The following is a 123623-nucleotide window of genomic DNA, read 5'->3' on the forward strand; positions in this document are numbered from 1 at the left end:
TTTTGTGTTGCCCAGATCCTGGGTCAGACGTAACAACCCAGTGTTTGGGTAGTTTTTGTGTTGCCCAGATCCTGGGTCAGACTTAACAACCCAGTGTTTGGGTAGTTTTTGTGTAACCCAGATCCTGGGTCAGATGTAACAACCCAGTGTTTGGGTAGTTTTTGTGTTACCCAGATCCTGGGTCAGACGTAACAACCCAGTGTTTGTGTAGTTTTTGTGTTAACCAGATCCTGGGTCAGACGTAACAACCCAGTGTTTGGGTAGTTTTTGTGTAACCCAGATCCTGGGTCAGATGTAACAACCCAGTGTTTGGGTAGTTTTTGTGTTACCCAGATCCTGGGTCAGGTGTAACAACCCAGTGTTTGGGTAGTTTTTGTGTTACCCAGATCCTGGGTCACATGTAACAACCCAGTGTTTGGGTAGTTTTTGTGTAACCCAGATCCTGGGTCAGATGTAACAACCCAGTGTTTGGGTAGTTTTTGTGTTACCCAGATCCTGGGTCAGACGTAACAACCCAGTGTTTGTGTAGTTTTTGTGTTAACCAGATCCTGGGTCAGACGTAACAACCCAGTGTTTGGGTAGTTTTTGTGTAACCCAGATCCTGGGTCAGATGTAACAACCCAGTGTTTGGGTAGTTTTTGTGTTACACAGATCCTGGGTCAGGTGTAACAACCCAGTGTTTGGGTAGTTTTTGTGTTACCCAGATCCTGGGTCACATGTAACAACCCAGTGTTTGGGTAGTTTTTGTGTTACCCAGATCCTGGGTCAGATGTAACAACCCAGTGTTTGGGTAGTTTTTGTGCAACCCAGATCCTGGGTCAGATATAACAACGCAGTGTTTGGGTAGTTTTTGTGTAACCCAGATCCTGGGTCAGATGTAACAACGCAGTGTTTGGGTAGTTTTTGTGTAACCCAGATCCTGGGTCAGATGTAACAACACAGTGTTTGGATAGTTTTTGTATTGCCCAGATCCTGGGTCAAACACGACACAAGCTCCGGCACGAGATCCAGAGCCGTTACGGTGGATACGAGACAACATGGATTGGTCCATTACACTTTAATTACTTCTGAATGTTTAATTTTTACTTCTAATTTAACTATGTTAAACAAGCTTAAATGTAGGCAATATGTGTTAAAAACTATATAAAATATGCTATACTGCAAACCAGTGTTTGTGTGGAGTTTCAAAAATGTTTAAAGGATTCAAGTTAATCCGTAAACAAACATTAATTTATCCAAATAAAAATAAAAAGCTAGTATAGTAAAAATGAATCGAACCATTATGCTTGGTTAAATAAACAACCCACTTTGCCATTGGGTTGTTTTTAACCCAGTGTTTTTTAGAGTGTACGGTCTCATGGACTTAACGGACATGTGCACAGGGCAGCCATTTTAAGTCCACAAGACCAAAAGTGCATATGAAGTGTGGCATTTGGGACAGGGCCACTGATTTCATTCCGAATGAATGAGCTCTTTTGAACAAATTGGTTGAGTGAATAATTAAATGACTCATTCATAATGACATTAATTTGTCGCCACCTACTGGCATAACGATGTAACCTTCAGAAAGAGTTCGCTGTAACCCCATCCCATAGACTGTAAAAAAAAAAAAAGATGGACGCACCTTTACTCCCTTCCAGTGTAGAGAAGTGAAGCCGCCAATGTCCCAATATGGCGCTGACATCTTGCACAGATCTGGGGCCTCATTTATAAAGCTTGCGTACGCACAAAACGGGGCTGAAAACATGCGTACGCCAGTTCCTGCGCAAAAGGTGGGATTTATAAAGAAAAACTTGACGGGAAAATTTGCGCACCTGCACGCAAACTCTGACCCATGCGTACGAACGTTTTGGAGATGGAGCACTTTGGCGACACCGATGGTGAGCTGGAGTCATGTATTTTTGGTCACTTTTATACAGAAAATCTAAAGAAAATTAAACATATACAGAAAGATTATACAAATACAATTTCAATCACCAACCCTGTCACTTGAAGCAAATATCCATTCCTTCTTAAATGTCCGCGGCAGCGAGCGTGTTGAGCCGTTTAGTGAAACTGACGCAAATAACAGTTTAAATAAATAAAATACTTCTGATATAAACATTTATATTAAATATGCCATTCAAATTAATGGAGTTAAACACTTAAACATGAAATCATTACTGAAGTTACAACATTTTTTTAAATTCAATCATTAGAAATATTTGTTGTGGATGCGATTGTTTTTGAACACTTTTCCTGTGGCATGCTTTAATGTTTTAACCACAGAGATAATTGCTTATCATGATAATACCAGATTGTCTGAGAAAATAGTTTCGTGCAAATAATGCCCAAGGCCTATCTGTTTCCATTAAAAATATAAATCAATTAAAAATACAATTCGGCAAGTGGAAAAGATTGAGAAAAACTTTCTCTGAAATGTATTTTACACTATTTGATTTATGTAGGCTATTCAAAAACAAGGCAAGGATAGACAACTACTTGATTTGTATTAATGTAATGTTTCTTGTACCGTTTATATAATTTGCATATGATTATTCATCCATGTGATAACGTTTAACTTATCACGTGAATGAATAATCATATGCAAATGATATGTAGATGAGGATCTGCATAGTAAAACTAGGCGTTGTAAGCTCCATATATGGTTATTTCGGGTGGAGACGCATGTACGCACAATCTTCCGCTGACTGGGATTTATATAGTGAATTCTGCGCAGGTTCTGGCGTACGCACGGTTTTATAAGTCTGAATATTTTTTTTGCGTACGCCATTTTTGGCTTTCGGGCGCACGTACACTTTTAGTAAGGTTCCTACGCACAGTTTTATAAATGAGGCCCCTGGACCTGATTCTGCACGCTTGCCCCATCCCCACTGATCAGTTCAAAAAAACAATGATGCCAAATCAGTTGTAACAACCACAATGAAATACAGATCATGAGAACATCTTCTGTTTGAATCACTCCCTTCCTTAAAACATTTTGCAAATTTTTTTTTTTTTATATCCATAAAAGAAGATTATAGATACAATTGTTCTTTAAAGGAGAACTCGGCAACTCTAGCGAACTCTAGTCACTTCTTCGCTGATTTTCCCTTTTGTTGTTGCATGTTTTCCCCACGAGCTCCCCCTACAGCTGTGTTACCGCTTTACAGCTGTGAGAAGCTGTGAACGCGCTCGTTCTCGTTCTCCCTTCTCACGAGACTTCCAATTTCTATCTTGCCGGGACGGTAGTCCCCAAGTTGCAAGGTTGGTTTTCCGCCTGGGAACGCTGGGGGGAGCGGGGAAAGTCACCAACATCACCAGAACAGGTTGTTTAACCATCCAAATGATTTCTAGACAGTTTTATTAAGTTAAAAAAGTTACCAAGTTCTCCTTTAAAGGTCCCATTCCATGGATTATTTTATTATTTTATAATGTTTCCAGGGGTGCCCTTATAATGTTAGTATGTTTTTTAGATCAAAATTTTTTATAATTTAGAAATAAAAGGCATATTTCCTAGCCTGATTTCATCACCTGATTTGAACACTCTGTTTGAAGGGGCGTGTCTGCTGTGAGACTTCAGTGTAAACGCCCTCTGCTGTGATTGGCTGACATGCTTGCATATGAAATATCTGGCATTACATGTGGAACTATCTGGAAAACTTTTACTATTACAGCTATTATACGTTTTTACTATTACAGCTATCTGGATTAACGAATCGTGAGAAGTTTTTTAAGTATTTAGATCTATTCCCATCACATAAAAGGTTGCAGTGATGAGCACTGAGCAGATGACAGTCTGTTGATCGCGTGAAAGATCTTATCATTGCAACGCAGTTTCTGCACTCTCTAATGATTTCACCAATGCAAACATGAGGTATATAAATACAGTAAGAGCTTCGTTGTGCAGTGTAACAGCGTCATTGATTTCATAACGAGTTTTGGCAAGTGTCCAGATAAACTCGCGCTGTGTGATTGAGCTTGGCCGATTGGAAAGGGATTGTTCTTTGATCGCTTTCTGTATATTAATCACAGTTTAAGTAAGATTATTTTCATCCTACTAAGAGAAACGAACGATGTGAAGAGTGATCGCTACTTCCATATTAAATCACTACTTACCGCTTGCTGGAATATAGTTGAAATTGCCCCCTTCGTCAGTAAGAGACGCTGAGAGAAGTCTGCTTGATATTATCCCAGGTTAGAAAAATAGTCTGTGGTGAAATGGACAGAGCAAACTAACAACTTCGAATTAAACTTTTGCGGTATCCGATTATAGATAAACATCAACCACGTCTGTTGACATTTCGCCATCAATACGCCTGTGTTCCTGTGGGCGGAGGTTACGGTTCTAGTGACATCACGAAAGCAGGATGTAGAGGGGTGTAGTCCAATCCAGCCGTTCGTTGTAGTCAACTTCTGTTAAATAAAATATCTCGCTTGGCATTGAACTTTGAGCTTTATAATTTTACAGATATTATTTATACTCTAACAACAACATTACACACTAACTAAAGTTGGAAACATGGAATCACGAAGAACGGGACCTTTAATATAACATTAAAATAAAATGGTGAAAGTGAGACAGGGCAAATGGTTGATATCCTGATGAAAGAAAACATTTTTGAATGAAATCAAGGTTTTCTATTAGAAGTTCCTCTGCATGACACACTAGACCGAGTTCATTCTCAGTACAGATGTAGTTTGCTGTTGTGACACAAATATCATACAACCGGCACTGTGTGCGGAGAGTGAGCGACTACATGTTTACACAGTTGTGTTTAACTGCACATCGGTGAGTTTCTGGACAGTCCTAGTGGATCAATGCTCTGTTTTGAATTAAGCCTTGTTCTCCGAAACTGATGTTGATGAGAAATTGAGTGACCTGTTTGCTCCTGGATCTGCGTTTGGGTTACATCTGATCTGAAAAGGAGAGCATGTGTGAGTTTTCATGCAAAGAACACGTTAGAGAGGAGACATGCAGAGCCAAAACACAGCGGAAAATTACAATTGTCAAAGGTACAGGGATTTTAGACAAGACAATGGGAAAGTGGAAATAGATGTGGTCTTTACAACACACACATCTGGACCGTGTTAGATCTTCAAGGCCTCAGCTTTGGATTCGAAAACATTAAAAGTTCAAATAAGCATTAGACAGTATAAGTTTAAATGCATTATGATAGAGTTTAAGAGAGTGTTGTGTGTGTCTAGCTCATCTTTTCAAGGCGTGCTGCTTCGGATAATAACTCTGATTGGGGGAGATAATGTTTCCCATGTGGAAGCGCTGCTTTCTGAACCCACTTCACATGTGCTGGAGCTCTTTCTCAGAAGGACCCGGATGTGTGTGAGAAGTCAGTCATCATCCGCTCTTGGATCACTCTTTTCTTCATTGTCTTTGTGTTCTCTCTTCATTTTCTCAGCAGATTTGTCTCGTGTGGAGGAAAGTTATGGAGTTTCTCTGGACGGCGTGTGGAGAGGAAGAACAGATCAGTGGAAGTGCTCTGGATCGTGTACAATAGTTTCGGGAAACTGCTTTGAAACTATAGTAGTTGTGTTTTTTTTCCAGAATTAATCAGTGTTGATTTGATTGAATGATTGAATGAATGAATCAGTGTTTTTGGACAAAACGGTGCAGTGAATGATTCAATGACTCACTCACTGTTTTCTTTCTGAATGAATTAGCGTTTCTGGACAAATTGGTTCAATGAATGATTCAATGACTCACTCACTGATTCATTCAAACTAATCAGCGTTTTTGAACAAATCGGTACAGTGAATGATTCACTGACTCACTCACTGATTCCATCCTGAATGAATCAGTCTTTTTTTTTAACAAATTGGTTGAATGAATGATTCAATGGCTCACTTACTAATTTCGATACAAAATAAATCAGCGTTTTTGAACAATTTGGTTTAATGAATGATTCAATAACTCACTCACTGATTCATTCAAATTAACCTGTGTTTTTGAACAAATTGATGCAGGTTATGATTCAATGACTCACTCACTGATTGTATTCAAATTAATCAGTGTTTTGAACAATTTGGTTTAATGACTGATTCAATAACTCAGTTGTAATTTCATTCTGAATGAATCAGTGTTTTAAACAAATCGGTTCTTTGAATGATTCAACAACTCATTCATAAAGACAGTCATTTGTTAATTTATAGATGAATCAGCTGTTTTGAATGAATCAGTTGACTGAAAGATTCATTGACTCACTCACTGATTTCGTTAAAATTAATCAGCGTTTTTGAACAAATTGGTTGAATGAATGATTCAATGGCTCACTTACTAATTTCGATGCGAATAAATCACAGTTTTTGAACAAATTGGTTTAATGAATGATTCAGTGGCTCACTTACTAATTTCGATGCAAATTAATCGCAGTTTTTGAACAAATCGGTTGAATGAATGATTCAATGACTCATTCACAAAGACAGTCATTTGTTTAATTCATAGATGAATCAGTGGTTTTGAATGAATCGGTTGACTGATTGATTCATTGACTCACTCATCTGCACCACCTAATGGCGTAAGAATGTAATCGGCAACTAAAAGCACAGACTTTCTAACAACAGCCTTGAGTCAAACGACACAAGTGTACTTTCATTCCCAAAGAACAGTTTGGATCATAGATCCCCAGCCGAGCAGCTCCCAGTTCAAATGATGTAACTGTAATCCTTCTATATCTCCAGTTTAATCTCCGTCAGATTTCTTAAGAAGATTAAATCATGTGCAAACGCCCGAGATCATCGGGATACGAGCAAAAGCTTGATTAGTGGCGAAGCGAAATGGAAACAAAGGCAGCTGGGCCTGGTAGTCCCGGGCTCCTCCGACCCGAATGCAGAACAGGTGCCTGTGATTACAGCGGTTCATTACATCATCCCAGTCCATCCAGACGTACACAAACAACACAAGCTGACTTGGCAGGGAGTGAACGGGGGGATCCAAGAAAAGCAAAGTGAGGGCCGGGGGTTTTGTGTTTGCGGAGTGTCATGCTCGATCACGAGAGAAACCTCGAACAGGCCCGACCGCGGCTTTGAAGCCGGGAAGCACCGGCGCTGTGGCTACCTCTGATGTCAGATCCAATATTCTGATTGCAAGCTATTTCCTGGATTAAGATTGTGTTTGTCGGGTAAGAAAGCAGCCGTCCTCGGATTGTATATCAGACGCCCTAATTACAGCATCCCACTTCACTTAGATGGAGCTTTACAACCCGGCGGCTGCGTGTGCCATGAGTGTTTCTCTGACACAAACACAGCAAACTGTGGCGGATTATAAACAAGTTGTTAAATATATTTGTGACACGGTACATAACATTGATCTGAAACATTTGAGGTGCTGGTTCACCTGAAGACTAATGTCCTCTTCTCCACGTATAAAGTTTAGAGGAAAATCCTAAATATTTAAAGTCCCCCTGTGGTGTAAATCCAGCTTTTAATGTTGTTTATGTGTCTATGTGGTGTTTTTAATCTGCTTTAAGACAAACCATGTGTAAATTCATAAGTCGACAGCATTGCTGAGTATTTCCTCCTTAAAACTGCAGTGAACCAAAGACAGTCTCAAAAACACGCTTTGAAATCGCTGGTGTTTCTGACGTCACAAACTACCTTGTAACCAATCAGATCAACGTGTGATCGTCAACCAGTGGATCTCTGAGCTGAGTGAGTGAGTGGAGGCGGGGCTCATTTGCATATTCATAGAACCACGCATACTAAATGAGGCAAGGGTGTCGTGTTACATTCAAGATATTTTAAGGCATGACGAAAAATTTTTCAGGGAAAAAACATTTAAATATGTCCTTTTGGTGATCAAAGATGAGTTTTAATGGATACAATTATCGGCTACAGAGGGACTTTAAGTCAACATTAGTTAAGCATGAATTAATGCATATTAGTGCACACATACTGTAAAGTGTTACTGAAACTTCAGTGTGATTCCAGCAAAACCCAAGACATCAAATGAGGAAATATTCTAATATTATAACAGTATATGCAACGCATTACAGCACATGAGCACAGAGGATCCCGAGAGAAGGCGTGGAGAACACGGCCTGCCAAACGCTCAGGGTTTACGGCACCGCGAGGATCTGTAAAGCAGAAGATGTTCAGGAAGATCTGCTGTGCATTTGCAGAATTATGAGCTGAACTGATTCCTTCTGAACGGCACAATCTGGATTTTGTGGTGCTTTTGAGGCTCGGCGGACATCTGCCTGAAGTGCGGCTACAAATGCGCTCTCGTTGCAGAGGAAATACTTGTCAGATGATGTAAATAGACTTGCAGTTATGACTCAATCATGCTGAGATTCTTCGGGAAGCTGAAGTCGCTCCTCTGAGAGCTCGGCCTCGTCCAGGAGCTTCGGCTCAGGACAGGAGCGTAACTCACGGCGGCCGTGCACGGGGTCGCCGCTCGTAACATGCGAATCGAGAAACTCTCATAATAACATGTCAGCTCCAACGTGTGTGATGGAGAAAATTTCTATAAACTGCAAAATTGCTAAAAGTGTAATTTAAGGAGTGTGTCAGGCGGCTTTGTTGTGCTCTTAAAAGAAGACGAACAGATCTGCAGCTAAACCTTGACTGCTGGACGTCTGTGTCATAATTCCAGCGCTTCTTATTAAGTGCAAAGTTTTTGTGTCCTTGTGTGACTAAAATGAGTTGTGTTTGTGTGTGTAAATCAGCCGTGAGATGGCCTTTAAAGGCCAAACACGTGATTCAGTGTGTCTGCGCTTCTGCCTCGCCAGTCGAGACACCATCAGCACAGTTTGATTTCAGACTGTTTTTTAAATGTATGTCATTGTAAAGATTTAGTTTCAATACTTTAATGGGTACACTCTTAGAAAAAAGGTTCTATATAGAACTCTAGGGTCTCATCTCAATTTTAAAGAACCCTTTATGGCAATATAAGGAGGAATGTCTTAAAGTCCCCCTGTAGTCAAACTCATCTTTAATCACCAAAATGACATATTTAATCATTTTTCCTTGAAAATAAATTCTTCATGTCTTAAAATATCTTGAATGCAACTCGACACCCTTGCCTCATTTAGTATGCGTGGTTCTATGAATATGCAAATGAGCCCCGCCTCCACTCACTCACTCAGCTCAGAGATCCACTGGTTGACGATCACACGTTGATCTGATTGGTTACAAGGTAGTTTGTGACGTCAGAAACACCAGCGATTTCAAAGCGTGTGTTTGAGACTGTCTTTGGTTCACTGCAGTTTTAAGGAGGAAATACTCAGCAATGCTGTCGACTTATGAATTTACACACGGTTTGTCTTAAAGCAGATTAAAAACACCAATAATACCAGACTTGGTACATGTCATCACAAGCATGACCTGAGGCTACTTGCAGCGTTTCGGCACAGCGCCACCTACTGGTCGGGAGATATGGAAATGGTTATTTTTGCTGATAACTTCTGAAGGTTTTGCACAAAAATCTCTTTTGATTAAGTGCAGAATACCGAGTCAAACAATCCCCATTTTTTTCCACGTCAGCCATTTTGGGCGTCAGCCATTTTGAATTTTGCCGTAAAAATACTGTATTTTATGAACGCATGAGCGTATCGTTATGAAACTTGGTATGTGTCATCAGCACCATGCCCTATAGGTATATTGTTTGTTTTTTCCAGTTTCTTTGCCTAAAATAATCTAAAAATGTCTTTAATCACTCATTGTTGCAGTTGGGCTGATGCTCTTCATGCCTTTTTTTGTGCTTGGCCCTGATAAGTGCTTCTTTTAGCTATATACTGAATTTGTTTGTAGTGATGAAGTGTGTTTTACAAGCTGTAAATCAGTCAGTAAGTGTACAGCATCACCCTTTTTTCCAAAAGCTTTGAAATTTGTGTTTTTTTATAGCTCTGATTGTGACATTTGGAGACAAAAAATCATTAGTTTACTTTTGACTAAAGTAATAAAATGATCAACACATGCATTTTGTACAGGAAAAGGATCTGATGTTCAAGTGTTTCTATTGCTATTTGCATCCGTGGAGAGTAAAACAATGTATGTGCACGTAAATCATAAGGTTGTTAATTTACTTTTGAGTAAATTTAATCTAAACGAGTGTTGAGTGATGAGAATATACAAACAAATCAATAAAACAGAAATGAACGTTAATTTTTGGTTTAAAAAGACCATAGAGAGAATGTTCCCCAAAATAACCAAGCAGGAACCAAATATGGGAACGTTAGGAGAACATTCTGTGTGAAGAAACGATGAATGCTGTGGGTATTTTTGGACAGACCCATGTGTTAATTGTGCTGGTTTCAGAATAACTAAATAAATAACCAGCGTACAGTAGCAGAGGGCAGGGAAGATGTCTCTCTCAATTGTGTGTATTCAGACAGAAGGCGTTGCCTTTGGCCGGCTCCGGGGCACGAGGTGAGGAAACACAACAACAACACACAGCAAACGCAGCATGAAAGGTGTGTGTGAGTGTGTGTGTGTGATTCTCCCTCCGAGGAAAACATCACCTGTGAGAACATCCAGACTTCACAGCATCACGGCCAACAACTAACACTGTGAGACTAGTGTATTCTCACGCACATGTACAGAAAGGCCAGTGCTCGCATTTGACCTCTGCGGTTTGATATTTACGTGCATTTGGATCATTTATTTATCTTTGGATTATTATCACATCCCATTCCCAAACTGGTCAATCAATCTTTTATAATGCACACTTGAAACACCATCAATGCCTTTCAGACAACTTATTTTATTCACAGTTTTATTCACAAAAATGGAATCAATACAATACAGTCAAATGGCCACCACACATACAGCCTATTCTTTCAAAATAATTAAGCACAGAGCTTTCTAGTTTTTGATAATTTGTCAAAATCAAAATTAAAAAAAAAATTAATAAAAAGAGTCATATGAATGACTAAAGTTATGATTGACTGTAGTTTTCTGCAGGCAGCATTGTGTCCGTTATGCTTTGGTAAATCTTTAAAACATAACATTAAAAAAATCTAAAATATGAGATAAAGTCAAAGTTGACATACTAAGTCATATCTATGAGATTAAACAAAGTGGAAAATGATGACTCACTAGGCTAAATAATAATTCTTGATCATGACAGTCGACGTTTTGAGATCAAGTCAAAATCATAATTATGAAAGTCGAAATTATAAATTTCTATGCCATAATTATGACTTGTATGCCATAATTTCGACTTTAACTCATATTATTACTTAAAATGTCATAGTGTCGACGATGTCTCAAAATTTCGATTAGGCTATGACATTTTACGTGTCAAAATTATGATTTACAAAATCATTATTGTTTTCTTACGTTGCTTCCATATAGCGGATATTTAAGCAGAATATCCAGTGTGTTATTTAGCAGGAGGGTTCGTTCGGCGGTCAGTCAGAGCTTTTCGCTCAGGCAGATCCTCAGACAGCCTCCTCAGGGGTCCTTCAGTCACCCGGAAGAAGCGCCAGTGTTTACAGTCGAGCGGCAGAAACACGTGTGTGTGATGATCAACACAGCTTGCAGTCACTGCTCTTGACTCTCTGTCTTTCTGCAGCGATAAAAACATCATCTGTGAAATAAACATCATGAGAGTTGTTGCGTTGATCAGGTAACGTTAACACGACGCTGCGTTTACCGTGATTACAACGAGACGTGGATGATGGTGTAAATCTGTGTGTGTGTGTTGCAGTGGCGGTAAAGACAGCTGTTATAACATGATGCAGTGTGTGTCTGCTGGTCACACTATAGTGGCCCTCGCCAACCTCAGGCCTCCTGCACACGGTAAGATCACAATAATGACTTTCCCCCATAATATCTCCCCAGACACAGCTAAATGCTCAGTTACAGGTATAGCTTTTACAGTAGGATATAAGCATCATGTGACACTGAAGACTGGAGTAATGATGCTGAACATTCAGCTTTGATCTCAGGAATAAATTACACTTTACTGTATATTCACATAGAAAACAGCTGATTTACACTGGAATAATATTTCACTGTTTTTACTGTATTTGTGATCAAATGAACACAGTCTTGGTGAGCAGAAGAGCTCTTTCAGGAGCATTAGAAATCTTACCAACCCCAAAGTTTGAATGTTCATGCCTATGTGCTTCTATGTGTGTGTTGTTGGTCAGCGGTGTCAGATGAGCTGGACAGTTTCATGTATCAGACCGTGGGTCACCAGGCCGTGGATCTGCTGGCGGAGGCCATGGATCTGCCCCTATACAGGCGCACTATCAAGGGCTCGAGTCTGCACACCGGCCGAGAATACAGCCAGACGGAGGGAGACGAGGTGGAGGATCTCTATCAGCTGCTCAAACTCGTCCAGGTAAAACACCTCAGCTTCCGCACCAGTGCTAGTGCTGTTCCAGTCCAGCAGAACCAGTGCCAGTGCTGTTGAGGTTCAGGGCTGAGCAAGAGTCACAGTGCTACATCACAGAGATATACTAATAGAGTATAAGAGCACTACAAATTAGAGCCCGACCGATAAAGGATTTTTAAGGCCGATACCGATACAAATATTTGGTGATTTAAAAATCCGATATTCCGATATATCGGCCGATATAAATATTTTTCAAAAATCCAGAAACGCGTAACAAAACATGAACAGTTCTGATAAATATAATATATAAAAATACAAACTTAAGATATGAAAACAACCTTTGAACAAAAAAAAAAAAAAAAAATCAACTATTATTATTAATATTGACAGTAATAATAAAAAAAAATCAATGATGATGATTATTGTCATCATCATTTGTATTATTATTAAACAAGACAAAGGCCATTCCGTGTGTGTGTGTGTGTGGTCATGGGTTCAAAGCAAGAACTGATAAGATTGTAAATGTGTACCTTGAAATGCAGTGTAAGTCGCTTTTGATAAAAGCGTCTGTCAAATGTCCGTTTGCATTTTGATTATTTCGAGAACCGTTCATCCAATCGACTTCACAAGGGAGTGTCGCATTTGGTGCAATAGCCTATAGATGGACACGCGAGACGCCACACGTTCAGAATTAATAAACTTTTAGTAAACTACAGAACAGCGCGAGCGGGAAGCGGTGCACCTCTCGCGGGCAGGGCTGGCGCGTGAGCAGCGCGTATTTTTTTCGGCGTCCATGTTAATCAATGAGTGCATTCACACCGGGAGCAGGAGCAGCGCGTGAGCGTCCAGCAGGAGCGTCGCGTGAACAGCAGTGCAGCGGGGGTTTCGGCGCCGAGTCTATTTTTGCTGCGCCGCTTACACTGAATTAAAGTGACAATGCATTGATCATGGCCAAAATACACCGCAGTTTTATCCAAAAAGTGCACTGATGATATCTATTGTGTTTTAAACAGTCAATCAAATGACCAACAGCAATTTAAAAAGAAAACAAATGTCCAAAAACAAACTTGTTGCCCGAATAATAAAAACAAAGATGAACCAAAAGTTATATAAATGAAATTATTAATAATATAAGCTTCTTGACAAGTCTTTTCTCTTAAATGTATTTGAAAACGAAATAAAGCAATGCCAACTTATCCATTATGCTCCGAGAACGGACACTGCAGTGATATAAAACGCACACGTCTGTTAAATTAAGCAATACTTTTAAGGTAGTCTAATATTTTTCTGACTAACAAATTACTGACACTGTAAAGGGTAGATTTAAATAAAGAGAAACGAAATTTAAATAAAGAGAAACGAAATTTAAATAAAGAAAAACGAAATTTAAATAAAGGAAAACGAAATTTTTAAAGGAAAACGAAATTTAAATAAAGAAAAAAACGAAATTTAAATAAAGAAAAACGAAATTTAAATAAAGAAAAAAGAAATTTAAATAAAGAAAAAACGAAATTTAAATAAAGAAAAACGAAATTTAAATAAAGAAAAACGAAATTTAAATAAAGAAAAACGAAATTTAAATAAAGAAAAACGAAATTAAGTTCAATTAAAAACGAGATTAATTCAGATTGATAATAAGGGGTAAAAAGGCTAATACATTTTGTTTCTACTATTACTCTATTTTCCACAATGTCAAAGCAACGCAGCTTAACCCAAAACACAAGCTCAGGCATGCACTTCGGTCCATACACACTCCGCTGTTCTGCGCTCTAGCCTCTCCGCGTGGCTCGAGCCGCATTTTAGACGCGTGTCTCACACAGGCGGTGTGCAAGCTCCAACCTGTTAAGATGGGAGCCGACATGCCACGCAGCTGAGACGCTCACGCCAGCAGCCAGTGTGTCGCCGGCCTTATTCAAGCGCGAATGAGAACAGTTTCGCGGGGGATCCCAGGTGTGCAAAAAAAAAAGAAAAGAAAACGAATAGGAATATTCAAATGTCAAATTTTCAAATGGAATACCAACCCACCGAACGAATATTCGAATATTTGGGTCCAGCCCTAGCTGCTTTTATTTTATTTTTTAAATATTCATTTATCGGCCATTATAAATGCCGATACCGATAGTTTGGAAAATGCCTAATATCGGCTGATAATATCGACCCGCCGATATATCGGTCGGGCTCTACTACAAATATAAACTAGCACATATAAAGCTTGCTGAAGCGCCCCGGCACAAATAATAATTATGAATGTGTCAGAAAGGAGACATTTCATAGTTCATTTAAAGCTCGGTACTCATTTAGGGCTGTATTATGATAATCAACGAATCTGTCCTTGATTAATCGGATTGAACAATCTAAACATTTCCACATATTAAACCACAGAACTTCTGATTGCTTACCATTGTGAAGCAGAAGTTATAATATAGTTGGCAGTAGAGCTGCACGATTAATCGTTAAAAGATCGCGATCTCGATTCAAACACCCACTCGATCTTATTCCTAAATGACAACCGTTCTCCTGTGTCGATTCAACCTTTGACAAGTGCGATCACAGCGAACATTCAGATCTGCCTTCTGATCCAGAGAGAGCCGTTGCTATTCATGTTTAGATATGAAACAGCTTCACAAACAGTCTTTTCAACCACACAGTTTCATTATTTACAATATACAATACATATACAGAAACGCTGATTCATCCAGTAATGAAACAAGTGAAGTCTTTATGATTGAGTCAATGAATCATTAATGTAAGAGATTCATTCAGAAAAGCTGATTCATCCAGTAATGAAACAAGTGAAGTCTATATGATTGAGTCAATGAATCATTAATGTAAGAGATTCATTCAGAAACGCTGATTCATCCAGTAATGAAACAAGTGAAGTCTATATGATTGAGTCAATGAATCATTAATTTAAGAGATTCATTCAGAAACGCTGATTCATCCAGTAATGAAACAAGTGAAGTATTTATGATTGAGTCAATGAATCATTAATGTAAGAGATTCATTCAGAAACGCTGATTCATCCAGTAATGAAACAAGTGAAGTCTATATGATTGTCAATGAATCATTCATTTAAGAGATTCGTTCAGAAACGCTGATTCATCCAGTAATGAAACAAGTGAAGTATTTATGATTGAGTCAATGAATCATTAATGTAAGAGATTCATTCAGAAACGCTGATTCATCCAGTAATGAAACAAGTGAAGTCTATATGATTGAGTCAATGAATAATTAATGTAAGAGATTCATTCAGAAACGCTGATTCATCCAGTAATGAAACAAGTGAAGTCTATATGATTGTCAATGAATCATTTATTTAAGAGATTCGTTCAGAAACGCTGATTCATCCAGTAATGAAACAAGTGAAGTCTATATGATTGAGTCAATGAATCATTAATTTAAGAGATTCATTCAGAAAAGCTGATTCATCCAGTAATGAAACAAGTGAAGTCTTTATGATTGAGTCAATGAATCATTAATGTAAGAGATTCATTCAGAAACACTGATTCATCCAGTAATGAAACAAGTGAAGTCTATATGATTGAGTCAATGAATCATTAATGTAAGAGATTCATTCAGAAACGCTGATTCATCCAGTAATGAAACAAGTGAAGTCTATATGATTGAGTCAATGAATCATTAATGTAAGAGATTCATTCAGAAACGCTGATTCATCCAGTAATGAAACAAGTGAAGTCTATATGATTGTCAATGAATCATTTATTTAAGAGATTCGTTCAGAAACGCTGATTCATCCAGTAATGAAACAAGTGAAGTCTATATGATTGAGTCAATGAATCATTAATGTAAGAGATTCGTTCAGAAACGCTGATTCATCCAGTAATGAAACAAGTGAAGTCTTTATGATTGAGTCAATGAATCATTAATGTAAGAGATTCGTTCAAAAACGCTGATTTATCCAGTAATGAAACAAGTGAAGTCTTTATGATTGTCAATGAATCATTAATTTAAGAGATTCGTTCAGAAACGCTGATTCATCCAGTAATGAAACAAGTGAAGTCTATATGATTGAGTCAATGAATCATTAATGTAAGAGATTCGTTCAGAAACGCTGATTCATCCAGTAATGAAACAAGTATTTATGAGTGAGTCATTGAATCATTCGTTTAACCGTTTTTTTTTTTTTAAGTAATTCATTCCATTTAATTACACATTTTAAATAGATGCAGCAATGAACATTTTGTCAGAACTTCTAGTAAATTCTGCTTTGATTAGTTGTCTGTTCAGAATCGTGATCGTGATTCTCGGTTTAGCCAGAATCTAGCAGCTCTACTGTGCGCGATCAGGGCAAGGATCAGCCAGATTACTGTGTGCATCATCAAAAGTGGTTAATAAAAGTGCTACGGGGAATTTAAAGGGAACAGTTTTTGGTGGACTGGTAGCCATAGTTACAGTGTTGTGAAATGTGAGTGTTCAGCTGAAGGAGGTTTTGCTGCACATTTGATGTCCTAATAATTGAAGATGTGTTGTGATTGATGAGTGCGTTGTGTCTGTCAGCTGATGTGATGTGTTTGCTCGCATCACTTCCTGAATCTGAGGAGAAATGAGAGAGTTTGAGGCCCGACAGGCGCGTTCCCCTTATTTTCACACAAGACTGGCATCAGATTTTAAGGGCTTGTTGTTTTGGGCTGGAGGAGGTCAGATGTGTGTGTGCGGATCTGAAGTTAACCATTCAGCCTCCGATCTCCATCTCCTTCAGCGAGGCAGCACAGCTCTGTGATCCAAACAACACGCTTCTAAAGCTCTCAGATAATGAGGAATTACATCGTGGACTTCAGCAACCACAACCATCCCATCAGTTCCCCACGGACACAATCAAGCCCCGCCCACATCTGAGCCCTTTCACTCGATATACCACAATAGAGGAGAATCAACGACGAGCGCAACTTCCCTTCAATGATGACTTTCATAGAGGCTTCCAGTTAAAGACATTTAATTTCAGCAAAGTTTAATGTTTGCAGTTTACAGTTAACTCTTAATAATACAGATAAAATAATTGTTTGAGGATGAACAAAAAACCAAACAAATGCAACAAAAAGTAAAAATTATTCATTCATATTCATATTAAAAATTAAATCTTGTTAAACGTGGTGTAAAAGAAAAAGATATGCGTATGATTATTGTGATTATTCTTTAAGGTTATTTCTATGATTAATCCTTTCAAACATTATTCTTGTATTGATCCATTTATGCTTTTTCGTCTATTGCATCATTTAAAATCATAAACTCATAGTTACACTCATCTTCTCGAGACGCGTCTTTTAGAAGTTGAACTAAGTTTATCTTGAGTGCTGCGCTCTTAGAGCGTCGTGTCATGCGTGAGACGATCCTAAAGACGCGAATGGAAAAAAGTGATTTGCTTATTAATTATGAAAACGATTTGTTCCAGTTAGTTCTTCAGTAACTGATGTTAGTTTCATTTAGTTTTAGTTTTTCATTTATGTTTAAATTCCTATTTCATTTCAGTTTACGAAAATGTTTTTTGACCAATAGTTTTAGTCTTCGTTTCAGTTTTCATTTACGAAAATAACCTTGGTCTGATTTAATACAAAACTGGCCAAATTCCATATCATTCCATGAGGTTATACAGTAAATTCCATGTTTATGATTTGCGGATCCTCATCTGAACACATGACCTGAGAGTGAGGAAAGATGGCAGAACTTCCCCTTTACACCTCAGTGTACCTGATCAGGTGTGTGTGAAGATCTGCTGTACTCTAAACACCATGGGGTCAGAGGTCAGGGGTCATCGCCTCCAGGGCATCAGATGGACGTCCGTACATTGTTGACTCCTGATGGCATGTGTGTGTGTGTGTTCTCGTTGGTTTATGAGGACACAAATGTGTATAATGACATGGGTATTACAACTAGGGCTGTGTGATATTGACAAAACACGATATTTTCTGGGATTTTCTCTATAACGATAATTAGAAGATAGTTGGTTTTGTGCTGCCGTGGACCGAGAATATAAAACAAGAATATTTTTGATATTCTTCAAAAATAAGAAATCATCTTTTCCAATACGTTTAAATAGATTTTTTACCTTTATAAAGTCATTTTTAAACTTAATTAAATCTATGTATCCTCTTTTGTGTAAAATTCTTACATTTAATCAATAAATTCAGTTAGAATAATAAGACACAATAGGGCTGTTACCATCAAATGAAGTCAGTATCAACATTGATGTTTGCAGTGCCGAGGAAACGGAATCTGCATCTGAAGTTTAGATGCGTTCACACACACTGTTTAATGCAGATCAGCGGGACATCAATGTGTTTAACACATGCAGAAATAATGCTCTGATGGTTTAAACATAAAACGTTGAATACTGATATAGTGAAATTATTGAAAATAAATAAAAGATACTTTAAATGTGCGATTAAAGCCTCCAGTAGGTGTCAGTGAGTCACTGTTAATGTGCGAATCATTGCGATTCAACCGATTCATTCAAACCAGGGGGCCAATGTTTCATAAAACACTGAAGCTTCCCCGGGCGCCGCCATTGATTAGCGGATGACCTGCTGTTAGCATCCCATTGACTCCCATTCATTTTGGCGTCAGTTTGACAGCGAATAACTTTACATCTGAGGTGTTTAAAGACTCCATTTGTCCATTATTTATTTCTAAAGAAACACGAAAATGTATAAAAGGCTCCATTACCTTGTATCTTACGTTATGGCCCCGTAGAAGCAGTTTTTGTAAATATAGGCTAACGATTGCGTCATAACCACGCGACTCTCTGTCGCACAGTAGAGAGATTACCGTATCGACAGGAGGAGAAGCTCGCGGGCGATCGGGGGGACGTGGAGGCAAAATGACAAAGTAATTAATCACAATACTTGGCAAAAGTATTTGTATTTGATTCTTTGCCAAGTACCAACGCAATTTTTGTTTTGTAAATCGTCAGACATGATTTTTACCACTTCAATAAGTTTTTCTTTGTTAAAAGCCTTTCTGTAAAGCGAATTTCGTTTTGTACAAATTGTATCTTAATTTTAATAAATGTTTCATCAACCAATTGCATGTATTTAATAAATAAAAAGCAAATGACAATATAATAACCGTGACATGGATGCGCCGGTGCGCCGCGTTCACTTGGACACATTAAATTGATCAAAAGTGACAGTAAAGACATTTATAATGTTACAAAAGATTCTGTTTCAAATAAATGCTGTTCTTTTGAACTTTCTATTCATCAAAGAATCCTGAAAAGTAAAATGTATCACAGTTTCCACAAAAATATGATCTGTTTTCAACACTGATAATAATCATAAATGTTTTTTGATCATCAAATCCTCATATTAGAGTGATTTCTGAAGGATCATGTGACACTGAAGACTGGAGTAATGATGCTGAACACAGGAATAAATTACACTTTACTATATATTCACAATATTATAATTATAATAATATTTCACTGTTTTTACCGTATTTTTTTATCAAAGTAATGCAGAGCAGAAGAGACTCTTTCACAAGCAATCTTAGGAAACACAGAATTGTGCTGAAACAGCATCTTTGGACATTTATAACTGTAGAACAGTATTATTGTTTATATTTCAGTTTTACAAAATTTCTCACACTATTTATATATTTTATTGTCACATGATCAACATTATGCCATAAATGCCGTCGATACAGATATTCTCCTGCACAAGTTTCTAGCATTATTTCATCATCAGAACATCGATTAAACATTCATTTTGATGATGACAAAATATAAAAAAAGTTTCTTTGTACGTCCAAATTATTTGAAGAAATCAAAAAGATTTTAGTTGAGGCTTGTGTGTGATTCGGCCTGACAGGAGTGGTGCGATAATGAGCTGTTAAACCGCTGGTACAGGAGCGAGAGTGTGTGTGTTCTGCTCCAGGAGTGTGTGTTCTGCTCCAGAAGTGTGTGTTCTGCTCCAGAACTGTGTGTTCTGCTCCAGGAGTGTGTGTTCTGCTCCAGGAGTGTGTGTTCTGCTCCAGAAGTGTGTGTTCTGCTCCAGAAGTGTGTGTTCTGCTCCAGAAGTGTGTGTTCTGCTCCAGGAGTGTGTGTTCTGCTCCAGGAGTGTGTGTTCTGCTCCAGAAGTGTGTGTTCTGCTCCAGAAGTGTGTGTTCTGCTCCAGAAGTGTGTGTTCTGCTCCAGAAGTGTGTGTTCTGCTCCAGAAGTGTGTGTTCTGCTCCAGAAGTGTGTGTTCTGTTCCAGGAGTGTGTGTTCTGCTCCAGAAGTGTGTGTTCTGCTCCAGAAGTGTGTGTTCTGCTCCAGGAGTGTGTGTTCTGCTCCAGGAGTGTGTGTTCTGCTCCAGAAGTGTGTGTTCTGCTCCAGAAGTGTGTGTTCTGCTCCAGGAGTGTGTGTTCTGCTCCAGAAGTGTGTGTTCTGCTCCAGGAGTGTGTGTTCTGCTCCAGAAGTGTGTGTTCTGCTCCAGGAGTGTGTGTTCTGCTCCAGGAGTGTGTGTTCTGCTCCAGGAGTGTGTGTTCTGCTCCAGGAGTGTGTGTTCTGCTCCAGAAGTGTGTGTTCTGCTCCAGAAGTGTGTGTTCTGTTCCAGGAGTGTGTGTTCTGCTCCAGAAGTGTGTGTTCTGCTCCAGGAGTGTGTGTTCTGCTCCAGAAGTGTGTGTTCTGCTCCAGGAGTGTGTGTTCTGCTCCAGGAGTGTGTGTTCTGCTCCAGAAGTGTGTGTTCTGCTCCAGAAGTGTGTGTTCTGCTCCAGGAGTGTGTGTTCTGTTCCAGGAGTGTGTGTTCTGCTCCAGGAGTGTGTGTTCTGTTCCAGGAGTGTGATGTTTTAAAAGATTCATCCAGCACTTTGACTTAATTAGATGTTATCTTTTGAGCAAATGACACTTGAACATAAAGGAATGGCTGTGTTTTAGGTGTGCCGTTCAGTGTGTGTGTGTGTGTGTGTGTGTGTGATGGTGCAATAGTGCCATCTATAGTTGAACACGTGTAATTCTCCTCTGAACGAGGCCCTTCAGAGATCAGAAGAGCATGAGGCTTTCTTCTGCATTATCATCAATAGAGAGGCGTTTATACATCTCTTCACACAGCTGTGATAAATAATGATATGGAGTTGTCTCAGTTTTTCGTGTGTGTCACATTCGAGATGAGAATCATGATTGGAGATTGAGTTGATGTTCATCATGTCATATGTGACCCTGATCACGTCACCAGTCTCGAGTCGCACGGGTGTATCTGTGGCAATAGCCAACAACACAGTGTACGGCTCAAAATTATCCACTTTTCCTTTATGCCAAAAATCATTTGGATGTTCAGTAAAGATCATGTTCCATGAAGATATTTAGTAAATTTCCTACCGTAAATATATAAAACATTTATTTGTGTGAGTGAATGCATCACAGTCGTGAACATGAATGCACAACTTTAAAGGAGATTTTCTCAATGTTTTGATGTGTTTGCACCCTCAGATTCCAGATCTTCAATAGTTGTATATCTCGACCAAATATTGTCCTATCCTTACACACCATGATACATCAATGGAAAGATTATTTATTCAGCTTCCAGATGCTATATACATCTCAATTGCACAAAATTGACCCATGTGACTGGTTTTGTGGTGCAGGGTCACATACAGTCACACAGACTCCACATCAGTGTGTGTGTGGCTCCTTCATCATATTACACTCGTGTGTGTTTTCAGCACATGGTTTCAAAGCAGCGGCACATCAAATCATAATGATAATGTTTATAATATCTATGATATAGTTACATTTAGCAAAGATATGAGTCTTTTTGTTCACATGGTCCAAGTTTCTCTTATAGTCTTTAATAGTATTTAAGTGTGTTTCACTTCTACTCAAGGATGGCAAGGATGATCCCGCTTTATATTAAAGTCTGCCTTTAGTCAATAGTTTTATCTCTTAAAACTCATGTTTGATCACCAAAATCACATATTTAAATGTTTTTTTCCCTTGAAAATAATTTTTTCATGCATTAAAATATCTTGAATGTAACTCGACACCCTTGCCTCATTAAGTATGCGCGGTTCTATGAATATGCAAATGAGCCCCGCCTCCACTCACTCACTCAGCTCAGAGATCCACTGGTTGACGATCACACGTTGATCTGATTGGTTACAAGGTAGTTTGTGACGTCAGAAACACCAGCGATTTCAAAGTGTGTTTTTGATACTGTCTTTGGTTCACTGCAGTTTTAAGGAGGAAATACTCAGCAATGGTGTCGACTTATGAACTTACACATGGTTTGTCTTAAAGCAGATTAAAAACACCACATAGACACATAAACAACATTAAAAGCTGGATTTCATGTTAAATATCTAACTGCAATGCACTAACAATTCAATTAATCATTTGATTCAGTGCTGTACATGTACATTATACTTGTATTTACAAATACCTGCATGTAATTAATGTCTGTAATGACTTCTATAATTACACTGTTAACCCTTAAACCTCCCCACACCACCAAACCTGTCTGTCTATTTCTATCTAAATAATAATTTGACAAAATATATAAAAAAAATTCTGTCAAAAACTGGCATCATTGTGTAGGAATGTCCTGTATGTATATTTTTTTGCATATTCATTATTTTATTTTTTTTTATCGGAAGTGATTGTTATTTTGTGTTTGTTTGTGTTACAGCAATCCCCAAGTATAATTACGATGTGTTTTGAGGACAGTAGAATAGATGAAATCTTCACACATCAGAAACACAGCGTGTGTGCCAGCAGTCCTTCAAGATCTGCCCAGAAACCCGTGAAACTTACAGCCGGAAACAGGAGAATATCGACGGCTCTGCTGTGAGACTGTGAAACATCACGACGCTCAGCCCTCATGCGCACGATAGGATAATATAAGAGCTCTAATCATACTGAAAACTGTCACAGTATTTATTAGTCTTAGTTAATAAACCTAAATCTAAAGTGCAACCAATGCATCGAATCATGAAACTTGTGTCAATGCCAGGAGTGTAGCGATTCGACACACATCCCGATCCTGAACTCACGAGACCATATCACTGCGACACTCCAAGACACATGATAAAAGGTTTACAGAAAATGATGAAATGCTAAATGTGATCCTACATTGTGTGTGTAAATGAACAGGCTTGGACTTGGTGCTGAAACCCAATGAACAGGACAATAGAGACACCAGAATAACAATATTCATGATTCTGAAGATGAAAACACTGAATTATTGTAGATGAATATGCTTGATCTCTGCCACTGACTAGATATATTTAAAATAATGTAGGACACTTTTACTGGTGACATCAGACATCTGGCATTATCAGGACACACTAATATTCCCCCATTGCATTATTATACATTATATTCAGCATTATATAGAGCAGTTTAATGCAGTTCTGACTCTAAAACTCTGAAAACTTGAATTTTTTCTCACACAGTAATTTTTATTTTGGGTGAATTATACACAATACATATTGTTGCATTTTTGTATTGTGATATATTGTGCCAGCCCTAGTCAATGCCCAGCCCTACAGTGAACACACACTCTGGTAACACGGCTGGTGAGACGGTACAGCGCTGATGCCGGCGTTAGAGGAGGAGTGGATCGATTGGTCGTTGAGTTTGTGCCGGATGATTATTTTCAGAGGCTCGTGTCATGAGATTCACTGTTAGATGTTCAAACGCTTGCTTCCGCCGGTGCGTGCGAGAGAAACACACACACACACACACACACACACACACACACACACACACACACACACACACACACACACTCATCAGAGGCGGAGCTAAAGCTGCTCTTTAAGAGCCTCACGGGCCCTCGATCTGATATCGACATCAGCAGACGGGCCCTTGAGAACCGGCTCCATCGGCCCTCAAACACACACACACACACACACACACACACACGCTTTTATCCTGCGCTTCTGTGTCCAGGTGGGTTTCTGCAGGACATCGATCGCTCGAGGTGTCAGGAGCGCAGAGAAATCAAACCCGTCTCTGATTACTTCCACATTACTGCTGGAAAAGAACATAAAAAGAAATGGATACCTTTAAACCTGCTTAATACATAAATGATGACCTCTGGGGTCGTCCCGGGACGGCGGATCGATGCGGCAGCTAATAGAGGAGCGCTTCACCTGTGAACACGCCAGCTCCTGACACAAGAGCTTATTTCATTACTGTCCACATGACATTTACATCCAGCAGGTCCTAAAGTCACAATCAAACGCTTCCCATCCGGAGACTCCTGCGGGATCTGTGCTCGCCCCCAACTCTCTCTCTCTCTGTCTCTGAGACACGGGTGCAGGGCGGCAGCTTTTATCTTCACGTCTTTTAAATTTAGTCCTTTTACTCTGCAATTGTTTTGCAGACTGGTCTAAAGTCACATAAAACTATACTATTATTAATATTAATATTATCGTCATTATTAGCGAAGTTAATATCACTATTATTGCTGCTACTGCCACTATTATTATTACTACTATTACTATATTACAAATATTATTATTATGATTGTTTCAAATTGTCTAGATATCTATTAATCACTCAGTCAGTTTATATCTATATCTGTATATATATATATATATATATATATATATATATATATATATAATTAAAAATGCTGTTATATCACACTGGAATAACCTATTCATTAAAATTATTGCTGTACCTGTATATACTATTATATATATATATATATATATATATATATATATATATATATATATATATATATATATATATATATAATAGTATATACAGGTACAGCAATAATTTTAATTTATATATATATTTAGCTCTTCTTTTCTTATTTTTTCTCCTCTATATGTGTACTTGTTTGTATATGTCATTGGTCTATTTCTTTGTATAAGCAGCTTTGTCTGGTTAACAATTTAAAAATAAAAAATAAAACGGGGGGAATAAATAAAAATAAATTTTACAGTATTTTTGTCACTCTTATTAGTTTTGATATATATATATATATATATATATATATATATATATATATATATATATATATATATATGGTTTGATATATATATTTGATATATATATATATGGATGCACCAAAATGAAAATTCAGCATGCACTCGCCAAAAATCAAAACTAAATAATAAATTAATAATCAATAATCAAGCAAACAGTCAAACAGCTCAAACTGAGTTTGGGACTGAACATGTAAATTGCACATAAGGCAGTTTTATATCAGCGTTTAATAACAGACTTATTTCTACTCCAGTTTGTTGGTTAAATATGAACATTTGAACGACAATAAACTATAATAATAATAACTTGTTTTATTGAAAGATTTATTGAAACATGAATTAAATAATGAAGACATTACTTACAGGTCAAGGAAAAATATGATAAATATGCATATACAAATATATAATATAGTGTATATATTTATCAGAATGCTTTCTAGCTGACGATAGTTATTACTCAAATCTAATTATGCTGAAACAAAGTGAATTGATCTGAATTTGCTAATTATTTCACACACACACACACACACACGCACACACACACGCACACACACACACACACACACACACACACAGATAAAGAGTCTAGCCTAAAGCTCTTGTAATGTGTGTGTGTTCTGCCTAATGTAGTTTGCTCAGTCTTGTTTAGTGATGACGGAGAGCGATAGGCTTATCTCGGTTTGCTGAAGGCATGAGTATCAGACGCGTCGCTCCAGCGCTGACGTCACGTTACGCTGTGTGTGTGTGTGTGTGTGTGTTCACGTCTGGAGCTTGACCAGGAGGAGATGTGGACACTGCGACTGACAGAGCGTAGTGTTGTGTCTGGGTTAGTGTGTGTTAATATGAGTGTGTGTTGATCACTGACGCTGCTGGATCTCCAGTGTGTGTGTGTGTGATGTTCACATGATGGGGTTTGTTGTTGTTTGCATTTTTAGAGCTCAAAAACAACTTCCATTCATTGACAGAATAGATTAACAATATACAAAGCAAACACAAAAGCAGCTCAGAGAGTACAAACTATCATTGCTAACTATTAGCTCACATTATGGATGAACAAAGTGCTCATCGGTAAAATCCAAATAACTACATTAAATGTTTGCAACTCTAGGGTCCAGATGATTTAAAAACGTCCCCCATACTTTGTGAAGAAGGTCCGTCTTCGAGTGGATTAGCCGTGTGAGGTGGTCACGTGATCAGGGTTCCCACGGCTCCTCAGAATCCTTGAAAAAAAAAAGAAAGGCCCTGGAAAGTTTCTTTATATACACACACACAGATACAGATCCTTCAAAGTGCTTGAATTTATTTTGTGCAAGAAGTTTTCTGGAAACCTTCCACATGATTCCCTCCGCTCTGCTAATGTGTTAATGTTCGCCAACACTTGGTGGCCTATGCGCACTAGCTTGCTTGATTTACGTTAGTTACGCACATTTACACGTTACGCTAAGTGTTTCCCGCGTGAGGTACTTTGTGCTGTACGTTTGCCACGCACGCAAAACTGTAACAATGTATCTTACAAGGTAACACGATGTAACCTTACTCTTCCCACATGAAGCCCTTGAGTTTGAGGGTATATAGTAGCGCCGCACGATATTGAAGGAAAATGCGATATGCGATAACTCATTAAATAATGCGATATTCGATAGTGCTTAAAAAAGTGTGTAAAATAAACTTCAATTATCTTTAAAATATATTTAAAATTATATAACCTATAAGTGTTTCACATTCTTTTTGTGACAGTAAAACATCAGTTATTAACAGTTATTGCAAGCGGTGGCGATATGCATATTGTGAATTATGCATTTGTGATATTTAGATGATTTTGATATATTGCGCAGCCCTAGTATTGGACCTGGAAAGTCCTTGAATTTGAAGTTAGCCGAGGTGTGGGAACCCTGCGTGATGTTTAATGATGTTTGCGTGTGTGATCTGAGCATCTTTCCTCCATCTTCTGTGTGTTCAGGAGGAGCTGTGTGTGGAGGCCGTGTCTGTCGGGGCCATTCTGTCCGACTACCAGAGAATACGTGTGGAGAACGTGTAAGTGGAGATCCTTCCTCTCGCTTCTCCTCTCTCTTTCTCACACACACCACACCACATTATGTCCTTGAGTCATTTACAACACAATAAGCCGATATGCCCAAGACTTGTATCGCCACCGCATCATGCTGGACGTTCAGATGTTCAGCTGGGGTTTTGCTGATGTGATCCGGCTCATTTCCCTCTGTATTCCTCGAGCTGAACTCAACGACTGCGAGGAGGAGTTTAGAGCTTTAATTGGCACATTTATATGCAAGACAAGTTTATTTATACAGCACATTTCATACACAATGGTAATTCAAAGTGCTTTGCATAAAAAGGATTTAAAGAAAATAATCACGAGCATAAGATAAAAATTGCAATAAAAGTAAAGAATAAAACATTAAGAATTGATTTAAAGTGTTTTAAAGTCCCCCTGTAGTCAATCATTTTATCCCTTAAAACTCGTCTTTTGAAAATCCAGCTTTTAATGTTGTTTATGTGTCTATGTGGTGTTGTTAATCTGCTTTAAGACAAACCATGTGTAAATTCATAAGTCGACAGCATTGCTGAGTATTTCCTCCTTAAAACTGCAGTGAACCAAAGACAGTCTCAAAAACACGCTTTGAAATCGCTGGTGTTTCTGACGTCACAAACTACCTTGTAACCAATCAGATCAACGTGTGATCGTCAACCAGTGGATCTCTGAGCTGAGTGAGTGAGTGGAGGCGGGGCTCATTTGCATATTCATAGAACCGCGCATACTAAATGAGGGAAGGGTGTCGTGTAACATTCAAGATATTTTAAGGAATGAAGAATATTTTTTCAAGGAAAAAACTTTTAACTGTGTAATTTTGGTGATCAAAGATGAGTTTTAATGGATAAAATTGTTGACTACAGGGGGACTTTAACTATTAGTGACTGATTTACAGTGACTCCAAACATTAAACGGACTAGCATTAAACTAGTGATATATTTCACACTGTTTTTCATGTTCACAGCCGATGTCCCTGCCTCTCACTCGAGCTGTGCATGTATCCGCTGTCAGTCAGCTATTGTTCCTCCACAGGATAAGTGGTGTAACCCTACCTGTATACCTGACATCCCATGATGCCGAGGGGCACAGCGTATCGTGCTAATCACTTGCGCTCTCGCTTTGACCCGTGGCGCTAGCATTGAGCTGACGTCCACCCATGTCACATGAGCTGGCGTTCAGCCAAGCCGGAGAGCAAGTGCTAATTGTCAATGTCAATTTTATTTCTATAGCACAACTAAACACAACACCAGTTGACCAGTGTGCTTTACGATACATAAAATTAAGAAAAACCATAAACAAAACACACAGTACAATACATTTCATCATTGACCATATGCTAGTTCAAAAAGGTACGTTTTTAGCCTAGATTAAAAAACAGACATGGATGGAGCAGATCTAATACTGAATGGTAACGCATCAGCCACTGGAAACACACGGTCACAACTACTTTTCAGCTTTGATTTCGGAATACGCAGCAATCTCTATTGTCTTTGTTTATCTCTATTGTACTTGATGCTAAATTCACTTTTATATGGTGTTTGCACAACCACCATACAATGAAAAAATCCATTATCTCCTTTTTTTTTAATCCTCAAAAAAGCCTAAACACTCTCAATAATCAAGCCGTTTGGACATTTTATGAGCAATATGGTGTAATATTGCTCATGCTCCGCCCACGACCACTGACGGACTGTCCCGTATTAGCATAGTTCCCGCATTAGCATATTTACGCCCTCGACCACTGACAGACTGTCCAGTATTAGCATATTTACGCCCTCGACCACTGACGGACTGCCCATATTAGCATATTTACGCCCTCGACCACTGACGAACTGCCCATATTAGCATATTTACGCCCACGACCACTGACGGACTGTTCCGTATTAGCATATTTACGCCCACGACCACTGATGAACTGGCCCCGTATTAGCATATTTACGCCCTCGACCACTGACGAGCTGCCCATATTAGCATATTTACGCCCTCGACCACTGACGAACTGCCCGTATTAGCATATTTACGCCCTCGACCACTGACGGACTGTTCCGTATTAGCATATTTACGCCCACGACCACTGACGGACTGTTCCGTATTAGCATATTTACGCCCACGACCACTGATGAACTTGGCCCCGTATTAGCATATTTACGCCCTCGACCACTGACGGACTGCCCATATTAGCATATTTACGCCCTCGACCACTGACGAACTGCCCATATTAGCATATTTATGCCCTCGACCACTGACGGACTGCCCATATTAGCATATTTACGCCCTCGACCACTGACGGACTGTTCCGTATTAGCATATTTACGCCCACGACCACTAACAGACTGCCCATATTAGCATATTTACGCCCACGACCACTGACGAACTGGCCCGTATTAGCATATTTACGCCCTCGACCACTGATGAAACTGCCCGTATTAGCATATTTACGCCCTCGACCACTGACGAACTGCCCATTTTAGCATGTTTACGCCCTCGACCACTGACGAAACTGCCCGTATTAGCATATTTACGCCCTCAACCACTGACGAACTGTCCCCTGTCCCGTATTAGCATATTTACGCCCTCGACCACTGATAAAACTGCCCGTATTAGCATATTTACGCCCTCGACCACTGACGAACTGTCCCCTGTCCCGTATTAGCATATTTACGCCCTCAACCACTGACGAACTGCCCGTATTAGCATATTTACGCCCTCGACCACTGACGAACTGCCCATATTAGCATATTTACAACCACTGACGAACTGCCAGTATTAGCATATTTACGCCCTCGACCACTGAAGAACTGTCCCGTATTAGAATATTTACGCCCTCGAACACTGACGAACTCTCCATATTAGCATATTTACGCCCTCGACCACTGACGAACTGCCCGTATTAGCATATTTACGCCCTCGACCACTGACGAACTGTCCCATATTAGCATATTTACGACCACTGACGAACTGCCAGTATTAGCATATTTACGCCCTCGACCACTGACTAACTGTCCCGTATTAGCATATTTACGCCCTCGACCACTGACGGACTGTCCCGTATTAGCATATTTACGCCCTCGACCACTGACGAACTGCCCGTATTAGCATATTTACGCCCTCGACCACTGACAAACTGTCCCATATTAGCATATTTACGGCCACTGACGAACTGCCAGTATTAGCATATTTACGCTCTCGACCACTGACGAACTGCCCGTATCAGCATATTTACGCCCTCGACCACTGACAAACTGTCCCATATTAGCATATTTACGACCACTGACGAACTGCCAGTATTAGCATATTTACGCCCTCGACCACTGACGGACTGTCCCGTATTAGCATATTTACGCCCTCGACCACTGACCAACTGTCCCGTATTAGCATATTTACGACCACTGACGAACTGCCCGTATTAGCATATTTACGCCCTCGACCACTGACGAACTGTCCGTATTAGCATATTTACTACCACTGACGAACTGCCCGTATTAGCATATTTACGCCCTCGACCACTGACGAACTGTCCGTATTAGCATATTTACGCCCTTGACCACTGACGAACTGCCCGTATTAGCATATTTACGCCCTCGACCACTGACGAACTGCCAGTATTAGCATATTTACGCCCTCGACCACTGACGGACTGTCCCGTATTAGAATATTTACACCCTCGACCACTGACGAACTGCCCGTATCAGCATATTTACGCCCTCGACCACTGACAAACTGTCCCATATTAGCATATTTACGACCACTGACGAACTGCCAGTATTAGCATATTTACGCCCTCGACCACTGACGGACTGTCCCGTATTAGCATATTTACGCCCTCGACCACTGACCAACTGTCCCGTATTAGCATATTTACGACCACTGACGAACTGCCCGTATTAGCATATTTACGCCCTCGACCACTGACGAACTGTCCGTATTAGCATATTTACGACCACTGACGAACTGCCCGTATTAGCATATTTACGCCCTCGACCACTGACGAACTGTCCGTATTAGCATATTTACGCCCTTGACCACTGACGAACTGCCCGTATTAGCATATTTACGCCCTCGACCACTGACGAACTGCCCGTGTTAGCATATTTACGCCACTGACAAACTGTTTATTATTATTATCATTTAAAGAGACATGCACTGAAACAGGTCGCTGTGAACAGAGCTGTTTTGAGGAGGTAAAAGGGTGTTGTTTTACACAACCATTGGGGAATTTTAACCAGAGTATGTTACAAACTTTACATGAAGACCCTAAAGAATCACAACAACTTGTGGAAAATGGGCATCTGATGACCCCTTCAACAAATAGTGCTTGAAGTGGTGTCAGAGTGCCGCCCTCTTTTCTCTTCCCATCCATCATGTCCTCCTGCACGCCTGCTCAGTTTGCATTGTTGCTCTCAGTTCTCCACCTGTGGTGTGTGTGTTCTCCGCAGGTGTGCCAGACTTCAGCTCCAGCCGCTGGCGTACCTGTGGCGCCGAGACCAGGCCGAGCTGCTCAGAGAGATCATATCAAGCGGCCTCGACGCCCTCCTCATCAAAGTGGCAGCGATCGGTGGGTGACGGCCTTTAAATCGGGCAGGGCTTGAGCAGTCCAGCCTCTATTGAGTGTTTACACTGATCCTTCTTTTAGACTGGCCCTGCACCATTTAGGGGAACAATCTAATAGCGATTTTTCTGATTGAAGATTAAAAGCGTTTTTCTGTGTTTACATTGATTATGGATCAATATGGCTATAAAATTAAATGTATTGTTATTATGGTAACACTTTGCAATAAGGTTCATTAGTTAACTACCTTAGTTAACATGAACTAAGAATGAACAATACTTCTAGCATTTATTAATATTCATTTTAACATTTACTAATACATTATTAAAATCAAATGTTGAACAATACGCATCTGAAGTGTCTCAGCTGAAGGCATTATTTTAACGGCTTTAATATAGCGCCCAGATTTTCTTATTGGGCCGATAACATTAAAAATGAACTTTTATCGGCCAATACTGATATGGTGGCCGATACATCGTGCATCCCTAACTTATTTAATTAAATCTCAGCTTTTGAGGTTTGATAAATACACTCAAACAAATCACAATTTCATTTTCTCTTCATTTAATTGTGCAGCCCTATGTTCAGGTGATGCAGGGCTGAAACTAGCAAGAAACACAGGAGAAATCCCAATATATTCAGTTTGACCTGCACACAAGCACAGGGTTGGAAACATTAAGGCCTTTTCAAACTAACAAGGGAACATGGTTAAGTGATTTGATAGATGTAGGGCTGGGGGAAAATCACAAAGATGTCTGCCTTGATCCATGAAAATGTATAATTGTTTAGTAATTCGGTTGATTTAAAAAGCCCACGCCTTATAAAACATTACTAATATAGACAATGTACAGCACTACAAATACAGCATCTGTAGTATCATGTACCACCAAAATTACATTTACACTTTGATGTTTTTGAAAAACCATGGTACACTGAGAATCGTTTTGTAATGGCATTGATCCTGTGTGATGCCTGAACTTTGCAGCCCGGATCAGATGACATCAGTAATTTACACATGGGTGGTTCTTCAGGGGATGTGTGCATTGGAACACACCCAGGGTGTCTTTTAATCCCTGAAATGTCTGCGGCGTCACCTGCTCTCTCACTCCTGTTTCACACACCGCTGCAAGGGAAACGCTGATCAGGTTCCACATTTAAAGTTGAACTGAGGGGAAAAGTTTTTGTGGTGGCCTGATGTGCATGTATTTACACACTGGGAATGTGTGGATTGATAGAAATAATGATATCAACATGTAATATGTGAGTTTTAATCTGATTAGTAAGTAACCAAAACGGCATGCTCGGGAACAGTGCTTAAATAAAGCAAAAAGCTCTGCTTTACATTGTGCCTGAGAACAGCCCTTACCCAATAACATGACCAGAACATTTCCATAACATCACAATACCATCATTGCAACATCACTACATCATTATTGTAACCTCACCATAACATCACAGTAATATCTCTCTAGCAGCTCTGCAACATCACTGTAACATCACCATAAACCTCACCACAACATCAGCGTAACATCACTGCAACATCACCATAACATCACAGTAATATCTCTCTAGCAGCTCTGCAACATCACTGTAACATCACCATAAACCTCACCACAACATCACCATAACATCACAGTAATATCTCTCTAGCAGCTCTGCAACATCACTGTAACATCACCATAAACCTCACCACAACATCACCATAACATCACAGTAATATCTCTCTAGCAGCTCTGCAACATCACTGTAACATCACCATAAACCTCACCACAACATCACCATAACATCACTGTAATATCTCGTAACATCTCTGTCACATCACCATAAAATTACTGTAATATCTCGTAACATCATTGTAACATCACCATAACATTACTGTAATAACTCGTAACATCATTGTAACATCATTGTAACATCACCATAACATTACTGTAATAACTCGTAACATCTCTGTAACATCACCATAAAATTACTGTAATATCTCGTAACATCACCATAACATTACTGTAATATCTCGTAACATCATTTGAACAATCACAATAACCCTCACCATAATGTTACTGTATCATCACCGTAACATCTCCACAACATCTCCACAGCATCATTGTAACATCACTGTAATATCTGGTAACATCACCAGAATTACTGTAATATCTCGTAACATCACCATAACATTACTGTAATATCTCGTAACATCACCATAATTACTGTAATATCTCGTAACATCACCATAACATTACTGTAATATCTCGTAACATCACCATAATTACTGTAATATCTCGTAACATCACCATAACATTACTGTAATATATTGTAACATCATTGTAACATCACCATAACATTACTGTAATAACTCGTAACATCATTGTAACATCACCATAACATTACTGTAATAACTCGTAACATCTCTGTAACATCACCATAACATTACTGCAATATCTCGTAACATCACCATAATTACTGTAATATCCCGTAACATCATTGTAACATCACCATAACATTACTGTAATAACTCGTAACATCATTGTAACATCACCATAACATTACTGTAATAACTCGTAACATCTCTGTAACATCACCATAACATTACTGTAATATCTCGTAACATCACCATAATTACTGTAATATCCCGTAACATCATTGTAACATCACCATAACATTACTGTAATATCTCATAACATCACCATAACATTACTGTAATATCTCGTAACATCATTTGAACATCACAATAACCCTCACCATAATGTTACTGTATCATCACCTTAACATTTCCATAACGTCTCAGCATCATTGTAACATTTCTGTCACATCATCATAACATTACTGTAACACTCAGTGGCAGCAGCAACATGATAAAAGACACCAATGTGCTAAATTTATTAATAGAAATAGATCAGAATAAAACAGTTTGGCTCATTTATGGTTGTCAAACAGCAAGAGCGCTTCATAGGATGTGTGCCATAGACTGTGAATTTTATAATGGCTTCAAGCGTGGCTCAAATATCCGTTTTATAATTACAGTTTGATAAAACTTAGTTCACTGTCAGAAAAAATGTTACCTTTAGAGGTATAAAAGCTTGTCACTGGCACAGTAAATGGACAAATCTGTACCTTATCTGTTCCTAAAAGGTGCCAGTAATACGTACCCTTAAGGTACAACTATGGAGCATTTAGGGGTAAATAATGTACAGAGGCCCCTAAAGTTACAATTTTATGCACGATTTGTTCGAAGTTGACTTTGAAATGAGTGTGTTTGTGGTTAACACTAATGGACTGGTAGCGGTGAACTGGAGAAGGTTATATCTCAGTTGCTCTTTTGCATATAATGTTTATATTGAGCTTTAAAGCTTGAGTGATTAGAATGTAAATGTGGAGTTGTAAATCTTCCGTCCCTTTCTATTATTTGAAGGGTTTCAGATGAATTGGGATTACCACTTGTTTTTTTTTCTATCAAAATCCCTTTTTTTCCCCCAACAAATCCCGTCCCGTGTCTTATCTGCGCTCTTCTAAATGTGTTTTTAAGCTGATAATTCAGCGTGTGAATATGAGCGATCACACTGTCTGTGTTTTAAACCCTTCGCTGCAGGAGACACTCAAGAGGAGCTTTGTGTTTTCTTGTGTATTTTCTGTCGCTTGTTTAGACTGATACTCACTGGATCCGTGTGTGTGTGTGTGTGTGTGTGTGTGTGTGTTTTGAAGGAATGTTAAATATCAACCGAACGCTTGTCCAAATGAGCCCTGAGCGATCCACCGGCACAGCTTACCCCCAAACCCCTACAGCACCGCCGGCTCTTGACAAATCATCCTCTAAAAGCAAATTCCCCACATATCTGGACGAGTGTAATTATGCGAGGTGTGTGTTTTCTGCTTGGCTACAGGTAGAAGGGGAAGATGTTATCTCGGCTGGCTTTTCACCTGGCCTCAGGCACCGGTAATTAGAAATTAGAGGGTTTGGATGGACTTGCACTGCCTCAGGCCGTCGAGTAATTGAGGCTTTCATGGGTTTCATGGGTCAGGGCTGCGTGTGTGTATTGGGTGACAGAGGTGTGTTGTACATTCACACACACCACAGGTGGAAATAAACACTTGTGACGTGAGAAATGTCTTTAAATGTGTGCCTGCTACGACTGTGGGGTACAAATAACAGCCTTGTAGCCGTATACTGTAGATTTCAAATGTTTAATGCAAGAATTGAACAAAAATCAAGGCATGTGTCCTTTTATATGCACCAATATAACAATACTCTACATTATATTTGTGCTAAAACATTTTAATATACAGTCTAACCAAAATTTATTTAGACACCTTCAGCATTTCTCACATTATCTCAGTTTATTCGCTATAGTTTATAAAATGGTAATAAATATGAGCAGAACTCAGTTGATATTTCTCTGGTTTTGTCCGTCCTTCTGTTAGACTGTCTCACACATGAATTATGTTGAATATCTGTCAGCTGTTAAATTTAACTACACAATTAGATAATACCAGTTTAGCTCAACCAATGACCAAGCAATGCTTCATTCTGTTCAGTCTGTGTGTAAAAAGAGCATTAGCAATTAAAGAAAACACACTTCAGCAAAACATGATCGGCTCAAAGTGTCCAAATCATTTTTGGTCCCAAATTTGTATAAATTTTACTAATAGTCACTGTATATTTGGGTATAATATGTCACAGTTTACTTTATTTTGCTCTCCTCACTTACAGAAATGAACTATAGTGTCCTGCACACACTAGTAAAACAATATATTAAAAATATATCTGGTGTCTGAATAATGTTTGGTTTGACTGTATTCAAATTTTGAATAATGACACAAAAAAATTGGTACATGAGTTTTGAACTGATTCACAGAAACAAATCAAATGTATTAATGCGACTCACGTCGAGTAATGACACACTTTTTGCTACTAATGGCCAAATAAAAAGTGCACTAAAATCATTGCAATTATTCACAGTGTCATAGTCATAGTGAGGGAACAGTAAAGGTAACAATAAGGTTTGTTAACATTTAAAAGTAACAACAAAGATTACACTTACAGCATGAGTTAATCTAAGTAAATGTTAATTGTAACACTTTACAATAAGGTTCATTAGTTAACATTATGTATTTACTAACATGAACTAACAATGAGCAACACATTTGTTACAGTATTTAATAATCTGTGTTAATGTTAGTTAATAAAAATACAGCCGTTCATTGTTCATGTTAGTTCACAGTGCATTAACTAATGTTAACAAATACAACCTTTGATTTAAATAACGTATTAGTAAATGTTGAAATTAATATTAACTAAGATTAATAAATGCTGTAGAAGTATTGTTCATTCTAAGTTCATGTTAACTAATGAACCTGATTGTAAAGTGTTACCATGTTAATTTATAAATATTCTAGTCATTGTCGGCTCGCGTTTGTTAATGATAAAAAGTTTTACACCACCAGAAATGCCTAGAAATGAAACGCTGCTATAAACATGTAATTTCATTCATACCTAAACGCATGAACTGATGTTAACGAACTGTTGTTGAGCGTAACCTCACTGTAAATGGTTTCCCGTTGTGAATATAGTGCCCACGCATCTGGCGTCTGCTCTCTCGTCACCGGTGATATAAACTATAATCCCGTAATAACAGGAGTTGAAAAGTTGACAGGAGACATTGGAAGCGTTTTAAAGGAGGGGGTCTGTGTTTATGAGACGTGTCCAAGTCCAAGACGATCTCCTCCATGTTTGTGCCAACAAGTTTCTGTAATCATGTCAGAAACCAGAGCAGAAGTTTCCGCGATCGCTCGCCACCTCCGTGAAGCCGAGCGGAGATAATTGGCTGGTGAATACGGCAGCGTTGGATATTCATGTAATTAGTTAATTGGTTGATTTGTGTGTGTGAGGATGTCCAGGCGCAGGGTTGTTTCCAGCTGTTAATTGGATGACAGTTCCAGTGGAAATTGGCATGTGTGAAGTTGAAAGGTCTGTTTGCAGTGTTACGGCTTTCCTGTGTTTATTGCGTGCTTTAGAATTTATTTTCTGCAATTATACGGACACTTTCGGCACGAACTTTTCCACTCGGATGGTTGGCATTATATTCTTATAATTGAAATGCACGCGACCCTTTCCTCGACATGTGTTTTATGTATTTTATTTAGGGATATGTGCTAATCTTGATGATCCAGGGTGGATGGAAATAATATCTGTTCTTCAGTGTTTCTGTCAGTTTCCATGAAAGCAACGTAACATCTAGCATCCAGACTGACCGCTAAACCAACCAGACATTTACCTGAAATCCTTCTGCTTTTTTCCACTGGAATCATTTATATAATTCTTCTTGTTTGCTGATTAACTGGAGTTTGTGATAAAAGTGTCAAATATCTAACACTGCATTTGTTTGACACTCATATATAACATTTAATGATCATTTTCCAACACTCCAGTCGAATAATAATCATAATAATGAACAGATTTATCAATGTTAACATTCAGAGAAGCCTACACTTTCTTGGCAGGGACAAAAAAAAGAAGATATTTTGAGAAATATCTCTGTGGATTTTTTTCTCCCCATACAATGCAAGTATTTCTTCAAAACATCTTTTTTTTCTTCTTTCACACAGAAGACAGAAAGTCATACAGGCTTGGATTGACATAAGGTTAAGTTACAGAATGATCATTTGTGGTTGAACTATCCCTAATAAAGTGCTTGAACGAAGAGAAACTTGCTTCACCTGTTGCTGAAAAGGTCATTTATTAATAAAAATGTACTTAAATATTCTGTAGTTAAGTATTTGCATGTGGTAATATGTAAAATCTCACACTTTGGGAGCTCAATAACTCGCTCTGATCCGGATTTGCTGTTGAAGTTTATGGCACGACCAGCGATTGGTGATATTAAGAGTAACAGTTTCAATCCCAGGACAGAACTAGCCTGTGTGTTTGATTATGAGCATCAGGTCTTTATGAACGTTCATACTCTTCATAATCATCACATATCAGTCATGCATTGATTGTCGCATTAGTGTTGTTAATGTTTTTATTACTGCTTTAATGCTTTCAGTATGCAGGTTATACACTGTCAGTTTTAACTGGCTGTGATACACATCAGATGAGGTTATAATTGCAGCTTTATTCCATTTATTGGATAAAAAGATTAAATCTCTGATGTGTCTGCTGAATTGTGTTCGTCGTACGGCTATTATTCCTCACACAGCTGTTGAATTTCTGATAAGAGCTCGAACAAATTTTCCGATCTCTCCTAATCTCCCCATCTCGTGTGTGTTCGTTCGCTCTCCCCTGCAAAGCTCTTGCTCACAGATCGGCCGATAACACACCGCTATTGTTTCGGCTCGGGTCTGCGAGAGCATTGTTCAGAAGATGAACTAGCTCACCTTCCAGCGCGAGATGCTTATTTCATCCGTTTTAAAGCTAAAATGTTCCTCAACATGAATCCAATTTAGCTGGCGTTGGATTAAAGCGGATCTGTCAGTCGAATCTGTGCGCTGTAATTCAGTAGCAGATTTGGTTCACATTAAGCATATAGGCAGGCCTTTGACTGTTTAATGATGCTGTTGGCGATACCGGAGTCTCGTTGATAAGGGCTGAAAGATGAGGATTGCTCCATATGGAGCCTCTTAAACTTTACTTCGCTCAAGACCACGAGATCCTGCACTCTCACACAAAAAGGTATTTTTTTGGCCGATACCGATAAATCTTTATATTTGAAAGCCGATAACCGATATATCGGCTGATTAATCTAAATACAAGTTTTTATGTAATTTTTGAGAGCCTGATTACAAAAACAAAAGTCTCACCATTATAATCCATATCCCAAGCACACAATTATGATGTTCTCATTATCATTTTATGTAGTCTATATGACAGATGTTGCACTTTACTGTATTTTCCTTTTTTGAAGTGATTTCAATCATATTTCAAGCAGTTCAAAAGCATCATGTTGAACAGTGAACATCTGAAGTGTCTCAGCTGAAGGAAATAATACATTATTTATCGGCTTTAATATATCAGCCAAATTTTCTTATCGGGCCGATAACGCTAACATTAAAAATGAACATACAGTATATCGGCCTATACCGATATGGTGGCTGATATATCGTGCATCACTAGTTATTTTATTATTTCTGTATTAATAATCTAGCATCTAATAACATAAACATTTACGCCATAGTAAAGTTCCATTTTCCAAAGTAAATGACTTTCTTTCTTCTGTGAAGCACAGCAGGAGCAAGAAAGTTGTACAGGTTTGCATTGACACGAGAGCGAGTAAACAATGGTAGGATTGTTGTTTTTTGGTGAATTATCCCAATCTGTTAATCACAGTTCATTACGACAATTGATTTGTACCGCAAGTCTTCTGAAATGTTGTCTAAATATTGAAATGAGGCATTATCTAATTAAATATGCATGCACTAATTTGCATGCATTTCCATAACATAAATCTGAACATTGGATAAAGCCAAGTTCACTATTCTTGTTAATCATTTTTGACATATTAAAGGTTTTTGCGGAGGGGATTTTGGATTTCTCTTTTTATCACTCCAGAAATCAGAAAATACAGGGTTTTTCAAATGATTTTCTTCATGGTTTTAGGAATCAAATGTTAAATGAATCAGGTGAATGTTAAATGAACAAAACCTTTAAAAAATAATAAATAAATAAATAAAAACCTCCAGAATATACAGTGGACCGAAATAAACCTGTAAAGTTTGGTGTAAGAGCTGCTAAAGTGGTGATTTCTCATTTAGATTCCTGTATGTATTGGAATGGACCCTTTTCTCATTTGTGAAAAGTCTCAGAAGCAAAAGTCATAAACTTCTATAGCGGTGAATGGGAGATGACCGCAAATATAATTTTTGTATTTGCATTTGCTCTAATAGTAAAAGAAAAAGTCTGTGATAGTGTTTCTACGACTTTCCAAAAGAGGAAAATATATAGAGAAAGATGTGAATTTTTCCGCCGCTCCATCAGCTGTTGTATTAGAAACACCCTCGTGTCAATTAATTTTTTTGTCATTTACTGCCAAGGTAATATATCACAAGGTATAGCATTATAAATGTGTATTAACGTCCCCCTGTAGTCAATAATTTTATCCTTTAAAACTAATCTTTGATCACCAACATGACATATTTAAACCTTTTTTCCTTGAAAAAAATGTCTTCATGCCTTAAAATAGCTTGATTGTAACTTGACACCCTTCCCTCATTTAGTATGCGCGGTTCTATGAATATGCAAATGCACCCCGCCTCCACTCACTCACTCACTCAGAGATCCACTGGTTGACGATCACACGTTGATCTGATTGGTTACAAGGTAGTTTGTGACGTCAGAAACACCAGCGATTTCAAAGTGTGTTTTTGAGACTGTCTTTGGTTCACTGCAGTTTTAAGGAGGAAATACTCAGCAATGCTGTCGACTTATGAACTTACACATGGTTTGACTTAAAGCAGATTAAAAACACCAAATAGACACATAAATAACATTAAAAACTGGATTTACACCACAGGGGGACTTTAAATGTACATGTTGGATGTTTTATTTCCTCTAGTCTGAAAGAAGACATGTTATGTAAGCAAAACAGACCAAAATCTGTAAACTTGACCAGTGCATGTAAAAACAATGGTGTCTTGAAGTCCAGACTGAAGAAGCACGCAAGGAAAGAAAGCCATATTGTAAGAACTTGTGACCTAAAAAGAATTTGCTCTAATTTGAAGCTCATGAAATCTAATGCAAAACTTGAGAATCCATTTGTGCGCAGTTCACTGGCTTGGAAGTTGACTGGATTAAATCTGAGTTTTATAGGATAATAATGAGTTAAGGACTTTTTTCCAGCGTATCTCTCCTTGGGGCTCTGCTTGGACTCTGCTTGTCTAAAGGGCAGCGGGAATGGACGTGCAGACAGATGAATGGTGCTTGGACTGAGCTTATTTGTGTTTAATGTGCCATAAGGGGGTGAGGTAATTAGCTTTAGGTCAGGTAGTAAAACAGGTGCAGATGAATGAACGCCGTGCAGCTCATGTAAATGAGAGATGATCTTGACTGTCTGAATATTTTAGGCCAGTATGGATGTAGTTGGTCCAGATCTGCTATGTTCACCTGGTTTCAGATGTTCGTTATGTCGACAGGCAACAGCTACGATGACGATGCACAATACAAAAACATTAATGGCATAAAACTGTATTGTAATTAATGGTAATTTCGTGTTTTGTTCTATTATGGCGCCTTCAAAAGTACATGTGTGTGTCAAATTTGGTGCAAATATATCACTTTCTTTTGGAGTTATAGACATTTATATGTATGAGCACATTATAAATGATTCATGGGCGACATTGATTGGATTTTTTTGCCACTTACTATCAAAATTTTTATATTGGGGCATTAGCAAATTGCCAGTGACCTATGTTTCTGAATTTCCTATGGTGGTTTCATCTCGATCGGACTAACCGTTTTGAAGATATTAGCAGAAGTGCTTTTTAAGTGTTAAATCACAACGTTGCACAAACCATAAGGTGAAACTTGGCATGTTTGGTATCATTGAACTCGTCACGTCAAGGATTCAAGAGTCTAATGGGATGACTCCCGTGAAAATAAGTTGACCACACCCAACATTATAAGCATTTGAATATTTGATTTTACCACTAGATGGCGCTGTCTCAATTTGTTTTTCAATACAGCATTTTACAACAAAATTCAAAATGGCTGACGGCCAAATTAAGGAAAAATTGGATATCATTCAACTCTAACAAGAACACTTGTATTAAAAATAGCCATTTTTCATATCTCCGAACCAGTAGGTGGCACTGCGCCGAAACACAGCATGTAGCCTCAGGTCATGCTTGAGATGACATGCACCAAGTTTGGTCTGAATACGATAAAGCATTGAGGAGATACAGCCTTACGTCTATTTTCACAAGCGCTACATACAATTTGTTTGTACGTTTTTTGAAAACGGTTTAACAAATCGACTTGAATTCCATAACTTTTTTAGCATGGTCTGAGGATGATCTGGTTTATGTTTCATGAAAATCGGAGTAACGGCCAAGGAGGAGTTAGAAAAAGTAGGTTTTTCTGAAAATTTAGTTGTAATTAAATTTAGTTTCTAGCCCTTAAGATTCAAAAGTTATTAGCACAAATGTAAGTCAAACTTTGGACAGGTGGTGGCGCTAGAGGGATTGAGATAAAGACTCCAAATTTGCTCTGGTGAATGTTTGGACTTGCCTCTATCAGTGTGCCAAATTTCATGACTTTTTACCATACGATTCTATGGGCAACTATTGACTCAAGCGCAAGAAGAAGAAACGGAAACGTAAGAAGAAGAAGAATAGGAACGCCAGCCTTCGGTGCCTGGCCCCTAATAATGCACACTTCATCAAATATGATGCAAATTCAGCTCAATTCAGTTCAGTGTTGATTTAGTTCAGTTCATTGTGCAAATTATGCAACAAGTTCAATTCTGCTGTAAAGCAGCTCTACAGAAGACAATAATGTCATTATTCAGATTAATTCAGTTCAAGATTTGTTCTCATCCAACAATGTGAGTGCAGTTAAATCAATAATATTACTGAATATTAACCCTGACTGAGAAAGCTGAAGGCGACAGTGGCAAGGAGCAAGATCAAGGTGACCGAAATAGAGAAAAAACACCAAGATTATAATCATGCCACTTCCCAGATTCAGTTTCACTGTATATACTGATTTCCTTCATAAGGAGTGGAGCGAGACTCCCAGTTACATGATGCGATTCGTCTCTTTTACTTTATTTTCCCTCTGCATCCTAGCTTTAAATATCAAATCTGCAGTGTGCTTGATCCTTTATTTAAAATCAAGACGTTAATGAAGATATTATAAAACAGACTCCCTCTCAGCAGTTTGAAATCAATCATTAAAATTTGTTTTAAAGGCATGACTAATTAAAAAGGATATTTAAATAGGATTGAATTTTAATGGCGTTCTCCCTGTTACCTTTGTGTGGGGTTAACATGAGAGGAGAGGAGATTAGATATTCTCACACTAATTATGAGCGGTGTTCCCCAGGGCCGGGTAATGGGGCCGCTCTCGTTCTCATTGATCCCTGCAGATCCGAGCGCGCCAGCATGATCCTCTGAAAACACGCCAGCGAAAGTGCAGGTTCCCTCAGGGCTTGTGGTTTGGACCCTGATCTCTGAGGTCAGGCGGGAAGAAAGGCGCTTCTCTGCGGTTCGCTCTAGTGTGGTACACGACAATCATGAGCGGACGGCAAAATATGGGCTTGTGTTATGATGGGTTGTCATGGTTTGTTGTGAAAAGTGGTGAGAGTTTAACCTCTTGATGGATTTGAGTTTGTACAAGGTTTTGCAGTAGTAGTTTTGGCCAATTTATTGCACTTTCCATTAAATACTGACACATGACAAGCGATGAAAGCTTCATGTGGGGTGGGAGATCATGCTAGCTTTTTTACACTAATTGTAGACTGAATGCATCAAGCTCAGCCATTGAACTCTATTACAAAAGCTATTTTGGTAACACTTTACAGTAAGGTTCATTAGTTAACATGAACTTAGAATGAACAATACTTCAGCATTTATTAATCTTAGTTAATATTAATTTCAGCATTTACTAATACGTTATTAAAATCAAAGGTTGTATTTGTTAACATTAGTTAATGCACTGTGAGCTAACATGAACAAACAATGAACAGCTGGATTTTTATTAACTAACATTAACACAGATTAATAAATACTGTAGTAAATGTATTGCTCATTGTTAGTTCATGTTAGTTAATACATTAACTAATGTATAATGAACCTTATTGTAAAGTGTTACCGCTATTTTAAAATAGTCAAACAGCTAAACTCAAATTTATTTGTAAAGCGCTTTTCACAATATTTGTTTTTCTCAAAGCAGCGTTAAAGAAAAAGAAGATATTAATGTTTATCCTATTGTAATATCTTACAGTTGCATTTAGCAGAGTAGAGCTGTTAAGATAAAGCCCCCCTGTGGTGGAAATCCAGTTTTTAATGTTGTTTATGTGTCTATGTGGTGTTTTTAATCTGCTTTAAGACAAACCATGTGTAAGTTCATAAGTCGACAGCATTGCTGAGTATTTCCTCCTTAAAACTGCAGTGAACCAAAGACAGTCTCAAAAACACGCTTTGAAATCGCTGGTGTTTCTGACGTCACAAACTACCTTGTAACCAATCAGATCAACGTGTGATCGTCAACCAGTGGATCTCTGAGCTGAGTGAGTGAGTGGAGGCGGGCTAATTTGCATATTCATAGAACCGTGCATACTAAATGAGGCAAGGGTGTCGAGTTACATTCAAGATATTTTAAGGCATGAAGACATTTTTTTTTCAAGGAAAAACATTTAAATGGATAATTTTTGTGATAAAAGATGAGTTTTAATGGATAAAATTATTAACTACAGGGGGACTTTAATATTACAGTACATGAGTGTACTGTGTTTTTATTTAATTTGTGGCAAATAATATACATTTATAATTAACTTCAAACATTTGGTTTTTGATTACAAAATCACACAAATCAGGGTTTTTAAACTATATTTAGTCATTTTCCAAATTTTGCTACTAGACATCATTTAAAATAAGTCTGCACATATTTAGTTTGGTTGAGATTGAAGATCATTTTCACAGACCATTGGTTAAAAAAGATAAAACTAAAGTATATCCCGAATCATGGAAAGTTCCACGTTGAGTCCCGTCCTGCAGATGCTCTGTGTCGGATTATATGTGTTTATCATGTCTGGGCGTTGTTGATGTGAGCCTGATTTGATTCCCGCAGCGGCCATGTTGTGTGAGCTATGCTAGATCATGATATATGAGTAACTTGTGTTTGTTTATGGAAAGGCTTGTGTACAGAGAGAGGCAGATCACAACCAGATGGTCTCGTGAACCTCCATGACTGACATCTCCAGTTTATCACACTCGTGATGCATTTGTATTGACATGCTAAAATATTTTCAGACTGACGCACGTATGTTGACCTGCGGCTCTCAGAGGAGTCGAGCGGTTAAAGCAGATCTGTGTGTACACACACATTTGCACAGTCAAACAGAGCAGCGGACGTGTTGTTAGTGTGTTAAACACTAACACTTACACTCTTGTGTTGTGTGTGTGTGTGTGTGTGTGTGTGTGTGTGTGTGTGTGTGTGTGTGTGGCAGGTCTGGATCCAGAGAAACATTTAGGAAAATCCCTGGCAGAGATGGAACCGTATCTGCACAAGGTCAGAGGAAATAATAATAATAATAATAATAATAATAATAATAATAATAATAATAATAATAATAATAATAATGAACCTCCTTCAGGGGTTTCTGCTTCAGCTTTCACATCAACTCAAGTCAACTTCATTTATACAGCGCTTTTAACATATAGATTGTTTCAAAGCAGCTTTACAGTGATAATAGGAGATTACAGTAACAGAGATTGTTTAGGCTTTACAGCAGCTCTAGAATAAAGTTATTGTCCAGATAAAGTTAGTTTTGATTGATTCAGATCAAGTGTTTTCTTTCTTGCAAATCACCATCATAATGTTCTTTAAGGTTTAGTCCAGTATCACACATGATCCGGTGAGATGGAGAATTGTAAAATCATTTATTCACTGCAAATCCACATCAACTCATGGTTGTTTAATACAGTGCTGATCAAAAAAATACAGGAAAAAACTGTGATATTACAAAATATTATTCCAGTGTAAATCAGCTGTTTTCTATGTGAATATGTTGTGAAATGTAATTAATTCATCATCATTACTCCAGTCTTCACTGTCACATGATCCTTCAGAAATCACTCTAGTATGAGGATTTGATGATCAAGAAACATTTATGATTATTATCAATGTTGAAAACAGATCCATATTTTTGTAGAAACTGTGAAACGTTATGTTTCAGGATTCTTTGATGAATAGAAAGTTTAAAAGAACAGCATTTATTTGAAATATAATCTTTTGTAACATTATAATTGTTTTTACTGTCACTTTTGATCAGTTTAATGTGTCCTTGATGAATAAACATATGTTTTCTTTTCTTTTTTAAATCTTACCTGGAGAAATATTAAGCAGAAAAAAAACATTTTTAATCAGTTTTCAACATTGATAATAATCAGAAATGTTTCAGATCCTCATATTAGAGTGATTTCTGAAGGATCATGTGACACTGAAGACTGGAGTAATGATGCTGAACATTCAGCTTTGATCACAGGAATAAATTACACTTTACTAGATATTCACATAGAAAACAGATGATTTACATTATAATAATAATATTTCAATATTTTACTGTATTTTTTACCAAATTAATGCAGCCTTGTTGAGCAGAAGAGACTTTTTTAAATAACTTTTGACCGGTAGTGTATATAAACATTTGCTATTAATAGCCAGCAAAAAAATAACTATATCATGTAATTAATAATAACTGTAATGCTACTTTAATATGAATATGTAGTGACGGTTATGGACAGCTTTCAGAGAAGTATGGAGTTCACATCTGTGGGGAAGGAGGCGAGTACGAGACCTTCACCGTTGACTGTCCGCTCTTCAAGAAGAAGATCGTCATGTGAGTCTCAAACACAACGCCAGTATGTGCTTATCGTGTGTGTGTGTGTGTGTCTGTGTGACTGTGTGCTGTGTGTTTCAGTGACTCTGCGGAGACCGTGATCCACTCGGCCGATGCCTTCGCTCCTGTGGGATACCTGCGCTTCACACGCATGCACACCGAGGACAAAGCAGAAGTACGGTTCAGCTCAGACCAGTCCTGTCCCGCACCTGACGCCCACTCATGAAGTTAGTCGTGTCAGTGTGTGTGATGTCAGAACCAGCGCTGCTATTTCCAGAGCAAAGCACATTTCTATGAGTTCAAGCCTTCTCTGGGAATCGAACCCTTTAAAACTTTTGTCAGCGGAAGCTCCTGGACGTAAAATATTAGTAATACTTATATTATTATAAGTTCATATTTCAATTATGTAACAATGAATTTTCATGTTTGCGGTTCTCTGATGTTGGCTAATGGTCACATGACATGGAAGTAAACAGACAAAATACTTTTTCTAAAGGAAATTTGTTTTGTGTTTAATTTTTATTGCTTTTATTACACTGTATATATGTGTGTGTGTGTGAAATGGGAGGAAATGATCTATCGCTGCTTGTGTGTTCTCTTGCCAAGCTTTCCGTTTCCCTGAGAAACTTTGCATTTGCTCACAAGTCTTTTGTGATGGAAATAGTGTGAGATTGGAGGCAAAATCTATTTCAGTGCTTTTGCAAGTTTTTTGGGGGAATGCAATATATATCCGGGAAACACAATTTCCAGAAGCATTCAAATATTATAATAATAATTCTTATATAATATAATCTTTTCTTTCCAAAAGCACGCTATAAGCTGCTCATGTGTAAATGAAATCACAGCCGCTCTTCATTCTGACACACGCAGCGCTACAGACTATACACTGCAAAGTCCCACTGTATTCATTTTATCCTTTAAAGAGGTGGTTGATTATGATTTGACTTTTCTAACTTTAGTTAGTGTGTAATGTTGCTGTTTGATCATAAACAACATCTGCAAAGTTACGACGCTCAAAGTTCAAAGCAAAGGGAGATATTTGCTTTTACAGAAATATCTTTTTAAGGACTACAACAAACGGCTGGTAGAGACTACACCACATTCCTCCCGGGTTAGTGACATCACCAACCCTAGAATTTACATAAACCCCGCCCCCTGAACACGATTTATAGATTATCATAACAGAATATGCTAATCAGTGACTAGAAGATAACTACACATCAGCTACATAAATTCATCAGCTAATCATTCAGAAATGTCCTGTTGCTTCTACATGTTGTCTCTTCTTCTTGAGTCTCTCCATCATTGTCTGAATCTGGTTTGAACATAAAAGGCTAAAAGTTTTTAAAGTTTTCAGTGTGTGTTTGTGTGTGTGTGTGTGTGTGTGAGGTAAAAGAACACAAGCTCTTGAAGCTCCGCCCCCTGTGCCGGGAGCAGCAGCTCATTTGCATTTAAAGGGACAGACACAAAAACGGTGTGTTTTTGCTCACCCTCAAAAAGTGACAATTTTAACATGTTATATAAAATATCTGTGGGGTATTTTGAGCTAAAACTTCACACACACACTCTGGGGACATCAGAGACTTATTTTACATCTTGTGAAAAGGGCATTATACCACCGCTTTAAAACTCATCTTTGATCACCAAAATGACATATTTAAAGGGACTATGTGTAGGAATTTCTCCCATCTAGTGGTGAAATTGTATTTTGCATTCAAACGAATAATGCTCTCCAGCGCCTCACTTTTTCAAATGCGCGTTGCATCTACGGTAGCCGTTATGTACCAAAAAGCTATGACAGGATGTCTTATAATTAGCCTGGCTAACGTCAGACCAAGTCTCAATGAGACTTGGTCTGGGAACTACGTACGCATTTTCTCGTATTTGAGGCGTGGTTTACGAATGCCCAGAGCCGTTTATTGGGCGCTATGAATGTCTATCAAATGCGCCTGTATAGCTCATAGCCAATCGCTTCAATTATACCAGATGACGTATGTAGAGTGAGAGAAATTCGACGAGGAAAAAGACGATGGGTCAAAGATTTATTTGTACACGATGGCGTTTAGCGAATATTACCGTTTGTGAAAGATAAACATGAGGGTAGAAGGTAACGTCGAGTCTGATATAAACAAACTGCTTCGGTGTCGTCATCATCTTGCTGCTCCCTCCCCGTTCTGTGATTGGTTCCCTTTTTCAGGGGAAAAATTGTCCCATGGTGTCCAGACTGCCTAGCAGCGTGAATAGAATCGCGCTGCGAGCAAGGCAGTATGGGGAAACCCAGGCTATCTTATAATAGCACTTCGAGTTTTCCTTCGGGTGAACAGGTTTGTTATTTAAAACAAACTGAAACTTGAATCAACGAAAAAAAGAATGTTACAGTTATCAATTACTGACTGTGAGAAACATTAACTATGGTAATTAGTAGTAATGCCTTCTTTACTCGTTATATTTTTTGAAGTACGTGCATTGTTAGATATCATCATCATCATCAGAGCCTTCTCTAACGTTACTTTACTCAATAGCTGCTATTCATCAAAGAGCCTGTTTAACTTTTAACTATAAATGTTCTACTGTCTATATAATAAAGTGATGAAAAAAAAGCTTGTAATTAAGACCGTAACATTGACTTACCAGTCGAGAAGAAAGCAGGCAACTTCAGGGTCTCTTTTGAAAGCTTTCTCCTGCATTAGCTATCCCGACATTAACCCTTGTTTTTATAATCTCCGGTCACGTTTCCTTTTACGGTCTATTTTGGACTTTTTCGATGACGAGGACTCCTTATCCTGTGACTCAGCATATGTATGAATGAACGGTGTATAAATAACCGTGCAGTGCAGCCTTTTAAACTTGCCGGTGCAGTGACAAGCGCCTCTCTCTGCTCCTCCACTTCTGCTGGCTTCAGTCACGTGACGCTGGTTCTGAACGAAAACGCGTTGTGGAAACGCGTTGGCCTAGTACTTTTTGTCCCTCTCTGCTATTATAGTTTTTCAAGATGGCGGAACTACATGGAAGCCTCCGTGGACCTACCCGTCCCATGTATATAAAGATAATAAATTCTTCGTTTACGAGGATAAGTCAGATCATTGGCATAGGTATTTGTACACCATTGAGGGCATATTTATGAATAAAAATATTGATTTTAGATAATAAAATACCTAAAAAGCTACACATAGTCCCTTTAAGCTTTTCCCTTTTTCCTTGAAAAAAATGTCTCGTCTTAAAATGTCTTGAATGTAACTCGACACCCTTGCCTCATTTAGTATGCGCGGTTCTATGAATATGCAAATGAGCCCCGCCTCCACTCACTCACTCAGCTCAGAGATCCACTGGTTGACGATCACACGTTGATCTGATTGGTTACAAGGTAGTTTGTGACGTCAGAAACACCAGCGATTTCAAAGCGTGTGTTTGAGACTGTCTTTGGTTCACTGCAGTTTTAAGGAGGAAATACTCAGCAATGCTGTCGACTTATGAACTTACACATGGTTTGTCTTAAATCGTATTAAAAACACCACATAGACACATAAACAACATTAAAAGCTGGATTTACACCACAGGGGGACTTTAATTTAATTGCAGCTTTCAATTTAATAAGATATATGGCTATTTGAGTTTAGTGTGTTTAATTTCATGTCACTTCAACTCTCGAACCCCTGTAGAAACCAGTGATGTACAGAAATGCTCTGTTAGTCTCCTCATGTGTGTGTGGTTCAGCATCCGGAAGGCGCTCTGCCAGCTCTCTTCTCTGTGTGTCCCGTGTGTAGGAGACTGTGACGTCTGCAATATTCACCCGTGCCTGAAAGCAGGCCTGCCGTAACACACACGTCCGCTCACATCATCCTCTGAGTGCGCAGGTACGCTGGGAAGGTTATTCATGTGACTTTGTGTTGAGCGTTTCCTCTAACTGTTGTTGTGATGATGTCCTTAAGGAGTGTGTGCTGTTCATGCCCGTGTGTGTGTGTTATAATGCGGCATGTGAACGCATCCGTCAAGGTCACAGTGACCTTTAACCCCTTACCAGACACACCCCACCCATTGTGCATTACATTGGAAGTGTGTCATGTGATAGTTTTATGAAAGCAACAGACTGAAATGTAAAACTATATTCACTGCAGATGTGTATTGAGTATTGATGCACAGAAGCTGCAGACCTTGTGGAGGAGTTGGTGTGTTTCGGGTCACGCCGTGTCCTCAGTCTCAGCTTCTGGCTCTGTGCGGTCGCGTGTTTATTTGTGTGTGTGTGTTCTGCTGTGTGTTGGTGGAGGATCGGGGATGAAAACACATGGCCTGAGAAGGCAAGCTCTCTCGCCCGCAGCGCAGGGAAACCCTGCGAGAGAAGCTCAGTCGAGAGCACTCTCCGTCACGCTGACAGATCCACGCTGACACGGCTCTGGGGGGGGTGTGTGTGTGTGTGTGTTCCTCCCCTGCACACACACACTGCAGCATAATTAATCTAATTATCATACGGTCAGCTGCAGATGACAGCAGGACATTAAAGAGATCTGAAATATTTATTAAAAATGTGCCGTGTCCGGCATGCTGTAATCAGGTGGTGTGGGTGTGTGTGTGTGTGTGTGTGTGTGTGTGTGGCGTTTGAGGGGGTCTTCTTGCACTACATCACAAATGTTACCGTGAGAAAAGCAAACCCGCGGGTGTGACCCGGATGACCCTGGACATAGGACCGACCCCGCTCCGGGAACACGCAGGCGTGTGGAAGCCCAGTTTCTTTCAAACATGAGGGGAAAATCATGCTTTGGTAAATCATAACTATAATATAAAAAGTCATTATGAGAGAAAGTCGAGTATTATGGCAAAAGTTTGACTTGGATTTTTACTTTTTATCTCATAATTGATTGTCAATTTCAACATTTATTTCATAATCAGGGCTTAGTATCTTATAATTCTGCTGTTTTTATCTCATAATTATGACTTAAAAAACAATTATGAGATAAAAAGTCACAAGACTGTCATAATTTTGACTTTTTATTTCATAATTGTCTTAGCATCTTATAATTTTGACTTTTTTCTGATAATTATTAGTGTTTCTTAATTTTGACACTTAATATAATTATTAGTGTCAATTTTGACACTTATTTCATAATTGACTGAATATCTCATAATTTTGACTTTTTATCTCATAATTGACATTTCGTAATTTACTTTTTATCTTATAATAATGATGTAATATATTATTTTAACTTTATATCATAATTATTAGTATGGCAATTTTGACTTATTTCTTAATTTTGACTTAGTGTCTCATAGTTTTGAATTTTTATCTCATAATTGATTAACATTTTCTTAATTTTGATAATTTCATACAATTATTAGTTTCAATGTTGACACTTATTTCATAATTGACTGAGTATCTCAAAATTGTGACTTTTTATCTCATAATCAGGGTTTGAAAGAAACAACAAGAAATTAATGTATGAAACCCTAATTTTTATATATATATTTCTATACTCTATAATAAGAAGTATTAGTAGAAGTTCTGAATGGTCAGCAACATAATAATTTAGTAGCCAAATTGGCCGGTGGGTGAAAAAGTACATTTCAAACCCTGTTCATAATTGCTTAACATCTCGTAGTTATCTCATAGTCGCGACTTTTTATCTCATAATTGTGATTTACAAGCATGTGGTGGTCATGGGCTTCCACACTGAGATGATGATCATATTCATATATTTTCCAGCGTATCAGCCTGCAGGTTGACTGATCAAGCGTGTGTGTGTGTATATTTCTATACTCTATAATAAGAAGTATTAGTAGAAGTTCTGAATGGCCGGTAACTTAAACTTTTTGTAGCCAAATTGGCCGGTGGGTGAAAAAGTTAATTTTAAAACCTGTTCATAATTACTAACATCTCGTAGTTATCTCATACTCGCGACTTTTATCATAATTGTGACTTTTTATCTCATAATTGTGATTTACAAGCATGTGGTGGTCATGGGCTTCCACACTGAGATGATGATCATATTCATATATTTTCCAGCGTATCAGCCTGCAGGTTGACTGATCAAGCGTGTGTGTGTGTGTGTGTGTGTGATGGTGTGTGTCGTCTCCTGCAGGGCTCGGGAGCACTGCCTCTCAGTGGATGTCCTTGCCAGAACACCATTGACAAGATGACAGAAGAGCTGGAATATGCTGATAAAACTCCAGACGTCCAGCGAGCATGTCCATCAAACGCTGAGCGCAGTTGTCAGCCGGAGCAGGGTGAGGAGTGTGTGTGTGTGTGTGTGTGTGTGTTCTGGTATAAAGCACATCATATTGTCTGCCTGCAGTATAACTGTTACTTCACTGAAATTCTTTCAAAATTGAACTGGTTCATCAGCACCAAAACAAAAGTAGCACGGTATGAGACACTATGCTAATGCCATGTTTATGGTTGGTGAGCCAGTCGGTAGATCATTTAGCATCATTACAATAGCAAAACAAAAGCACAGACCTAAAGAAGAAGCTCATTGGCCGCCCTGGTTAATACAGTGTTTTTGGGGGGATGAACCATGTGTTTTGGATATTGCCATTATTAATTCCATGGTGTTTATAATTATACAGTATATTGATGTGTAAAGTTAATCGTTCACCACCATGACACCAAGAGCTTCCTCTTACAGTGAATATAAAGTCCACACACTCCTGTTGAAACTGCTGGTTTTTCTGATGCATCTTTTTTCACCATTAATTTAAAAATTACAACCTATGCAGTTACTGACAACCAAAGACACATTTCAGAGAAAAAGAAAAACTTATAGAGAGAAATAACCTGAATGCATCACTAACATCAATGCATTTCTCAAGTCCATGTGAATCCAGTCGTTGATGGAGTGAATTAAAATAAGTTGTTGGATTATTTTAATGCTTGTTTTATCGTGTTTAAAATCATTTTAAGTCAGCTTGAAGCCTGTTTGAGGACTTCTAGATCAGGCACTTGACTGGCTGTTTAACAACCAACTGGTCACTTAGTGTGGCCTACTAGCAGTGTAATTAGCATGCTAGCATAGACAGTTTCACAGTAAAACCCTCTCAGTAGAGTAGCGTCTTTAAAGCATTAGTTCACTTCAGTATTAAAACTTCCTGATGATTTACTCTCCTCCACGTCATCCAAGATGTTCATGTCTTTCTTTCTTCAGTGGAAAAGAAATGAAGGTTTTTGAGGAAAACACTCCAGGATGTTCCTCCATATAGTGTCTTCAATGGGGTCCAACGGGTCGAAGGTCCAGATGTGAGTTTCAGTGCAGCTTCAAAGTCTCGACACGATCCAGCCGAGGAATAAGAGTCTTATCTAGACAAACCAGCGGACATTTATAACAAAATAAACATTTATATACTTTTAACCACAAATGCTGGTCTTGCACAGCTCCGTTGTTGAAAGGTCACGTGTGTTTCGGGTCAGAAATGTAGAGTGAAAAACTCCATCTCATTTTCTCCTCCAACTTCAAAATCGTCCGACATCGTTGTTTTACCTTTTATTTCTGTACTATTTTTTTAAAATGGCGTTTGCTTTGTAAACACTGGGTCTGTTCTTCCGCCTTCGTCACACTTGACCTTTCACCCTGATGACGTAATGTGTGTCGCATCACAGCTAGTGCAAGACCAGCATTAGTGGTTAAAAGTATATAAATGTTTATTCTGTTATAAATGTCCACTGGTTTGTCTAGATGAGACTCTTATTCCTCGGCTGGATCGTGTCGAGACTTTGAAGCTGCACTGAAACTCACATCTGGACCTTCGACCCGTTGGACCCCATTGAAGACACTATATGGAGGAACATCCTGGAGTGTTTTCCTCAAAAACATTAATTTCTTTTCCACTGAAGAAAGAAAGACATGAACATCTTGAATGACGTGGAGGAGAGTAAATTATCACCAATTCTGAAGTGAACTCCTCCTTTAAAGGGACTATAAGTAGAGTTCAGAACCGTGTTGTTTAACGAGTTTAGCTGATTTTGCAAATATAGAGTTGATATCATCAATGCACACAGTGCTTGTTTCCAATGTAAGTCACCAGCTTTTCCCAGGGAACGGATGAAACGTGTGTAAGGCACATGTATAGATGATGATGATGATGATGTTCTGTTGAAGGTCGTCTGCCGTCACACTCATCCAGGAGTCCGTCGGGTTTCCAGTGGATCAGCGGCTTGACGGCGCGCCGGTCCGAACACAAACACGTCCAGAGCCAGACCCGGCACATCTTCACACTCCTGCAGAGTAAGACCAGTCCTCGTGTCCTGTGTTCAATATGACATCACAACACATGCGTTCGGGAAGAATCATCTCAACTCAAACAGAAACAGGATATTTTTCTCACACCATTGGCAGATAATAGTGTTTGTTTTAAACAAAAACTCACTTCATTTTTTTTAATTTCCCCAGAAAACAAGACATAATATCTTATGGCATTTCACTACTTTAGCAAATGCATCTTGATTTAAGAGTTTTTTGAAAACAAGACAAAAATACTAAGTAAGAAAAGCTTTTTTGCAGTGCTAGTGTTGAGCTTGTGTTGTTTTCCCCTGAATAATGAAGAATATGAAGAGCTTGTGGGCAGTTCAGCCCATCACACGCTGACGGCACACAGGCCTTTGTTCACACACACGCTTTCATCGCTCTTGTTGTGCTGGTAAAATGCACTTTTAAGAGGTACAGGGGCTCTTCTTCGCACGAGCGTCAGCGACTCCGTCTGTCACGAAACACACTTCAGATTAAACGAAGCTCTTTCTATCGCCCGCAGAACTTTCACGAGAGTGGCCCGTAACACACAGAGAACAATCTTTAGCCGGCTCCAGATGAAAAGCATATTTAATCTTTTTCGTCTTACTTCGCCAAACAGCTTCACAGCGCTGAGACAATATTAAACAAGTTAATATTTAATGACCGGCTTTCTTGTCGAGCGAAGTGCGCTGAAACGCAAACGCCTGCGAAGGAAAAACAAACTCGACGGCGTGTGAAAGTCTAATGGGGTCTCGGGCGCTTCCATTGTGCGTGCGGCGGGGTGTTGAAAACACTGTGTTTTCATGTACGACGTGTGTGTGTGTTTGTGCGTCTCTGAGCCTGAGGTGAGAAAGCAGGATTTCTTAGAAGTTCAGCCGCAAACTCGACTAATGAAACATGAAGAACGCTGCACAAAAGCCCTTTCTGAAACAAGCGAGATGCTCTTAGATCTGGGCAAAGTGAACTAAAATCAAGCCAGTAAATCTGCCATTGGGGAACGCACAGCTGACCTGGGAACAGCTCTTGAGGATAGTCACTGATAAATGCTATTGCATCTTAACACTAGACAAACATGCTGAAAACTGCAGTTTTACTTAAGAATTGAATAATAAATAAATAAAGTGAAAACTGCATTAAAACTAGAATATGTGATGTAAAATACTGTTGTGTCTTAAAACTAGACAAACATGCTGAAAACTGCAGTTTCACTTTTTATAAGCACTAAATAAGAAGTCATTTTAGTGAAGATTCCATTAAAACAAGAATATTTAACCTTAAATTCAGCTTATTTAGTTTAAGATACACAATAACCTGAAAATTCTTAAAACATACCATTTAATTAATAATTTTAGTTCACTTTACCTAGATTTAAGTGCATCTTGCTTTAAAAAAAAAAAAAAATCACCTTTGACCTTTCTTAATTAAGATTCTTGAAATTCAGATTTTTAGGGGTGGTATTATTATTAAAATTAGCACCACAATCTAATTGAACATGCACAAAAACTTGCACTTTATACCCGTCACTTGTTCCTGGTCAAATCTTCCTCAAAACGAGCTATAGTTCGCTTGGCAAGAATGAAGAACACCAATTTTCTTAAATTAAGATTTACAGTCTAGTGTGTAATATATTTTATTAGACTTTTTTTATCTTTCATGGCAAAAAAGCAAGACATATTTCCTCTGAACAGGGTATTTTTGCCTGTGTGAGATGATGTGTTAAGTGTGTGTGTTGTCAGGGCGTCTGGAGGAGAGCGGCTGGCTGATGAAGCATGTGCTTCTGGTCCATCTGTACGTCAGGGACATGCAGGACTTCAGCCTCATCAACTCTCTGTATCAGAGCTTCTTCACACTCGACCCGCCCGCCAGGTACACCACTGACGCTCCTGAGTCACTGGATAACACTTTTACTCCAAGCCTTTATCTGTAATGCATTATAAAGGTATTTTAATGCATTAATTATGCTCCTTATAATGCAGTGTATGAATAACTGTAACCACAGTTTTTGGTTGCAGAAACCTTTAGAAAGTACAATGCATTAAAACAACCAATGACTCAACAAGGAATCTGTTCATATTATAATGGGTTTAACTTTTGTTTCAGTCATTTATTAAAATATTTAATGCATTACAATGTGCATTATGAATACCTTTATAATTCATGATGCATAAAGGTTTCAAGTAGTGTTAGTGAATCTTAGTTTTTTTACTCACAATTTATACCTGGTAAAATATTCTAGTGCTTGGAATAACTAGAAAAAGGGGTATTAGTTATAAAAATTACAATGGAGTTGTATATAAAATATATATATATATATTACAATTATATATATATATATATATATATAAAATCTGGTTAGAGAGGTTAGAGAGGTTGCCAATATATATATATATATATATTTTTTTTTTGGTCAAAAACGTCAACACCCACAATGCACTTGATTTCGGCGCTCTTCTGTCGATCAGACTGTCTCTGGGCGGGAATATTAAATTGCAGATGTTCAGTCTGTAGTTTTAAAAGCTCTCGAGCTGTTCACAGACAAAACGCTTAATTTTGCGTCATCCAGCGGATTTTACTGATAAATAAACAGTGAAATATCTTGTTATTAATCACTTTTTTATTGCCAGTGTTTGAACAGCTTGTAACGAAACTTAAAAAACGAGCTCTTCCCAGTAGAGGTGCGACGGATCGCCGTTTATCCGTACGGATCGGCTCCCCACGGATCGGCGTGTGATTCGCGGATTAACTGCTAAATTTAACCATTATAGAGTGAAAGTTTATCATTTGGACGTGTTTTGTCTTGGCAATTTACAAACTATTTTATACGTGGAAGAAAGGGCGAAAATTGGGATTGCAGTTGCAGAAATGTATCTAGTCCTTCACATAAAAATCAGGCTTTCATAGACAGCATAGGAAGTCTGGGAAGGTCTCGTTTGTTAAGTTTCGGTACAAGCGGTTCAGTGTGTGTTGTCTCGTCAGGGTGTGTGTCCAGGCGTCTCTCCCGCTCGGTCAGCATCTTCAGATGGACGTTCTGCTTCACGATTGGACGACGGCGAGCGAGAACGACAGCTTTCCTCAGAGACACACGCTTCACGTCCAGAGCCGGTCTCACTGGGCCCCGGCCAGCATCGGGCCCTACAGCCAGGCCGTACAGGTACCAGCACTTCAGCTCTCCATAGGGCCGTTCACACCGGCTAGCTCAGTGTCATAATCCTGTTCAGTTTACGGTAAAACACAGCAGCTGTGTGTGCCAGACATTTACCGTAAGAAACATTTTAGGTTTTACAAACTTAAGTTCAATTTACAGTAAAATAAAATGCATTTCTATATCTAATATAATGTTAATTTACCGATATATTGAAATACTATTATCTCTTTTGTACCATTTGTAATACACTGATAACCACCAATCACAGCGGTGATGAGAGTCACATGATCAATCAAAGCTCATCACAAACAGCTTCTCCACTAGAAAGTTAATAGTAATATATAGAAGCTGCACAGTGTCATTCACACACACTCTAAACACCATCATGATAACACATGACATTTTTAAAATGCAATAAACATTAATTTAACAACATTAAATGTAGCATTAAACCCTAATGTACACAACTGATTAGAATAAACTATGGAGAAACAGTTATTTCAACAAAAATACATCAAATGTGAAGAGTCACGCAGGGAATTGTGGGAATGTCAATTTGCGTTTTTTCACTGTAAATTATACAATGACTTGTTCTTTTTCACTTCTAAAAACTTGACGTGTGAATTTAACGGTGTTTAACTGTAAAATTACATAAAATGTACGGTTAGATCTGTCACAGTTATTCACCGTATAGCCTACAGTACAACTTTCTGTTCACCAATTAACAGTTTTTCACAGTAGCATTTTTTACCGTTAAAATCACGATCATTTTTTACAGTGTAGGAACTGAGTTCTAGGAACGAGCCTCCAGTGTGTTTCCCGAGAACTGATGGTTCCTCTAGGAAAGTTTCCTGGTTGCGTTCGAGCGCCAGTAGGAACTCTGAGGTGACGTGAGACTCGCTTGTTGTTGGGACTTTTATTTTGACGGCTCTGAGAACGACTGAACACACAGCGCTCGCATTCTCCTGTTCATTAGTGTACGATCTGTCTAACAGTCCTGTCTCAGACGTTAGTAGAAAGAGCTGTCATACACAGAAAGTAGACAGTGATGAAGAGTTATTAGCGTATGCCGTGTGGTTGTTGTTTCTCTCGGTGTCCTCAAAGTCACATTGGGTTTTCTCCTCAGCGTACAGGTTAAGAGCTCCATCTATCCCTGTTTTCCATGTTCGTAGAGTTAGTTTCTGGAGTAAATATATAGGTTATAGTCTGTGTTTACATAGGTTTTTAATAATGGCGGGTGCTGGTGTTTCATGTGTTCGGCCAATCAGTGAACACTAACGTCACTGCGTTTACATGCAACCAATTGTCCATTAGTAATGTGACTGACGGCTCAATCGCACTGAAGGCTTCATGTAAACGCCGTAATCGATCGGATTGAGCTCGACCCGACTGAAGTGTCGATCCGACTGAAGTGTCGATGGGATTGAGCTCGACCCGACTGAAGTGTCGATCTGATTGAGCTCGACCCGACTGAAGTGTTGATCCGATTGAGCTCGACCCGACTGAAGTGTCGATCCGACTGAAGTGTCGATCCGACTGAGCTCGATCCGACTGAAGTGTCGATCCGACTGAAGTGTCGATCCGACTGAGCTCGATCCGACTGAACTCGATCCGACTGAAGTGTCGACCCGACTGAAGTGTCGACCCGACTGAAGTGTCGACCCGACTGAGCTCGATCCGACTGAAGTGTCGACCCGACTGAAGTGTCGACCCGACTGAAGTGTCGATCCGACTGAGCTCGATCCGACTGAAGTGTCGATGGGATTGAGCTCGATCCGACTGAAGTGTCGATGGGATTGAGCTCGACCCGACTGAAGTGTCGACCCGACTGAAGTGTCGACCCGACTGAAGTGTCGATCCGACTGAAGTGTCGACCCGACTGAAGTGTCGATCCGACTGAAGTGTCGATGGGATTGAGCTCGACCCGACTGAAGTGTCGATCTGATTGAGCTCGACCCGACTGAAGTGTCGACCCGACTGAAGTGTCGATCCGACTGAGCTCGACCCGACTGAAGTGTCGATCTGATTGAGCTCGACCCGACTGAAGTGTCGACCCGACTGAAGTGTCGATCCGACTGAGCTCGACCCGACTGAAGTGTCGATGGGATTGAGCTCGACCCGACTGAAGTGTCGATGGGATTGAGCTCGACCCGACTGAAGTGTCGATCCGACTGAGCTCGATCCGACTGAAGTGTCGATCCGACTGAGCTCGACCCGACTGAAGTGTCGATCTGATTGAGCTCGACCCGACTGAAGTGTCGATGGGATTGAGCTTGACCCGACTGAAGTGTCGATGGGATTGAGCTCGACCCGACTGAAGTGTCGATCCGATTGAGCTCGATCCGACTGAGGTGTCGATGGGATTGAGCTCGACTCGACTGAAGTGTCGATGGGATTGAGCTCGACCCGACTGAAGTGTCGATGGGATTGAGCTCGACCCGACTGAAGTGTCGATGGGATTGAGCTCGACCCGACTGAAGTGTCGATCTGATTGAGCTCGACCCGACTGAAGTGTCGATGGGATTGAGCTCGACCCGACTGAAGTGTCGATGGGATTGAGCTCGATCCGACTGAAGTGTCGATGGGATTGAGCTCGACCCGACTGAAGTGTCGATGGGATTGAGCTCAACCCGACTGAAGTGTCGATGGGATTGAGCTCGACTCGACTGAAGTGTCGATGGGATTGAGCTCGACCCGACTGAAGTGTCGATGGGATTGAGCTCGACCCGACTGAAGTGTCGATGGGATTGAGCTCGACCCGACTGAAGTGTCGATGGGATTGAGCTCGACCCGACTGAAGTGTCGATGGGATTGAGCTCGACCCGACTGAAGTGTCGATCCGACTGAGCTCGACCCGACTGAAGTGTCGATGGGATTGAGCTCGACCCGACTGAAGATTGAGCTCGACCCGACTGAAGTGTCGATGGGATTGAGCTCGACCCGACTGAAGTGTCGATCCGATTGAGCTCGACCCGACTGAAGTGTCGATGGGATTGAGCTCGACCCGACTGAAGTGTCGATGGGATTGAGCTCGACCCGACTGAGGTGTCGATGGGATTGAGCTCGACCCGACTGAAGTGTCGATGGGATTGAGCTCGACCCGACTGAAGATTGAGCTCGACCCGACTGAAGTGTCGATGGGATTGAGCTCGACCCGACTGAGGTGTCGATGGGATTGAGCTCGACCCGTCTGAAGTGTCGATGGGATTGAGCTCGACCCGACTGAAGTGTCGATCCGATTGAGCTCGACCCGTCTGAAGTGTCGATGGGATTGAGCTCGACCCGACTGAAGTGTCGATGGGATTGAGCTCGACCCGACTGAAGTGTCGATGGGATTGAGCTCGACCCGTCTGAAGTGTCGATGGGATTGAGCTCGACCCGACTGAAGTGTCGATCCGATTGAGCTCGACCCGACTGAAGTGTCGATCCGATTGAGCTCGACCCGACTGAAGTGTCGATGGGATTGAGCTCGACCCGACTGAAGTGTCGATGGGATTGAGCTCGACCCGACTGAAGTGTCGATGGGATTGAGCTCGACCCGACTGAGGTGTCGATGGGATTGAGCTCGACCCGACTGAAGTGTCGATCCGATTGAGCTCGACCCGACTGAAGTGTCGATGGGATTGAGCTCGACCCGACTGCAATGTCGATCCAATTGAGCTCGACCCGACTGAAGTGTCGATCCGATTGAGCTCGACCCGACTGAAGTGTCGATGGGATTGAGCTCGACCCGACTGAAGTGTCGATCCGATTGAGCTCGACCCGACTGAAGTGTCGATCCGATTGAGCTCGACCCGACTGAAGTGTCGATGGGATTGAGCTCGACCCGACTGAAGATTGAGCTCGACCCGACTGAAGTGTCGATGGGATTGAGCTCGACCCGACTGAAGTGTCGATGGGATTGAGCTCGACCCGACTGAAGTGTCGATCCGATTGAGCTCGACCCGACTGAAGTGTCGATCCGATTGAGCTCGACCCGACTGAAGTGTCGATGGGATTGAGCTCGACCCGACTGAAGTGTCGATGGGATTGAGCTCGACCCGACTGAAGTGTCGATCCGATTGAGCTCGACCCGACTGAAGTGTCGATGGGATTGAGCTCGACCCGACTGAAGTGTCGATGGGATTGAGCTCGACCCGACTGAAGTGTCGATGGGATTGAGCTCGACCCGACTGAAGTGTCGATGGGATTGAGCTCGACCCGACTGAAGTGTCGATCCGATTGAGCTCGACCCGACTGAAGTGTCGATCCGATTGAGCTCGACCCGACTGAAGTGTCGATGGGATTGAGCTCGACCCGACTGAAGTGTCGATGGGATTGAGCTCGACCCGACTGAAGTGTCGATCCGATTGAGCTCGACCCGACTGAAGTGTCGATCCGATTGAGCTCGACCCGACTGAAGTGTCGATGGGATTGAGCTCGACCCGACTGAAGTGTCGATGGGATTGAGCTCGACCCGACTGAAGTGTCGATGGGATTGAGCTCGACCCGACTGAAGTGCCGATGGGATTGAGCTCGACCCGACTGAAGTGTCGATGGGATTGAGCTCGACCCGACTGAAGTGTCGATCCGATTGAGCTCGACCCGACTGAAGTGTCGATGGGATTGAGCTCGACCCGACTGAAGTGCCGATGGGATTGAGCTCGACCCGACTGAAGTGTCGATCCGATTGAGCTCGACCCGACTGAAGTGTCGATCCGATTGAGCTCGACCCGACTGAAGTGTCGATGGGATTGAGCTCGACCCGACTGAAGTGTCGATGGGATTGAGCTCGACCCGACTGAGGTGTCGATCCGATTGAGCTCGACCCGACTGAAGTGTCGATGGGATTGAGCTCGACCCGACTGAAGTGTCGATGGGATTGAGCTCGACCCGACTGAGGTGTCGATCCGATTGAGCTCGACCCGACTGAAGTGTCGATCCGATTGAGCTCGACCCGACTGAAGTGTCGATGGGATTGAGCTCGACCCGACTGAAGTGTCGATGGGATTGAGCTCGACCCGACTGAGGTGTCGATCCGATTGAGCTCGACCCGACTGAAGTGTCGATGGGATTGAGCTCGACCCGACTGAAGTGTCGATGGGATTGAGCTCGACCCGACTGAAGTGTCGATGGGATTGAGCTCGACCCGACTGCAATGTCGATCCAATTGAGCTCGACCCGACTGAAGTGTCGATCCGATTGAGCTCGACCCGACTGAAGTGTCGATGGGATTGAGCTCGACCCGACTGAAGTGACGATGGGATTGAGCTCGACCCGACTGAAGTGTCGATGGGATTGAGCTCGACCCGACTGAAGTGTCGATGGGATTGAAAGGAGTGTTTATTCCTTTTCTAATCGATCCAGAGAACATGTGAACACTTGATCAGATTGAACACCGAAACTGAAAGCTCTCCGCATGTGCGATGACGTAGCAATAGAGTAATGACGTAGCAATAGAGTAATGACGTAGCAATAGCGTAATGACGTAGCAATAGCGTAATGACGTAGCAATAGCGTAATGACGTAGCAATAGCGAAATGACGTAGCAATAGCGTAATGACGTAGCAATAGAGTAATGACTTAGCAATAGCGTAATGACGTAGCAATAGCGTAATGACGTAGCAATAGCGAAATGACGTAGCAATAGTGTAATGACGTAGCAATAGCGTAATGACGTAGCAATAGCGAAATGACGTAGCAATAGCGTAATGACGTAGCAATAGCGTAATGACGTAGCAATAGCGTAATGACGTAGCAATAGCGTAATGACGTAGCAATAGCGAAATGACGTAGCAATAGTGTAATGACGTAGCAATAGCGAAATGACGTAGCAATAGCGTAATGACGTAGCAATAGCGTAATGACGTAGCAATAGCGTAATGACGTAGCAATAGAGTAATGACGTAGCAATAGCGTAATGACGTAGCAATAACGTAATGACGTAGCAATAGCGTAATGACGTAGCAATAGCGTAATGACGTAGCAATAGCGAAATGACGTAGCAATAGCGTAATGACGTAGCAATAGAGTAATGATGTAGCAATAGCGTAATGACGTAGCAATAGCGTAATGACGTAGCAATAGCGTAATGACGTAGCAGTAGCGTAATGACGTAGCAATAGCGTAATGACGTAGCAATAGCGTAATGATGTGTAACACGAGCTGTTCTCCTGATGAATAAAGTGTGGTATAAACGAGCGTCTCGTCCTCCTATGATCCTCCTTTCCCTGTGTGTGTGAAGTGGAGCAGGACATCGGCCCTCCAGTGCTGCTTCAGACGCTCACACACACACGACTGGCCAGTTTTACTGCGTGATCAATATAAGCAGCGGCACAGCGGCTCATACGCTCATTTACTGCAAATTATGACCAGAACTGGAGAAATATTAAGTCCACTGTTTAAAACAAATAAAGAACCAGTGTAGGAGAATAGTGAGTATGCGCAAACAGCGGAAACTCTGTGTATTCGCGCATGTCAGAAAATGACATATGAACGCGCACATCAACCCGATCACATGTCTAGCATTCATGTAAACACTACGCTCAGATTCTGCAATCGGGATAAACTCAGCCCGACTGAAACAGAAGTTGTGCATGTAAGTTCGAGGAACTCTGAAGCGGATCCTCCGATGCGAAAGCCTCTTATGGAGGAAACAAAGGCTGACATGATTGAGGCGCGATCGCTCTATATGCTAATCTGTGTTGAATTAGCACACAGCGAGTGTAATATGCTAAACTCAACAGCTCAATCACGGGTAAACGCAGTTGCACAACCCGTCACACACACACACACACACACACACACACACACACGACAGCCAGCGCTCGTGTCACATGTGCTGAAGTGGAGCCTGTAGACTCGGCCCCACAGTGATATAATTAGCCCCACGCTGAGCCCGCACGCATGCTAACCCCCCGCCACGCGCTCCAATGAGGAATCCCCCTCGACCATTCCCGCCAATAACCACTGATTCATTATTAGATTGAGTTTGGAGAAACGGCTAACGTCGGTGTTCAGAGGAGAACCGCGCACGGGTCGGAGAGACTGGCTCATGTCGGTGATATTGAGAGACTTCTGTAGGGTTTAATTCACCGTTTACATTTTATATTTTTGCAATTGTTTTCTGTGTTTTGTCATTTTTATTAGTTTTTCTTTTTTTTAATGTGTCTATATAGTTTTTATGAATTTTATAAAAATTTTAGTTACTGTAGTGTATCAAGTTAAACTAAACAAAAATAAGAAATGTTGCAATGTTGCAACTAGCTGAATTAAAATGAGTAAAAAGTAGAAAAATGACATTATTTTTAATTCTGAAGTTATATTATATATTATATATTTTATTTCAAGTTAGAAAAGGTTTTTTATTTTTCAATTTATATATATATATAATTTAGTTTTCTTTTATGTGTCTTTATAGTTTTTATTCATTTTATTTAAATTTACGTTTTAGTTACTTTAGTGAATCAAGTTAAACTAAAACACTTCTGTTTAGCTGTGCATTTACTGAATGAGCACTGTGCCAATGTTCGTCCGACTGTTTGTACTGTATTTTATTTTATTTTTCTAAACTGTTTTAATTATTCTTATTTCTTTTATTATTTTAATTTCTTCTATGTAAAGCACTTTGAATTGCCATTGTGTATGAAATGTGCTATATAAATAAACTTGCCTTGCCTTGCCTTGCCTAAAACGAAAATGAGAAATGTTGCAACTAGCTGAATTAAAATTTGTTAATATTATGTTTTATTATATAATGTTTTTATATTATATATTTTATTATATTTTATGTATTTTTTAAAGGTTTTGGTTAATATTAACCCCGCTGTAAAGACACTTCAGAATTAAAAATAAGTAAAAAAAATGAAATAATGAAATAAGAAAAAAGAAAAATTAAATTCTTTTAAATTCTGAAGTTATATTATATTATATATTTTAGTATATTTTATTGTATATTATGTAGTATATTTAGGTTTTTTTATTTTTCTGTTTTTTATTTTAAGTTTTAGTTGATATTAACCCCGCTGTAAAGACACTTCTGAATTAAAAATAAGAAAAAAAAATGAAATATGAATATGTAAACTTTATTTTTGAATTGTGAAGTGTCTTGTCATATGCTCATATGCTGTTCTTCAGTGAATTTAATCAACTTAAATTTTGATAGCCAAAACATACTATTTTCCTGTCACAATTAATCCTGTTATTGAAAGAAAAAGGATTTTCTTGTAATATTTCCCCACACCAGGTGCAGCTAGACGGTTAACCCAGGCGTTCAGTGCTGATTTAATAATACATCGTTCTCTATTGCTAGAAAATAACAATAGCAAACAATTAATTGGTTTTAAACTGGGTTTCATCATAATATTGAGTTCTCCTGAACATTGAGCATGTGTTGAAATGAAACAATGACTTCAGGCGCTGTTTGTAAAGAGTGTGTGAGATGTGCAATCATGAGTGTGTGTTCATCAAAGCCCGGGTCTAATTGCAGAGAACAGGCTGATGTTTCCCGATGCTGATCAGATTTGATGAGGCACGTTCGTTAACCTTTGCGTTGGTGTTCCTGTGTCTCCAGGCCCTCGCGCTCGCGTCCTTTAGATTAAATGAATTAGGTTTTTCTTCTCCCGTTTCGCCCCTGATTAGCCTGTGCGCCGAGGCCACGATTAGCATAATAGTCCTGATATCCGTAATGAGGAATGCCGGACGCGTGGCAGATTCAGCTTCCGCTGTTCTCCCACATCAGATGATCCTGGACCGTTATTTGGATGTTTATGCAAATTCAATTTGCCGTTTATCATTTAAGGCTTCAGCGTATTATATTTATGTCCTGCAAAGGATGCTGGATGTAATGAGGGATGATCGAACGATGTTTGACGTCGCATTAGTGGCTTTTACACCTTGCTAATATTGCGAGTCTTCCGGCGTAAGCAAATGGAGGGAAGAAACATTTTTCCAAGCGAATGAAAAAAAAAAATCAATTTCCTCTCATAACAGACGATTAAGCTTTGCATGTTGGCAGATGGTTGGGCTTGACCCTTCATTAACCAAAGTCGTGGTTAACAGCAGGAGTTGTAAATTGCGTGTCGACGCACACTTTGGTGATTTAATGTTTCCCGTTCAGGAAAATCCCTTCGGAAGAGCGACTCAAACTCCAGCGATCGTAACAGGAACACAAACACTGTTAAATCACGATCAGCACGCCACCCTGGGACATGTGGAATAATCCCCTTTAACATGTAGTCCTGTTAGTCCCAGTTTCGGGAATACGCCCACTCCATTGGGAGGCTCGTTTCATTCCCGAGGAACCACGCATGGCCCCGCAATTGGATTTGCATTGGGAAGAATCTGGTTCTGCCGCCCACAATGAGCGTGTGTGCTGCGGGAACGTCTCCGTAATCTGCTTAAGGGTGTAACTCGATTAAAACAATGAGCTGGGATTCTCCCGAGACGCTCCGGGACTGTAATCCGCCTCCATTGAGGAATATGACGGGACGCCTGCTTCTGACGCTCCGATAAGAGCCGTCAATGAACTCTTCACTCTCTATAACAGAAAATGCTTTTCTTACTCAGTATTTGTGTCTTGTTTCCAGTCCAAATATCTAAAAATATTGAATCAAGAAGCATTTACTAGATGAGTAAAATGATATAAAGTATAAATCAAATTAAGTGAGTTTTTGCATAAAACAAGCAAAATGATCTGCCAATGGGGTAGGAAGAAAAATAATCTTAATTCCAATGGAAAACAAGATTATTATTTTTTACCCCATTGGCAGATCATTTTCCTTGTTTTAAGCAAAAACTTGAACATTTTTATCAGGAAACAAGACAGAATTTCTTGTCATTTACTCATCTAGTAAACGCTTCTTGATGTAAGAATGTTCAGATATTTGGACTGGACACAAGACAAAAATACTGAGTGAAGAAAAGCATTTTTTGCATTAACACACTCTTCTTGAAACAAGCGAGATGCTCTTAGATCTGGGCAAAGTGAACTAAAATGAAGCCAGTAAATCTGCCAATGGGGAACGCACAGCTGACCTGGGAACAGCTCTTGAGGATAGTCACTGATAAATGCTATTGGATCTTAACACTAGACAAACATGCTGAAAACTGCAGCTTTTACTTTTCATAAGCTCTAAATAAAGTAATTTTAGTGCAGATGCGGGGAGACTGGATGGCGACACTAGAGGTCGGATGCTTTTACTAGACGATGTGATCCTGCACTCAGGTTTGTCAGAGGTCAGGGGTCAGGGGTCAGTGGTGTTTCCAGGGTCTCCACACACCCGTACACAGCTTTATATTCGGTTTTTAACTGGTGGATCAAGGAGAAGCCAATTGACCTTCTAAAAAGCTTCACAATTAGGACTACTTAGGACATAGCTACACAATGTGTGTGTGTGTGTGTGTGTGTGTGTGTGTGTGTATTTATAATCGTATATTTTAATTAATATACATGATCCTTTACTTAAAAATGGTTTAAATGCTGAAATGCAAAGTTTTTCATTTTATCGAAATAATCAAATCAAAACCTGTATTTGATGTAAAGTTGTTTAAATCGAGGCCTTTACAGTCAGTTAAAGTTCAGTGTGTTTGAGGGTCAAGACTTGGTTTTAGGGATAAGGTTATAATGAGGTTACGGGTCGGTTTAGGGTCAGGGGTCGGGTTAGGCACTTAGTTGTGATGGGTAAGGTTAGGGGAAGCGGCTAGAGATTGCATTGTGTCAATGAAGGTCCTCATAAAGATAGATGTACAAGAATGTGTGTGTGAGTGTGTGTGTGTGTGTGTGTGTGTGTGTGTGTATGTTTTCTGTTGATGTGTGTGTATGTCTGAGAGAAATGATGGTGTGTGTGTGTGTGTGTGTGTGTGTGTGTGTGTGTGTGTGTGTGTGTGTTTTCTGATGATGTGTGTGTATGTCTGAGAGAAATGATGGTGTGTGTGTGTGTGTGTGTGTGTGTGTGTGTGTGTGTGTGTGTTTTCTGATGATGTGTGTGTATGTCTGAGAGAAATGATGGTGTGTGTGTGTGTGTGTGTGTGTGTGTGTGTGTGTGGAAGCCTCTTCATTAGCAGGATCAGTTAATGAGGCTCTGGGCAGGAGGAGTGTGTGTTCAGATTAATTAGAACATTTAACTTTGTTTGTAGCGTGTGTAAATGAGGATCTGGTAGGAGGATCTCGTCAGCTCGTGCTGCGCTCTCCGTCGCCGGCGTCTATTAAAGCCCGCTTTCATCTCACCTCGCCCTTGTCATATTTTATGGATTTTTTCATAAACACTGCCCATACTTCATAAATGTCTCAATTTTCTAGTCTATTAACATTAGTTGAGGAGCAGTTGATAGGAGAGCATGCGAGCGTGTAATAATGCGTCAGTAATGCGCGGCGCTGCAGGCGAGAGCAGGAACACTGTAAAGATGCCATCAGCTTCAATAAACCATCACTTACAGCGCAACACACTCCTCAAAACCTCATCTTTTAACATAATAAAGCGAGCGAGAAGGTGTCTGGCCACACACTGAATTCAGTGCACACTACAGAAGTCTGGCAAGAGAAAAAAAATATTTTCTGGATTGCATTGTGCAAAAAGTGTACATCTGCACAAACTCACATCTAATGCATCCTCAACCAATCAGCGATATTCTTAATATTGCCACATGGAAACTAAAGAACAAATGCATCTGAAACCAAAGATCGTTTCCAAATAGGGCTGTGAAACTATTAATCGCAATTAATTGCATCCTAAATAAAAGTTTGAGTTAACATAATATATATATGTGTGTGTGTACTGTGTATAATTAATTTGTATGTATGTGTGTATGTGTGTGTATATATACACTCACCTAAAGGATTATTAGGAACACCATACTAATACTGTGTTTGACCCCCTTTCGCCTTCAGAACTGCCTTAATTCTACGTGGCATTGATTCAACAAGGTGCTGAAAGCATTCTTTAGAAATGATGGCCCATATTGATAGGATAGCATCTTGCAGTTGCTGGAGATTTGTGGGATGCACATCCAGGGCACGAAGCTCCCGTTCCACCACATCCCAAAGATGCTCTATTGGGTTGAGATCTGGTGACTGTGGGGGCCATTTTAGTACAGTGAACTCATTGTCATGTTCAAGAAACCAATTTGAAATGATTCGAGCTTTGTGACATGGTGCATTATCCTGCTGGAAGTAGCCATCAGAGGATGGGTACATGGTGGTCATAAAGGGATGGACATGGTCAGAAACAATGCTCAGGTAGGCCGTGGCATTTAAACGATGCCCAATTGGCACTAAGGGGCCTAAAGTGTGCCAAGAAAACATCCCCCACACCATTACACCACCACCACCAGCCTGCACAGTGGTAACAAGGCATGATGGATCCATGTTCTCATTCTGTTTACACCAAATTCTGACTCTACCATCTGAATGTCTCAAAAGAAATCGAGACTCATCAGACCAGGCAACATTTTTCCAGTCTTCAACTGCCCAATTTTGGTGAGCTTGTGAAAATTGTAGCCTCTTTTTCCTATTTGTAGTGGAGATGAGTGGTACCCGGTGGGGTCTTCTGCTGTTGTAGCCCATCCGCCTCAAGGTTGTGCGTGTTGTGGCTTCACAAATGCTTTGCTGCATACCTCGGTTGTAACGAGTGGTTATTTCAGTCAAAGTTGCTCTTCTATCAGCTTGAATCAGTCGGCCCATTCTCCTCTGACCTCTAGCATCAACAAGGCATTTTCACCCACAGGACTGCCGCATACTGGATGTTTTTCCCTTTTCACACCATTCTTTGTAAACCCTAGAAATGGTTGTGCGTGAAAATCCCAGTAACTGAGCAGATTGTGAAATATTCAGACCGGTCCGTCTGGCACCAACAACCATGCCACGCTCAAAATTGCTTAAATCAGCTTTCTTTCCCATTCTGACATTCAGTTTGGAGTTCAGGAGATTGTCTTGACCAGGACCACACCCCTAAATGCATTGAAGCAACTGCCATGTGATTGGTTGATTAGATAATTGCATTAATGAGAAATTGAACAGGTGTTCCTAATAATCCTTTAGGTGAGTGTATATATATATTATAAAATATTTATATATAATATAAATGATATCTAAATTAAACGTTTCACAGCTCTCATTTGTTATATTGAAGAATGTTGTTTATCATTGATTACATTCACTAATACAGCACTAGCGAGTAAAAACAGCAGTATTTATTTAGCAATTGCATATAATTTGAACTGAATTGAGTGTCTTCTGATTAATGGGGTAAAACAGGAGGGAACGAATGGGAAATTAATGACTTGAACTACTGAAAATAAGCAACAAACCGTCACCCTGTAGGCCATTAATTCATTTAGACTTAACGTTCGCTGCGATTGTTGTGAATCAGTTTATTGAAATGGATCAGTTCAGAAGAATTGGTTTGTGCAAATGAATCAGACTCTGTGTGCATCTTTGCCACAGAGGTTTAAAATGTGTAAAATTAGTAATAATGGGCCTCGTTTATCAATCTAACGCAGAAACGAGCACAGAAATCATCTTTCGACAGGGTTCACATGTGATCCGTGAAACATTTACATGCTGCCAAATCCCATCGTACCAACAATCATATATATTGATAAATGTGGCGGCTTCAAACGATCGTCATTTTAACATCATACCCCAAAAACTCACGATTCAGAAGAGTTTACGACATGAAGAAACATAACCCAGCAAGAGGAGGTGATCGTACTCCAGAAACACCCGCTAACCTCGTAACTGCAAACAATTATATTCATTTATACACTGAAAAAAACAATAAGTAAAATTTACTTAATTTTTGTTTGGCAAGTTTTTGCACGAATATTTTTTAAGTAAATTTCACATGCATATTTTTTTAAGTAAATTTCACATATGGAATTAAGTAAAATGTACTTAACTAAGTTAGGTGAAAGTAACAAAGAAAATAAGTAATATTAACTTAGCTAGTAAAAGGTTGAGTAATATTTATTTAGTTAAAGTTTCCTTTGCAATACATTTCACTCAAACAATGTAATATTGAATTAAGCCACGCTCTTATAGTATATGCTTTATTTAAAAATTCCTAAGTAATTAATACAATAAATATTATGTTAGACAGTATATCTACATAACAGTTGTTAAAAACTTAATGTGAACGCAGAGACCTCAATACTTGGTAGACAATCCACAATGACGGTAACATTTAATGGATCTTTTTTTGTGTTTGAATGTGTCATTTTGAGTAGAAAATGAACTCCAAATGTCACAAAATGGCAAGTTACTAATCCTAACAACAAAAGCAATGATAAAACAGTGTAAATGCAGCTGGAAAACAGTGAAAAATCAACCTCATTAATTATTCAAGGCCCAGTGCATGATGGGAACACCAGTATCAGAAAAGTTGAGTAATTTTACTTAATTTTATAACGTTGATATTTACGCTTTCATTTCTACACGCTTGAATTGAGTACTAATATAGAATTTACTTAGTTTTTTAAATTATTGCCGGAAATAACTTTTTCATGTAAATTACATTGTTTTTTTCAGTAGTATTTACTTCACCACAAACTCATTTTTATCAGTGTAATATGCATATTAAATACTGCTAAATAAAATGAAACATTTACAAACATTATCAACATTATAATCATTATAATCATATAATAATTATCCTATAGGCTACTTGTCGCACATTTTTTTGTTGTTGTTGTTAATCTGTTAATTATTTAAGTTAAATATATTTTGTGTAGTCTGTTTATTTTATTCCCAGTTCTCCTGGGTTCCCAGAAGCGCTGTGTGTGTGTGTGATGTGTGAGGATCCTCATGTTCTGGTGTTTGCGCACATAAAGCTGAAGCCCTGGGGAAATAACGGGTCACAGACGCACATCTATTCTAATGTCATTTCTGACATTGACATTCTTAACGGTTAATGATCGACTGAGCTTCATTTCAATCCTCCGCTAGATGTTCAATCCTCCGCTAGATGCTCACGCTCGGTCTAAAGCTCCCGCACACGAGCTGAGGCCTGGCGTGAGGTTTGATCGCTCACGTCCATACTGATAAATCCCAAGGTTAGCGTGGAAATGCACTCACGCCCATGTTTCTGTTGTGCGTTCGTTTCATAAATGAAACCCAATATGAGCAAAGTAACACATTATTGCATAGAAAGTGTCAGGTCTGTTATTTTGCATTTACACTTCAGAACTCGATGCACAGATCATTTGACATACAGTGTCCCATCCATTACAATGGTTTTCACTGTCAATCGGATTCAGTTGCACATTTAAATACTAGGGGTGTAACGATTCGTTTTAACAACGATTCGATTCGTATCGCGATTCGTGGTTGTCGATATGATTCAAGGACGATATTGGTTCATTTAGAACGATACGATACGAAACGATTCAGTGACTTTTTAGCCAAAAATTCTTGTAAGGGAATCAGGTATCAATTAATTATGGATATAAAGAAACAAGTAAACAACAATTAATGTCAAATGCATTCACATTTTATTTGAATAAAGTAGGACTGCACGATTATGACAAAAATCATAATTGTCGATTATTCCCTTGGCATTTTGTTATGGAAACAAACAACAATTAGGCTACCATGGTGATACACAATACTAGAAGAGCTGGTAAAGAAACATGGAAACTGCTCCTGATAAATAGCAACACACATGACGTACCAATAATGTAATTTATTGGTATTTTACTTTTATTTTACATACAATTTTACATACAAACTGAAAAGCAATTTGCCAATAAAAATAATACATTGTGAAAAAAGGAATCCCTCTGAAGCTACAAGCTTATAGAACAGGGATCCTAGACACCACCACCCGACATACAGCATGACCTAACACAACACTGTGTTAACGCACGCCAAAAGTAAGATCCCATCTCTCAGTCACAGTCCATAGAACCTTCAATAACAATTTCAATACAATGATAAACTATATATATACTCGTAACCTCCCTCTAATCCATATACAAGGAGAAAACCCTGTTTGCATGCCCAAAACAAAAATCCCGTCTCTCAGTCATGGTTCATAAATCCTTCAATTCAGCAAATACAATACAATACAATCATTTCAATATAATCATAAACGATACATAGCTACTCATCACCTCCCTCATATACAGGTAGAAAGTTTCGACCTTATGAATGTCAAGCCTCGAAACCATCGGACGCATAACTCCCCAGTAGACAGTGCTTTAAATTTCTTTTAAATATAGAAAATGTAGTAGATTGTTTTATGTTGTTTTCCAACTCATTCCATATTTGTGGTCCTCTAAAACCTATGCTAAAACGAGTACATTTTAATTTCCTGTATTTTCCTTTTAGAAGCAATTTATTCCTCGTGTTTTGTTGGTGAAGGGATGAATAATGGAATGAGTTCACATAAGTGAGTATTTAACCTGTGAACAACCTGATACATAACACATGCATTTTGATAAAGATTATATTCAGGAAGCTTAAGGAGACCATATCTGTGGAAGAGAGGATTTGTTGGAGAAATTTGCTTGGACCAAGATTTGCTTCGCGAGCGTGCAGAACTAGCGCTGAACATTGAGTGGATTCTGACTATCTTAAACACTTCTGATTGGCCATTGCGTTCATGTGCTCAACAGATACGTCTGTGATTGGCTATAAGAGCTCAACACGGTGTAAAGAGACACCGCTCACACATAAACACTCACAGGGGCGTTTTAAACCTGACTCACAGCAGCGCCATCTTTGATTTTTAATGGAAAACCATGTTCTGTGTGAACCGGCTCTTAATGTTGCATTCGTTTCTCAACAGTAGGTTTTTCTTTCCTATCACTGGACAGCAGGAACGCATTGCATTTTATTTAAAGTGAAAATAAGATCTGTTATACATTTTTTGGCATCCATCCACATCCTAGTTAAAGACACTAATTATGAAGTGGGGCCCATTTATTTAAATATAAATTATGTAAATGTTATGTAAATAAAGTAGTAAGAAGGGAGCATGGTAAAAACAGCAATGTGTTTGTAATGAATTAATATAAAATGCTATGTATAGACTTAAAGTCCCCCTGTAGTCAATAATTTCATCCCTTCAAACTCATCTTTGATCACCAAAATCACATATTTAAACGTTTTTTTCCCTTGAAAATAAATTCTTCATGCCTTAAAATATCTTGAATGTAACTCGACACCCTTGCCTCATTTAGTATGCGCGGTTCTATGAATATGCAAATGAGCCCCGCCTCCACTCACTCACTCAGCTCAGAGATCCACTGGTTGACGATCACACGTTGATCTGATTGGTTACAAGGTAGTTTGTGACGTCAGAAACACCAGCGATTTCAAAGCGTGTTTTTGAGACTGTCTTTGGTTCACTGCAGTTTTAAGGAGAAAATACTCAGCAATGCTGTCGACTTATGAACTTACACATGCTTTGTCTTAAAGCATATTAAAAACACCACATAGACACATAAACAACAGTAAAAGCTGGATTTACACCACAGGTGAAATTAACATTCAAATGAATTGAGTTTTGAATCAGTTCATTGAACTGATTTGTACAGATGAATCAAACTCTGTGTGCATATTGACTCATTGACATATATATATATATATATATATATATATATATATATTATATGTGTGTGTGTGTGTGTGTGTAAAATAGTAAGAAAAGAACATGGTTAAACCCTGTTTGAAAAAGTCAATCTGCAGAAACGACTCAAACCTCCCTAATGCGTTCTCTTTTATTCTGAGTTCGTACAGCGAGAGAAACTGAAGGAGTCACAATATTCACACTGTTAAATCACCATAACCGCTGTATTGTAAATAATAACCATGAGTGTTGAGAGGAAGCCTCGTCCCGAGCGGCTGAACCCTCACTCACCCGCGCCGCAGCCGTAGACGTGTGTGTCCTGCAGGTCACGAGTCCAGCGCTGGGGAACAGGAGGCCCGTGCACTGAGGCGTTCAGGGTGTGTGTGACAGGACGCACAGATGAATCAGGCGAACACACTCGTCATCTCACGACCTGCCGAACGCTTCGCGGTGCTGGTATGAGCTTGTACTGGGAAGATCTGGATCTGTCAGAGCCGATGCTCTTCTGCCGACACACTCCTTCATTAATGCGCTCGCCTCGACATCTGATCCTGATTGTGTCTGAAGAGCTCTTCATGTGTTACTGGAGCCCGACCGGCTCTCCTCACGCCAACACTGGACACACAGGCAAACCAGACGATACTCACACACAGATATCAGTTCTGATGCTCTTACTAGTGTGTGCAGGACACTATAGTTCATTTCTGGAGTGAGGAGAGCAAAATAAAGTGAACTGTGACATATTATACCCAAATATTCTTCATACAGAGACTATTAGTAACATTTGGGACCAAAAATGATTCAGACACTTTGACCTGATCATGTTTTTTAATTGCTAATGCTCTTTTTACACACAGACTGAACACAATGAAGCATTGCTTGGTGATTGGTTGAGCTAAACTGGTATTATCCAATTGTGTAGTTAAATTTAACAGCTGACAGATATTCAACATAATTCATGTGTGAGACAGTCTAACAGAAGGACGGACAAAACCAGTCAAATATCAACTGAGTTCTGCTCATATTTATTACCATTTTATAAACTATAGCGAATAAACTGAGATAATGTGAGAAATGCTGAAGGTGTCTGAATAAATGTTGGTTTGACTGTACGTCTGGCTCGTCAGTGTCCACAAACACAGAGCACAATTATATTTAACCCATCGTGTATTCAGCTCAGAGTCAGGGCGTCGGGGAGAAAACTGTGTGATGTGTGAAACCTGTATTTTCAGACTCTATTTTCATGCCAATTAACCGAAATGCTAAAAAAAACGTGATTATTTTCATTGAAGATTCCCAAGGATGCAATATGAATCAGACTGGAATGAAAGTTGTGGTGACAGGATAATGTGTGCATGTTTGTATAACCCCGGAAAACTCAGTGCACGTATATTTATTTGAATTGCATATTGAAGACGGAAGATGAAAAACACAATAATAACGGCTTGTGTTGGAGGAGACCAGCGAGCGCTGTCCGGTCTCATCTCGTCCAGATCCGAGTGACCGTCCCATTACTATGGAAACGAGGGTTATTCCTGTACGCCCGAGTTTGACAGGACAGGCTTTGACACGCAGACAAACACGGGAAGAGCGAGCGCCGGAAAACGCCGGCAATTAGACAGGGAGATTTCAGCGCCTCGGGCTCCTGCGATGTCCAAGCCTGCGTTTGATACTTTATCAGTCATCTCTTCCACATTATTATCACATTCTCATGCAACAGTGGACGGGCGTCACCATCGGGCCGTAATTTATTAGGGAGATGTTGCGTTTTAATGGCGGTCGCTGAATGGAGATATTAACGTTTATGTTCCATTTACTTTTGGCCTCTCACTTTGTCATTAATTTCTCGTTTGACTTGCACCTTTTAACCTCGCTCGTTCATTTTTCATTAGCCATTGTCATTTTCGCCCGTTGCACAAGATATAAAAGTGCTGTGGATGAATAATAGACAGATGCAGCATCTTCACTTTCATGCAGATTCATTATTCATACTTCAGGGTTTTGTAAGTGTGATTCTTGCAGAAATACATAACCCTTTTCTACAGTATTTTCATGGCTATTAACCAAAATGCAGAATATTGGGAATTTTATTATTTGCATTAAAGATTATCATTAGATTTTTGTGAACATAAGTTATTTTTGCAGATAAATGAACATAATGCAATGTTTTTATTTAAATCAGAATAAATTAAATAATACCATTATACATTAATAATTTTTGCATTAGCTTAATGAAAATTAGACTTTTTAAATTACAGTAGAGATACATTTTAATTGAAATAAAAAGTCAATGCAAAAAAAAAAAGAGTTAAATATAGAATTGATTTTCTTTATTTAAATATAAAACACACACACACACACACACACACACACACACACACACACACACACACACACACACACACACACACACACACACACATTACCTGGATGGCCAACATTTTTTTACAAATACTCAAAATGTTATTTATAATAAATATTAATATGTTAATAAATATTTATTTTTTATTTCACTGAAACCAGCAGCGCTCAGAAGCTAGACTAAATATTACACATTCGATAATATTCATTTTGCAGAAACTTGTACTATATATATATAAAAGAGTTGTTTTTGTGAAACCTTGTGTATTAAAAGAAACCCGCATTGGAGATGCAGTCACCCTTATCAGAGCAAGTTAAAGAAATATAAAACATAAAGGTGTCTTGCCTAAACTACTGTAAAACCCTGTGAACGTAATGAAAAGCTTTGAGATTTCATAAGAGTGAGTTTATTTGGCTGGTGTTAATGAGCAGTGGTTTGATGTGACCGGATCGCTTCTGTGTGTTTCATGAAGTCACACTGCCATCTTTTGAACAGATGCTGAAACTGCACTCGTGTGTGTGTGTGTGTGTGTGTGTGTGTGTGTGTGTGTGTGTGTGTGTGTGTGTGTGTGTCGAGGGCCTTGTGTGATGATGTGACGCAGCCTGACATGAGGAGAGACCCTCACAAACCGGACCAGAACCACATATATGTGTGGATTGGGTTTCGGCATCATTCAGTCAGACATCATCACTGATGCCCCTCGGCCGAAACCTCCCAACCCTCGCCAGTCCCCCGAATTAGGGAGATTAGCGGGAAAGCGCATAATGCGGGATGATGGAATTTGTCATCATTTGCATTGTCCTGGAAAGATCCTGCTTGATAGAGCGACGCGTGAGGGGCTTGTCATGTCCCACGGGCAGGTCACGGGGAGATTTCTGCGCTTTGTGCATCAGTCGAAAAAGACTCACAACCAATTTGTCACAAAAGCAGCGTTTGACGGCGGCGGGGCGCTTTTCCTCCTCGCTCGATGACGGCTGCTTATATCTCGGACAAGCTCGTGTTGTCTAGATATTATCGAATGTGCAATATTTAGTCTGGCTTCTGAGCGTTGTTGGTTTCATTGAAATAAAACATAAATAGAAGCGTTTTGAGTGTTATATTGTGTCTCTCTCCCGTCTGACCTCCAAACAGCCGATAGATAGAGAGCAATAATCAGCGTAAATCTGACAGAAGCCGAGCTGACAGCGTTCCTCATCCGGCTCGGGGTCAGACGCTCCTCAAAGACACCGGCTCGTCTGTCACACTTCTGTCACGTGTGTGATTTCAGATTTTTGTTCATCTGAGTCCGGTCAAAAGGCTTCCTTTGTGCATTTGGGTAACGCTATTTATAGTGCTGCTCGAGTTACTCTGCTTTCCTGCGACGCGTAGCATGAGCAAATAACATACAGAGACGAGACTTGATCAGGCCTTCAGAACGAGATTGGAGGATTTGAGATTCTCACGAGCATTTGAAAGTGAAGTGTTGAAGAAGCATGAATCTCTGCAAGCGTATGATCTTCAACATGCCATCGGAAGCTGAAAGACCAGTAATAATGCAGCAATGCAGAAATAATGCTGTAATAGTACAGTAAAAGTAATGTATTAATAATGCAGTAATAGTGCAGCAGCAGTAATGTAATAATAGTGCAGTAATAATACAGTAATGAAGCTGTAATAAGACGGTAATAGTGCCGTAATAAAGCAGGGGTCATGTATTAAAACACAGTAATAGTGCAGTAATAATGGAATAATAATGCAGTAATATTGCAGCAATAAAGCAGTAATAGTGCATTAATAATGCCATAATAGTATAGTAATAAAAGCAGTAATAGTGCAGCAGTAATTCAGTAATAGTGCAGCAATAATACAGTAATAATACAGTAATAGTGCAGTAATAATGCAGTAATAATACAGTAATACTGCAGTTAATACTGTAATAGTGCAGTAATAATGCAGTAATACTTCAGCTTTAGTGCAGTAATACTTCAGTTATAATACAGTAATAGTGCAGCAATAATGCAGTAATACTTCAGTTATAGTACAGTAATAGTGCAGTAATAATGCAGTAATAATACAGTAATAGTGCAGTAATACTTCAGTTATAGTACAGTAATAATACAATAATAGTGCAGTAATAGTGCAGTAATAATGCAGTAATACTTCAGTTATAGTACAGTAATAGTGCAGTAATAATGCAGTAATAATACAGTAATAGTGCAGTAATACTTCAGTTATAGTACAGTAATAATACAATAATAATACAATAATAGTGCAGTAATAGTGCAGTAATAATGCAGTAATACTTCAGTTATAGTACAGTAATAGTGCAGTAATGCAGTAATAATACAGTAATAGTGCAGTAATACATCAGTTATAGTACAGTAATAATACAGTAATAGTGCAGTAATACATCAGTTATAGTACAGTAATACAGTAATAGTGCAGTAATAGTGTAGTAATAGTACAGTAATACAGTAGTGCAGTAATAAAACAGTAATACAGTATTAGTGCAGTAATAATACAATAATAGTGCAGTAATAATACAGTAATAGTGCAGCAATAATGCAGTAATACTTCAGTTATAGTACAGTAATAGTGCAGTAATAATGCAGTAATAATACAGTAATAGTGCAGTAATACTTCAGTTATAGTACAGTAATAATACAATAATAGTGCAGTAATAGTGCAGTAATAATGCAGTAATACTTCAGTTATAGTACAGTAATAGTGCAGTAATAATGCAGTAATAATACAGTAATAGTGCAGTAATACTTCAGTTATAGTACAGTAATAATACAATAATAGTGCAGTAATAATGCAGTAATACTTCAGTTATAGTACAGTAATAGTGCAGTAATAATGCAGTAATAATACAGTAATAGTGCAGTAATACTTCAGTTATAGTACAGTAATAATACAATAATAGTGCAGTAATAGTGCAGTAATAATGCAGTAATACTTCAGTTATAGTACAGTAATAGTGCAGTAATGCAGTAATAATACAGTAATAGTGCAGTAATACATCAGTTATAGTACAGTAATAATACAGTAATAGTGCAGTAATACATCAGTTATAGTACAGTAATAATACAGTAATAGTGCAGTAATAGTGTAGTAATAGTACAGTAATACAGTAGTGCAGTAATAAAACAGTAATACAGTATTAGTGCAGTAATAATACAATAATAGTGCAGTAATAGTACAGTAATAGTGTAGTAATAATACAGTAATAGTGCAGTAATAGTACAGTAATAGTGTAGTAATAGTACAGTAATAATACAGTAATAATACAGTAATAGTGCCGTAATAATACAGTACCAATACAGTAATAATACAGTAATAGTGCAGTAATAGTACAGTAATAGTGTAGTAATAATACAGTAATAGTGCAGTAATAAAACAGTAATAATACAGTAATAGTACAAATACAGTAATAATACAGTAATAGTACAGTAATAATACAGTAATAGTGCAGTAATAGTACAGTAATAGTACGGTAATAGTGCAGTAATAGTACAGTAATAGTACGGTAATAGTGCAGTAATAATGTTTTATACTCTGAAGACTCTCTGGAGCTCCTGATCATGATTGGTCAATAGATTCATTCTGTGGACAGGATATACTGTACATACACCACTGTTAGAAGTTTAGGATTAATGCTATTTATTAAACTTTTATTCAGCAAGGCTGAATTAAATTGATCGAAAGTGACAGTAAAGACATTTATAATGTTACAAAAGATTCTATTTTAAATAAACGCTGTTCTTTTGAATTTCTATTCTTCAAAGAATCACATGACCTGTTATTTTAGTACTGTTGACAGTTTTTATTAATATTTTGAATTAATATTCATATTTTATTAATATTTAATTAATTAATTAATATTAATTCATATTAATATTTAATATTAATATTTTGAAATAATAATATATATATATATAGATTAATCATTTCAGGTAAAGTTTTAGTAATTTAATGTTTATGACATTTTAATTTGGTTTTGCTTTTTTAAATATCTTTTTATTCATTTTTATTTTATTTCTAACTATTTAAGTACATCAAGTTAAAATAAATGAAAATAAAAAATATTGCGTTGAATTAAAATGTTTGTATATTTTATTTAGCTTTCCATTAACATTTGTTATATTTCAATTAAAGAAAATGTTTTTTATGCTTTTAGTTCACTATAGTCACTTCACACTGTTCCTCACACTTTACTCCATATCTATGTAGCTAACATCAGGCTTGTGTTCAGCTCCTGGAGTATTGCAGAGGCCCAGCTCACTGTAAACTGACTGAAGTCGTAGAGGAGCAGATCGACACACACATGGAACTGGCTCAGGATCATGTGTGTGTGGTTCCCCAGCGCATGCATCAATTATGCATGAAGCTTCAGATGCGCGGGCATTAGCATTAGCATTAGCATACCTGATGGTGCTTTTCCTCCGCGTCCTTGACCAGCGCCACTGAGTCTGACTGTTCGTCAATAACAGGTCATTTACCCCGAGCCAGGAATAACATCTTTAAGGTCACCTCCGCTGACACACACACACACACGCGACGCTGGGACCTCTGAGAGCTCATTAACATGCAGGACATCGTCTGCCCGTTTCCTCCAGAAACACTTCTTTTGGGAAGCGCCTCGCTCGAGCCTTAAACTGGCCTTTTCCTGAAACACTTTGCCGGCTGCTGCGAGTTAAATGAAACGCGGTGCCATAGCTTGACCCCTATGAATATTAATAAGGCTCTATTAAAAATGCATGTGGCGTTGTAGTTGTTGATCAGATTTTGGATGCCCATGCAAATTGGCCTGTCTTCCCTGTCAGCGGCGCGGATGAATAATGTAGCTGTGTTGTACATTCAGGGACACGCCATTGACAGTCAATTAACAGGTTTGATTGGTGTGTGAACTCATTCTTTTGAACTGTTAATTTTATGTAAATAGTATTCCCCGGATCCCGAGTTACCTGTGCCAGGCTCTTAATAATTGATCACGCCGCACCTGTTTTTTATTTCTAAATATTATAACAGCCGAGAGGTCGTGCTTTTGATATTCAAATCCACAAACATGAAGCCGAAAGAGCTTCTTTATGTCCGACTCCGTGCCGGATTGTGTGGGAAAGGTCTGATGGCTCTTGATGGCTCATAACGGGAACGCCAATCCCGATTTGGGAACGCCGTAGATTTGGGAATGGCGCTCCCAGGTAAATGATGCGCTGATTGATCCGGCTTCCTTTCTCTCTGCTCGTCCTGGTAATGTGCGGCGGTCCGGGCGGATGCTGAGGATTCATCACAGTTGACAGGTGAACCCAGCAGCGGGAATCTCCGGGAACACATATGATTATGGAAATGAATGTGACTATTCGCTCCCTGCAGCAAAGCGCTTTCTGTTGATCCGTCGTTTCCCAAGCGCGTCTGGCAAAGTGCAGAGAGGAGAGAGCATCGCACACGCTCTCTAAGAACAGGCCAGAGGAGGAATATGTGTCTCCAACACAACATCAACAATATCCTAACTTGGAAAATAAAATAAATGTTCGCTGTTAAAAACTGTAACACTTCACAATAAGGTTTCATTTGCTGTTAACATGATACTGTGTTAATACTTGATAATACTTCTACAGCATTTATTAATCTTAGTTAATGTTCATTCTAACATTAGCTAATGAGACCTTATTGTAAAGTGTTACCTATTTAAATTTGATTTACTAGTTGAACTAGTGGAAACATCTCATTTTCCTTCAGTTTAACTTGATGTATTAAAATAACTAGAACTAAAACTGAAAAACAAAAAAAAACTAATATGACAAGTTATAATAAAGATGGAAAATATGAAAATAAAAACTATATGATCCGAAACTAACACTCAGTGCTCTTGATGCAGGACTAAAACACAAAACTAAAACAAATAAATAAACGTTCGCTGAAATCAAACAAGACACTTTATAATAAGGCTTCATTTGGTAACTAGCTGTGAAACTGAACTAACGGTGATACTGTGGTAATATTTGATAACAACCATAGAATGATAATCGTAGTTCATCTTCATTCCAGCATTTACTAATACCTTATTAACTCTTTCCCTGCCAAAACACACACTTTTCTCAGCTTTTTGCTCAAAATTTTGCTTTTTTATGAAACTTTATGAAAAAAATGCATGAAGCTAGAACAAAATGTTTTGTTTAAAAGCAGATGCTCTGTTCTTTCTTACATATTCAGATATTCATACAACAAAATGTCCAGGGGCCGTATTCACAAAGAATTTTAAGGCTAAAAGTGGCTCTAACTGGCGAATTTAGGAGCAACTCCTAAAAATAATGGGCGTGTCACTTTAGGACTCCTAATTTTTTTCACTAAGAGTAATTCACGAAGCATTTTAGCCCTAAAAGTAGCACCTAAGTCTGGGACAGCTTAAAAGAAGTCGAGAGGACTCCTAACTCACTAAGACCTGTTCACAAACCGCTTTTTGTGGCGTTTCACGTTGCGATGTTTTGAAATGCGTATGCGGCGCTACAGGAGCTTCCAATCACGAGGAACAATTCTGCATTGTAGGCATAACTAGGGATGCAATAACGCCACCAACAACAACCAAAACTAGGCTACTCATTGCATGTAAACTAATTGTAACGTTTCATTGTGAATCAAATTAAAATGTTCTTCTCTTTGCAAACGTAGGCAGAGGCATATAGTGACAGATTAATTCAATAATGTTGCAGAGATATTGCATCAATCCATATGTTTCATTAGGCTACTAGGCTATTTGTTTTGCCTTGCTCTTTATTCATTTAGGCTATTTATTCAGTTATTCATCATCTTCCGTCCTTCGCACTGCTTGTGTAGCGCACACATCCTCAGACCTGTCACCTGTCACTCATCATCGTAGGGGCGGGGTTTGGAGTCATTCCCGCGTTACAATCATCAGCCAATCACGGTGGTCACTTCAGTCAAGCTCGTGCATGAGTAATGACGTCATCCATAGCAACGAAGACTCACTCTTAGTTTAGGAGTTGTCATTTTTCTTTACTAAGAGTAGGTCTGAAAGGCGTTGTGAATAACTTTTAAGAGAAAACTCCTAGCTAAATCTTTTAGTGCGATTTAGGAGTACTCCTAGTGGTAAGATAAAATGCTTTGTGAATACGGCCCCAGGAGGCCCATGACATTTGTGTGAAAATGATCAGAAATGCCGGTGACGATCATCAACTTTATTAAACACTGACGGGGAAAGAGTTCAAAGTTGTATCTGTTAATATCATTAGTTACACATTACAATAAGGTTCATTAGTTAACATTAGTTAATTACATTAGTTAACATGAACTCATAATGAACTGCTCTTCTTCAGCATTTATTAATCTTAGTTAATATTAATTTCAACATTTACTAATACGTTATTAAAATCAAAGGTTGTATTTGTTAACATTAGTTAATGCACTGTGAACTAACATGAATAAAGATTAATAAATACTGTAATAAATGTGTTGCTCATTGTTAGTTCATGTTAGTAAATATATTAACTAATGTTAACTAATGAACCTTATTATAAAGTGTTACCGTATTATTTAATGGACACATGAACTAACGATCACCAGATGGATTTTTAATAGCCAACATTACCAAAGTAGCAAATGTATTAATCACTGTTAGTTAATATTAGATAATGCATTAGCTAATGAGACCTTATTGTGAAGTGTTACCAATTTAAATTTAATGTACTTGTTGAACTAGTTGAAATATCTCATTTTCATTTTGTTTAACTTGACATATTAAAATAGAGCTAAAACTGAAAAAAATACAACAAATTATAAAAAAACTAATGCAAAATATTTATATGATCCCAAATTAGCACTCAATGCACATGATGTATGACTACAAAATCAAAATCAAATGTAGAGATCAAACGCATTCATGTGTTCATTCGATCAAATGATCCACTCTAAACCCACTTCTTTCTTCCCTCTCTTCCCGTGTGTTGTGAGGAAGTGTGTGTGTGTTTCCCAGCGTTCGACCTCTCGCTCTGACCTCTGGGACGCCTCATCTCTGACCAGCTCCTGTATTTTTAGCTGCAGATCTCTAATTATCACCTGTTATTAGTGACGGCTCGAGCTCTCAGCGCGGGTGTGAAACGGGAACTGTAGGTGAGAAGATAACAGTGAAGGTGTGGAGCGTTAATTGATGCTCTGCTGATCAAACACTAATGCTATAATAATGTTAATGAATTGCACCCTTTCTGATGCAAGTCTCTGGCGTTTGTCTGAACTCTTCTCTGTGTCGGGATTGATGGATGTTTCCATCAGCGGCTGAAACAAAACCGGCCGCGAAACCTTTTCATGTTTGGTGAATGGTTAGTGTTTTGAGCTTCAGAAAGGCAAACTAAAGCAAGCTTTATTTCTACAGCGCTGTATTCAGTGCAGACTGTTTCCAAGCAGCTTCACCTGATGATCCACACCTATGAGCAAACTTCATCAGATATAGACTCATACAGACAGTAGTGTCATTATCAGATCCAGTTTTGTTCTCCTCTGATAGTGTCAGTGCACTCAATATTACTGAATATTCAGTAGATGTGTAAAATATGAAGTGCATTTTAAATTGTACAAATGCATTTATTTATTTATTTATTTAATTTTTTTACTGAATATTACCATGTACAAGCTCTTTATTTTCTATTTATCTTTTATGGCTTTTGCAAATTTTGCAAGCCTATAAATCTGAATACAGATAAAATTAAAAACTTGATTTATACACTCTTAAAAATGCTGGGTTGTTTTAACACAATTTTGGGTCAAATATGGACAAACACAAATGTTGGGTTAAAAATGTAATGTAAAAAATTAATCCAACGACTGGGTTTGTCCATATTTGACCCAAAGTTCGGTTAAAACAACCCAGCATTTTTTAGAGTGTATGATTTTATTATTTTCTTACAATAAACATTAAATATGCTGACTTTAAATAAAGTAAACAAATAATAAAACATATATCTTTATTCATATTTTTATCTTTCATTTATTTATTCATTTATTTTTAATATGTATTTATTAATTTATCCATATTTATTATATATATATTTTCATAAATAATAAATATATGAATACATAATTAATATATTTTGTATTTATTCATACATTTATTAGTAATGTCTTTATTATGTTTGTATTTATTCTTATTGATTCATTCATTTATTCATTCATATTTATATATTTATTCATAAATAATAAATCTATGAACACATAAATAAGAACTATAATTAAATAAGTACATTGAAATATATATATTCATTCATATATATTTGTATATGTATTTTATTATTTATTATTTATGTATTTATCAATATTTATTATTTTAGTTATTTATTCATAAATAATTAATGGATAAGAAATATATCAATTAATTAATTAATTCATATATGTATTATGTTGGTATTGATTATTTATTTATTATTAATAAATAATAAATATATGGACAGATAAATATGAATTATGAATAAACAAAAACATTTAACTATATATATTTATTTATTCATCATTTAAAAAAAAAAAAGTATTTATTAATAGATTTTTTCAATGTTTTTAATTTATTTTATTGTCATGTTCATTATGGCATTGTGTGGCACCCATACCTGAATATTAGTTTGAATAGTGCATCTTTCAGGTATTGTGGTTGCAGATGTAACAGTAATCCATAAACAATTAATATGCATAATTTCATTTCACATAATGATATATGTAAGGGATAATGTACATCCTGCCGGTTGTTATCTCAGAATAAACCCGACAGGGTGATCAGGTTCAGGTCTTCCATCAACCTGAAGGAGTTTATTCTGAGATAACACACACACACACACACACACACCTGAAGGAGTTTATTGTGAGATAATACACACACACACACACACACACCTGAAGGAGTTTATTCTGAGATAACACACACACACACACACCTGAAGGAGTTTATTCGGAGATAACACACACACCTGAAGGAGTTTATTCTGAGATAACACACACACACATACACCTGAAGGAGTTTATTCTGAGATAACACACACACACACATACACATACACCTGAAGGAGTTTATTCTGAGATAACACACACACACACACCTGAAGGAGTTTATTCTGAGATAACACACACACACACACACACACACACACACACACCTGAAGGAGTTTATTCTGAGATAACACACACACCTGAAGGAGTTTATTCTGAGATAACACACACACAGCTGAAGGAGTTTATTCTGAGATAACACACACACACACACACACACACCTGAAGGGGGTTTATTCTGAGATAACAACCGGCTGGATGCGCATTATAAATAATAAAGACAAATAAAGTAAATAATTAGACATGAAATATTGATCTGAGTTGAAATATTTTATTATGTCTTTAAACGCAAAGCTTCGCGGAGAGAGCCGTTTCAGCGGCGAGATCAAACTAGACCGACATTTAAGAGATACGGTTTACAGTCTTAACACTTATTACACAGCATTTCACCACATTAATAATTATGGAGATTAGAGATATTGATTTCAGATTAAACTGTTTTAAAATCGTACCTGTTTGTGTCTTATAATCTTATATTTTATAATCCATCAGTGTACAAAACAATAGTCAGAAAATGACAGCATCTGCGTTTGTACGAAACAAGAGTCCACTATACTGGATGGCATAAGTAAATAACTGTACACAAAATATTGATTTGACTGAGTTTTCATATTTTATTCGCTCAAAACTTCAACGAAGAAAACCCGTTCCTAGCGAGTGTCTAGCGCTGCTGACTTCAGTGACCCGGATGAGCCTGTGTCTCTGTTCTCAGCGGTTGTTATCTGGGAATAATATACCACTGGATGGAGCGATTGACCAATCAGAATCAAGTATTCCACAGAGCCTTGTAATAATAATTTATATAGTATGTATTTATTAATTAATGAATGTATATGTAAATATATGTGTATTGCCTGCTGTGTGTCAGGTGCGGGAGGCTGTGTTCTGCGCGGGACAGGTCGCTCTGACCCCCTGCTCTATGCAGATGCTGGACGGGCCGCCAGCCCTCCAGGCCCGGCTCTGCTTCAGTCACACGGAGAAGGTTCTGTGTGCCGTCAGCGCCGGACTCACGCTGGCTCACGCTCTGCAGGCGCACATCTACCTCACACACCCCGGACACACACCGGCCGTCACCGCGGCCTGGAACACACACCTGCAGGACCTCCAGGTGAGCTTCATCTGTATATCTGTGTACATACATCTGAGGTGATCTATATCTATATCTATATCTGTATCTGTATCTGTATCTGTATCTATATCTATATCTGAGGTGAGCTTCATCTGTGCCTCAACAGCCTGAAAACTCACTGTGGACAATAGAGGTTATGCGTGTGACGTTATCGTCAGCTGGTTACACCCACTGAGAGGCAGAAACACTGAGAAACACTGAGAGGCAGAAACACTGAGAAACACTGAGAGGCAGAAACACTGAGAAACACTGAGTGGCAGAAACACTGAGAGGCAGAAACACTGAGAAACACTGAGTGGCAGAAACACTGAGAAACACTGAGTGGCAGAAACACTGAGAAACACTGAGAGGCAGAAACACTGAGAAACACTGAGTGGCAGAAACACTGAGAGGCAGAAACACTGAGAGGCAGAAACACTGAGGGGCAGAAACACTGAGAAACACTGAGTGGCAGAAACACTGAGAAACACTGAGTGGCAGAAACACTGAGAAACACTGAGAGGCAGAAACACTGAGAAACACTGAGAGGCAGAAACACTGAGAGGCAGAAACACTGAGAGGCAGAAACACTGAGGGGCAGAAACACTGAGAAACACTGAGAGGCAGAAACACTGAGAAACACTGAGTGGCAGAAACACTGAGAAACACTGAGAGGCAGAAACACTGAGAAACACTGAGTGGCAGAAACACTGAGAAACACTGAGTGGCAGAAACACTGAGAAACACTGAGAGGCAGAAACACTGAGAAACACTGAGAGGCAGAAACACTGAGAAACACTGAGTGGCAGAAACACTGAGAAACACTGAGAGGCAGAAACACTGAGAGACAGAAACACTGAGAGGCAGAAACACTGAGAGGCAGAAACACTGAGAGGCAGAAACACTGAGAGGCAGAAACACTGAGAGGCAGAAACACTGAGAAACACTGAGGGGCAGAAACACTGAGAAACACTGAGGGGCAGAAACACTGAGAAACACTGAGAGGCAGAAACACTGAGAAACACTGAGAGGCAGAAACACTGAGAAACACTGAGTGGCAGAAACACTGAGAAACACTGAGAGGCAGAAACACTGAGAGGCAGAAACACTGAGAGGCAGAAACACTGAGAGGCAGAAACACTGAGAGGCAGAAACACTGAGAGGCAGAAACACTGAGAGGCAGAAACACTGAGAAACACTGAGGGGCAGAAACACTGAGAGGCAGAAACACTGAGAGGCAGAAACACTGAGAGGCAGAAACACTGAGAGGCAGAAACACTGAGAGGCAGAAACACTGAGAGGCAGAAACACTGAGGGGCAGAAACACTGAGAAACACTGAGAGGCAGAAACACTGAGGGGCAGAAACACTGAGAGGCAGAAACACTGAGAAACACTGAGGGGCAGAAACACTGAGAGGCAGAAACACTGAGAGGCAGAAACACTGAGAGGCAGAAACACTGAGAGGCAGAAACACTGAGAGGCAGAAACACTGAGAGGCAGAAACACTGAGAAACACTGAGGGGCAGAAACACTGAGAAACACTGAGAGGCAGAAACACTGAGAAACACTGAGAGGCAGAAACACTGAGAAACACTGAGTGGCAGAAACACTGAGAAACACTGAGAGGCAGAAACACTGAGAGGCAGAAACACTGAGAGGCAGAAACACTGAGAGGCAGAAACACTGAGAGGCAGAAACACTGAGAGGCAGAAACACTGAGAGGCAGAAACACTGAGAAACACTGAGGGGCAGAAACACTGAGAGGCAGAAACACTGAGAGGCAGAAACACTGAGAGGCAGAAACACTGAGAGGCAGAAACACTGAGAGGCAGAAACACTGAGAGGCAGAAACACTGAGGGGCAGAAACACTGAGAAACACTGAGAGGCAGAAACACTGAGGGGCAGAAACACTGAGAGGCAGAAACACTGAGAAACACTGAGGGGCAGAAACACTGAGAGGCAGAAACACTGAGAGGCAGAAACACTGAGAGGCAGAAACACTGAGAGGCAGAAACACTGAGAGGCAGAAACACTGAGAAACACTGAGGGGCAGAAACACTGAGGGGCAGAAACACTGAGAGGCAGAAACACTGAGAGGCAGAAACACTGAGAGGCAGAAACACTGAGAGGCAGAAACACTGAGTGGCAGAAACACTGAGAAACACTGAGAGGCAGAAACACTGAGAGGCAGAAACACTGAGGGGCAGAAACACTGAGAAACACTGAGAGGCAGAAACACTGAGAGGCAGAAACACTGAGAGGCAGAAACACTGAGAGGCAGAAACACTGAGAGGCAGAAACACTGAGAGGCAGAAACACTGAGAGGCAGAAACACTGAGAAACACTGAGGGGCAGAAACACTGAGAGGCAGAAACACTGAGAGGCAGAAACACTGAGAGGCAGAAACACTGAGAGGCAGAAACACTGAGAGGCAGAAACACTGAGAAACACTGAGGGGCAGAAACACTGAGAGGCAGAAACACTGAGAGGCAGAAACACTGAGAGGCAGAAACACTGAGAGGCAGAAACACTGAGAAACACTGAGAGGCAGAAACACTGAGAGGCAGAAACACTGAGAGGCAGAAACACTGAGAGGCAGAAACACTGAGAGGCAGAAACACTGAGAGGCAGAAACACTGAGAAACACTGAGGGGCAGAAACACTGAGAGGCAGAAACACTGAGAGGCAGAAACACTGAGAGGCAGAAACACTGAGAGGCAGAAACACTGAGAGGCAGAAACACTGAGAAACACTGAGGGGCAGAAACACTGAGAGGCAGAAACACTGAGAGGCAGAAACACTGAGAGGCAGAAACACTGAGAGGCAGAAACACTGAGAAACACTGAGAGGCAGAAACACTGAGAGGCAGAAACACTGAGAGGCAGAAACACTGAGAGGCAGAAACACTGAGAGGCAGAAACACTGAGAGGCAGAAACACTGAGAAACACTGAGGGGCAGAAACACTGAGAGGCAGAAACACTGAGAGGCAGAAACACTGAGAGGCAGAAACACTGAGAGGCAGAAACACTGAGAGGCAGAAACACTGAGAGGCAGAAACACTGAGAGGCAGAAACACTGAGAAACACTGAGAGGCAGAAACACTGAGAGGCAGAAACACTGAGAGGCAGAAACACTGAGAGGCAGAAACACTGAGAGGCAGAAACACTGAGGGGCAGAAACACTGAGAGGCAGAAACACTGAGAGGCAGAAACACTGAGAAACACTGAGGGGCAGAAACACTGAGAGGCAGAAACACTGAGAAACACTGAGAAACACTGAGGGGCAGAAACACTGAGAAACACTGAGAAACACTGAGGGGCAGAAACACTGAGAAACACTGAGAGGCAGAAACACTGAGAAACACTGAGAAACACTGAGGGGCAGAAACACTGAGAAACACTGAGAGGCAGAAACACTGAGAAACACTGAGGGGCAGAAACACTGAGAAACACTGAGAAACACTGAGAGGCAGAAACACTGAGTGGCAGAAACACTGAGAAACACTGAGAAACACTGAGTGGCAGAAACACTGAGAAACACTGAGAAACACTGAGTGGCAGAAACACTGAGTGGCAGAAACACTGAGTGGCAGAAACACTGAGAAACACTGAGGGGCAGAAACACTGAGAAACACTGAGAGGCAGAAACCCTGAGAAACCCTGAGAAACACTGAGAGGCAGAAACACTGAGAGACACTGAGAGGCAGAAACACTGAGTGGCAGAAACACTGAGAAACACTGAGAGGCAGAAACACTGAGAGACAGAAACACTGAGAAACACTGAGAGGCAGAAACACTGAGAAACACTGAGAGGCAGAAACACTGAGAAACACTGAGTGGCAGAAACACTGAGAAACACTGAGAGGCAGAAACACTGAGAGACAGAAACACTGAGAAACACTGAGAGGCAGAAACACTGAGAAACACTGAGAGGCAGAAACACTGAGAGACAGAAACACTGAGAAACACTGAGAGGCAGAAACACTGAGAAACACTGAGAGGCAGAAACACTGAGAAACACTGAGTGGCAGAAACACTGAGAAACACTGAGAGGCAGAAACACTGAGAGACAGAAACACTGAGAAACACTGAGGGGCAGAAACACTGAGAGGCAGAAACACTGAGAGACAGAAACACTGAGAAACACTGAGAGGCAGAAACACTGAGAAACACTGAGAAACACTGAGAGGCAGAAACACTGAGAAACACTGAGTGGCAGAAACACTGAGTGGCAGAAACACTGAGAAACACTGAGGGGCAGAAACACTGAGGGGCAGAAACACTGAGAAACACTGAGGGGCAGAAACACTGAGAAACACTGAGAGGCAGAAACACTGAGAGACACTGAGAAACACTGAGAGGCAGAAACACTGAGAAACACTGAGAGGCAGAAACACTGAGAAACACTGAGAAACACTGAGAGGCAGAAACACTGAGAAACACTGAGTGGCAGAAACACTGAGAAACACTGAGAAACACTGAGAGGCAGAAACACTGAGAAACACTGAGAAACACTGAGGGGCAGAAACACTGAGAAACACTGAGAAACACTGAGGGGCAGAAACACTGAGAAACACTGAGAAACACTGAGAGGCAGAAACACTGAGAAACACTGAGAGGCAGAAACACTGAGAAACACTGAGAGGCAGAAACACTGAGAAACACTGAGAAACACTGAGAGGCAGAAACACTGAGAAACACTGAGAAACACTGAGGGGCAGAAACACTGAGAAACACTGAGAAACACTGAGGGGCAGAAACACTGAGAAACACTAAGAGGCAGAAACCCTGAGAAACACTGAGAGGCAGAAACACTGAGAAACACTGAGAAACACTGAGGGGCAGAAACACTGAGTGGCAGAAACACTGAGAAACACTGAGAAACACTGAGGGGCAGAAACACTGAGAAACACTGAGAAACACTGAGAGGCAGAAACACTGAGAAACACTGAGAAACACTGAGGGGCAGAAACACTGAGAAACACTGAGAGGCAGAAACACTGAGAAACACTGAGGGGCAGAAACACTGAGGGGCAGAAACACTGAGAGGCAGAAACACTGAGGGGCAGAAACACTGAGGGGCAGAAACACTGAGAAACACTGAGGGGCAGAAACACTGAGAAACACTGAGGGGCAGAAACACTGAGAAACACTGAGGGGCAGAAACACTGAGAGGCAGAAACACTGAGAGGCAGAAACACTGAGGGGCAGAAACACTGAGGGGCAGAAACACTGAGAAACACTGAGGGGCAGAAACACTGAGAAACACTGAGGGGCAGAAACACTGAGGGGCAGAAACACTGAGGAACACTGAGGGGCAGAAACACTGAGAAACACTGAGAGGCAGAAACACTGAGGGGCAGAAACACTGAGAAACACTGAGGGGCAGAAACACTGAGAAACACTGAGAGGCAGAAACACTGAGGGGCAGAAACACTGAGAAACACTGAGAGGCAGAAACACTGAGAAACACTGAGAGGCAGAAACACTGAGAAACACTGAGAGGCAGAAACACTGAGGGGCAGAAACACTGAGAAACACTGAGAGGCAGAAACACTGAGAAACACTGAGGGGCAGAAACACTGAGGGGCAGAAACACTGAGAGGCAGAAACACTGAGGGGCAGAAACACTGAGGGGCAGAAACACTGAGAAACACTGAGGGGCAGAAACACTGAGAAACACTGAGGGGCAGAAACACTGAGGGGCAGAAACACTGAGGAACACTGAGGGGCAGAAACACTGAGGAACACTGAGAAACACTGAGGGGCAGAAACACTGAGAAACACTGAGAGTCAGAAACACTGAGGGGCAGAAACACTGAGGGGCAGAAACACTGAGGAACACTGAGGGGCAGAAACACTGAGGAACACTGAGGGGGAGAAACGCTGAGGGGCAGAAACACTGAGGAACACTGAGGGGCAGAAACACTGAGGAACACTGAGGGGCAGAAACACTGAGGAACACTGAGGGGCAGAAACACTGAGGAACACTGAGGGGGAGAAACGCTGAGGGGCAGAAACACTGAGGAACACTGAGGGGCAGAAACACTGAGGAACACTGAGGGGGAGAAACGCTGAGGGGCAGAAACACTGAGGAACACTGAGGGGCAGAAACACTAAGAAACACTGAGCGTCAGAAACACTGAGTGGCAGCATTGGTTCTCAGCGTGAATGCAGTGAACACCACATCTAAAACGGGAAAGAGCTTTGAGATTGACTGAACAACTAGATTTGGCAAGAAATCTGAGGTATATTTTAACAGACTGCCAAAAGCTTCAGAACAGAAAAGCAAATGATCGCTGCGATTCATAGAAACAACTGGATGCAGGCAGAGAAAGGTGGATTTGCTGTTATCATTTTGTGTCAATATGCTGAATTTAGGGGTAAAATCATACCCTATATATTGTATTGTTATATATTGTATTTGTCACACTTGGGCTGCATGGATTACTGGGAGAAGAGGGTCCAGGCAGAAGGGAGGTGTATCCAATGGGAAGACTCGTGACCCATGGTGGAGCCGATGGAGGGAGGAGCCATGGAGGTTGAAGGGCAGAAGGTTCTAGGACGATGACGGACTGAGGTGGAACCGATGGGGGAGGATGACAGGGAGGAGACGGAAGTTTGACGGGCCATGATAGAGCAGAGGGTTCAGAGGGACACAGGGAAGCCGCTGGCTTGGGCAACTGAGGTGTGGACGGGGGATACAGAAGGGCACGGTGGAGACAGAGGGACTGAGGACCAAGGAGGAGCAGAAGGAAGTGAGGAGTCCAATGGAGCCGGCGGGACGAAGGGACGAGGCAAAGCTAGAGGAGTGCAATTCAGAGGTGATGGAAGGTGGACGAGCGGCCAATGTGGATCCGGGGGGACGAGGGAGCCTGGTGGAGGTAGAAGCCAAGAGTGAGCTAGTGGATTGATAGGCCGATGTGGATTCCTGGACGTGGTGGCTGGAGTAGGATTCTAGGCATCCACAGTCCAAGACGGTGCTGAGGACTGAAAGCCCCTCAGTGAGCCCACCATTCCACTAGCGTGTAGAGGGCGAATGATGGGGCTGACAGGAGGCAGAGGAGATGAGGATGAGGGTTGGATGATGAGAGGGTGGTTGGGTGGGAATTCAGGCTCAGGAACCGACTCAGGCATGGCGGTGGCCATCTTGGCCGGAGACGAAGGTTCAGGCGTGGCGGCGGTCATCTTGCCCGGAGACGAAGGCTCAGGCGATGTGGCGGCTGCCATCTTTGCCGAAGACACAGGCACGGCAGGCATGACATGAAGAAGCTCAGGCTCGGCAGACCTGACGTGCAGAATCTCAGGCTTGGCAGGCATGTCGTGAAGAAGCTCTAGAGGGGCGGTCTCGGCGGGAAGAGAACCTGGACAAATATAGGAGGTGTGGCGATGAAGATGGCTGGTGACGGTTGAGCGGTGATGTCAGAATCAGCCTCACCCACGGTGAAGGCTGAACCGCTCAACCACAGCACATGATCCAGGTATTGTTCGAACGTGCCTGGGATCGCTGCTGGTGGGGCTTGCTGATACAGATTATCGTCCAGTCCGTACCAGAATACAGTCTTTAGGACGTCATCTGCCCAGTCCATGAGGTGAGAAATTTTGAGGAACCTCTCGTCATATTTCTCGATCCGTTGGCCGTCCTGGAAACAGGTTACAAGCCGATCTGAAGGATTCAGCAGGGTACGGAGAACGCCCATGTTCTCCTTAATTTAGTCAGTCTATTTTACCAACTTTTTGGTTGTGGTCGGTAGTGATGTGACATTTGAACCGAGGCGTCGGAACTTGTGTAGAGAAAAAATGGGCATGCCAGATGAAGCCGCGATTCGAGGCTTGTGTTGTTAACGTGAAGATCACATGACTAATGACAAACGAGGCCTCGGCTTGTGTGGATACGGCATCGGTTTGGTGAAAAGGGGGTTCGAAACTCTCGCCACCTTGTGGGTGTTGTCAGGAGTAGTAGAAGCAGTGTCAGAGAGTCAGAGTTAGATAACTATCATTGTCATTGTCGTTATTGTGTCATATATGTGTTAGGGCTGTATATTATTACATTATATCAGGTTATAATAGTTATAGTATATTGTTATTATTAATTATAGTAACTATATTATAGTCTTGTTATATTAATTAGATAAGATTATTTGGATTGCTTTGGATGGATCTGGACTGGACTGCTTTTTGATTTGGATTGCCCTTTTGGATTTGTTTGCTTTTTGTGACCTCTTCCTTTTTCCTGGTAATGGAGCAGCAAGAAAGAGGGAATCCTCCCCTGTCTGAGCTCAACAGGAGCATCAGGATCCTCATTTATACCAGCTGGCACTGCCATTTTTGGCACTGGTTCAGAATGAATTAATTTGTCTGCTATTTCTTTGCACAGTAGCTTGGTGTCACTAGTGAGCAATGTTGAATGAAGCTTCGCGTAATGAACCTTTGGCTGAAGCAATGGGCTGTGAGGTCTCGGTGGTTCAGGAAGCCTCATATTGCCATCACTAGTGGTCGGTTCTTTTGTCACGCTTCTTTTTGTGACTGATGAGGATGACAGGTGACAGGTGAAACTGATTAACAAAACACATGGTGCACAAACACAGAAGGCGAAACAAAGTCCAAGACAGGTGTCACAGTGACAGTATTGACAACTCATCAATTAAATATTTACCATCTTATATTCTGCATAATTGGATGTTTTTAAAGAAACACTGACAAAAAAATATACAAGTTTTAAGGCTGGACAATATAATGATATATATAACATTGAGATAAGTGATCACATGGATTTAGACCTACAGGTGCTGGTCATATGATTAGAATATCATCAAAAAGTTGATTTATTTCAGTAATTCCGTTAAAAAAGTGAAACTTGTATATTATATAGACTCATTACATGCAAAGTGAGATATCTCAAGCCTTTATTTGTTATAATTTTGATGATTATGGCTTACAGCTTATGAAAACCACAAAATCAAAATCTCAGAAAATTAGAATATGACATGAAATCACACAGTAATTACACAGTGATACCATGGTCATTGAACCAGGTTTTGGTTCTTTTGGCAGTGTGGGCCGGTGCAAATCCTGCTGGAGAATGAAGGAAGCATCTCCATAAAGCTTGTCTGCTGAAGGAAGCATGAAGTGCTCTGGAAATGTCCTGGTAGACGGCTGCGTTGACTCTGGATTTAATAAAGCACAGTGGACCAAAGTCCTCTTTTCTGATGAGAGCAAATTTTGCATCTCATTTGGAAACCAAGGTCCCAGAGTCTGGAGGAAGAATGGAGAGGCACACAATCCAAGATGCTTGAAGTCCAGTGTGAAGTTTCCACAGTCTGTGTTGGTTTGGGGAGCCATGTCATCGGCTGGTGTTGGTCCACTGTGCTGTCCACTCAACGCAGCCGTCTACCAGGACATTTCCAGAGCTCTTCATGCTTCCTTCAGCAAACAAGCTTTATGGAGATGCTGACTTCATTTCCCAGCAGGATTTGCACCGGCCCACACTGCCAAAATAACCAAAACCTGGTTCAATGACCATGGTATCACTGTGTAATTACTGTGTGATTTCATGTCATATTCTAATTTTCTGGGATTTTGATTTTGTGGTTTTCACAAGCTGTAAGCCATAATCATCAAAATTATAACAAATAAAGGCTTGAGATATCTCACTTTGCATGTAATGAATCTATATAATATACAAGTTTCACTTTTTTAATGGAATTACTGAAATAAATCAACTTTTTGATGATATTCTAATTATATGACCAGCACCTGTATATTGTATTTATATAAATCGTTCACAGGCAGATTTGCTTTATATAGTCCCCGGCGTCGAAATCAGGCTCATATAAATGTCAGGGAACATGATTCCTGTCTGCATGTCAATATCCATGATCACTGGATCTTTGGTAAGTTGTTAGAAACACTATATCGAGTCCAACCTTTAGTTACTGATAATCGTTTGTTTTACTGGTGTTTTCACAGTTTCCTCAGTTAAACCAGTCACTCAGCAGCTCTTCTGCCACTCAGTCCGGCTGAGGGAGTGTGTTCCCGTGGGAAAGTGACTTGCATAACCTCTATACAGTTCAGTGGCCCAGAGTCAGATATTTGAGCCCCACCCACTGTGAAATCTCATTGGTCCAGCATACCTGTATACGCTTCACTTGATTGGTGCATTCCCACTGTTTTTGACCCATCCAATATGACTTTAAAATCATCATGAAAGGGAAGTTGTGCTGGTCTTTTCTTCCCTATTGTGTGTTATCCATCAGACGTCTGAGACTAATATTATCCTAATCCTTTCATTAACGAGTTTGCTTTGAGATAGTTGTAATTATTTTCTCCGGCTGTCTGAATTGTTTCATTATTTTATGTTTATTTAAGAGACCCCGATTAGGGAAAAGCAATTAATCCCCGAGACCTGCAGACCCTTTACGAATCTGACATTTAAATGCAAATGAACTCCCTGCTGAAGCCGCCTCGAAACTGTGGGGATGTAAAGCGATGGACTCGAGCTGATCTCCAGGTGTGTGAGCGCTTGTTCCTCTTCTGATCTGACGATCCAGATGAGATTATTGATCAGATCACAGTGAGGAAGATTAGTGAGAGCTCAGATGCTCTGAATGAACAGATGTGTTGTTATAGTGTGACAATGATCACCAGAAATACAGTGAAATATTATTACAATCAATGTAAATCAGCTGTTTTCTGTGTGAATATATAGTAAAGTGTAATTTCCTTAATTCATTTTCAGCATCATTACTCTTCAGTGTCACATGATCCTTCAGAAATCATTCTAATATGACGATTTGCTGCTCAAGAAAAATGTATGATTATTATCAATGTTGAAAATAGTTATTTTTCAGGATTTTTTGATGGATAGAAAGTTCAAAAGAACAGCATTTATTTGAAATAAAATATTTTGTGACATTACAAATGTCTTTACTGTCACTTTTCATCAACTTGATTTAATCCTAGCTGAATAAAAGTATTAATTTCAATCTTACTCCAAACTTTTGAATAGTGTATCACGGTTTCCACAACAATATGAATCAGCACAACTGTTTTCAACATTGATAATAATAATCAATTTAATGCATCCTTGCTGAAGAGAAGTATTAATCTCTTAATAAATAGATAAATAAAATCTCACAGAGCCCAAACTTTTGAGCGATTGTGTGTAGACATGTACAGTGACACTGAAAATCTAGTGAGAATCTGCTTTATGAATAATGAGAATTGTAAATAATAGACCGTTGGTAACCAAACCGTTTCAGTTCCCATTCACTACATTGTATTTTTTGTCCAGTGCAAGTCAAGTTCAGTTCCCGAAACGCATATTCTTTCAAGTTGCACAGAAGAAAGGATGTCAAACAGGTTTAAAGTGACACAAGGAAGAGTAAATGTGTAAACTCTTTAAATGTGCTGGATTAGGATTACACATGACTCTAGAACTCTAGAACAATCATGCTAACTGAGTTCTGGACTAAAGCCAGTAAACGGGCAAATATTTAAGACTGAGGACGCAAATGTAAAAGTTTAAGCATCATAAAGTCATGATCTGAATGAAACATCACATTCTCATCTGCAGCCGGTTCTGTTACACATGAAGAGTTGTGTTTCACATGCATGTATTCATGTGACAAAGCAGATGAGATGCAGAAGCTGCAGACGACTGACACGCCGTTAGAAGTGAGACGGTTTGCGTTCCTCAATAACACTGCAACACCCTCCAGTTGTGTGCATGCTTCAATGCAAACACAACACGAGTGCGCAGATGTTGACAGTACACTAGTGTGACAGGAATATTAATGATGCCGCTCGCTGATTTCCACTCTTGTTTGTTGTTACTGTGATTCTATCATATGCTTATTCCTTATACTCAGAGAACACTAAATGTTTAAGGCAAGACTGCCCTGGTGAATAGGGTAAAAAATAAATAAAAAAAAGTTTTTTTGATTGATTGATCAGTTGATTGATTACATTAATAACTGCAAAAAAAAAAAATTGTATTACAAGTTTTCTGAAATGTTATGTTTAAATATGCAAATGAGACGTTATCTAATTAAATATGCACTGATTTGCATACATTTCTAGAACAAAAATCTGAACATTGGATGAAGTCAGGTTCGAAAATCTTGTTTTTTGATGTATTAGAGATGAAGGTTTTAACAGAGGGGATTATGACCTTCAGAATAAAACTAAAGTTTGCTGTCTGTCAGTGTCTCTGAAGTGGAGGTTTCTGGCTCAGTGTAGGAGGAAAACCCCATTTTGAGAAAACGCCCTTTAAAGATATATAATTGAAATCTACAGACGCAAATAGATAAAGTGCTCTAAAGATACAGTTAAAAGTGTGTTTTGGATGTTTTCTGTCCACTAGCCTGAAAAAACACTTTATGAAAAGCCAAATATCTCAAAATTGACAGATGCATGAAAAAACACTGTTTTGCCTGTAGTGTCTCGCCTTGAGGAAACATTAGGAAGGAACAAAGGAAGATATATAATATGCATTCAGAAAAAAGTTGAATTTCCTTTTATTTATTTTATTTTATTTTTTTGCTAATTTTTTATTTATTCAATTATTACAGCACAAACCAAGTAAAACGGTCTGGATCTTTTTTTTTAACAATGCATAAGTTGCATGTATGAATACTGAAGTGTGTACAGTAAGTGTTGTTGTTGATTCTCTCATCATTGGCGTGTTGGTTCGGCACTGCCGGATTTGTGCACTCGAGTGTTATGATGAAAATGCTTTCTTTAGATTAACAATAAAGCACTTATCGCGTTTACCAGTGGCTTCACCACGCATCCAACAATCCGAGCACTGGTTAAAGGAGATGGAGCTGGCGAAGCGGAAGAGCCCGTGATAGAAACACGAGCGTGCGCTTCTTTAAACAGCCTGAGCGTTCATAACGTCTGTAATGGAGTGTGTGATGGAGTTTGCGGGGTTAATTGGCGGAGGAGCAGATGTGTTGTTTGTGGAGAGCAGAACCGCTCTGGTTGTAGTGAGCATTTAACTTCAGATCAATCATAACAACACCTCCTCACAACTTGAAGAAGTTCTTAAAGCCAAGTTCATGCATTTGACAGATGCTTTTATGCAAAGTGACTTACAATGACTTTACAATGTATATACAGTCAAACCAGACATTATTCAGACACCAGATATCATTTTTGATATTGTTTTACTAGTGTGATCAGGACACTATACTATAGTTCATTTCTGTAAGTGAGGAGAGCAAAATAAAGTAAACTGTGACATATTATATTATGATATTCAACATAATTCATGTGTGAGACAGTCTAACAGAAGGACGGACAAAACCAGTCAAATATCAGCCGAGTTCATAACTCTGAGTTCTGCTCATATTTATTACCATTTTATAAACTATAGTGAATAAACTGTGATAATATGAGAAATGTTGAAGGAGTCTGAATAAATGTTGGTTTGACTGAATACATTTCATCATTGAGTCCCTGGGAATCGAACCCATGACGTTGGTATAGTATTGGCTAGTATCATGATCTGTTTGAGCTGCACATATATTGTATTTCACTAAGCTTGTTTTCATTATGTTTTTATTATCTATGCATGCAGACTAAGTCAAGTTTATATTTATATATAGCGCTTTTCACAATGCACACAGTTTCAAAGCAATTTTACAGAGAGTCTATGATGCCTCAGTGCTTTAGAGCGATGTGTCCATATATAATGATGAGATTAGTGAATCTCTGGATTTAGATTAGATATATTGTATTTATAGGTTGTATTGATCTATGCAGTGATTTATGAATCACACTGAATAGTGATATTTATATATATATATTTTTTATTTATTTATTTATATATATATATATATATATATATATATATTTATATATATATATATATATATATATATATATTTATAATAATAAAAAATTATATATTTTTTTATTTAAAAATTGTTATAATACATTTTTTTCTCATTACATTGCGGTCTTTATTGTTTATATTTTTTATTAAAATTTTAGTTTGGTATTGTACAGCACAGAGGTCAACTACTGTTGTTTTTATTGTGCTTTATAGATACATTTTGATTTGATTTGATAAATGTTGGTTGTTTCTATATGATATTAAGAGATTTAAATGTCGGTTGGTTTTGTTCTATTAAAGTGCCCCTTTTTTGGTATATTCCCTTTCATGTAGAGTGTAATATAGCTGTTTGTGAAACTAATGTGTAACTAATTTGCATAATGCAGCCTGTGGTCTTGATTGGCTGAGCAGCGTCTTTTAGCTCCGCCCTCAAACACTGTAGTGTATCTGAGAGTGGAGGAGTTTGGTTCGTGTTGTTCGTGTGGAGAAGACGCTGTTTTCTGAGATTGATACGGTAAAACCCACGCCATCGTCACTGTTCGCATCACTGAGATCAAGAGCTGAGATTCAGATATGATAATGAGTGTTTGGTTTCTGACCAATCAGAGCAGAGCAGCTCTCAGAGAGGCGGGGTTTAGAGAGACTGAATCTTCGATCGAAGCGTTTCAGACCCTGAGAGGAAAGAGCTGACGCTGTAATGAATATTACGAGTATTATTTGCAAAACTGTTGTATGAGACCTTAAAAACAAAAACAGAAATCTTTAAAATAGCATAATTGGGGAACTTTAAGAGATTTTAATATTGGTTGGTTTTGTTAAAAGTGTAAGGCAAGAGATTCTCAAAAAATATTAAAGAAATTATGATCAGGCCTAACGAGCCACATTGGAAAGTGATGCAAATCACAGGCTGAAATGAAACGAGTTTTCACACTCGCTGCGAGGGCTGATAATGATGTATCGTTTCATCTTAACGTCTTGTCACACTGAACATTTGCTGTGAAGATCTGTGGGCCTGAAGGTGTTCCTCGGCCAACGAGTCGGCAGTGTTGCCAGATTGGGCGCGTTCCCGGGGTTTAGCGGGGTATATACAGTAAGTTGTATCTACAGTAAAGAGTGAGATAGAGTGAGATGTTCTACATATGTACTTCACAAAAGACGTACTGTAGTTCTGTCTGAAGTGCAACACAAAGCACGTTCTTGTTGTTATTTTATGTTGTCGGATTATCGTACAGTACATTTCAATGAATTACACATTTTGGCTGTGGTGTGTGTGCATTAATGTGTGTGAAATATCTTCTAATTACACTGCTTATTCCAATCACTTATACTGGACACTTTTTGCACTTAAATTGGCTTATTCTTGATGCAAAATGATGCATGTGGTTTAAAGTCATCAGTTAATTTCTTTGATTGCCAAATATAGTAAAAATAGTGCAAAAATAGTGTTTTTACATGCATTTGTCAATTTTGAGATTTTGGGCTTTTTGGCTTTCCATAAATGTTTTTTTTAGACTAGTGGGCAGAAAACATCCAAAACACACTTTTAACTGTATCTTTTACAGCACTTTATCTATTTGTGTCTGTAGATTTCAATTACAGTACATATCTTTAAAGGCCAAAAATGTGTTTTTCCTCCTACATTGAGCCAGAATCACATTATTTTGGCAGTTAAAGTTTTGGGCAGGGTTTTCTTGCGGCTTTGGGTCATTTTGACCCCCGTGGGAAGGATTTGTTACAAAACGTGAGGGAAGGATGGAGAAAAAATGGTGCTTATCAACCTTGATTGACATGGCAATAAAATGATATCACATTATTTTGGCAGTAAATGTTTTGGGCGGGTTTTTCCCGGAGTGGGCGTGTATTGGTGAGCTTTTGGGCTGCAAATCACCGTCCCAATCTGGCAGCACTGGTGTTCAGTACTAGCGCCTCCATCAGTGGTTTCAGGGCTGTGTTTCATTCATTCCTCCGCAGGACTTCACGCTGGGCAGCAAATGGAGAGGAACCGGCTGATCATCCCGAACCCATCAGCACCCGCTGCGATCCGACTCCACACACTCCCTTATAATGGTGTTTACCATTCCCCACCTCATCCGCCTAGCCTTCACACATGCCTACCGAACTTTTTTGGGTGGTTTTGCCCTATGAAGCGGATCCAGCGATGCGTTTCAAGCGTCTGGATGTCACGGGTCGGCCTTTAAACCCACTAAACGAGCCCCTCTGGGTCCTTATTACGGTCCCCGAGGGCCATTAACAGCCTCCCCTTCATCACGGCTCCTCGCGCTGTTAAGTGCTAATCTAACGCTCTCGTTAAAGACGTCTGAGTGAACACTTTACACACAGCTACTTAAAGCTTCTATTGTTTACTCGGAGCTGCTCTGAAAAGTGGTTTGATGTTGATACACAATCAGGGCTGGTTTAATCTGGATGTAAGTGCAGCGTTGGCCGATCGGGTCACGACGAGGACTCGGCCTGAAAATTGGGAGAAAAGCCTCTCTGATTTATTCGCCGTCTGCTTTTGAGCGAATCTCAAAATAAAGTGTATGTAACCCGTCATTATTCTGCTGTGCTGGAGTGGGATGTGAGTGGATGAAAATTGATCCAGAGAATTGAAAAAGGGGGTTAAGTGTTTTTGCCCTTATCGACGGCACAACAGAACGGCTGTTGTATGAAACACTCGTTTGTCCCCCATTAGCAGATGAGACGGTGTTATTTGAGGCCCGCATTGTGCTGAACACAAACACAAAGATGCTCGAGAGGCGATAATGGCCCGGCGAAGAATAAAGATTTTAACTCTGCGGATCATTTAAAGCCATCACAAACGCTCGTGGTGAAATGGTGTAAAACCACCCGCGCGTGTCTGGAATCAATCGTGCCGTGTGTGTCTTTGTTGTAGTTCATCTCTGCGCTCGTGTGTGTTTATTAAATAACATTAACAAAGTTGGCAACACTTTACAATAAGGTTAACTACCATAGTTAACACAAACTAAGAATAAACTGCACTTCTACAGCATTTATTAATCTTAGTTAATATTAATTTCAACATTTACTAATACGTTATTAAAATCAAAGGTTGTATTTGTTAACATTAGCTAATGCACTGTGAACTAACATGAACAAACAATGAACAGCTGGATTTTTACTAACATTAACACAGATTAACTAATACTGTAATAAATGTATTGCTCATTGTTAGTTCATGTTAATTAATACATTAACTAATGTTAACTAATGAACCTTATTGTAAAGTGTTACCGCAAAGTTTAATAAACAACACTATAACAAATGTTATCTAACATTAACTAATGGAACCACATTGTAAAGTGTTACCAGCGACTTCAAGTTTTCCGAACAGATGCAGATCAATTGATACTTTTAACAGTTTCGTGGTTCTCAGAAGCAGAAGTCGTCATAGTTGTGTAATCGTCTGTATTGCTGAACCGAAACCACATCAAATGACCAGTCACGTGACCAGCAGCCACTGAACATCAGCTTTTGACATTATTCCTGGCTGGAAATACGGGGGCATTAGTTCTTCTGTAGTTTCTGCTGGTTTAACCCTTCTTGTGGCGTGTGAGCCGCTCGTGTCGTTTCAGGAAGATCCTGCAAAAATATAACAGCGGCTTCTTAACCGCCTTAAAAGGGGGCGATCTGAGCGCCCTACATAGACAACACTCATCATATACACTGATGTGAAGCACACAAGACTCAATGGAGTTTGACTTTAAAATGTTGTCAATGAAGCAAAAAAATACACAACACACACACACACTCAATTTCTATTGGATTAAGCTATTTTTATTGATACTGCACTGAAACTATCAGATGATAATTTGAAAGATATTTAGCTGATTAACGACACTACTGTCTTCTGTAGTCTCATATCTGATGAAATTTGCATCATTGGTTCTGCTTATCACTGTGAAGCTGCTTTGAAACAATCTGTACTCTATAAAGAGCTGTAGAAATAATGTTGACCGGACATTGAATGAAATATATTTATAATCCATAAGAGTTTATTGGGGTTGTTGTGTGTGTCCACAGGAGGACAGTGATGGCGTGGAGGTCAGTGTCGTGGTCGTTCAGTCGTTACCCAGAGGAGCCGCGGTGGAGCTCCATGTGATCGCAGTGCAGGACCGTCCCGCAGACCGAGCGTCCCATCGCAGCGTCTCCCGGGTCCCGGGCGGCTCCGTCGAGTGCCGACTGCTTCAGTCCGGCTGCGGGCGATACGCCTCCCTGTCTCTGAGGCTGAGTTTCAGCGATGCACACACACCAGCAGCCCAGACCCTCACTGACGCACTGCTTTCCTCGTACCACAACGCTGTTCAGAAGACGGAGAATCTTTCGGCACTGTGTGCCAGAGTTTTCTATAAGAGCCACGACATGTTCGTCACAGAGATCGCCACAGGTACGGCTCATCTCCATATTTATTTTGATTGTTAAAAAACTGTGTACAACTTTAGTCTTGCGGGTCAAATTCACCTGTATTGGTTTCCATGCAATTTGCAAAAATCAACCCTCTGAAAAACACTAAAGATTGTACATTATCTGTACTTACTGTAAGTACTGTTCTTTCTCTTGCTTTTTGCTATGTCTGTTTCTCAAACCCTTGTAAGGGCAGAATGAGTTTCTCACCCGTCTGTTCAGTGTGCAACAGTCTAGGACTCGAGATCCCAAAAAAATGAACAACCAAAAACATCCATTGACAGAATGTGTGACTGTGAAACTCAAACAGCGAATTCTCCTTGGATGATTAAGAAGATGAATCTTCCATTTAGCATCTTAAAGGGTTAGTTCTCCTGATAAAAAAATTGTCATCATTTACTCATGTTGTTCCAAACCTCCAAACCTATAAGATTTTCGTACAAATAAACATATTTTAAATGAAATCTGAGAGATTTCTGTACCTCCATTGACAGCCCATGCAACTACCTTTTTTATTTTGCTTCAAAAAGTTCATAAAGAGACTGTAAAACTAATCCATAAGAATCAAGCAGTTCAGTCAAAATTTGACACGTTTTACACGGTACGGCTTATCTCCATCGATTCAGACACTGGGTCTAGCTGATCCTCATGGAGACGTTCTCTTTTGTTTTGATTATTTTGATTGTTATTTTGCTATGAAAAACACAACAAACTGTACATTATTTGTACATACTGTAAGTACTCAGGGTTCATACAAGGTGCTTGAAGAACTTTGAATTTGACTTTTTGAAATATAAGTCCTGGAAAACCCTTGAAAACAACCATATAAATGAAGAGGTACTTGAAAAGTGCTTTACTTATTTAAATACAATATAAATGATATAGAGTTTCATTTTTGAAAAAAACAAAACAAATATAATCTTTTCACGCTAAGTTATCACTGCTGCCCATCTGACAACCCCCCATCATATCGTTTCTGGATATGAAGTACGCCAACATTATAATATAAAATATTATTTATTGAACAATAATAGCCATTATAAACTTTGTAAGTTGTATTTTGGATACCTTATATCTGTAATTTGAATTTAAAAAAAATCTTAAAGAATAAAGCTATCCCTCCGGTGGAGCGGTCTGTTGCGATGCAGCTGTGTCCGGCGACCACTACCTCCTCTAAGGCCTGTAAGTTCTCGTCTGTTCTCATGGTCAGGGCTTACAGAGCCTGTGGGCGAGCCGCTTCCTCCCTGCATGCCATGTCCTTGCTCTAGGACCACCAGGCCAAAGCACTCATGGACATGCATGAGGGTAGTCAAGACCATGAGCCCTCGCCCTCCGGGGCACGAAGGTTGCGGCTTGAGCGGTCGGTCTGCCGATGTCCACCTTAGTGGTCCAGGAGCGCCATCTCTGGCTCAACCTGGCCGATATGAGGGAGACTGATAAGTCTCGGTTCCTGGACTCCCCCATTTCACAGTTTGGGCTCTTCGGCGGCGCAGAGGAGGAGTTCGCCCAACAGTTCTCCTCCGCCCAGAAGCAGACGAAGGCGATCCGGCAGATCCTGCCCCGGCGGCCTGCTGCTGCCTCCACCCTCCCGCCGGTGGCAGATCCTCCGCCTGCTCATCACCGAGGGCTTCCTCCTGCCGCCGCCTCCGCTCCCGCTAGGCCACAGCAGCACCTTTCACCCAGGCCTCAGTGTGGAGCCGGCCGCAGGCAGGCCACCCAGCCCGCCCACAAGCGTCCCTGAGACGGGCCACCCAGGGATGGAGAGAAGAGCTCTTCAGGAGATGGTAACCGCATCACTCCCTCCCCCTGTTTCTGTTCCGCCGCTGGCTCCCCGGAGTCTAGCAAATTCCTCTGTTCCTGGGTCCCAAGAGGGCCAGACAGGCAGTGTGCGAACCTGTAAAACCTTGCCACCCTCAGCCCACTCTTGTATCGCCAGCCGGCAGCCAGGTGCAGTTTGAGGACCCGATTACGCCTTCTCATGCACCCCCGGCCGACCTGTGGAGACAGGTATGTGTTGCACCGCACACTCAGACCCTGCTTCGGGTCGGGTCCCTGTCTTCTGAGTCGGGTCCCTGTCTTCCACCTCGCTGCCCCACCCCGGGTACGTCTGTGGTGCCCCTGGCTCTGTTTGTGGAAGCCTGGAAAGTGTTTCCAAGTCTGTCCAGCTGGCTGTACCATCAGACTCGGCTGTACGATTCAGTTCCTCCGGCACCCGCCCAGGTACAGGGGTGTTCTTTCATGTCTCCATTCTCCCACGACACAGGCTATTCCTGCACTTCGCGTTCAAGGGTTGAGTGTATCAGTACAAAGTCCTACCCTTCGGGCTGGCCCTGTCGCCCCGCGTCTTTACGAAGGTTGCGGAGGCGGCCATTGCTTCCATGAGAGAGCGTGGTGTTTGCATCCTCAACTATCTTGACGACTGGCTGATACTAGCTCAGTCTCGGGAGCAGTTGTGCGAGCACAGGGACCTGGTGCTCCGGCATCTCAGCCAGTTGGGTCTTCGGGTCAACTGGGAAAAGAGCAAACTCGCCCCGTGCACAGGATCTCTTTTCTCGGTATGGAGCTGGACTTGGTCCACCAGACGGCAAGCCTCACAGAGAAATGTGTCCGGTCAGTGTTGAACTGCTTGAATACTGTCAAGAGCAGAACAGTGGTCCCACTGAAAGCTTTTCAGAGGCTCCTGGGGCATATGACTGCATTAACGCCGCTGGGTTTGCTTCATATGAGGCCGCTTCAGCACTGGCTTAACGGCCGAGTCCCGAGATGGGCGTGTGACAATCAACCCGGCCTGCCGCCAAACCCTCAGCCCGTGGTCAGACCCCTCATTTTTCAGGGCCGGAGTGCCCCTAGAACAAGTATCCAGGTATGCTGTGGTCTCCACAGATGCCTCCAACACCGGCTGGGGGGCCACGTACAATGGGCATGCAGTAGCGGGATCTGGACGGACCCTCAACTGCATTGGCACATCAACTGCCTCGAGTTGCTAGCAGTACACCTTGCTCTGAGCCGCCTCAAAACACTGCTGGTCCGCACGGACAACACTGTGAAGTCCTGTCTATAAAAACAGTTCTCCTGCTTGCTCTGGCCTCCATCAAGAGGGCAGGGGAACTGCACACATTTTCGGTCAACGAATCGTACCTGGAATTCGGGCCAGCTGACTCTCACGTCATCCTGAGATGTTCCTACCACTCCCTTTCGGGACCAGGTGGTGAACCTGCAACCAGAGGAGGCAGACCTAGCTCTGGCTTTTCTCTCTTTCTCTGTTACGGAGGCCAGCAGAAGGGAAAGGCTGTCTCCAAGCAGAGGTTGGCCCACTGGATAGTGGATGCCATTGTTTTGGCGTACCAATCCCAGGATGCACCATGCCCCCTCGGGTTGCGACCCCACTCCTCTCAGAGTGTCGCTTCTTCCTGGGCGTTGGCACAGTGTGCCTCGCTGACAGATGTCTGTAGAGCTGTGGGCTGGGCGACACCAAACACGCTCCTTAGATTCTATAGCCTTCGTGTCGAGCTGGTAGCCTCCCGTGTGCTCTCTTCTCATAGCCAGTCAACACCGTAGGCCCCGCTCGAAGCGTCGGCTTGCTGCGCCATTCCCCTCCTATGGACTGGATACGTGCGCCATTCTTGAGCTGCTGCTCCCGGCGCAGAGGGCGGAGCTACAACAGCTTGTGTCCTTTTACCTCACACAGACATGCACTGAAAAAGCCTTTTATGATAAAACCAGAGTCAGACAATGATGGAGAGACTCAAGAAGAGTTGACAGTATTTTGTTGACATGTAATGCAACAGGACATTTCTGAATGATTAGTTGATGAATTTATGTCACTTATGTGTAGTTATCTTCTAGTCATTTATTCGCATATTCTGTCATGATAATCTATAAATCGTGTTCAGGGGGCGGGGCTTATGTAAATTCCAGGGTTTGTGATGTCACTAACCTGTGAAGAATGTGGTGTAGTCTCTACCAGCCGTTTGTTGTAGTCCTTAAAGCAATTTCTTTAAAAGTAAATATCTCCCTTTGCTTTGAACTTTGAATGCTATAATTTTGCAGATGTTGTTTATGCTCAAACAGCAACATTACACACTAACTAAAGTTAGAAAAGTCAAATCAAAATCAGTAACCCCTTTAACCGAACTTCCAAGCGTGCTGCGTAACACAAGAATACATCTCATTGGCTATTTCAACTTTTATTGCCAAGGAATTCTTTTTCATTTTAATCTACTTTAACTTGATGTACTAAAATGTAAATAAAAATCAAATAAAAACTAAAACTAAAACCATAAAAACATATTTGTTACCTAATAAACATTACCTGAAAAAGGCTAGTTGACAAAGACATAAAACCCACAAAATTACTAAAACTTTAACCAAAATTAAAATAAAAATGGAAAACTGATTCAAAAGTAAAACTATATGCTACCATCTAGTTGAAATTAAAGAGAAGAATACAGTTTTATTGGATTATTGTTCAGAAGGCATCTAAATATATTTTTGATTTGACTATTATAGATAATTCGACTGAAGTGAAACTGAAATCTTTTAAATATGTTTTCAGACAGAAACTCCTCCAAATGTCACGAGTCATAGTTCATCAGCAGATCATAATCAGACCTGACACAGCTAACTGCGCATCTTCTGCTGTAGAAGTTTCCTTTTCCGAAGCACGCTGTGGTCTTCGGGTCCGTCATGAGCCGATGGTGTAGCATATGTTCAGACACATTTATCGAGCTGTCAGTGTGTTCCTGATGCCCTCAGAGAGAGCCGAGAGCGTCTTCACGGGTCACAGACCAACAATACCACAGCAGATATGAAGACATTTGCCCTCCAACCCTTTCCGTGGGACGGGGCACACGTTCGCTTCACAGAAGCCTGAGTCTCCTGTCGTTTCTCCTGATATCCTCTCGTGACAGATGCATGTTTGGCTTCTGGACATTCTGGAAACATGAACTCTTCTGGAAACATCTCGTCTGACCGGAGATCAGGTTGATGTTGTCCAGTGATCATCGGCTCCTGATGTATTTTAGATTTAGATTTAGATTTACATGCACACAGATGTGCTGATAACTACCAAAAATCTGTTTTTATAAACGCTAGTTATACCAGTTCGCATGCAAACCAGTAACCCGCTAACACAAAGAAAACCGCATTTACAAGACTTCCCATTCCTGTATATTCCACTGTGTATTCTAGGGCTGTCAGAATGGCTGAAAAGCTGAATTCAAAGTTCTTTCTTATATATTGACAAAATTCAAATTATATTTGAATTCTTTAGACCAGGGGTCTCCAACCCTGCTCCTGGAGGGCTACTGTCCTGCAGACTTTAGGTCCAACCCTGTTCCAACACACCTGCCTGTAATTATCAAGCAACCCTGAACAGCTTGATTAGCTGGTCCAGGTGTGTTTGATTGGGGTTGGAGCTGAAATCTGCAGGACTGTAGCCCTCCAGGAGCAGGGTTGGAGACACCTGCTTTAGACAATACTTAATATTACTTGGAAAAAAAGTACTGTATTGTCTCCTATGACCACAAGAGGGGGCAAACGAGCGCAATAACCCAATATATACCAAATCAAGCATTGCATCTTTTATTGAAATGAAATGACATTCACTTTTTAAAGTGCATTATCTTTTGAAACAATGTGCATGCAAGGAAAATGAGGTTACTATAGTGAATACTATAGTGTTTGTGCATCAGTAACCTGAGAAACACGCTTCAACACACAGTGTAATGAACTACATGAACACACAATAGCAAACTGCCATTCAGAAACACTCACTTCTACTCACTACATATTGTTCATCAAAACACCAGATTGCTGAGCGCTTTTTGTTGAGAGTGTTTCAGCTGATGAACACACACACACACACACACACACACAGTCAGATCTGGTTTGGTCAAGTATGTCTTTGCAAGATTTTTTGCCTCGGACTCAGAGGGTTTTCGTCAGCAGGAAAGCCTTTTCCCGCCATTTTTCACATTAGCAACGCAGCGCTGTACACTGGATAAGCTAACAGAAACAAACCGCGTCGGTGACGCCATCATCATGTCTAGCGTCTCTCGACACACCAAAACTTCTAATGCACGGGTTTTGCATTTGAATGTGCAGTTTTTGTTAATTTAGTTTTTATTCAACGAATATTCAAAATTCAAGTTTCTATTTGACAGCCCTACTGTATTACATTTATGATGTTGTGCTGTTAAATAAAGCATTAACCCCATAAAGCCTGACATTTTAAATTACAGTCAGAAGCGAGTCACGATTCCCAGTGAATGCATGAACTCATATCATGTATATCCTGAATCCAGTTTAAAGGCACAATATGTAACTTTTTTGCTTTAAAAATAGCAAAAATCACTATATCTATGTTATATATATTTTTTTTGTTGTGTACTTACATTATCCCGACTGTTTCCAACAACTTTCAAACCAGGAGAAATTTGTAATTTAATTCGAAGACACGTCACGTTTCTTTATTTCCGTTTTGTCGCCGTCAATGGCGTCATATCCGCGTTCTCCCTGGTTTCTGCTCGTACTGCCATAGCAACCAGAGCCCTCTGATAGTAACCAAGGCGACAGACGTGGACAACAGTGTAGTTCCTAATGTCTGTCTGCACGCTGTTGTTGTTTCGTTCAAACATTATGGACCATGGCAAGCAGACTTTGGATAAAAAAGGAGAACTAAAACGAGAATCAATATCAGCGCGGTGTTTTCGAGATGCCTAGAGCTCCCATAGACAGTATAACGAGAGCTCCACGTCCGAGACTTCGACCGCTCCTACATGTACTTTATTAAACAGGTGCGCACATTTACATAAAACTAATCAATGTTATATAGTTCAACAATGATAAAATGTTAGAATATGATCTGTATGTTATTGTAATGTTGATCTAGTTTACTGCTAGTCTCATACAGACAAACTAACACTTTAATTTCAACACATTCAGATGCAGTTTAGTGTGATAGTGTAATGTTAGAGCAAGTGAAACAGCGCTGCGTTACCTCACAAGTTTAATTTGTCTAATAAACTGACCTGTGAGTAGTAATTCTGCACTTGCGTGTAGTTCGGTAGAATGAAATGTCCATATTCCTTTTATATCCGCGGGACTCGCGTCGCGTGTGGAGCTGATAGTGTCTCTTAGCAATCCCGACCTGCTTCATATCACAGTCATGATAAAAACATCGATGTATTCAGTCATCCATAAACATTATTAGATCGGTCGGCTTGACGTTGGCGACAACATCCATAATTCTTAGCATGTGTTGCGTCATCAAACTACGCCTTTGTTATTGTAAAGAGGTTAGCGACCCCTAGTGGCGAAAAATGCCATACTGTACGTTTAAGTTGCATGGAAAAAAGCATCTGCCAAATGCATCTGTAAATGTAAAGTGATTTGCCGAACTCGTTGAGCTGGTTTCCACGGGATCCTTGCGGAAATTAACCATGGTTTTACTACAAATAAAACCAAAAAAACATGGTTATTATAGTTAAACAATGGTAACTACAATTGAAATATGGCTTTGCTACACTAACCATATAATCATGGTGTTTGTTGTAAAACTGTGGTTATACAAATGTTAATCAGTCTGCTAAAAAACTATGGTTACTACACTTTTACTATAATAAAACAATGGTTAATTTTCGTAAGCGATGGTCTGATGGTAGTCTCCACTGTTACACACACACACACACACACACACACACCTTTAGCCTCATGAAAGTCTGACATGAATGGTCCTCTTGAAGGTGACCGTGTCACTAATATAACTTGTTTTCTATGTGATCTGCTGTTGAAAGTCAAGCACCACAGGCCTCGATAACACACTGAGTTAATTACTCGACGTGCGATCTTTGACGTGCTGTGTGTGTGTTCTTAATGAAAGAGCCTGATGATTATCAAAAGAGCTTTTACCTTCCAATCTCAGCGTCCCTTCGTTTGTGTGACGAACTTGTTCACTTTCATAGTTCACACACTCACACACACACACACACACTACACACTGACCTCAGTATCCCAGCGCTGCAGTGCATCGGTCGAGCTGGAGTTAGAAAGGTCATGAGATTGATCATCTCTTCCTCTTCACTAATAGTTACAGCAGCAAATGAACATCAGGAGTGTTGAAAGATACAGAACAACTTCCTGAAATCAGTCCTGTCTCCTGTAATCCATCAATCAGCGTTTCAGCCGTCAATAACACAGCTGGAGAACAATTATGTCACGTTTAACTCAGAAAAGACATTCAATGACCATAAACTCGATAGTCAGCTAGAAAAAAGAAAAAAAAATTATAAATATATGCAGTATATTACATATTCATTATATTTATACTCAACCTGTTAATAAATTCATCATAAAAACAAGTGTTTATGACAGCTGCCGTTTAAATCTTTATATTTCAAAAAACTAATTGGAGTAGAAACACAATTATGTCATTAAAAAGTCGATATAAAAATGTGCAATTTAAATGTTTATATGAAACTTTTGATTTGAGAAATTATCACTTAATTAAATTTGATTCATTGATTATTAAAAAAGTTTATTTCCAGCTGGGTTTCGGCTCATGAAAAGTACGCTGTATTACAGTTTTGAGTGAGGAGCAGACCGAACTGAATCTGTACGTGTGTGTGTGTGTGCATTCAAAGTCTGTCGAGAAAGAGTGTGTGTCGCTGGATCAGGTGACACTATTCATTATTTGACTTTAGTGGACATCAGAAGAGCGTCTGATTCCCTCCTGCGCTTACAAACCTCCCCGATCAATCCCACCGGAGCCTCCACAAGCTGCTAATCTGTTGCAAATGGCTAACTAAAGATTTTCTGCTCCTCTGTGTATTACACGCGCGTGTTTAGTACCGCACTGACCATATGTCCACACACACACACACACACACACACACTCCCGCAAGCTGTCTGAGGATCTGAGCGGGTCAATACTTCAGGAATGTGCTGGAAGGGTTAAGCAGAATTGAGCGAGCACTTATGATGACGTGTGTGAAGCGTGACCTTTGACCTCTGTGTGTTGTGTCCACAGGGCTAGAGCGGCGTCTGAGTAGATCTGGTCCCGATGGATCCAGTCCTGATGGATCTGGTCTCAATGAATCCGGTCCCGATGGATCCGTTCCCGATGGATCTGGTCCCGCTGGGTCTGGTCTCGATGGATCCGGTCCTGATAGATCCGGTCTTGATGGATCTGGTCTCGATGGATCTGGTCCTGATGGATCCGTTCCCGATGGATCTGGTCCCACTGGATCTGGTCTCGATGGATCCTGTCCTGATGGATCCGGTCTAGATGGATCTGGTCCCGCTGTGGTGCTGGTTCCGGTTGAGGATCTGCCGGGCCGTGTTCTCCTGCTCGTCTCCTGCTGGCTCAGTGTGTAGAGGAGTCAAACCTCTGAACTGGAATCAGTGCCGCTCTCATTCACTGCATATTTGTGTGTTTTTTAAAGGGATAGTTCACCCAAAAATGAAAATTAGCCCATGTTTTACTCACCCTCAAGCCATCCTAGGTGTATATGACATTCTTCTTTCAGAGGAATACAATCGGAGTTATATTAAAAAATGTCCTGGCTCTTCCAAGCTATATAATAGCAGTGAATGTCTGTTTCTGTTTTGAAGTCCATAAAAGTGCATCATATCCATCATGAAAGTGCATCTATCATCATAAAAGTGCATCTGTCCATCATAAAAGTGCATCTGTCCATCATAAAAGTGCATCTATCCATCATAAAAGTGCATCTATCTTCATAAAAGTGCATCTATCCATCATAAAAATGCATCTATCCATCATAAAAGTGCATCTGTCCATCATAAAAGTGCATCTATCTTCATAAAAGTGCATCTATCCATCATAAAAGTGCATCTGTCCATCATAAAAGTGCATCTATCATCATAAAAGTCCATCTATCCATCATAAAAGTGCATCTGTCCATCATAAAAGTGCATCTATCCATCATAAAAGTGCATCTATCCATCATAAAAGTGCATCTGTCCATCATAAAAGTGCATCTATCCATCATAAAAGTGCATCTGTCCATCATAAAAGTGCATCTATCCATTATAAAAGTGCATCTATCTTCATAAAAGTGCATCTATCCATCATAAAAGTGCATCTATCCATCATAAAAGTGCATCTTTCCATCATAAAAGTGCATCTGTCCATCATAAAAGTGCATCTATCATCATAAAAGTCCATCTATCCATCATAAAAGTGCATCTGTCCATCATAAAAGTGCATCTATCCATCATAAAAGTGCATCTATCCATCATAAAAGTGCATCTGTCCATCATAAAAGTGCATCTATCCATCATAAAAGTGCATCTGTCCATCATAAAAGTGCATCAGTGCATCTGTCCATCATAAAAGTGCATCTGTCCATCATAAAAGTGCACCTATCATCATAAAGTGCATCTATCCATCATAAAAGTGCATCTATCCATCATAAAAGTGCATCTATCCATTATAAAAGTGCATCTGTCCATCATAAAAGTGCATCTATCCATCATAAAAGTGCATCTGTCCATCATAAAAGTGCATCTATCCATCATAAAAGTGCATCTGTCCATCATAAAAGTGCATCTATCCATCATAAAAGTGCATCTATCCATCATAAAAGTGCATCTATCCATCATAAAAGTGCAACTGTCCATCATAAAAGTGCATCTGTCCATCATAAAAGTGCATCTGTCCATCATAAAAGTGCATCTGTCCATCATAAAAGTGCATCTATCCATCATAAAAGTGCATCTGTCCATCATAAAAGTGCATCTATCCATCATAAAAGTGCATCTGTCCATCATAAAAGTGCATCTATCCATCATAAAAGTGCATCTGTCCATCATAAAAGTGCATCTATCCATCATAAAAGTGCATCTGTCCATCATAAAAGTGCATCTATCCATCATAAAAGTGCATCTGTCCATCATAAAAGTTCATCCGTCCATCATAAAAGTGCATCTGTCCATCATAAAAGTGCATCTATCATCATAAAAGTGCATCTATCATCATAAAAGTGCATCTGTCCATCATAAAAGTGCATCTGTCCATCATAAAAGTGCATCTGTCCATCATAAAAGTGCATCTGTCCATCATAAAAGTGCATCTATCCATCATAAAAGTGCATCTATCATCATAAAAGTGCATCTATCCATCATAAAAGTGCATCTATCTTCATAAAAGTGCATCTATCCATCATAAAAGTGCATCTATCATCATAAAAGTTCATCTATCCATCATAAAAGTGCATCTATCCATCATAAAAGTGCATCTATCCATCATAAAAGTGCATCTGTCCATCATAAAAGTGCATCTATCCATCATAAAAGTGCATCTGTCCATCATAAAAGTGCATCAGTGCATCTGTCCATCATAATAGTGCATCTGTCCATCATAAAAGTGCATCTATCCATCATAAAAGTGCATCTGTCCATCATAAAAGTGCATCTATCCATCATAAAAGTGCATCTGTCCATCATAAAAGTGCATCTATCCATCATAAAAGTGCATCTATCCATCATAAAAGTGCATCTATCCATCATAAAAGTGCATCTATCCATTATAAAAGTGCATCTGTCCATCATAAAAGTGCATCTGTCCATCATAAAAGTGCATCTATCCATCATAAAAGTGCATCTATCCATCATAAAAGTGCATCTGTCCATCATAAAAGTTCATCCGTCCATCATAAAAGTGCATCTGTCCATCGTAAAAGTGCATCTGTCCATCGTAAAAGTGCATCTGTCCATCATAAAAGTGCATCTATCCATCATAAAAGTGCATCTATCCATCATAAAAGTGCATCTGTCCATCATAAAAGTTCATCCGTCCATCATAAAAGTGCATCTGTCCATCGTAAAAGTGCATCTGTCCATCGTAAAAGTGCATCTGTCCATCGTAAAAGTGCATCTGTCCATCATAAAAGTGCATCTGTCCATCATAAAAGTGCATCTGTCCATTATAAAAGTGCATCTATCCATTATAAAAGTGCATCTATCTTCATAAAAGTGCATCTATCCATCATAAAAGTGCATCTATCCATCATAAAAGTGCATCTGTCCATCATAAAAGTGCATCTATCATCATAAAAGTCCATCTATCCATCATAAAAGTGCATCTATCCATCATAAAAGTGCATCTGTCCATCATAAAAGTGCATCTATCCATCATAAAAGTGCATCTATCCATCATAAAAGTGCATCTGTCCATCATAAAAGTTCATCTGTCCATCATAAAAGTGCATCTATCCATCATAAAAGTGCATCTGTCCATCATAAAAGTGCATCTGTCCATCATAAAAGTTCATCCGTCCATCATAAAAGTGCATCTGTCCATCGTAAAAGTGCATCTGTCCATCATAAAAGTGCATCTATCCATTATAAAAGTGCATCTATCCATTATAAAAGTGCATCTATCTTCATAAAAGTGCATCTATCCATCATAAAAGTGCATCTATCCATCATAAAAGTGCATCTGTCCATCATAAAAGTGCATCTATCATCATAAAAGTCCATCTATCCATCATAAAAGTGCATCTGTCCATCATAAAAGTGCATCTATCCATCATAAAAGTGCATCTATCCATCATAAAAGTGCATCTGTCCATCATAAAAGTGCATCTATCCATCATAAAAGTGCATCTGTCCATCATAAAAGTGCATCTATCCATTATAAAAGTGCATCTATCTTCATAAAAGTGCATCTATCCATCATAAAAGTGCATCTATCCATCATAAAAGTGCATCTATCCATCATAAAAGTGCATCTGTCCATCATAAAAGTGCATCTATCATCATAAAAGTCCATCTATCCATCATAAAAGTGCATCTGTCCATCATAAAAGTGCATCTATCCATCATAAAAGTGCATCTATCCATCATAAAAGTGCATCTGTCCATCATAAAAGTGCATCTATCCATCATAAAAGTGCATCTGTCCATCATAAAAGTGCATCAGTGCATCTGTCCATCATAAAAGTGCACCTGTCCATCATAAAAGTGCATCAGTGCATCTGTCCATCATAAAAGTGCATCTATCCATCATAAAAGTGCATCTATCCATCATAAAAGTGCATCTATCCATTATAAAAGTGCATCTGTCCATCATAAAAGTGCATCTATCCATCATAAAAGTGCATCTGTCCATCATAAAAGTTCATCCGTCCATCATAAAAGTGCATCTGTCCATCATAAAAGTGCATCTATCATCATAAAAGTGCATCTATCATCATAAAAGTGCATCTGTCCATCATAAAAGTGCATCTATCCATCATAAAAGTGCATCTGTCCATCATAAAAGTGCATCTATCATCATAAAAGTGCATCTATCCATCATAAAAGTGCATCTGTCCATCATAAAAGTGCATCTATCCATCATAAAAGTGCATCTGTCCATCATAAAAGTGCATCAGTGCATCTGTCCATCATAAAAGTGCATCTATCCATCATAAAAGTGCATCTGTCCATCATAAAAGTGCATCTATCCATCATAAAAGTGCATCTATCCATTATAAAAGTGCATCTGTCCATCATAAAAGTGCATCTATCCATCATAAAAGTGCATCTATCCATTATAAAAGTGCATCTGTCCATCGTAAAAGTGCACCTATCCATTATAAAAGTGCATCTATCCATTATAAAAGTGCATCTGTCCATCATAAAAGTGCATCTATCCATTATAAAAGTGCATCTATCCATCATAAAAGTGCATCTGTCCATCATAAAAGTGCATCAGTGCATCTGTCCATCATAAAAGTGCATCTATCCATCATAAAAGTCCATCTATCCATCATAAAAGTGCATCTATCCATCATAAAAGTCCATCTATCCATCATAAAAGTCCATCTATCCATCATAAAAGTGCATCTGTCCATCATAAAAGTGCATCTGTCCATCATAAAAGTGCATCTGTCCATCATAAAAGTGTATCTATCCTTCATAAAAGTGCATCTATCCATCATAAAAGTGCATCTGTCCATCATAAAAGTGTATCTATCCATCATAAAAGTGCATCTATCCATCATAAAAGTGCATCTGTCCATCATAAAAGTTCATCCGTCCATCATAAAAGTGCATCTGTCCATCATAAAAGTGTATCTATCCATCATAAAAGTGCATCTATCCATCATAAAAGTGCATCTATCCATCATAAAAGTGCATCTGTCCATCATAAAAGTGCATCTGTCCATCATAAAAGTGCATCTATCTTCATAAAAGTGCATCTATCCATCATAAAAGTGTATCTATCCATCATAAAAGTGTATCTATCCATCATAAAAGTGCATCTATCCATCATAAAAGTGTATCTGTCCATCATAAAAGTGCATCTATCCATCATAAAAGTGCATCTGTCCATCATAAAAGTGCATCTGTCCATCATAAAAGTGTATCTGTCCATCATAAAAGTGCATCTGTCCATCATAAAAGTGCATCTATCCATCATAAAAGTGCATCTATCCATTATAAAAGTGCATCTGTCCATCATAAAAGTGCATCTATCCATCATAAAAGTGCATCTATCCATCATAAAAGTGCATCTATCCATCATAAAAGTGCATCTATCCATCATAAAAGTGCATCTGTCCATCATAAAAGTGCATCTATCCATCATAAAAGTGCATCTATCCATTATAAAAGTGCATCTGTCCATCATAAAAGTGCATCTATCCATCATAAAAGTGCATCTATCCATTATAAAAGTGCATCTGTCCATCATAAAAGTGCATCTATCCATCATAAAAGTGCATCTGTCCATCATAAAAGTGCATCTGTCCATCATAAAAGTGCATCTATCCATCATAAAAGTGCATCTGTCCATCATAAAAGTGCATCTATCCATCATAAAAGTGCATCTATCCATCATAAAAGTGCATCTATCCATCATAAAAGTGCATGAGGTCTGTGTTGTTTAACGATGCTTTCGGGAAACACAGTCCTGGTCAGACCTGGAATCAGTGCCGCTCTCATATCTGAGTGTGTTTGTTAAGAGTTTGTTCATCCAGATGATTATTCATCATTCACGTCCTTCAGTCCTGCTCTTCACTCAGTGAAAGACATCATGCCCTCTCAACACGACAGAGTTTTCAGCCGAATGGACTTTGACTGAAAGCAACTTCCAAAAGACTTAATTAAATAATGATCTTCCATGGTTATGCTTATTGTAGGTTCATTATGATCAGTTCCTCAAGGTCGTCTCGTCGCAGTCAAACTCACCGTTTCATGAAGCTGTGATGTAGTTTTTGCATAAGGCTGGTTGGGGGAATCGTCCAAAATTATTATTTTTTCAACACAACACGACCTAAGAGTTTAATGGGATCATGTCTTGGATTTTTTTAAGTATTATTTTAGGTTTATTATTTTAATATGATATGTTAGCCTATTTTCCTTGAGGTTCACTTATAATGTTAATAAAGCTTTTTGCACAAAAACAAATATGTTTTTTTATATATTATTTTTTATATATGTGTGTATGTATATAAACTACAAATATACGTGGAAGAGTGAATCCATGCAGGACTTTAAATGTTCTGGAATAGCGACAGGGTTATTAATGT

At 39.7% G+C, this 123623-nt stretch overlaps 1 protein-coding gene across 2 annotated transcripts; it reads left to right on the forward strand.

Annotated features, from left to right (window-relative positions):
* The first annotated feature begins 11393 nt into the window (after window positions 1-11393).
* dph6 (diphthamine biosynthesis 6) lies at window positions 11394-117759 on the forward strand. Of its 2 annotated transcripts, XM_079853183.1 has the most exons (15): window positions 11394-11563; window positions 11645-11736; window positions 12090-12283; window positions 27171-27244; window positions 31697-31815; window positions 45966-46027; window positions 47263-47357; window positions 47439-47532; window positions 53429-53573; window positions 55442-55567; window positions 57307-57436; window positions 58547-58721; window positions 89578-89817; window positions 107701-108064; window positions 117110-117759. In XM_079853183.1, the coding sequence occupies exons 1-15, from the start codon at window positions 11541-11543 to the stop codon at window positions 117454-117456; spliced, it is 2280 nt and encodes a 759-aa protein (XP_079709309.1). In that variant the 5' UTR covers window positions 11394-11540; the 3' UTR covers window positions 117457-117759. The 2 variants fall into 2 exon arrangements, with proteins under 2 accessions (XP_079709309.1, XP_079709310.1); XM_079853184.1 differs by lacking the exons at window positions 107701-108064; window positions 117110-117759 and adding an exon at window positions 99789-99857.
* The last annotated feature ends 5864 nt before the right edge of the window (window positions 117760-123623 follow it).

Source organism: Squalius cephalus (assembly GCF_949319135.1).
Source record: "Squalius cephalus genome assembly, chromosome: 20".
NCBI classification, from domain to species: Eukaryota; Metazoa; Chordata; class Actinopteri; order Cypriniformes; family Leuciscidae; genus Squalius; species Squalius cephalus.

Bases quoted from the DNA above. Each gene is read 5' to 3' on its own strand.
- dph6 (XM_079853183.1), top strand. From the start codon at position 11,541: ATGAGAGTTGTTGCGTTGATCAG. The intron at 46,028-47,262 runs GTCAGAGGAAAT...GGTTATGGACAG, and splicing joins TGGAACCGTATCTGCACAAG to CTTTCAGAGAAGTATGGAGT. The intron at 108,065-117,109 runs GTACGGCTCATC...TTGTGTCCACAG, and splicing joins CGTCACAGAGATCGCCACAG to GGCTAGAGCGGCGTCTGAGT.